The sequence below is a fragment of the Thamnophis sirtalis genome, unplaced genomic scaffold (assembly GCF_051295495.1).
Source record: "Thamnophis sirtalis isolate CommonGarterSnake01/CBP01778 unplaced genomic scaffold, rThaSir2_p1.2 scaffold_2, whole genome shotgun sequence".
Classification (NCBI taxonomy): domain Eukaryota; kingdom Metazoa; phylum Chordata; class Lepidosauria; order Squamata; family Natricidae; genus Thamnophis; species Thamnophis sirtalis.
The window spans coordinates 17,169,887-17,313,385 of NW_028261382.1; the positions used below are offsets into that span (position 1 = coordinate 17,169,887).

The 143,499-nt window shown below is 43.0% G+C and overlaps 5 protein-coding genes across 5 annotated transcripts; 2 read left to right on the forward strand and 3 right to left on the reverse strand.

The window, feature by feature from the left end:
• Positions 1-3,069: 3,069 nt before the first annotated feature.
• KBTBD13 (kelch repeat and BTB domain containing 13) lies at positions 3,070-4,890 on the reverse strand. Its single transcript, XM_014057133.2, has one exon. It carries the CDS (start codon positions 4,763-4,765, stop codon positions 3,404-3,406), a length of 1,362 nt encoding a protein of 453 aa, XP_013912608.2. The 5' UTR covers positions 4,766-4,890; the 3' UTR covers positions 3,070-3,403.
• A 7,811-nt stretch (positions 4,891-12,701) lies between these two features.
• RASL12 (RAS like family 12) lies at positions 12,702-40,484 on the forward strand. The gene is made up of 6 exons (XM_087703641.1): positions 12,702-12,843; positions 20,393-20,519; positions 21,763-21,819; positions 27,623-27,696; positions 31,617-31,807; positions 38,928-40,484. Exons 2-6 carry the CDS (start codon positions 20,402-20,404, stop codon positions 39,289-39,291), a joined length of 804 nt encoding a protein of 267 aa, XP_087559767.1. The 5' UTR covers positions 12,702-12,843; positions 20,393-20,401; the 3' UTR covers positions 39,292-40,484.
• Positions 40,485-45,220: 4,736 nt separating this feature from the next.
• On the reverse strand, positions 45,221-64,919 carry SLC51B (SLC51 subunit beta). The gene is made up of 5 exons (XM_014057123.2): positions 64,733-64,919; positions 60,500-60,598; positions 53,361-53,501; positions 50,038-50,128; positions 45,221-45,875 (listed from the first exon to the last, which is right to left on the reverse strand). The coding sequence occupies exons 2-5, from the start codon at positions 60,537-60,539 to the stop codon at positions 45,656-45,658; spliced, it is 492 nt and encodes a 163-aa protein (XP_013912598.1). The 5' UTR covers positions 60,540-60,598; positions 64,733-64,919; the 3' UTR covers positions 45,221-45,655.
• A 6,192-nt stretch (positions 64,920-71,111) lies between these two features.
• Positions 71,112-83,012, forward strand: MTFMT (mitochondrial methionyl-tRNA formyltransferase). The gene is made up of 9 exons (XM_014057122.2): positions 71,112-71,288; positions 74,385-74,597; positions 75,732-75,854; positions 76,440-76,542; positions 77,292-77,367; positions 77,969-78,060; positions 80,611-80,692; positions 81,599-81,681; positions 82,454-83,012. The coding sequence occupies exons 1-9, from the start codon at positions 71,116-71,118 to the stop codon at positions 82,667-82,669; spliced, it is 1,161 nt and encodes a 386-aa protein (XP_013912597.2). The 5' UTR covers positions 71,112-71,115; the 3' UTR covers positions 82,670-83,012.
• Positions 83,013-85,886: 2,874 nt separating this feature from the next.
• On the reverse strand, positions 85,887-106,281 carry CILP (cartilage intermediate layer protein). Its single transcript, XM_087707598.1, has 8 exons — positions 106,206-106,281; positions 101,607-101,690; positions 99,811-100,080; positions 96,489-96,674; positions 95,439-95,753; positions 93,859-93,967; positions 90,798-90,955; positions 85,887-88,399 (listed from the first exon to the last, which is right to left on the reverse strand). The coding sequence occupies exons 1-8, from the start codon at positions 106,279-106,281 to the stop codon at positions 86,088-86,090; spliced, it is 3,510 nt and encodes a 1,169-aa protein (XP_087563724.1). The 3' UTR covers positions 85,887-86,087.
• Between the last annotated feature and the right edge of the window lie 37,218 nt (positions 106,282-143,499).

The following is a 143,499-nucleotide window of genomic DNA, read 5'->3' on the forward strand; positions in this document are numbered from 1 at the left end:
GAGGAACATGAGCCAGTCCTGGAGTCTGGGGAAGGCTCGGACGAGGGCTCTGCGTCAGAGGCAGAGAGGGGTCAATGGCCATTTGGGAGTTATGTGCTGCCTCCGGAGCCTCCAGATTCGGACATCAGCGAGACAGAGGAATAGGGGAGCCTGTTTCCAGTGTGCGCATGCGTAGAGCTACCAGAAGGCAAGAACAGTTAAGACAAAAGGGATGATTTGGGAGTAAGGCTTAGAGATGATTGGCCCCTCCCATAAAACATAAAGGAGAAGCAAAGGCATGTAAGCCTTTGCAGGAAGCAACTTTGTTCGTTCTGGTCAGTTTCAACTCTGAAACTTGGTTTTGACTCTGTGCTCAGTTTCGCTTTGCAAAGCTAATTGGCAATTAGGTCTTTGGCAGCATTTCAAGGGAGATAAAGGTGGGTGCTTATCAGCCTTATCCCGAAAGACTGTGGCAGACCTCTGTCAGACTCTTTACAAACTATTTGTGACTCATTAAGGGGTGTGAATGAACATAATTCACAGCCATTGAAATAAAAAGAGGGGTTTTGGGGACTAAGCGTGTGATTTTTACTGTCTCAGGAAGCCTAGGTTGGAACATACTCCATTGTTCTCACTGCCAAGAAACTTTCTCCTTACTTCTAGGCTGGACCTCTCTTTAGCAAGTTTCCACCCATAACTTCTTGTCCTGCCTTCTGGTGTTTTGGAGAATAAGTCCATCCTCTCTTCTTGGCGACAGCTGCTCAAGTACTGGAAGGCAGCTATCGTGTCTCCCCTAATCCTTCTCTTTGATATGCTAGACACCCATTTCTATTGCAAAGTCTGGCTTAAAGGATCCCCATGGAAGCATTTCGTCCCATGATTTAGATCCCTCTTATCTCCAATTAACCTACGATTCCAGTTTTGCCTTTGCATTAGAAGCTGATTAGAATTAAGAGCTGCGTTCTTTTAAACAAGGCCATCTGGATTGAACAAAACCGTTTAGTGCAAAAAAATAAACCCTGTTAAAAAAAATTCATCTCCAAATTGGCTCAATCCGCCCTTATTTTGAAGCCATTAGTCCTCTACCAAGGGTCTATTTATAGCCTGTCTCAGCTTTAATTGCTGAGAATATAAATTCTATAAACACATACACAGAACTTGTTTATATCACCACAGGAAACAGAGGTTGCTAGCCGAAGGAACAAACTTGGCAAGGGATCCTCAGTACCATGGAAGGGCAAGTGTTTTCCACTGAAGCCATGAGGCTTAAATACTTCGCATTGAACTGAAGTCCAACTCTGCATTCAAATGGAATAAAACCAGCTTAGCTTTCCTTAAAAGTTTAGCCGGTTTCTTCCTGGTACACTTAATTTTTTTTCTAACAAAAAAATTAAACCTTTTGCATTTCCTGTGCTCCGGTTGAAATGCCTGAGCTCTAACAGCAGGATATGTTAATATTGGTGCGATTCAGTGGGGAGAACCTGGGGCAGCTAATCCATCTCGCTTCTCAGCAGATGCTGAAGGTCACAGGTTCAATCCCACAGGTAGTCGGGAAAGTTTTCTGCCCGGGACTGAAAAAAGCAACTGTTTCCTCTACTGAGACAGATAGATATGTGGGAGAGGTAGGTTTCTCTCCGGTTCAGGTGAACTGGGGGTGGCGGCTGTGGGAGGCTCTGCCTACCCACCCCGATATAATGCGCAAGCACTGTGCATGCGCAGAAGGAGGTGCACATGTGCAGATGTGCATGCACTCACATTTGCGAACCAGTAGGGAAGATAAGCGAATCCCACCGCTGATTTGTGGTCCGCAGAAAGCACTTTCTCCCCTACTTAAGGACTGTCATCCAGAGGTGAGCTGCTACCGGTTCAGATCGGTTCGGGCAAACCAGTAGTTCCGAACAATGGTTGGGCCTGCCCACCTGCCCTGGTTGTTACAGTATGTGACACCCACCTCTGCTGTCATCCTTCCATTTGGAGAACAAGAAGCTCTCTTACTCTGTCCAGGAGGAAAGGGCTCTTCTCTGTAAAACCTATTTAGCAAGGTGGAGGCCTCACTCTCAGTGTCCTTCAGGGGTAGAACGTATTTTGGGCAGGCAAAAGTCTCAGGACCAGCCCCCTAGCATTATTGGCAGCATCTGGAACGGTTCCTTCTTGAAGCCCCAGAAACATTCAGGGAGAGGGAATTGCACCATGAGGCATTTTCCATGCAACATCTCCACTGGGTTTTACACTACGTGTTAAATGCAGACCAGTAGTTATCCATTCAGAGCGTTCTCCATACCCTACCGTACTGTAGCAATGAACCTGGCTATTGCCTTAAGCCAGTGATGGCGTACCTTTTTGGCACCGACTGCCGAAAAGGGAGCACGTGCATGTGGTACTGAATGCTGAAAAGGGAGTACTTCACGCCCGTGTGTCTGGGCCGCGACCAGGAAGAGGAGCTGCCCAGGGGGGCATGTGTGCGCCAGCCAGCAAGTCTTCCAGTTACTGCTGCGCATGCGCATGTGCCGATCAGTTGGCCAGCATGCATGCTCACACCAGAAAACGGAAGACCAGCTCTTCTGTTTCTGGCACTGTCAGACACACAAAGGCCAGCTGATCATTGCATGTGCATGCGTGCCAAAAACCCAGAAGAGGAATGGGAAACACTGCACATGCCAGGCAACATGCCCACTTTGGGCACGCATGCAATAGGTTCTCCATCTTGGCCTTAAGCCCCCCCCCCCAAAAAATGCTTACAATTCAGATAGGAGAGACAATCAGGCCAGGAAAAAGCAACTGCACCTCCACACATATTAAATGGTTAATTTTAGCTTCATTTTTTAGGATTTAGGATTTAGAGAGAGAAACCAGCCTATTTGTTTAATTTCTGATTCATTATGCATATCTAGAAAATGGATGAATTTAACAAGCAACTTAAATGTGTTGCCTGAACTCAGCCAGTGTTAGCATCTTCTGTTTATCAAGTGATGGGACTAAACAAACCTGGCTAAAATTTCAGGAGACATTATCCCAAACGTATTAGATCCCCTCCCTCCCTCCCTCCCTCCCCCCCTCTCTTCATATTTCTCCTCTGAGCATCCCTGGACTTCTGATGGATTATTGGCCTTTTCTGCTTATAGGCCAATGCTATCGACTACCTCTATCGAGGCCTGGCCTATCAGAACAATCTTGTTGCCACAAATGGGTAGATGCAATGTTCCTTGCTCACCATTCATAAAGCCTCAAAGCCATCTACAGTACCAAGAAGATAAGACTGTGGTTCATGCAATGGTTGGAGGTCTTGAGACTTTCTTCACTTTGAACGAACCATCATGATCTTATAACGCTGAGATCACAGGAAGTCTGGAAAAGCGGACTCTGCAGGAAAGCTCAGATGTGAGGTCAGATGGCCACCACCCAATAATCCACAGAGTTGCCACATTTACGTTGCGATACTGTGGTCTGTTCTCGGAAACCTGAGAAGAAAGGTTTGCAGAGATCCGCTTCTTGGGAAGCCAGCTTTCTCCTTTTTGAACTTCCACGTGCTGTCCTCTACGGTGTACAGTAAGGTCAACATCTTGTTAACCGTATAAATCGTGTCCCCCTTGACGACGGCGGTGAAGAGTGCTCCTTTGCTGTTCATGTACTGGCCAGGTAAAGAGGTCCATTGCATCGTGGTGAGATTGAAGCGGTCTATCATACATCTCAGGAAGTCGTCAAAAGGTCCGTTGCGCATGATGTAGAGATTGTCCCTGTGAGACACCATACAGTGGCCGTAACTCTGGGGCCGAGTCAGGGTTGAGATGGGAAGCCATTCATCCTTCTGGGGCAGGTACTCGTAGATGATTGTGGTGTCGAGAGGCTTCCACAAACAAACAAAAATCCGTCCCATGGCTTGGGCGCAGGGTACAGCCGCAGCTGGCTGAGGCAAATCCGACAGGAAGTCCCACTTGTTGGTGGACAGGTTGAATTTTTCTACTGATTTCAGCGGGATCTTCTCAAACTCACCACCAATAGCGTAAAGAGTATCTTCCAGCGCTGTCAAGGTGATATCATACCGGAGTTGCTGAGGGCTAGAAAATTCACTCCAGACGTTGGTTACTGGATCATAGCAAAAGCTTTGGTCCACAATCTGCTTATTGTACCCGTAGACCCCTCCCACAATGTAAATTTTGTTATCCAGGGTCGTCATGCCAGCTAGAAAAGTACTGGCGGTGAGTGGCAAGTAAGAAAGGGTCCTCCAGGTGTTAGTTTCCTCATCCAGGTAGCAAACGGAGCGCGAGACATCCTCCAGGAACTCAAAGGTGGGGGTGTGAGCTCCCACAGCCACAAAGCGACTCGGGAGAAGAGACTCGACATAATCCAAAAGATCTGGAGAAAGGCAGTCCAGATATTCCTCCAGATTGGAATAACTGTCTCTGATGTAGAGGGCAGCACTGCGGAAAAGATCCAGAAGGCCAAACATCGCCGCAGCTTGGAACAGGATGATGCAGTTATCAGAATTGATGGATGCAATCAGGTACTTGGCCAGGGCCGTCGCCTGCAAGAAGGAGGCGCATTCCACCGCCTTGAGGTTTTCCTCACAGCTCAGCAGAGGATGCTCCCCTTCCAGGACTTTTAACAGGACGCAAAATCCAGCGGCACTCAGATTCCTGATCTGGATCTCCTTTTGAGTGCTCTCCTTCATGCCGGACTGGAAGAGAGCACGGAAATATTCGCTGTGTTCCACCAGAAGGGCCTTCTCCACCGAGAAAAAGGTGTCTTCCACCTGGATCCGGACGCGATCCACCAGCTGTGACTGCATGGCCCCGTCTTCTCTGACAGGATCGCTTTCTCCCTAGTCCATCCGCAAGCGTGTTGCCAGGGACAAAGCAGCGGTCCCTGTCAACTTCCAACCTCCTGTGTTGAATCGAAGAGCTAAGGTATGCTTGCCCGCTCTATATATAAATGCTTCCCTTCTAAAGATAACTGGTCTCCATGTGACCAGAGGAGCCAGCAACATGAGCAGGATCACATCCTTCCAATGCAATTTGCAAGCTGATAGCAGTCGCATTTCTTCGGTTCCTTGCAAAGGAGAGCAGCTAAAACAAAAACGAAACAATACCCTCTTTGGATCACGCAGATCTTCAGAGGTCACCTTTCAACACAAGGTGATTGCAGCACTGAGCGCAATGGCTCTCGTTGCCTCTAGAATTGGGGGGGGGGGGGTGCCCCGTTTTTTTCTGGGTTACAAGGGCCCTTGTCTTGTGGATAGAAGGCCAGAGGTCACAGTCTGAAAATGCAGGCAGTGGGGGACAGGATAACTCCTACATTTGATTTCAGTTGGTTTATGACCTAGCTAAGGTTAAACCTAAATTTCTTTTCATACCCAGCCACCTATTTAATTATCTCCCCTTTTTCCGATCAATAATTGCAAATTTGATACAGCTTTTGAAGATCAGTGGTGCTGCCTTGAGGGGAAGGAATTTCAGAATAGGATAGGATAAATAGAATACATAGAATAGAATAAAATAAATAGAATAGAGTAGAATAGAGTAGAATAGAGTAGAATAGAATAGAATAGAATAGAATAGAATAGAATAGAATAGAATAGAATAGAATAGAATAGAATAGAATAGAATAGAATAGAATAGAATTCTTTATTGGCCAAGAGTGATTGGACACACACAAAAATTGTTTTTGGTACATATGCTCTCAGTATACATAAATTAAAAAAATACATTTGTCACGAATCATAAGATACAACAATGATAGTCATAGGGTACAAATAAGCCATCAAATCATGCTAGGAAACAATCAATATAAATCGTAAGGATACAAGCAATGAAATTACAGTCATACAGTCATAAGTGGGAGAAGATGGGTGATAGGAACAATGAGAAGATTAATGTAATAGTAATGCAGACTTAATAAATAGTTTGACAGTGGTGAGGGAATTTTTTGTTTAGCAGAGTGATGGTGTTTGTGAAAAAACTGTCCCTGTGTCTAGTTTTCTTGGTGTGCAATGCTCTATAGCCTCGTTTTGAGGGTAGGAGTTGAAACAATTTATGTCCAGGATGTGAGGGGTCTGTAGATATTTTCCCAGCCCTCTTTTTGACTCCTGCAGCATACCGGTCCTCAATGGAAGGCAGGTTGGCAGTAATTGTTTTTTCTGCAGTTCTAATTGTCCTCTGGAGTCTGTGTCTGTCTTGTTGGGTTGCAGAACCACATGACATGAGACCTTCTCTTGTAGGCTTTTGCCGTTGGAGTGGGGGGCTTCAAGAATTGTATAGAGCAGTGTTTCCCAGCTTGGCAACTAAGACCGATGGACTTCAACTCCCAGAATTCCCCAGTCAGCCATTAAGAGGAGTCGAAGTCCATCCATCTTAAAGTTGCCACAGTAGAGAAACAGAGGAATTTAGGATTACATCAAGGGCTAAGTGAATCTGGCTTCCTGCCGATAACGGAAAATTCAGGAGCACCAAAATTCAGGAGATTGCAATCAGTCGCATGGAGGCTTATTCTCCAGAACTGATTTTTTTTAAAATAGTTATTTTAGCAGTTGAGCAAAACCAGGGTAGGGCTGGAAAAAAAAGTCAAGACAACAGCCACAATAGTTCAGTCAAAGCTCTTTTTTTTATGTATTTCATACACAACTTGGTTGCACCATCCTGGCCCATCCTGACCTTTCTCCCCAATATCCTGTAGAGGCCCCTGAGGAAGACCAGGGAATGTCTTTGTCTTCTACAGGGTCAGGAGGAAGAGCTGCTACCAAGGCAGAGGCCAGATAAACAATGCTGGAGTGAAGCCTGGGCCAAGAAAATAATATACATTTGAGAAAACTCATCTCGGGCACTTCACAGTCCACACAGTGATAAAGGGAGGGAGGAGGAAGCACACTCAGACTCGCAAGGTTCTGTTGTTGTGTTGAGGATGAGATCCATTCAGTCGTGTCCAACTCTTGGCAATTGTCTCTCCACATCTTCCAATCTTGCACTACCTCTCAGGGGTGGGCTCAGAGGTGGGTTCCTACCAGTCCGCACCTATTCAGTAGAACCGGTTCGTCAAATCTACTGAACCAGTTAGAAGAGGTTCCACCAGTGGACCCGGAAAGCAGGCCACACCTACAGAAGAGGTTCCAAAATTTTTTGAAACCCACCACTGGGTGGGCTTCAAAAATCGCAACAACAGGTTCACTGCCCCGTTGCTGTGTGGGTGTGGCCATGGTGGGTGTGTCCTAGTTGGCCTCCTGCACCAAGGTGGAGGGGGGGCATTTTTCACCCTTCACAGACTCCAGAGCAGTGTTTCTCATCCTTGGCAACTTGAAGATGTCCGGACTTCAACTTCCAGAATTCCCCAGCCAGCATTCGGACATCTTCAAGTTGCCAAGGTTGAGAAACACTGCTCCAGAGGCTTTCCTTGAGACTCCAGGAGGGCGAAAACTGCTTCCCCCTGACCAGAAACAGACCGTTTCCGGACTACCGGAACCTTTGATAGGTCCATTTTCCCCTTCCCCTCCCTGAGCCTCCGTGCGGGCTCTCCAGTTACCTGGCATGATGAATGGACCACATGGAGACTCCTGGCAGGGGCCGGCTGGGGTGAGGTGGGCATGGCCCATATTCTGCCCTTTTGATATTTTCTAAAATATTGCATTTTTCTAGGAGAGGGGTGGGTGCTAACTTCCTACAGCACCAAGAAAACACCTAAAGGCCAGGGCTGACCTAGGTGAAGCAGCTGTCTCTCAGCTTCTTCCGCAATCCATTTCTCGAGTGAAGAAACTTGGCTTAAGGGAGAAAGAAAATCAAGGAAACAGAACTTGCAAACTTCTTGCCCATTCGCTCTCTCCAGATTATGCCGAGGGTGCAAATGAACCAACTGTGCTCTGTTCACACACAAACACACACACACACACCATTGTCCCTCCCCCCCCCCCCCCCCGTCTTTCTCCAAACTCTCATTGCATGGAAAAGATAAGGTGTTCCTGCTTCATCTCTTTCATACGAGGAAGTTTTATGGGTGCAACCTGATCACAGACTCATGTCAATCTCCCCCCTGAGGTTTGGCCTCCTGTTTAGAAGGATGGACGTTTGCCAGTTTACAAAAAATAAAGGGCAGCGCAGTTGAAGGCCTGTAATTGTCTCTCGTCTCATTTCCCATTTGGATCAGCTTCTGCGCAACTTGTTTACTCTAAAACCCATCGAATTTCCTTGCTCCTTTACTTGCTCCTTTATTACAGGAGTATGTGTGTGTGTGTGTGTGTGTTTGCATAAGTGTATTTGTGCACACAGTAGGTAATATGCATAGATCCCTAGTCAGATTATCCGAAGAAGCCACTACCCAGGTCAAAAGCTGTCCCTTTAAAAAGGCAAGTGAATAATGCTCGGGATACGGCTGAACACATGAAGTTGGGTCTTCATCCCTCTCTCATCCTCCCTCCCTCCTCCTCCTTCCCTCCCTTTCTTCCAGCCTCCCTCCCTCTCTCCTTTCTTTCTCCCTCTCTCTTCTTCCTCCCACCCTCCTCCTCGGTCCCTCTAACTTCCTCCCTCCCTCCCTCCCACCGTCCCTCCTTTCTTTCTCCCTCTTTCATCTCCCTCCCTCCTCCTCCTCCCTCTCTCTTCCTCCCTCCCTCCTCCTCCTCTCTCCCTTTCTTCCTCTTTCTTCCTCCCTCCCTCCTCCCTCCCTTCCTGCCTCCCTCCCTCCTTTCTCCCTCTCTCTCCCTCCTCTCTCCCTCTCTTCCTTCCCGCCTCCCTCCCTCCTTTCTTTCTCCCTCTCTCTTCTTCCCTCCTTTCTTTCTCCCTCTCTCTTCCTCCCTCCTTTTTTTCCCCCTCTCTCTCCCTCCCTCCCTCCACTTTTTAACTTTTCAAAAATGTCTATCCCACAAATTTGGCTGCAGTGTTTCTTTTTTTGGCTCCTGTGCCTCTTGGAACGACCATGAGCGGAATTTTTGAGGGCCCTTTCATCTGTAGATGTGTATTGTGTGGGGGGAGCACAACCCAGAATCCAGTATTATTATGCACAGAAAAAACTTGCTGCCAACCTGACTTGAACTTCTAATGTTTCACGTCTGCGTGCAGAAAGCTGCCAGGCTGAAAAGCAATGCAAGAATCTTCAACGTATTTTTTTTTTATTTAGGAGAAAGTTTGGAGTTTCACACGTACAACCCTTACCTGCCACATTTCTCCTCTCCCTGCCCATCGTGAATACAGCAAATGCCATTAGAGAACCAGCGTCATTAATGGAAAAACACGCCATAAATCCTGCCGTAATAAATGGCAATTACAGTTAGTAAACTTACTCAAAGTCTGGTCATAAGTCTACTCTCCATAGCCTGGGAATTGTGGCAGTTAACACATCTCGAAAGTCTTAGGAATCAGGGTTTTAATCATTCCCAACAGAAAGACTCCTCTAGTTGATCAACAGGACTGCCTGTCATTTTTAAACAGGCCAAGGGCAGAAGGGGAAAAAAATAGACAAGTTGGTCTGAAGCACACGGGATTAGATTCACCTTTGAACATCTGCACTTCCTCTGGAAAAGCTCCGTGTCTGTGCCATGGGTTCCACCGAGGGATCATCGCAAAGGATCCTACAACCTGGCTGGGTTCATACAAACAGCCAAGCAAAGAGCAAGCAAATGGCATGGTGGATGTCTCTTGGGTCCTTCTTTTTCCCCCAAGAGGCAACTGGACGTTCTTTGGTTTTCCCCTTGAAGACATTTCTCTCTTCATCCAAGGAGCTTCTTCAGTTCTGACTGAACTGAAGTCAGAACTGAAGAAGCTTCTTGGTTGAGAAGTGAAACCTCTTCAAGCAAAAAAAAACCAAAACACCTAGCAAAGTCCAGTGGCCTCTTGAAAAAAGCACCCCTGGATCAACCATGACCTGAATGACTGAGAATCAGTGGATGGTTTCATGCAATTTCTGAGCAATCATGTCATTTGCTAGGGTGTGGATTAACAGGTTAATTAATCCACTATAGGGGTTTCGCCACTGTTATGTAAGCTCCCTGTTGGGAGAGCGAGTGCGTTCAGCGAAGCGTTGTGAGAGTTGTATTGGAGAACACACAAACCAGCATACAGAGACACTGCAGTTTAAATAGGTGTTTACTTTCGTGGAAATAGAGTATCAGAGTCCATCAAACAGTCCAAGTCATACATGGATAAGACAGTCACTCATCAATGTCTTTCAGTTATGGGATAATCCAAATAACATAGTCCATAATTATACAATCAGTTCAGTAGTCAAAATTTGCTAGCAGTTGCAAAACTTACAATAGCTCATGGCACTTTCTAACAGCCAGCTTCCAAAACACTCAGATCAGATCAGCCCAGCATCTAACAAACAGAGCTAACAGTCATTCTGGCTCCCTCTGGCAACCAATCACAATTATAGTATGATATAAATAAACAGGTACAGCATTGCTATATGATTTATATATTGCCAACCCAACCGTTAGATTATATTCCTAACAGCCACCGTGATTTATGTTTCAGTGTCTAAGGCAGTGATGGCAAACCTTTTAGACACCGAGCGCACAAACCCCACATGCGCGCCCAAACCAAAAGGTGTGCGTGAGAACGTGTACATGTGAACATGCATGTGCAGACATGTGTAAACATGTGCATGCGCCGAGATGCATGAACATGTGCATGCGCTGACAGAGACCCAAAGGTCAGTTGGTTGGCAAAAGACGAGGCATCCCAACACCAACAGTGGGGCAAGAGGTCAGATCTTCTTTCGTGAGCTTCTGTTTCATCGTTTGCAGGGAAATAGAAGCTCATAAAAGAAACGCCACAGAGATATGGCCTTGGGTGACGGCGCATGTGCTGCCAGAGAGGGCTCTGTGTGCCATTTCTGGCATGCACACCATGGCTTTGCCATCAGGGGTCCTAAAGTGAATCCAGTCCATTATGGTTCATTCAATACAATGCAATTAAACAAACATCAGCTTGATGAGATGATGGTCAAATGTTTTGGACAAGACCTTCCATTGGTGCAGCACTGAGGTCATTTGAAGTCCTTTAGGGGAATTTCTTAGACACCACATTTTTTTCCTTTGATTGTCAAGGTTTGGAGGGGTTCTGTGTTATATGCAAGACTTCAGTAAAGTTAGGATGTAAAGTGAGAATTGGGCATTAAGTGTGAAACCTACTGGGTCAGGCTGGACAGCCTCTCGGGGCCCCTTCTGTATTAAAAGGCCACATAGGCAGAGTTGCAGCTTGCAAAAGAACAGGAAGCGAGTGCCTAACGGCAGAGTTCAATAGTTCTCAAAAGACCAGGGTCAGCTAAAGGTCCCTTAGAGACACGTACTCTGTACCTATGACCCAAGACAATAGAAGAAGTGACTCTACCTACTTATAAGGCTCTTTCCTCAAGGTAACCAATAAGAAGTGAAGTTAAGCATTTCCGTGTACGTTGCTCTTAGAAAGATATATAAGAAACTGTCTTTTCTATAGGTTTTTGTCCAGATGTTAGGAATTGTTATCTCTGTCTGGACCTTTTGGCCAAAATAAAGCTTATCTTGATCTCGCAATCCCATCTCTTGATTTTCTGCAGCATCGGGACCCTGCATCCATCCCTGGTGTCACAAATCAAAGATCCAGGCTGGGGTGGATGGTGAAACTAGAGAGGTGCCAAGTTCGGGGTCAGTCCAGGTCACTAGCGATTGTCTGAAGATGCCAAATATGGTGCCAGCGGTGCAACTTAAAAGAGATGTTTCTGCCTATATTTATCCCAAGAGCAGGATTATGCTGTCTTTGCCCAACATCTCTTTCCCGGAGAGAAACCCATATCTCTTGCCCATGGTGGGCCAGTTTTTAAACTGGTGGCTTTTAGATCCCCAGCTAAAGGAGACCCAGGACAGATTTGCAACTCATTTTTTCCCCCACTCGAAGAGTGAAATGTGTCATCTATGCTCATCTTTCCACCCCAACGCCATTTCTTCCTGTTCCCCAGACTCCAGGGAACAGACAGACGATCTTGCGGGAAGTTGGACCTTGCCTGATCACTTGCAGAAGTGATTTTGAAATTGCAGAACGGATCTAAAATAAGGCTTGGGATTCCTCACCAAAGTTCTGGCTCTTCGATTCTCAAAAACGGTGGATCTCTAGCCGCTGTCGAGGTGCACCGGGGGGCTAGAGAGCACTACGCTTTCTTTGTCCATGACTTCTCCAAAGCACCTGAGGCTAAGAGAAGGAACAATGGGTGGAAACTAAGGAAGGAGAGAAGCAACATAGAACTAAGTGAGAACCATGAACCAATGGAAAAACTTCCCTCCAGAAGTTGTGACTTCTCCCAACACCGGACATTTGTAAGAAGAGTTTGGACAGCCATTTGTCTGAAGTGGTGTAGGGTTTCCTGCCTAGGCAAGGGGTTGGACTAGAAGACCTCCAAGGTCCCTTCCAACTCTGTTATTCTATTCTATTCTGAAGCAGCAAAATTGTGTATTTCCTTTTTCTGCTTTCTCCCCCCCCCCCCAAATCTCCGGGCATCTTTGACGTTCCCCTCACCCTCTCCAGCAAGGAAAGGCCTTTGCTTCTGCCCTGCCCTCTTCTTGATGGGAAAACGTGTCCATCCCAGGCCAAAAACACGGCAGTCGCTTTCCTTACAAGGAATTTGGCTGGAGCTCAGCTGGCAGACACTGCCAGGGAAGGGACTTCTCCCTTTCTCAGCCTCATTCATTCAAGCCCGATCCAGGCGACCAGCAGCTGTCCAGAGTGAGCGTTGCCTCTTGGTTGTCAGCCGCAGAGACCTGGCTTCAGGCTTGCTTCTTCCCCTCAAGCCGGTCCCCAGAGTTTTAGAGGGAGCTTTTCTGCCAGCTGGACACAGATTTAGCCTGGAGGGATGGATGTCTAACCTGGGCTGAATTTCTCCAGCGTTCTTCGATGGGGCTCCTGTTGTAACCTGAAGGTGAGTGGGTTTGTGACAGCTAAGGAGGCTCAGGAGGAAATATTTCCCTTTTGAAGGCAGCAATAGGCATGTCTCCTCTGACTTTGAAATGTGGAAAGCCAACCCTGGTTGCTTGGGAGTTCCTTCTGACTCGTTCTGCTCACTGGAGCCATCATGGGCATCAGCTCCAACTTCGTAGCTGTGCACCATCCCAACCAAAGGAACCAAAAATGGTGGTGGTGGGGGGATTCTTTTTGGCTGTGTCTTGAGCGATACCCCCCTCCTCCCCCAGGGTTAACTAAGCATTAATATTGCATCCTAGGTTTTCCACAGCACATTCAGCTACAAACTAACAATAAACTGGATTCTTCTAATATACAAGGATTCTTCTAATATACAAGGCTAAAAATATAGTCTAGCTGAGAGGTCAGCCCAGAAAATATAGGGGCATATCCTAGTAATCTTTACAGGCTGGGTTTTTGCCCAACAGGCTTGCCCTTGTTTACATTGGCTCAATAAATCCTATTTTCCAGATGTGCATGACATCCCTAAACCATCAACAGACTAAGTTTGCATAAGATGCCAGCCTCAATGAGAATGGCTAGTTTGTGGTTCAACATGTTGTGAGAATTCAGCCAATCTTTATTTGATGGGAGGGAATAAGACTCTGCTTTTGACCCAAGAAGCAAAGAAAAATATGTTATAATAAGGTAAAGGTTCCACTCGCACATAAGTGCTAGTTGTTCCCGACTCTAGGGGGTGATGAAGAGCCAGCGCTGTCTGAAGATATCTCTGTGGTCATGTGGCCAGCATGACTCAACGCCAAAGGCGCACGGAATGCTGTTCTCTTCCCACCAAAGGTGGTTCTTATTTTTCTACTTGCATTTTTCCGTGCTTTCGAACTGCTAGGTTGGCAGAAGCTGGGACAAGTAATGGGAGCTCACTCCGTTACGCAGCGCTAGGAATTTGAACCACCAAATTGCCGACCTTTCTGATCGACAAGCTCAGCTTCTTAGCCACTGAGCCACCTTGCCCATGTTTACATTGGCTCAATAAATCCTATTTTACGGAAGTGCATGACATCCCTAAACTATCAACAGATTAAATTTGCACAAGATGCCAGCCTCAATGAGAATGGCTAGTTTGTGGTTCAACGTGTTGCAGGAATTCAGCCAATCTTTATTTGATGGGAAGGAATAAGACTCTACTTTGGACCCAAGAAGCAAAGAAAAATATGTTATAATATTGAGATATATTAGGGACACTGGCCTTTTGTTTTTTCTGGCCTCTGTGTTATCTCCATTTAATTTCAATGTAGAGGTCTGTGGGAAATCCATGCTGGATTCATACGTTATTCTAAAGTCCTTATCTGACTTTGTGTACTGTGCAAACTCAGCTGTGATGGTTTGTAAATTTGGGTGAGCCTGACCAATTTTTAAAAAGAGGAAAGGAGCCCATGCCCATGTCCTGAGACTTGCCGAAGATCCATTTTCAGTGTTTGAGAAGTTCACATGGATCAGTTTAATCAAGACAAGAAACAATTCTAGGAATGTTAATCCCAGAGTCACTCTGGATTTCGTCCATCTTCTCTTCATTGGGCCACTGACTGCAGCAGACCCAAAATAGACATCCAACTACATGTTCCTTTTCTGCTTATTTTGATCTAAAAAGAAGCTTTGTTTCAAGTTTTTTTCTGATTGGGAGAATCTGCTCCTAATCTACCTTTGACTTTCTGGGTGTGCTTCTGGCAGGTCTTAAATGAGAGAATGAGACAGAGGTGGTTTAGTGGGAAAGATGCTTGACTGGGAGTGGGGAGACACAGATGCTAGTCCCTTCTCAATCATGAGTTGACTTTGGGCCAGTCAATCCCAAAGCCTATGCAGTCCATTGGAGAAGGTGCTGGTCGAGGAGCAGGGAGATTCAGGTTCTAGATGCTCTTCACCCACAGAAGCTCCTTGGGGGTGATGAAACCAGGTCTTCTTCTAGCTCAACTTCCTTTTAACTCAGTTGACTTGGATGGATGTTGTTTGTGGAAAACATGCTCTTTTGTGCTTAGGTCAAAGTACTAAATAATAATACGAAGCTATGAACTGGATAAATATTTTGTGGCTGTGTTTGCAAAGATCCCCTTAAATTTTGGCTTCCCCAACTACAGTCAAATTAACCCAACTGATAAGGATAACACAACTCACCAAACTATCAGCCTACTCAGATCTGCCTTATACAAGAAGCCCAAGGTGTCCAACCTTGCCAACTTTAAAATTTGTGGACTTCAAGTCCCAGAGGTTGAAGTCTACAGGTCTTAAAAGCTGCCAAGGTTGGACATCCATGCCCTAAGCCATTGTCACCCGTCAAGATTTTAGACTAGTATGCTGTACAAACTAACCTTTGTTTAACTCTGCAGGACTTTTACCTTTGATCTTCAGTAGCACATTACTTGAGTTACACAAAGCCCAGCTGTCTCTTGCTACTTGGTGGGACCTTCCCCCTCTTCTCTTCTCTGCTGGCCTATCTTGCTTACAGTTCAAAAGCCCTTCTGACTTTTATCCTGTGAACAAAATTGTGTTTATCCCAACTCAGGGCTCTCTGAATCAAAAGCAGATGTGCTAAAAGCAGGAAAGATGCACATCAATAGCTCAGCTCCAAACAGAGCCAGACCTGCATTAACAAACCCTGGAATGTAAATTTGACCCCAGAGCTCAGCAAGGCATAAAGCTCTATTTTGTTTTGTTTTTATTTTAAATATGCCTACACTGTCTTTAAAAGAAGCAGCTCACCCCTTATCCTAGTTGTTTACAGCAATAGCATTCCATACAATCAAACCATAAAATTAGAAAACAGCAAACAAGGTTACAGGTTACAAATCCTAGGGATTAAAACAAGAAGCCTCAATGTTCTAAAATAATAAAAAAATGATGGCTGTTGAATTCCAACGAGAGATGATGAAGCAAACCATGTATCTGGGCATGTGTAGAGTTCTGATCACCTTCTACCTGGTGAAAAAGCTCTGATTCACAAGAATGACGGATTCATTCTGTTCTCTTCTGCCCAGAGGCACTCCATCTTTGTCAACCAGCTGGATTTGATTGGGAAAAGCACCATTTGGCAGTTTGGCGGTTCGAAACCCTAGTGTCGCGTAACAGAGTGAGCTCCCATTACTTGTCCCAGTTTCTGCCAACCGAGCAGTTCGAAAGCAAGTAAAAATGCAAGTAGAAAAATAGGAACCACTTTTGATGGGAAGGTAACAGTGTTCTGTGCGCCTTTGGCATCGAGTTATGCCGGCCACATGATCAGGAAGACGTCTTCGGACAGCGCTGGCTCTTTGGCTTTGAAATGGAGATGAGCACCAGCCCTAGATTCGGGAATGGGTAGCACATATGTGCAAGGGGAACCTTTGCCTTTACCTAGACCAATTAATCAATGGAACAGCTTGTCTTCAGAAGTTGTGAGTTCTCATCTCTGCAAATTTTCAAGAAGAGACTGGGCACCCATTTGTACAGTATGGAATAGCGTCTTCTGCTAGAACTGGAGGTTGGACTAGAAGACCTGCAACATCTCTTCCAACAGTGGTGGGTTCCTACCGGTTCGCACCGGTTCAGCTGAACCATTAGTGGTGTGGTGGCCTGGGTCGCTGTTGGTTCTGTGAGGTCCGCCACACCCCCGAGCCGGTTTCCTGGTCACTGTGGCCATCTTGTTTTTCAGTTCTGCACATGTGCAGGAACAATTTCTATTGAACTGTGCATGGGCGTGTGGCACGCATCCAGCGCTCATGCGTGTGCCAAGTGCATGCACAAGTGAACCAGGAGTAGCACCATCTGGAACCCAGCTCTGCTTTCCAACCCTTCCAACCCTCTATATTGTATGTTCCTCCTTTGGGGCAAGGTGAACCACCTCAAGTTACTTTTTTCCAGAAATAGAAAAAAAAGATATGTAAAAGACATTTTTACATACAGCTTTTTATAAGGTATGTAAAAGATATTTCCACAAGATATGTAAAAAAAAAAAGACAACAATTGTGATGGTTTGATTGAACTTCTACGATGGACATAAAGTTCAATCATACCTTCCTAGCCACCAATCTGAAGGTTTATTTGTACCATTTTTTTTTACAGACACTTCTATTTTCACCTTCCCAAGATGGTGAGACAACAACAGGATTAACAGAGTTGGAAGGGACCTTGGAGGTCTTCTAATCCAACCTACCATTCAAGCAGGAGATGTTATACCATTCTGGACAAATGGCTGCCTAATCTCTTCTTTTTCAGTGCTGTTGTAACATTGAGTGGTCATTAAAAAATGATTTTAATCAAGAGTAGTACTTCCATCAGAAGTACCCCATCATCACTGATGTTTCAACAGATTTTGCTTGGCCTACCAGCAATGGGAGAAGACTCTTACTTCTTGGAAGACTAGAATACTACCAAATCATCATTTCCCAACCACAATATTTATTTACTGAAAGGGCAGAAGACTAACTCCTCAGGAATTGGGTGGGGGGCATTATTGAAAAAAACTTACTTGTTGCTCTTTGAGTCCAAGAGTTTTGGTCGCCACAATGTAAAAAAGACATTGAGACTCTAGGAAGAGTGCAGAGAAGAGCAACAAAGATGATTAGGGAACTGGAGGCTAAAACATGTGAAGAACGATTGCAGGAATTGGGTATGTCTACTTTTGATGAAAAGAAGGACTAGGGGAGACATGATAGCAGTGCTCCCATATCTCAGGGGCTGCCACAAAGAAGAGGGAGTCAAGCTATTATCCAAAGCACTTGAAAGCAGGACAAGAAGCAATGGGTGGGAACTAATCAAGAAGAGAAGCAACTTAGAACTAAGGAGAAATTTCCTGACAGTGAGAACAATTAATCAGTGGAACAAGTGGCCTCCAGAAGTTGTGAATGTTCCAACACCGGAAGTTTTTAAGAAGAGATTGGATAACCATTTGTCTGAAGTAGTATAGGGTTTTCTGCCTAAGCAGGGGGTTGGACTAGAAGACCTTCAAGGTCCCTTCCAACTCCATTATTCTAATTCTAAGATATCTCTCCTTCTCGGTTTCCATGCAGAGAGCTGTGTCTTCAGCTTCGAGGGGGCAAAGTGAAAGTAGCTTGAGAGAGGCAGTGTTTCCAAAGCCAGATAACTGCTTCCTTTTGACTGAGCTGGCAGCTTGCCCCGTGTCATCCTGTCATTTCCAGAGTTTGGCTTACTATATTGGGTGGTCTATAAACCAAGATTTATGACTCAGTGCAACTACTTTATTTAAGGCACAATTAGAGGAATTTTCTTCAGTGTTGTGTGAATACCTTTGTTCTAGGCTGCATTAACAGAAGGATAGAATCAAGATCACGTGAAAGGATAATATCACTTTATAAGGCCTTGGTAAGCCACACTTGGGATTCTGCATCCAGTTTTGGTTGCCACAATTTTAAAAAAATGTGGAGACTCTAGAAAGAGTGCAGAGAAGAGCAACAAAGATGATTAGGGGACTGGAGGCTAAAACATATAAAGAACAGATTGGATATGTCTATTTTAACGAAAAGAAGGACTATGATAGCAGTCTCCAATATCTAAGAGGCTGCCACAAAGAAGAGAGAGTCAAGCTATTCTCCAAAGCACCTGAAAGCAAGACATAGCATAATATTGTGGGATGTTATGAGAAATATATTGGGTGCTTTAGAAGGTATCATGTCATCGGGGTAACACAATAGCACTGTTCCCATATTTGAGGGGCTGCCAGAAAAAAGAGGAAGTCAACCTATCCTCCAAAGCACCAGAAGGCAAGGCAAGAAACAACGGATGGAAACTTAACAAGGAGAGATCCAACCTAGAACTAAGGAGAAATTTTCTGACAGGGATAACAATTAACCAGTGGAACAGCTTGCCTCCGGAAGTTGTGAATGCTCCAACACTGGAAGTTTTTAAGAAGAGATTAGGCAACCATTTGCCTGAAATGGTAAAAGGTTTCCTACTTGAGCAGAGGGTTGGACTAGAAGTCCTCCAAGGTCCCTTCCTATTCTGCTATTCCATTCTATTCTTATTTATGTTGCTAAGTCTTTTTATTGCTGCATTTAAGCTTTTTTTTTAAAAAAAACAACCTATAATTTTGTCTTAGAGTCATTGGTTATCTTCAGAAATTCTGACTCGTTCCTCGCTAGGGAGGGGAAAATTCTAACCCAAATTTCTGTGACGTTAATTAACACTAAATTCCATCAATTATTTACTTAGTGGCTGAATTCCTGCATCATATTAAGCCAATTCTGTTCAACTCTTAAAAGATTTTTTAAATAAGTGAATCCAGGAAGAAGCCCAGATTACTCACCAGGTCTGTCTGGGGCAGTGCCACTCCGTCCAAAACCAGACCCGGAAGAATTTTTGCCAAAATCAGAAACCTAAATTAGAGAGAAATGACAATGTACCGTTTTAATCTGTGCACTGGAACTGACAACAAAAGAAAAAAAATATCAGAAAAACGAAGTTGGAAGGGGCCTTGGAGGTCTTCTAGTCCAACCCTATGTAAAGCTGGAGGCCCTGTACCAAGTCTAATCTCTTCTTGAAAGCCTCCAGTGATGGGGCACCCACAACTTTTGAAGACAAGTCTTTCCACTGATGAATTATTCTCACTGTCAAGAAATTCCTCGTTAGTTCCAGATTGCTTCTCTCCTTGATTAGTTTCCGCCCATGGTTTCTTGTCTTACCTTCTGGTGCTTTGGAGAATAGGTTGACCCATCTTCTCTATGACAGCCTCAGATAGTGGAAGACTGCTATCATGACATCCCTAGTCCTTCTCTTCGTTAAACTAGACTTGCTGAGTTCCTGCAACTATATATTTTATCCTCCAGTCCCTAATCAGTTTTGTTGTCCTTCTCTGCACTCTTTCTAGAGTCTCAACCACATTTGTATCATGGTGACCAAACCTGAACACAATACTCCTAGACTGGTCTTACTAAAGCAATTTAAAGTGGTACTATTGTACCCTATGACTATCATTAAGTGTTGTACCTTATGATTTGTGACAAATGTATCTTTTCTTTTATGTACACTGAGAGCATATGCACCAAAGACAAATTCCTTGTGTGTCCAATCACACTTGGCCAATAAAGAATTCTATTCTATTCTGTTTCATTCTATTCTATTATTCTATTCTATTGTTCTATTCTATTATTCTATTCTATTATTCTATTCTATTTTATTCTTCTATTCTATTCTGTTTTGTTCTGTTCTGTTCTCTTCTATTCTCTTCTGTTTCATTCTATTCTATTCTGTTCTATTATTCTATTCTGTTCTGTTCTATTCTATTATTCTATTGTATTCTGTTCTATTCTATTATTCTATTCTGTTCTATTCTGTTCTATTATTCTGTTCTATTCTCTTTTGTTTCATTCTATTCTCTGTTCTATTCTATTATTCTATTGTGTTCTGTTCTATTCTGTTTTATTCTATTATATTCTATTCTGTTCTCTTCTATTATTCTGTTCTGTTCTATATTCTATTCTATTCTATTCTATTCTAACACTTCACATGAACTTGTTACTATTCCCTTCAATGCAGAATTATTCATTGTTAGGTTTTATTCGCAGAGTTGAAAAATGTCTTCCATGTTTGGCAAACCTCGAGCTGTCCCCTGGGCGAACGAACGCCACCTCCCAAACCTTCTGCAGGAGTGCAATGTGGCCATCCTGGGCTGTCAAGGAGCTGGGAAATCAGGTTAGGAGAACAGTCTGTTCCTTCTGGGGCAGCATCTCAGTCCTCCTCACATGCTGTTCTGAAGATGGTTCTTTGTAGCTTTGACTATCCTTATGCACTATGTTGCACTTTGGACATACGGAAGGAAAGGAAATGCAACACATCTGAGAAAAGGAGCCGAGGTGGCGCAGTGGTTAAATGCAGCACTGCAGGCTACTTCAGCTGACTGCAGTTCTGCAGTTCAGGTGTTCAAATCTCTCCAGCTCAAGGTTGACTCAGCCTTCCATCCTTCCGAGGTGGGTAAAATGAGGACCCGGATTGTTGGGGGCAAAATGCTGACTCTGTAAACCACTTGGAGAGGGCTGAAAGCCCTATGAAGTGGTATATAAGTCTAACTGCTATTGCTATTGCTAAAACCAGATTGAGGAGACCTGGGTGAGTCCAGGAGAAGAGACTGCCTCATCATCTACTCTTAAGTAGACTTTGTATCTGCTTACCAATTATTTACTTAATCGTGGTTTGCTGAATTAATTTGATTGTCTGGGCTGATAAAACATACTGGTTAATGTGTCTTTGGAGACTCTCAGCCATCCAGGTCATAGTTGTCTGTAAGGTGCTTTTTCCAAAAGGCAACAGGAAGAGGAGGGCAGGAGGAGTGGCAGGAGGAGGAAGGGGGAGGAGGAAGAGAAGAGGAGGAGGAGGAGGAGGAGAAGGAGGAGAAGAAGGAGAAGGAGGAGAAGGAGAAGGAGAAGAAGGAGGAGGAGGAGAAGGAGAAGGAGGAGAAGGAGAAGGAGAAGGAGAAGGAGAAGGAGAAGGAGAAGGAGAAGGAGATAGTTTCACTTCTCATCCAAGAAGCTTCATCAATTGTGATGGTTGGCGGGGATGGAAGGATAGTTACTCTTTTTCTTCTTCCTCAAGGAAAAACAGCTCAGTTGCTTTTTGAAAAAGCACCTTTGACATTCTGGTTAAGAATCAACATCCTGAATTAAACCCAGAAGGAAACTGGCAACCAGTACAGCTTGCAGAGCAGAGTTTAACGTCTGCAGTTCTAGGAAATAGAGAATGACAGCATTGGAAGGGACCTAAATTGGAGATCTTCTAATCCAATCCCATGATCATAACTGCCCACACAGTCCCCTTTTGGCCCCCCACCCCCTAAAGCTTCTGGATATTCTTCAGGGGCTTTTTCAGGAAAGAATCTCAAATTAGTTGAAGGAGAAACAGATTTTGGGCAGAAGAAGTAACCCTCTCTCTTTTCTTGCAGCGCTAACGGTGAAGTTTCTTACCAAGAGGTTTATAAGCGAATACGACCCCAATCTGGGTAAGTCTGAATGTGTCTCCTTCATGCTTCCATGTTGTCCTTTTTGCAATCTAAACTCGGTCAGGATTCCCAGCTTTGGATCAGCTTAGCTTGTGATCCCAGATCAAGTCCACCAGCACCCACCACCTGTTGGGAAACCCACTTTACAATCCAGGTTTAATCCAGATAGCACACACTTGAAAGGTTTGTGGATTCCCCATGAACAGAAACTGGAAGTTGGGATACCAAAGAGAGATTTTCAGGTCGATTATCAGTCGGCTAGGACAATCCTGCTTTAGGTTGCAACAAATGGCTCAGATCCAGAGAGGCTACCAGCAACCACCACCCAACCCAGCAAGTAGAAAAATGGATCCCCTTTTTGGGGTCCCTGGAAAATGTCAGCCCCCTTCAGGAGTTTTCTGTTTTTTCTGAACATGCTGCAGGGTATTTTAAGTTCTTCCAAGTTCTGCTTGCAAATATGCTTCATGGCTGTTTCAAAATAAGCTGCCAAATTTAGAGCACATACCAAGGAAAATAGAGATGGAAAACAATGATTGCTTAGGAGGGCAAGGAGAGGCTTCTGGACTTAAAAAAAAAAAAACTTCCAGAAAGTTAACGAGCTGTGAGACAGATCTCTTGTCAACTTACAAATCCCCCTTGAAATGGCAAGGAGCCAAGACAAAAATGACCTTAAAAGATTTCTTGGCTGTCCTTCTCCGCAGCCTATATTTGGATTTCCTGGATTTCTCAATCAGAATAGAGCTGGAAGGGACCATGGAGGACTTCTAGTCCAACCCCCTGCTAAAGCAGAGGACCCTGTATCATTTTGGATGATGGCTGCCAGTCTCTTCTTAAAAACCTCCAGTGATGGAACACCCACAACTTCTGGAAGTTGATATCAATCAATCAGAATGGAGCTGGAAGGGACCTTGGAGGTCTTCTAGTCCAGCCCCCTGCTCAAGCAGGAGACTCAATACCATTTCAGATAGGTGGCTGTCTAGTCCAGTGTTTCCCAACCTTGGCAACTTGAAGATGTCCGGACTTCAACTCCCAGAATTCCCCAGCCAGGGAAAGGTTGGGAAACACTGGTCTAGTCTCTTCTTAAAAGCCTCCAGTGATTGATTCACCCACAACCTCTGGAGGCAACCCTGCTCCATTGATTAAAAGCATACTTGTGTGAATTTAACCACAGAATAGCAGAGCTGGAAGCAACCTCGGAGGCTTCTAATCCCTGCTCAAGCAGGAGGCCCTATAACATTTTGGACAATGACTGTCTAGTGTCTTCTTTAAAAACTCCAGCGATGGAGCATCTACAACTTCTGGAACTTGATATCAATCAATCAGAATGGAGCTGGAAGGGACCTTGGAGGTCTTCTAGTCCAACCCCCCCTGCTCAAGCAAGAGACCCTATACCATTTTACACAGGTGACTGTCCAGTCTCTTCTTAAAAACCTCCAGTGATGAAATAGCTACAACTTCGGAAGGCAACATCTGTTCCCCTCGTTCATTGTCCTCACTGTTAGGAAGTTTCTCCTTACTTCCAGGTTGCTTCTCTTCCTCATTAGTTTCCATCCATTGTTTCTTGTCTTGCCTTCTGGTGCTTTGGAAAATAAATTGACCCCCCTCCTCTCTTTTTTGGGTTCCACCACAAATCTGCGAAGCCCTTATCCGTGGAGACATAAGCGCGAAATTCGCGCCGTTCGAAGCACTAAGGAAAAATGCGACCCTACCACGATGACATAATCACGGAGGGCAAATCCGCGCATTCCCAAGCACTCAGTACCCTAAACCTAACCCTAAACCTAACCCTGAACCTAACCCTAAACCTAACCCTAAACCTAACGCTAAACCTAACCCTAAACCTAACCCTAAACCTAACCCTAAACCTAACCCTAAACCTAACCCTAAACCTAACCCTAAACCTAACCCTAAACCTAACCCTAAACCTAACCCTAAACCTAACCCTAAACCTAACCCTAAACCTAACCCTAAACCTAACCCTAACCCTAAACCTAACCCTAAACCTAACCCTAAACCTAACCCTAAACCTAACCCTAAACCTAACCCTAAACCTAACCCTAAACCTAACCCTAAACCTAACCCTAAACCTAACCCTAAACCTAACCCTAAACCTAACCCTAAAACAAACCCTAAAACAAACCCTAAAACAAACCCCTAAACCTAATCCTAACTCTTACCTTAATTGAAATCGGCTTTCTGCCGTGGCGCTGTTTTAAAGCGCCCTTCTGTTGCCGCGCTGTTGTCGCGGCGGTGATTATGCGCGGTGATGACGTCGCGGCTTTAGCGACGCGCTTATGGCTCCGTGGACAAGGGCTTCGCGGTTTTGTCGTGCCACGCTTTTTTGTGGCAGCCCCTCAAATACTGGTATACTACTATCATGACACCTCCAGTCTTTTGTCCAGACTAGCCAAACTCAAACCCTGCAACCATTCTTTGTATGTTTTAGTCTCCAGGCCGTAGTTGCTCTTCTCTCCACATTTTCCAAAGTCTCAACATCTTTTTTGTAATGTGGTGATCAAAGCTGGACGCAATCTTCCAGCTGTGGTCTTACTAAGGGTTTTTAATGGATGGAAAACCAGAGTATTCCAGTGGTGGCATTTTTATTCTCTGCTTAAACCAGCCCTTGGAACCACAATGCTGTGCCTGGAATTCTAAAACTCTGGAAAAAAATGCCTGCATTAGGTTATACTTCCATGTGTTTTATCACTTCCATCTCTCTCTGCTAAACATTCTGAAACTGAAGGCTTAATTTAAAGGAGACACTAAGGGTGAGATGCCCGAGTTTGCTTTTTGGAGGAAGGCTGGGTGTGAACTCAGCCTAAGTGTTGTTTTAAAATCCAGTCCTGCTTAATGGGATCTCAGATTTATGGTCAAATTTTATTGGAACGTTGTGAAATAAGCTGAGTCGCTCGGAAAGTCGTGTTTAGGTTTAAGAAAAGAAATTAGTAGCTGAGTTCATACATCTTGCACTAAGTTATCGTATGATTTCTTCGCTCTGATTTCAGCACATTGGACAAACTGAATCAATGGGGGTTTATGCAGTTATTATTTTTGGTTTTCTGTAGGTTATACGTTTAGCCCCTGGCCTCTCAAAAGAGGCTTTAAAAGACCCTGAAATCTTGAGAACCTCCTGCTATTAGTGCCAACAACACTGAGTCAGATGGCCTGATATTCAGATGGACCATTTTCTCGGTCCCCAAAGAGATTCTAGAACAGTGTTTCTCAACCTTGACAACTTTAAGTCCTGTGGACCTCAACTCCCAGAATCCCCCAGCCAGCATAGCTGGCTGGGGAATTCTGGGAGTTGAAGTTTGATTTGATTTGATTTGATTATATTTATATGTCGCCCTTTCCCCCCGAAGGGGACTCAGGGCGGCTCACAATTCAAATCAGGGAAGGGGGTACAGACAGAAAATAAAAAGACAAAACGTAACAATACATAATTTAAAAACACACAACAGTCATACCATTCGAGACGGGGGCAACAGCTCTTTAGCCCCAGGCCTGTCGGAACAGCCAGGTTTTAAGGGCTGTGCGGAAGGCCTGGAGGGTGGTGAGGGTTCGAATCTCCACGGGGAGTTCGTTCCAGAGGGTCGGAGTAGCCACAGAGAAGGCTCTCCTCCGGGTAGTCGCCAGTCGGCACTGGCCGGCGGATGGAATTCGGAGGAGGCCTAGTCTGTAGGATCTAGCAATAGCAATAGCAATAGCAGTAGACTTATATACCGCTTCATAGGCCTTTCAGGCCTCTCTAAGCGGTTTACAGAGAGTCAGCATATTGCCCCCAACAATCTGGGTCCTCATTTTACCCACCTCGGAAGGATGGAAGGCTGAGTCAACCCTGAGCCGGTGAGATTTGAACCGCTGACCTGCTGATCTAGCAGTAGCCTGCAGTGCTGCTTTTAACCACTGCGCCACCTTGGCTCTTGTCAATCTAGTGGAGGTGATTGGCAGCAGGCGGTCTCTCAAGCTCAAGTTCACAGGACTTAAAGTTGTGAAGGTTGAGAAACACTGTTCTAGAACAATACCAACCATCATCCCACCCTGTGGTCTTTCCATCCCCAGACAAACCACAATTTGAAATCCGGGAGGGCTCTGCCAGTGAGTTAGACTTATGTCTTGATCTATGGCATCTATTTCCGTTTGTTTTCTGTTTATCGGTGCATCCACGGAGAGCTATTGAGCAAGGAGTCAGACCGAAGCTAGGAACTTCATCAATCAGCGACAGAAAAGCTGGCGTATAATTGTATTGGGAATTCTTGGCAGGTAGCTGTGTTGAGTCATATCCAGAAGTTTGAAAAACGACAGAGGAGGCTTTCAGGGAAGGCACAGAAGAATAAATTCTGGATCCTTTTTTTTTTTTCCTTGCAAGGACGTTTTTCATCCATTTTGCATACTGAGATTTCTTTTCAAAAGCTGTGGCTTTCATTGAAAAGGCTCTAGTGATCCAAATAATTACTGCATACAAAATAAAGTAGGCAGGCAATATCTAAGCAGGCGGTATTCACTGAGAAGTAGCCATCTAATTCCTCCCCCCCCCCTTGAACAATCAGAGCAAAAGTGACCGGATGACGGACAAGCATGTGACAGTCAGTTTAGCATTGCCTTTTTATTATTTTAATGTTTAAAAATAGGTTGCAGGATTATGTCTGTTGCTGTCTGCCTTTTTTGCGCAGACATGAGCCGAGAAAAATTTCCAAGGAATTTGCTTGGGTAGTTGGAGAGATATCTCGACGGCTTCTTCAGAATTGTTGAATCTGTATGAATTTTGTTCATTTCAGTCCAGTGCCAATCTAGCAGAGTGGAGCGGTGGCCTAGAGGTGGAGCTCTTGCCTTACAAACAGGAGAGCCTGGCACAATGAGAATACATCTGCTAAACAAAGCTCTGCATTGGGAACAGGAAGGGCATCCGGCCATTCAAACACTCTCCTAGCTCTATTCAGTTGCCCAGACTCCACCCTGCAAAGGATAAGGGGTCGTTAAAAGAAGATAATGATTGTGTACATAATATTATGTATATATGTACTGTATATATGTGTATATGTGTCTGTGTGTATATATATGTGTGTGTGTGTGTGTGTGTATGTGTATATTTGTATTTGTATTTGTATTCTTTATATTCTTTATATTTATATTCTTTATATTTATATTATTTATATTTATATTATTTATATTTATATTTATATTTATATTTATATTTATATTTATATTTATATTTATATTTATATTTATATTTATATTTATATTTATATTTATATTTATATTTATATTTATATTTATATTTATATTTATATTTATATTTATATTTATATTTATATTTATATTTATATTTATATTTATATTTATATTTATATTTATATTTATATTATTTATATTTATATTATTTATATTTATATTATTTATATTTATATTTATATTATTTATGGAGTGGTGTGATGGCCTAGAGGTGGCGTTCTTGCCTCGCAATCAGGAGGCTGTGAGTTCGATCCTAGGTAGGGGCAGATATTTCTCTCTCTGGGCACACTGAGAACATATCTGCTGAACAAAATTCTACCTTGGTGACAGGAAAGGCATCTGGCCATTCAAACGATCTGCTAGCTCCATTCAGTTGCCCAGACTCTGGCCCGCAAGGGGTTATGGGGTCGTTACATGATGATGATGAGTCCAGTGGCAATCTCAATGCTCTACATGAGGAAGATGAGACACAATCAGCACCTCCTCTAAAGGTCCCAGCTTAATTTAGGGGTACACAAATACTGGCTTCTCCCAAAATGATCTACCAATGTTCAAAACCTTTGCTTTGCAGAAGACACTTACGCTTCAGAAGAGATCATAGACCAACAGCCCATCTTGCTCAAAGTGATGGATACAGCCGATCAGGTATGTCAATGAACGCTCAACCATCCAGGCCCAAAGCATCTTTTAAAGGGTTAAGAGCATGGTAAGCAAACCAACATTTGTTAATCGGAGATGTTTCATTACTCATCCAAGTAACTTCATCATTCAAGCATTTTTTTTTTTTTAAGTTACTTGAATGAGTAACGAAACATCTCAGATTCACAAACTTTGGTACTCCTTGTCATGATTTTAACTTTTTAAGAAGCTGATCAGACAATAGCAGTAGAACAAAATACTGTTGAACAACTTGCAATGAAATCTCGGTGTTTCCAAATACTGTCTTACCAGAGATGGAAGGAGTAGGTAACATTTATCAGCTATAAATGAGAAGAAACTCATCATCAAGAGCCCCTCCTATCAGTAGGGCATAGTTTCTAGGCAAATCCAATCAATTCTTCTGGTGTTTCATTTTGGTTAGATCCTTACTGCTTTGGGAAAATAAAATTTAAGAGCAAGAGCACTTATATACCCCTTCACAATGCTTTACAGCCCTCTCTAAGCAGTTTACAGAGTCAGCCTATTGGCCCCAACAATCTGGGTCCTCATTTTACCCACCTCAGGAGGATGGAAGGCTGAGTCAACCTTGAGCTGGTCAGGATCAAACTGCTGGCAGTTGGCAGAGTTAGCCTGCAATACTGCATTCTAACCACTGTGCCACTACAGTCCATCTTTTCTTCCTTCCTTCCTTCCTTCCTTCCTTCCTTCCTTCCTTCCTCCCTCCCTCCCTCCCTCCCTCCCTCCCTCTCTTCCTTCCTTCCTTCCTTCCCTCCCTCCCTCCCTCTTTCTCCCTTCTTTAACACTTAGCAATAGCACTTAGACATATACCACTTCATAGTGCTTTTGCAGCCCCCTCTAAGCGGTTTAAAGAGTCAGCCTCTTGCCCCCAACAATTTGGGTCCTCATTTTATCCACCTCGGAAGGATGGATGGTTGAGTAAACCTTCAGCTGGTCAGGATCAAACCCCTGGCAGTTGGCAGAGTTAGCTTTAAATACTGCCTTCTAACCACTGGGAAGGAGGTAAGGAAGGAAAGAAGGAGAAGAGAGGGAAAGAAGGAAAGAAGGGAGGGAGGGAGGAAGGAGGGAGGAAGGGGAGGGGAGGGTACGGGAGTGAGTGAGGGAGGAAGATAGCAATAGCAGACTTATATACCGATTCACAGTGCTTTACAGCCTTCTCTAAGTGGTTTACAGAGTCAGCTTCTTGCCCCCAACAATCTGGGTCCTCATTTTACCCACCTCGGAGGGATGGAAGGCTGAGTCAACTTTGAGCCTGGTGAGATTTGAATTGCTAAATTGCAGGCAGCCAGCAGTCAGCAGAAGTAACCTGCAGTACTGCACTCTAACCACTGCACCACCTCGGCTCTTAAGGTGGTCTTGTTCATCTCATTTAAGGTGGTCTTGTTCACCCTCTTGTCTCCAGCGATTTTGGTCTACAGTCCCACCCACTTTAGTGATTTTATGCACATTTGGAAGACACCAGATTGAGACTCATTAAAATTAACCAGGAAGCTCATGAGTAATAAGTCTACATCATCAAAATAAAAGATGATTTACAGTCCCCGTCCCCCCACGTCATAGAGGTCTTGCTGAAATACAAACACTTCAAACAAACATGAAGTCCCAGGTGTCGGAATATATTGGATCGATATTACAGGGACGACTTACAACAGTTCACTTTAGTGACCATTCGAAGTGACAACAGCACTGAAAATATGTGACTTATGGTGACTTTTCACAGTTAGGACCATTGAAGCATCCCCATGGTCACATGGCTTATATTCGGATGCTTGGCAACGGACCCAAGTTTACGACGGTTGCCATGTCCCAGGGTCAAGTGATCCCCTTTGCCAAGTCAAGGGGGAAGCCAGTAACAACCATGTTACTAATTGAACAACTGCAGGGATTCCCTTAACAAATGTGGCAGGAAAAGTCGTAAAAGGGGCCAAAATGAATTACAATCTCATTCAGTTGTGGTCATAGATTGAGACCTACCTACAATGCCTTTTTCCTTCGTGTGGCCTGCACTTCTCCCAAAATTTGAATTTGGAGTCATCATAAAAGTCAGCAGGAATAGCCTGGCTCATACATGTGCTAAGCCATGGGTGATGGCCTAAACCACAATGGCTGAGCTCATGCCACAGGCTAAGCCAAAATCAGTTAAACCCTTTGCAACTTAGCAGCACAATATGGGAACTGTTCAGTGGTGGGTTGGTAACCGTTTTGCTACCGGTTCGCTCGTGTACGCACCCACGCTCGCATGCGCAATGCTTCTGCCCATGCGCAGAAGTGTCCAGGCGGATGGGCAGAGCCTCCCTCTGCCACAACTACCAGTTCAGCCAAACCAGCAGCAATCCACCTCTGGAACTGTTCCCCTTGAGTTTCTTGGTTATGAGCAACTTTAGATCCTCGAAATTTCATGGAGCACAACACTTATTTATTTATTTAGCATCCGGCAGCACAAAACTTACAAGTAGTTGTGATTCAGTGATCTGTATCTACCTCACCTTCTTTGCAAATTGCCTGAGAGTTTTGCAAACTTGATGTATATAAGGTCAAATATATGCAGTTTTGTAGAAAGGGGCCAGGATCCATGAGGTTTTGTCCCAAAGGCACCAAGTGCCAAAAGTTGCAAATAGTGATGGGATCCAAAAGTCCATCTCTGAATGGTGTCTTCTTTCTCATGTGACTTTGGCAATGCAAGGAACAAGACTTAATTGTCTTATTTTTATATTATTTGTTTTTTCCCCCCATCTCTCCAGATCAGCTTACCTAAAATAAGCCCTGCATTCTTCTTTGGAGTTTGTTAGTTTCATGTTTCTTCTGCTATGTTCTAGAATATTTCTCAGGATAGTTTTAAAAGGACAGAGTGAAATCAACGGAATAATGTTTCGTTTGAAATTGAAAAGAAAGCTTCTTTCAATGAAAATTAAAGCAGGATTGCAGCTTAAAAGGTTAAAAGCCAGAGAGAAGACATGAGATTCTCCCCTCTTATTAGAAGATCAAAATGCACTGATTTGAGATAAGTTGGAAAGTTATGTGTGACCTGAGGCAACCGTCTTCTCTCCTTTCATCAAAACTCACAATGGCTTCTTAATGTAGTTCCAAGGGCAGCGTCCAACTGCTTTGGATCCAAAGGGGCTTTGGAACAAAAGATGCCTGGAGATAGGGCCTTCTTCAGCCTTGCTACATTTCTCCCCCTGGTTTCATTTTACCTTCATTCCTGCCAAGATGGATATGTTTGTTTGCTGCCTAGATGATGTTGTGTCCCGCCAGCGGAACTGGCAGCAGATTCAGACAGTGAGGAGGTTGGGGAGGAACATGGGCCAGTCCTGGAGTCTGGGGAAGGCTTTGATGAGGGCTCTGTGTCGGAGGCAGAGAGGGGGCCAGGGCCATCTGACAGTTATTAGCTGCCTTCAGAGTTAGGCATCAGTGAGGCAGACCAACAGCTGGAGCCTGTTCCCAGTGTGCGCATGTGCAGAGTTGCCAGGCGAAGGGAACAGCTAAAGAACAGGGGTCGACTTGGGAGTAAGGCCACAGGTGGACAATGAATGGCCCCTCCCAGAGGAAACAAAAGAGGAGCGAAAGGAGAGTGGAGTTTGCAGGAGACAATTAGTTTGCTTCATTGGTTTGTGACTCCCCGAGATTCCTTGCCACGTTTTGCAGATATCGGCCTGGCAGCTCTCCAAGCCAGATAAGGTCTGTGACTATAAATCCTCTCTTGAAAGATTTTGCCAGATGTGAATGAGCAGAATTCACAGTCAATTAATAAAAGGAGTTTTTGTCGGGACAAGGAGTTTACTTAAGGCTCTTGGGAAGCCTCGGTCAGAACAGATGAATGTGTAGTTTGCTGTTGGATGAGAGAGATGTTGGGCCTTCTAACCAATTCCCACATGCTTCTCTGTCAGGACATACCAGTGGGCTGTGAGAGGTATCTGAACTGGGCCAATGCCTTTCTAGTAGTCTACAGCATTGACAACCGGAAGAGCTTTGAAGGATGTCAGCGGTACCTGGATCTCATTGCTCTCCACTTGAAGAACACGTTCCATGAATCTCCAGTTCTCCTGATAGGGAACAAGCTGGATATGGAACAGTACAGGTAAGAAGGTTAAGAGCTCGGCCCAAGGAGGGGATGAATGGATTCCTATCATTGGGGAAAGGGAGCATCCTGTAGGAGAAGAGAAGGCAGAACTGCGGAGGGATGGAGTTAAGCATCTCATCAGCTTTGAATCATTACATTGCCACAAACAGTCCAATTCCAATCCCTCTTGAATTCCTTTGACCCTTAATCTGGTGGCAATTTAGTACTGAACTTGAGTTCATTAGATCAACGTTAGGTGCAAATGATCCAGACCATATTGTGCTTGTTAGTTGCAAAGTGGTGTCCAACCCATCGCGACCCCATGGACAACATTCTTCTAGGCCTTCCTGTCCTCTACCATCCTCTGGAGTCCATTTAAGCTCACACCGACTGCTTCAGTGACTCCATCCAGACACTTCATTCTCTGTCGTCCCTTCTTCTTTGGCTCTCAATCGTTCCCAGCATTAGGCTCTTCTCCAGGGAGTCCTTCCTTCCTAATGAGAAGGAAGGACTCGAGATCATATATTAAGTTGCAATTCAGGAATTTAATCGCTCAAGCCTGAATACAAGAATCTAGCCAACTAAAGTCCGTATTAAATTGGCACCCGATAATGGTCAACAGAATTCAAGAGGAGTTGGAATTAAACCATTTATGGGAATGTAACAACTCTAAGCCTATAACATGCTTAACCCCACCTCCCCAACTCTGTCTGCCCTTTTCCTACACATCCCTTACCTTCCTAGCTTTGTCTGACCACCCAGAAGCATCACTTTATCGCTGGTCACCCTTTCCTGTCTCTAAGTTTCTTCTCAGCACAAGAATCCAGGTTGACATGCATTGCTGGATTCTAAAACTATTTCCCAAATGGGTATGGGGGGTTGTGTCAGAGAGGGATAGAAGACAGATTTCAAGGGGAGAGGAGGAGGAGGAGTAAACAAACAAGGGAGAAAAGGAAGTAAAGTCATCCGCTCCAGTTTTGAGTTCTCCTCCTGGATTGCTCGTCAACCTCTTGGTAAGAAACAATTTTGTTTTGGTCACTTCAATCCCTTTCTCAGCTCACATAGCATTGTTGACTGAGCAAGTAGATGTGATCAGAGGTGTATCCACAGGATCAATAAAGTCCATATTCTGGCTGCAACTAATCTATAAAAGCCCTGATGCTTTTTACATATGTTGTAAAATAATGTTGATGCTGTGGGCAGTTGCAGGCTGCCATTTTAACCTTGATCGCGTACCTTACACAGTAAAACCTGGTTGGGGTCCTGTATTGTACTGAGCTACAAAACCAAATCAAAACAATACCAGTTGTATTCCTAAGTGTCAGAGCAATGTGACCTGCTCAAACTCGCTGTTGTGGCCTGGTGGTTGCCTGCCCCTCCAGCAGCCAAATCAGATGAGGAGGAGAGTGGAGGTCAGTATCAGTATCAAGGCAACCTGAGAGCTTTGAGGAGGGAGAGGGAATGGAGGTCTCAGAGAGAGAGACAGACAGATAGACAGATAGACAGAGAGAGACAGAGAGAGGCAGAGGCAGAGCCTGGGCTGGCCATTAGCCCTCAGACGGAGAGTCAACAGCCCCCAGGTCTGGAGGTGGCTGATGAGGAACAGCTTACTTCAGTGCCTGACACACTGATGTGCAGAAGGCAGAGGAGAGGAGAGTAATGGAAATCTATGGGCTGATCCTTGGGATGGAAGAGCCACCACTGCTAGCGAAGCCCCACCCTAGCTCTGGGGATAAAAGGCAGGGGGCAGAGATGAATAGATGTGGCAGACAACTATTCATCTCCTGGATGGATGGACTTGTTAGCCTACCGTGAGGGGGCTGCTGGCGCTCCTAATAAAGGAATAAATTGATTGAATTCAGAGGTTTTGTCATGTTTAGGTAGCTTCCATTGCCATTGATACACCCCTTCTCCTCTCTTGGAAGCTCTCCCACTCCTAATCTCTTAAGAATCATTTCTGCCGTGGCACGACAAAACCGCGGTCCGCTAAAGCGCGCCCGATTAAAGCGTGTCGCTGATGTCATCAGCAGCGCGACAACAACGACCACGGAGAAAAAAGGGCGCTTTAAAAAGCGCTTTTAAAGCAAGCCGATTCATGTAAAGGTAAGGGTTAGGTTTAGGGTTAGGGTTAGGTTTAGGGTTACGTTAAGCATTAGGGTTAGGGTTAGGTTAAGGGTTAGCGTTAGGTTTAGCGTTAGGTTAAGGGTTAGGTTAAGGGTTAGGGTTAGGGTTAGGGTTAGGGTTAGGTTTGGGGGGGTTAGGTTTAGGTTTACGTGTTAATTTTAGCTTTACCGCTCACAGCGTGCTTTTTTCGTCGCACTGTGATGACGTCAGGTATGCGGTTTCGTCGAGCGCGCTTTAGTCAACCGCGGTTTTGTGGTGGAACCATTTCTGCACCTAGGAACTGTCTTTGACCACAGATGTCCCCAATCTGGCTCCTTCCAGACTCTATGGGGGACTTCAATTCCCATAATTGTCAGCCAGCATGGGGGGGAAAAAGGGATAGAGAGGTGGCTGTAATAAATACAACAACTCTACTTCATTGGACTAAGTTATTTCTTGACACCGGACTATTACTTCAGTGTGTCAGATGAACTAAAAATAAATAAATAGGTAGAAATAGGGAATTCAAGCCAGGATCTTGCTACCCTTGTAAATCTAATCTCTTTTGGAATCTTCTGTGATGGTTCGTGCTTATAGCAGCTCTCTTTATTTTCGTATCCTGTTTCATTGCTTTAATCTTCTTACCGCTCGATTGGAACATAAGCCTCTCAAAGTCGTGCCGGATTGGAGTGTCCTCTAAACCCCAGTAACTACACACGCACAGGCTGCTATAGCAGTAGACTTATATACCGCTTCATAGGCCTTCCAGGCCTCTCTAAGCGGTTTACAGAGAGTCAGCATATTGCCCCCAACAATCTGGGTCCTCATTTTACCCACCTCGGAAGGATGGAAGGCTGAGTCAACCCTGAGCCGGTGAGATTTGAACCGCTGACCTGCTGATCTAGCAGTAGCCTGCAGTGCTGTATTTAGCCACTGCGCCACCTTGGCTCATGCTATAAGGCGATCCCGGTGTGCCTTGGGCTCACCAGACCCAAATTGGCTGACCAATGCATGGCTCAGAGCTGTAGAGCAGTGTTTTTCAACCTTGGCAACTTGAAGATGTCCGGACTTCAACTCCCAGAATTCCCCAGCCAGCGAATGCTGGCTGGGGAATTCTGGGAGTTGAAGTCCGGACATCTTCTAGTTGCCAAGGTTGAAAAACACTGCTGTAGAGGAATGTATTCCTTTAAAAGTCCTGTATTGGCTTGCTTGCTTGGGAAGAGCAAATGTCAGCAATAGCAAAGCCTGTAGAGATTCTCAGCCATCCAAGTCAAGGTTGCCCCAAAGTTGCTTTTACTGGACGCAACTGGATTTTCTTGGTTTTTTTTTTCTTTCGAAGACATTTCTCTCTCATCCAAGAAGCTTCTTCAGCTCTGCCTGGAGGGTGGGGAAATGGAAGGATTGATATTCCTTGCAGACAGCTGGTCATTTGCATCCTTTTAGAGAGTCCTTGAGGCCACTTGGAGGTTTATCTGTGTCCTCAGGGTCACCTGAGTGGTGCTCCTGGTTCCTGTAGTATGCAATTCTCCCCCCCCCCCCCGCATTCCTACTCCCACACCATTCCAAGGGTCTTCATCCCAAACTGTATAGCTAAAGGTCTGTAGAGATTCCCAGTCATTCAGGTCAGGGGGGTCCCAAAGGTGCTTTTTCAAGAGGCCACTGGACTTCCTTGGTTTTTTTCTTTCGAAGACGTTTCTCTTCTCATCCAAGAAGCTTCTTCAGCTCTGACTGGAGGGTGGGGAAATGGAAGGATTGATATTCCTTGCAGACAGCTGGTCCTTTGCATCCTTTTAGAGAGTCCTTGAGGCCACTTGGAGGTTTATCTGTGTCCTCAGGGTCACCTGAGTGGTGCTCCTGGTTCCTGTAGTATGCAATTCTCCCCCCCCCCCCGCATTCCTACTCCCACACCATTCCAAGGATCTTCATCCCAAACTGTATAGCTAAAGGTCTGTAGAGATTCCCAGTCATTCAGATCAGGGGAGTCCCAAAGGTGCTTTTTCAAGAGGCCACTGGACTTCCTTGTTTTTTTCTTTCGAAGACATTTCTCTTCTCATCCAAGAAGCTTCTTCAGCTCTGACAGGATAGTGGGGAAATGGAAGGATTGATATTCCTTGCAGACAGCTGGTCATTTGCATCCTTTTAGAGAGTCATTGAGGCCACTTGGGGTTTTTTCTTTCTTTCTTTGTTTGTTTGTTTATTATATTTATATGCTGCCCTTTTCCCCCGAAGGGGAGTCAGGGCGGCTCACAACTCAAATCAGGGAAGGGGGATACAGACAAAAAATTAAAAAAAACAAAACATAACAATGCATAATTTAAAACACACAACAGTCATACCATTCGAGACGGGGGCAACAGCTCTTTAGCCCCAGGCCTGTCAGAACAGCCAGGTTTTAAGGGCTTTGCGGAAGGCCTGGAGGGTGGTGAGGGTTCGAATCTCCACGGGGAGTTTGTTCCAGAGGGTCGGAGCAGCCACAGAGAAGGCTCTTCTCCGGGTAGTAGTCGGCACTGGCCGGTGGATGGAATTCGGAGGAGGCCTAATCTGTGGGATCTAATCGGTCTAGTGGAGGTAATTGGCAGCAGGCGGTCTCTCTTGTCCTGAGGGTCACCTGAGGGGTGCTCCTGGTTTCTGTAGTCTGCATTTTTCTCTCTGGAAATCCATTCCTCCTCCCACAACATTCGAAGAGTCTTCATCCCAAATTGTATAGCTAAAAGTCTGTAGAGATTCTCAGCCCTCCAGGTCATGGTTGTCCCAAAGGTGCTTTTTCCCCCCAGGAGGCAACTGCACTTTCTTGCTTTTTTCTTTTGAAGACATTTCGCTTCCCATTCAAGAAGCTTCTTTGGGAATATAAACCTCGCAAGGCAGTGGTGGGTTTCAAAAATTGTTTGAACCTACTCTGTGGGTGTGGCCTCCTTTGTGGGAGTGGCTTGCTGCCCATGTGACCGGATGGGAGTGGCTTGCCGCCCATGTGACCGGATATGAAGATGCTGACGACACTTGTCAGAACCACCTTAAATTACCTCACACACAGCACTGGCATCCATAAGAATATGATCTTTTTAAAAGCTGTTTTCACCCTCCAAAGGCTTCAGGAAAGCCTCCAGAGCCTGGGGAGGGTGAAAAACGGGCCCATGGGCCAACCAGAAGTTTCTTTCCAAATGGGCCGACCAGAAAAGCCTTTGGAGACTGGGGAGGGCAAAAAATGGGCCCAAAAAGCCAACCAGAATTTCGTTTCCGAACTTCCGCTTGGCCGTTGGCCTGATTTTTCCCTACCCAGGCTCCAAAGGCTTTCTTGAAGCCTGGAGAGGGCGAAAACAGCCTCCTCCGGCCCTCCGGAAGGCCGAAAAACAGCTGGCCGGCACACAGATGATGGCTTGCATGCCAGAAAATATGGCTCCGTGTGTCACCTGTGGCACAGGTGCCATAGGTTTGCCATCACGGGCTTAAACTATAACTTAATTTTCCAGTGTTTTGCATCTGAAAGAAAGAGTGACTTGTGGCCATTTTTCAATGGTGGTAAAAAAAGGCTGACGACTTCCAAGCAGTGGATGAGTGAGCTGGAAGGAACCTTGGAGGTCTTCTAGCCCAGCCCCCTGCTCAAGCAGAACCTATACCATTTCACATAAGTGACTGTCTAGACCAGTAATGGTTAACCCTGTTGGCACCGAGTGCTGAAACTGGAGCGTGTGCCAGAAGCCGGAAGAGAGCAGCTGGCCAATGCCCATGCGCGGGCTGGAAACCGGAAGGGCAGCTGGAAGTGGTGTGCATGCCCAGAGAGGCTTCTGCATGCCACCTCTGGCACGTGTGCCATAGGTTCCCCATCACAGATCTGGACTCTTCTTAAAAACATCCAGTGATGGAGTTCCCACAATGTCAGGAGGCAATGCCTCTCTTTATGGAGCACTCAACATCTGGCAACTAATGGACATGGGCCAGTTCTTGTGTTGTCTCTTTTCTTTTAAAATTTTCTTCTTCTTAACATACAGTACATATAATCCAAAGTATACCATTACATCTTAACAAACATTTTTTTCTTTAAATATTCAATATTATATCAGTTCCTCCTACCATCAAGCCACAACAACTATTGTTTGCTCTTCTGCTTTCCATACACCATATCACAGTCTATTTCATCTTCGACCTAGCTCCTCTCCTTCTCTCCTCCTCCCTAGCTCTTTTCTTCTCTCTGCCATCTCTCTCTTCTCTACTTTCCCTTGCTCTCTCCCTCTCCTGTCCCCTCTTTCCACTCCTTCCTTCTCTCCTACTCTTTTCCTCCCTTCTACTACTCTCTCTCCTCTCTCCCTCTTTCTCTCTCTTTTTCTCCCTTCCACTCTCTAATTTGCATGGTCAGCATCTGAGCAAGCTCCATTTAATATTGGTGGTATTCATAATTGTATTCCAGAAAAGATTTTTTATATTGCCAATTTTGCATACCTTCTCCTTTTAAAACTAAACCTATATATAAGTTTCATTTGTGAGCTGGATTCAGGTTTCCAGCTATGCTCATAATACTATTACATAGTTATACATCATTACACGCCCATATTTTTTAAGTGTCTTGTTATAATTGTAATTATATTGTCAGGTTTCTTAAAAATGCCCTAATGGATTCATGAGTATCGAGCCAAGTTTTGATACAAAACTAGACATTTATTAGGAGCACCATTAGGCAAGGCCTTTTCGCAGTCAGATCTGAGCTTCGTTTGAGTTGTAGCTGAACTTTAACCCTGTTCCTTCCCTCCCCTCAGCCTGTGTCATAAATCACATTTCCCAATGAGGTGCACCCCTCCCAAGCCTACTGCGGTAATCTGAGATCCGACTTTAGCCAAAAGTATGTGTGGAATGCGCTCTCCCCCCCTTCTCTCACTATGGCAACTTTAGGAATTGACATATATACTGTTAGGCATATTTCCACGTTCCTCCTCCATTTTCTTCCCCCTTAGTATCTTTTCCAATTCATACTTTTCTTATTTGTAACCCAATACAGTGTTGCCTCTTTTCATGTGGGATGTTCTCTCTTGGTTTCTTCTCCCAGACAGGTCACCAAAGCCGAAGGGATGTCTCTTGCCACCAAGTATGGATCCTCCTTCCATGAAGTCTCGGCGTGCCTGGATTTTGAGTCCGTGCAGCGCATTTTCCATGAGGCGGTACGGGAAGTGAGGCGAGAGACGGACAGACCCCTGGCAGTCCGGCCCCTGTTCATCATCGAGGAGAAGCCCTCGGCCCACCTGGTCCCAACTGCCACCATCGCCTCCACCTTCAACTCCCTCTCCACTGTCAACTACAAAGAGGTCCCTTCAGTTGCCCGGGCCAAGCTGGTCACGGTCAAATCCTCAAGAGCTCAAAGCAAGAGGAAGGCCCCAGCGTTGACGTTGCTGAAGGGCTTTAAGATATTCTAAGCAGGGATGCCGCAGGGTAGACTCCAAAAGTAGAACACAGCTGTTGGAGGGTTGGGTTGAATCCCCAAGCAAGGATTGAGTCATTTTGCATATCCGTCTCTTGGCCTTTCCTGCAGTCCAAGCGTCTAAGAATGCAAAGGAGCATTTTGGGGAAAGGCCATGAACTGACAGTGTGGACAAACTATGGATGAAGCCACCAGGTGGGGAAGGTGGTTCTAACCCTTTTTCTTGGTCATAAACACGTGGAGGACTCTACCATGGGCTGCTTGAGCAATCGATGGAGGAATCCCACGGAAAGAGTTTGCTCTTAGGACTGAATAGAGATTTGGGAAGCCAGAGAGGCTTCGACCAGCCAAAGAAATGACTCTACAAGGGGAAGACATATAGAACATAGACTAACAGAATTGGGAGGGTCCTAGTCCAACCCCCTGCTCAAGCAGGAGAACCTATACCATTCCAGACAAGTGGCTGTCCAGTCTCTTCTTCAAAGCCTCCAGTAATGGAGCACCTACAACTTCTGGAGGCAAGCCATTCCACTGGTTAATTGTTCTCACTGTCAGGAAATTTCTCCTTAGTTCTAGGTTTCTTCTCTCCTTGATTAGTTTCCATCCATTGCTTCTTGTCCTGCCTTGTTCTGGAATTCTGGACATTTGAAAATTTGGACATTCATACCCACCCCATGTTTTCCATGTCCCTAAGTGGTTAAGAAAAACCACACTCCACGTCACGATTTCACCAACATTCCTTTCTGAAGGCCTAAGTTCTCTTCCCTCAATAAGAGAAAGATGGTTGGAAAAACAAAAGCCACAGAACTGTTCAGCCGGTGGAAGAAATAATAACATGCGGCCCTTCTATTCCCCTCCTGTGTTTGGAGGAACAGTTTGTAAAAAATAAAACAAAGGCAGGACAGAGGCAGAAAAGCACAAAATGGACAAATGGACCCACAAGCCTAAGCAAAGCGCATTGATGTGCCAGGGAATATATGACTGTGAGAACCAATCATGGGTTTTATGATGATCCCTTTTGCACTGACAAAATGCAGATTGTACAAATACACAGCGCCCTCTAGCGTTGCTGGGCAGACAATGAAACGTGTTCAGTCCTTTGTCCTTCGTGCTAATTTCTCCTCATCAACTCAAATTAGATAATCAGATTAACAGAGTTGGAAGGGACCTTGTAGGCCATCCAGTCCAAACCCCACTCCCACAAGCAGGAGACTCTACACCATTTCTGACAAATGGCAATCTAATCTCTAATCACTGTGATGAAGCTCCCACAACTTCTGAAGGCAACTTCTGTTCCGTGGGTTGATTGTTCTCACTGTCAGAAAATGTCTCCTTATTTCTAGGTTGAATCACCCCTTGTTTGATTTCAATCCATTATTCCTTGTCTGGCTTTCGGGTGCTTTGGAAAATAGGTTGACTCCCCTCCTCTCTGTGGCAGCCCCTCAAATATTGGAAGACTGCTATCATGTCTCCCCTGGTCCTTCTCTTCACTAGACTAGCCAAGCCCAGTTCCTGCAACCGTTCTTCGCATGTTTTAGTCTCCAGTCCCTTAATCATCTTGGTTGCTCTTCTCTGCACTCTTTCTAGAATCTCCACATCTTTTTCATAGTGTACTGACCAAAACTGTATACAGTATTATAAGTGTGGTCTTACTAAGGCTTTATAGAGTGGTATCAGTACCTTCCTTGATTTTGATTGAATCCCTCTGTTAATGCAATTTAGGATTGCATGGGCTTTTTTGGCTGCCACCACACACTGCTGGCTCATATTTAGCTGGTTGTCCACTAAGACTCCAAGATCCCTTTCACAGTCCCTGCTGTTAAGCTGGTTTCACCCAGTCTATATAGTCCTAATCATTTGTCCTAATCAACACAAAAAACCTGACTGCATTGAATCACAGACCATGGCTAGGCATTGGGTTCACTAGTGTAGCACCCATAAGCACTAATTTGCTCAAATTCTGTCTTGGGCACAGCAGGCTCAGTTCAGAGGTGGGTTCCTACCAGTTCACACCTATTCGGTAGAACCGGTTTGTCAAATCTACCAAACCGGTTAGAAGAAGTTTCACCAGTGGACCCAGAAAGCAAGCCACATCTACAGAAGAGGTTCCAAATTTTTTTGAAACCCACCACTGGCAAGGATCTTGTAACTTGACAGCTTTAAGACTTGCATGCTTCAATGCCAGAGTTTCTGAATAGCTACTTGGACCCACCTAAGTACTAATTCATAATTTCATATCCGGTCACATGGGTGGCAAGCCACTCCCACAAAGGAGGCCACACCCACAGAGTAGGTTCCAACAATTTTTGAAACCCATCACTGGCTCAGTTCCTTCCTGCCAATCTAAAACATATCCTCCGAACCCCAAACCTGCCTACTGTACCCCAAGCCTCCTTACTTTTGGGGTAAATGTCAGCCAGGCCCCCTCCTAATTAAAAAAACCCAAGCTAAAATGTCTGCTCATGTCCCAATCCTATCAGGATCAGAAAGATAAAAGGATGCCATATTCATTGGAAAGAATGGCATTATGCCACCTTCAGATAGCAGATCTGGAGATCTTGAAAAAGCCTTTTTAATGCACTTTCGCTTGGACTAGTGGTAAAAAATATTCCTCTGGTTTCCTTGGAGGTTGCTGTGTTGCTCACATAACAGCTTGAGTGCTCCTTAGAGAAGAAGGGAGGGAAAACCCCTAAAACTTGTTTGTCTGATCTACTTCAGCCCTAAAATTAGGAGTAGTGGAATATCTATGGGGATTTTCAGTCATCTTCGGTCACGGTTGTCCCAAAGGTGCTTTCTTCAAGAGGCAACTGGACTTTCTGGTTTTTCCTTGAAGATGTTTCGCTTCTCAGCTTCTTCAGCTCTGGCTGGATGATGGAGAACGGAAGGATTTATACTCTTTGCAGACAGCTGGTCAAATCTCCAGGTGACCTTAATGACTTACTGAAACAATTTGAACGACCAGCTGTCTGCAAGGAGTATAAATCCTGCTATTCCCCACCATCTAATCAGAGCTGACAAAGCTTCTTGGATGAGAAGCGAAACGTCTTCAAGGAAAGAAGGTCCAGTTACCTCTTGAAAAAGCACCGCTGGGACTAAGGCTGCCTGGCTGATTAGATGACTCTCCGGATCGAAGACAGCCTAACTCACCGCCCCAAAGCCCACTTCTGATATGCCCGAGAAACAGACTCTTGTAATGGAAAAGCCTAGAATTATGTTTGACTTTATTCTTGGCGATCTGACTGCATAGTTCTCCAAGACCTTTCGCTTCTCATCCAAGAAGCTTCTTCAGAAAAAGTGCAGAGAAGAGCAACCAGGAGGATTAGGGTCTAGAGGCTAAAACATACGATGAACGCTTGCAGGAACTGGGCCAGTGGTGGGTTGCGGGCGGTATGCCCTGGTACGGGCATACTGGTGCCTGCTGGCAGCCGCAAGCACTATTCTGGTATGATGCTTTGGAGGCCGGCTTGCCAGCCCGCCCGTGTTGCTGAGCTGTGTTTTACCCAACCAGGCTGTTTGTGCATGTGCATGCAACCTATGGTGCCTGCGCGATGCTCCACCGAGCAGCCGGAGAGTCACGGGGTCGGGATGGGTATGCATCCGTGTGCAGCACCTAAGCACATGCCCGGCCTCGTCGCAGCATACCAGTTGCGATGAGACCCGGAAGCCACCACTGAGCTGGCCATGATTTTTCTAGTGAAGAGAAGAACCAGTGGAGACATGATAGCAGAAGAAGCTTCTCTGAAGAGCTGAAGAAGCTTCTTGGATGAGAAGCAAAACATCTTCAAAGAAAAACCAGGAAGCCCAGTTGCCTCTCAAAAAAGCACCTTTAGGAGTCAGGGAGATTACAATCAACCAATATAAATGCAGTCACGGGACAGATACAATCTCATGGAACATCCCTGTTTCTTTCCTTCCCTTTTGCTTTTGATGCATATGAAACAGCCTACAGCAGCCAGGATAATTGTTCCAAAAAGAATTCGGAGGGGTTGAACGTCGAGGCATCTGGAGAATATCTGGATTAGGCTGAAGTGCATCGCAGAAAAGACAAAGGAATCTCTCTGGTTTTCATCAGAAAGATTAGCATTGTATCACATAACGGTAGATCTAAAGATGTAGCCGCCTTTAAAAGCCTTTTAATGGACTTTGGCTTGGACGGATGGCAAAAAGGTTAACCTGGTTTCTTTGGAGGTCACAGGGGTGCTCGAATATCATCCAAAGCTCTCATCGTAGCCTAGCCTTCCCCCATCCCTTCTCCTTGTTTCAAATTTTGGAGGCTCCCACCTGTCTCAAATTATTACCTCCTAGAAGGCAGCTAATATTGGCACAATAGAACCACCAAGGGTGTCTGTTGAGGCCTGCGGAACTGGCAGTAGAGTCGGACAGTGAGGAGGTTGGGGAGGAGCATGGGCCAGTCCTGGAGGCTGGGAAGGCTCGGATGAGGGCTCTGTGTCGGAGGCAGAGAGGGGGCCAGAGCCATATGCCAGTTATCAGCTGCCTTCAGAGTCAGACATCAGTGAGGCAGAAGAACAGTGTGAACCTGTTCCCAGTGTGCACATGCGCAGAGCTGCCAGAAGGCAAGAATGATTAAGAAAAAAAGGGCAATTCGGGAGTAAGGCTTGAAGATGATTGGCCCCTCCCATAAGACATAAAAGGGATGTGAGCCAATTAGTTCATATAATCGGTTCAAGCTCTGAGAAGTTCTGTTTGATTCTGTGCTACGTTTGGCCTGGCAAAACTAATTGGCAATTCGGTCTCTGGCAGCGTTTCAAGGGAGATAAAGGTGGGCGCTTATCAACATTACCCTGAAAGACTGTGGCAACTCGAGCAGACATCTGTCGGACTCTTCACAGACTGTTTGTGAATCATTACAGGCAGGGGTGGGTCCTGGCTGCTGCTACTACTGGTTTGCTCAGGGACGTGCCGCATGCGCAGTACTAAAAAAATCCTTCTGCACATAGCCAAAAAGAAGATGGCGCTGCCTAAGGAGCCACTGAGAGAACTGGTTTGGGAGCATGACAGGCCTGAGTCACTGCGACCCAGGCTGCCAAGTTACTACCAGTTCGACTGAACCAGTCCGAACTGGTAGGAACTCACCTCTGATTACGGCCTGTGAATGACCATAATTCACAGCCGTCTAAATAAAAGAGGGTTTTGGGGACTAAGGTTATGGTTTATGCTTTCTCAGGGAGCCTAGGTGAGACCACCACCAAGGGCATCCACAGAAAAGGTCCAAATAGATCCAGATGATCAAATGATCAAATTCCACCCTCTTTTAACATGCGATCACAAATGATCAGTGAAAAATAAAAATCAGGAGACCTTAAACACCTTTCCAGATAATCTGACAGATTTTTTTTTTGGGTAGGTCGGTGCAACATAACAAAGCAACGACCTTCATATAATATCCACAATTGGTCCTTTTCCTGGGTTCACCCACAACTCAACTCATTGAGTCAGGTTGGCATCAGGGGGTCTCCTCATAGATGGTGAAGTCAAGATGGCAACCCCAACTGTGCCACTGAAGTTATGGCTGTTTTGAGGGGGCTGTCATAGGTTTGGGAACGCTCTGGTGACATTCTACACTAGGACACAAAACAGAACCAATCAAGGTTTTGTTTTGATCAAGTGGTATAGGGTTTCCTGCCTAGGCAGGGCTTATAAGACCGCCAAGGTCCCTTCCAGCCCTGTTATTCTATATTCTAAGGTTAACACTAACAGGAACCAACTGACCAGGCTTAGCATGTTGTGTGAAGGAAGCCACTAGGCCACTGGTGGGATTCAGCCAGTTCACACCTCTTCGGGAGAACCGGTTGTTAGCTTCCTAAGTAGTTTGGAGAACCGGTTGTTGGACAAAATCTCATTTTGTTTTTTTTCCCACTTTACAGGGCTAATCCTGTAAGGAAGGCAGGAAGGAAACATTCTGGTGTTATTTCTAGCCTCATCTTTATTGCTCTCCTTTCAGAATCTGCCTCTCCGGTTAACCCTTATTACATTGTAACAGCTAAGGACACCCATCGACATGAGTGATGTTGAGTTGGCCACACCCAATCACATGGCCACCGAGCCACGCCTACCCAGCTGGTCATTAGGGCAGAGAACCGGTTGTTAAATTATTTGAATCCCACCACTGCACTAGGCCAACTTAGTTCAACCTATTGTGTGAAGACAGCTGGTAGATGAATTGTTTGGTGGATTATTGATCTTCTGCAACTCAAAGCCAGTCAGTAGGGTTTTGCTTTTTGCTGGCTTTTTTATTCCACTTAATGAATTTGGCTTTGAGACCCGCGGTACAAAAAATGTCAATAGTCCAGAAATCCTCCCGGGTTTCAAAAAAGCCAAAATATGAATATTATTAGGTGCTATGCTTCTGCTTCGTTGGCATCAGCATAGAGGGGTGATGTTTTCCCATCCTTCCAGCGTACCATCACGTCTCCCAAGATTGGTGTTTTGGGAAGCAAATTGTCTTCAGCTCGATCCGGATTCTCTTTGTTTAGCAACACAAACGCCTGCTTCGCTTCTTCTTCATCCAGTGGGGTGTCTTCATAGCCTTCTTTGTGGGGGAAAAGGACCTTGTGGTTTCTGTGGAATGGAGAAAAAAACAATGTCTCCTCAACCATCCATTTCCGAGCATTCACCTCCAGAGATGATAGCAGGCAGTTAGGGGGAACCTAAGACTCGCTCAAAATAAGCATGCAAAGACATGAGCCCTGCTTTGGGAAAGTTTGGAAACGGAGATGGAATTAACTTGACTTAAATTAATTAATTTAAATTAGTTTAATTAATGCAAAGCTTCTTTTCTGGTAACATTGTACTGCAAACTAGAGCATACAAAACTTTTCCCAGACCAATTCTGGAATACAGCTCGTCTGCCTGGAATCCACACTGTATATTGGACATTAATACAATGGAGCAAGTCCAGAGGTCTTTCACAAGAAGAGTCCTCCATTCCTCTGCTCACAATAGAATCCCTTATGCCACTAGGCTTGAAATTTTGGGCTTGGACAACCTGGTATTGTGCCACCTTCGGTCTGACCTAAGCGTAGTACACAAAATTGCCTGTTACAATGTCCTACCTGTCAAAGACTACTTCAACTTTAGCCATAATAATACACAGGCAAACAATGGATACAAACTCAAGGTCAACCGCTCCAAACTTGATTGCAGAAAATACGACTTCAGCAACAGAGTAGTCAATGCCTGGAATGTTCTACCTGTCTCGGTTGTTACATCCTCAAAACCCCACAGCTTCAACCTTAAACTGCCTACCGTGGACCTCACCCCATTCCTAAGAGGTCCATCAAGGGGGCTTGCATAAGCGCACCAGCATGCCTAACGTCCCTGTCCTACTGTCCCCATTTATTCGTACCCATTTCCTGTGTTCATGTCCATGTTTATACTTAGACCTGTTATCTTGCACATGTTCAACAAACTAACTAATTAAATAAATAATAATTAACTAACTAACCAGGGCTCACCTAAGCCTAATCACACCACAAATATAATATTGGCTTGCTCTTTGTGTCTATGGTAAGGTGACCAGACATCCCGATTTTGGCGGGACAGTCACGATTTCTAACAATTTGTCCCGTGTCATTTATAAAAAGTCCCGATTTTCTGGCTTCATGTTGAAAGCCCAGTGGATTTGCTTAAGAAATCCTAACCGGGGCAAGACAAAAGACACCGTGTCTAATCCCTCTCTATGTCTCAGTACTTTCATTGAAGATATTAAAACATTAAAGCAAGAAAACGGACCCCCCCCGCACCCCTTTTACCTCATTTTATAAGAAAAGATGACCCAGTACCATAGAGCTGCAGGAAATACTAAGGCTAGAGTAGTAGCGATTGTTCCTTCCTGGATTTCCTGCAGGGGAGGGGCACGGAGGTTGGAGGTCGGCTCGTGTGGGAAAAAATGGTGGCTCCTGATTTTTCTTTGAAAAATATTTCCCTGGGACTATTTCACCATTTTACTTTGCTCAGTTCTTTGTATTAACATCTACATCATTCTGGATTGACTTGGAGTGCGTGCCTGCTGGTAAGTGAGCTGGTTTTTATTTTATTTTATTTTTTTAATGTATTTTAAAATAATATTTTATTTATTGTGCATAGGAGTTTTTAAAATAGTTTTATTCTGTGTGGATTCTTTTTTTAAATTGTCTTAGACTATTTAAAAAAAGATTCTATCCAAAATAAATTGAAGTGAAACCATTTTTAAAAATTCTAAAAATAGTTTTACTTCAATTTATTCTGTGTGGAATAGTTTGAAATGTTTTACTTCAATTTATTCTGTGTGGATTCTTTTTTAAAATTGTCTTAGACTATTTAAAAAAAGATTCTATCCAAAATAAATTGAAGTGAAACCATTTTTAAAAATTCTAAAAATAGTTTTACTTCAATTTATTCTGTGTGGAATAGTTTGAAATGTTTTACTTCAATTTATTCTGTGTGGATTCTTTTTTAAAATTGTCTTAGACTATTTAAAAAAAAGATTCTATCCAAAATACAAAATACCAGCTGCAGTTATTCACTTAAGAACTGTGGCAAGAAAGGTGGTATGGTGACCAAAGTTACAATGGCATTGAAAAAAGTGACTAATGACCATTTTTCACACTTAGTGACCATTTTCACACTTAGCGACCATTTTCACACTTAGCGACCGTTACAGCATCCTCATGGTCACGTGATCAAAATTTTGATGTTTGGCAACAGTTACAATTTATATTTGTAAATTGTAGTTATGTTGAAATAAAAAAAAATATTACAATACTATTTTTATGTTGTATGAAAATTTTTGTTGCTCCGTATAAAATTTTAATCAAGCCCCCCCCCCCTCCCCGGTCAAAGGTGTCCCTCTCTACCAATCTGAAAATCTGGTCACCTTAGTCTATGGAGATTCTCAGTCATCCAGGCCATGGTTGTCCCAAAAGTGCTTTTTCAAAAAGCAACTGGGCTTTGTTTAATTTTTTTCCCCCTTGAAGATGCTTCACTTCTCATCCAATAAGCTTCAGAGCTGAGGAAGCTTCTTGGATGAGAAGCGAAACATCTTCAAGGGAAAAGTACAAAAACAAAGTCCAGCTGCCTTTTGAAAAAGCATTTTTGGGGCTTGGCTCTTTGTATATGTGTGCCTTGGAGTTAGTTTTTCATTCCTGGGAACTAATCACTGCAAGATTTCAGAAGTGGCTTGCCATTGCTTCCTTTCTAGGGTTAAGAGAAAGTGACTGGCCCAAGATAGCTTTGTGTCCAAGGCAGGACTGGAACTCACAGTCTCCCAGTTTCTAGTCTAGTGGCTTAACCCTTACACTAAACCAGCTCAGAAGAAGTTGAACTTATATATATATCCCTTTATCTACCTACCTACCTGACTACTCTCTCCCTCTCCCTCCCTACCTACTGTATTTCTCTCTCTTTCTCTCCCTCTCTATCCCTCTATCTACCTACCTACTTTTTTAAAAAAATTGCATCTTCAAAACCTTGGTGCATCTTATACTCCGGTGCGTCTTATACTCTGAAAAATACAGTATGTATGTAGTTTGAAGAATAGGTCTACAGTGAAATCTCAAAAGTGTTTTTTTTTATCAAAAGGAAACTGGATTGTGTAGGAAGCCCATCCGGCCTCCCCCTCCCGAGAATGAAATATTTTGGGGAATATTAAAAGAGGCAGAATATTATATCTCCCTAAAGAACAAATCGGGGAAAAAATCTTAACAAAGGCAGAAAGCAACTCCAACAGCCTCCATCAGATGCCCAAAGTCTTTAGAGATGGATAATTTGTGCCCATTAAGAAAGATTGGGCCAGCCTATTCACAAATAAAACACCTTCAACTCCAGTTGATGGGATTAAGAAGGACAGGTTCTACTGCCAAGTTTTTCCTTGCACAGCACCTCATTTGGAAAATATTTCCATGGCAGCTTTCCAAGATAGATAAGGTCTGTAGTCATAAATACTCCTTTGAAAGACTTTTTGCCAGGCCTTTGCTGAATGTGAATGAGAGGAACTCACATTTGTTTAATAAAAGGGCTTTTGTCAGGACCAGGACTCTGCTTCGTGCTTTTTGGGGAAGCCTAGGTCAAAACAACTCCCCAAAATGTATAAAAGCCAACTATCCCAAGCCCATTTTGTCAGCTGCCCCAGAACTACATGCTGTTCTTGGTTCTTCTCATCGATAAACAGAGTCCTTCTTTCCAACCAGCCTCCATTTTATTTCCAGTGCCTTTCTCCTGGCTTGGAACCGGACTGGAGTTTTCTTCCAACTATTGTTTTCCCCTTGAGGAAGAGGTTCTAATCCTTCCATCACCCCCACCATCCTGCCAGAACCAATGAAGCTTCTTGGCTGAGAAGCAAAACGTCTTCCTCAAGGAGAAAAAAAAAGTCCAGATGTCTTTTGGAAAAAAAAACACCTTGGAGACAACCATGACCTGGATGATGATTGAAAATCTCCACAGACATCTGCAGTGAAAATAAGCACAGTTGGCCAGGTTAGTTACCTAACTTACCTAACTAAATTATGAAGAGAACTAGCAACTTTATTTGCACAATGTGCAAATTTTTGCTAAGTTTAACTGTGGTGGTTTTTGAGCCTCTGTTTTTCCACCATCCTAAAGGGTTTGATTAGGATGCAGTTTAATTCACTGGGCAAACTCAGAGTTGGACTCATCTGGCCACCACGGAGTCCTGTATTCAGAGGTACGCTGAATGCCAAGCCAAAGCCCAATATTATCACTCCAAAATATGACTTCTTCATACCTGTTGGCCCTAATATTTGCTCCCAGGAGCACAACACCAATGAGCAGAACGACAATGGAAAGGCCCAGGATAGAGTAATTCCATGCAGATGCTGAAAGAGAAAATGATAAGGAATTCATTTGGATGGGTTAATGTCCTAAGAAACTAAGGAGAAATTTCCTGACAGTTAGAACAATTAACCAGTGGAACAACTTGCCTCCAGAAGTTGTGAATGCTCCAACACTGGAAGTCTTTAAGAAGATGTTGGATAACCATTTGTCTGAAGGGGTGTAGGGTTTCCTGTCTAAGCAGGGGGATGGACTAGAAGACCTCCAAGGTCTCTTCCAATTTTGTTATTCTATTCTATTCTATTCTATTCCAGGTGCTCAGGGAGACTTATATAATCTTCTCATCTTCAGTTTTGTCTCACCTTTTTAGGGCATCTGTGGAAGGCAAGGAATGAGTCACAAAAGTCAAGATGGCAGCTGCAAGGACAACCTTCTGGGGTGAAGCTTCAGTTACACATCTGCAGCCACCATGTTGACTATTTGACTTGCTCCTTATAGAAGAAGACAGAGTTAAAGTCGGTAAAGGAATAACAGAATAATGTGGTTAGAAGGGGCCTTGAAGGTCTTCTAGTGCAACCCCTTGCCACACTCTACACCACTCCTGACAAATAGCTGTCTAATCACTTCTTAAATACCTCCAGGGATGGAGCACCCACAGCTTCTGGAGGCAAGCTCTGTTCAACTGTTTACATGTTCTTTATTCCCTGGTTAATTGTTAATTGTTAGCAGATAAGAGACACCCAATGACATTTCAGCCCTGCGAAAGGAGGGGGCGCATGAAGAAGATTCAAAAGAACACCACCCTGATTCCGCTTAATGTAAGAGGGGGCAGAGGGAAAACTCTACTAGACTTTCAAGGTTGTGTTATTATACTCTACAACTGCGGTGTCAAACTGGATTTCTTCAAGGGCCGGATCAGCACTGTAGTTCTCCATGGGCCAGCAGGTGGGGTAGTGCGGGCGAGATGGGACAGATGCCTCCAGCAGCACTCTGCCGGCCAAAAATAGGCCACGTAGAGGCCATGCGAGGCTTCCGCACAGCAAGTTTTCTGCCTCTCTGGCCTCCAGCAGCACTCTGCCAGCCAAAAGTGAGTCACGCAGGGGGCTTGCAGGACCTCCGCATCACCCGTTTTTAGCCGGCGGAGTGCTGCAAGAGTCCGTGGAGGTTGAAAACATCCCATGGGCCTTGAGTTTGGCACCCCTGCCCTACAACAATAGAATACAATTCTTCTGGTGTCTCTTACCTGACCTGTCCTGGTTGAAGGTATGGATTTCTCCTTGGTAGCAATAGCAATAGTACTTAGACTTATATACCGCTTTACAGTGCTTCACAGCCCTCTCTTTAATGGTTTACAGAGTCAGCCTCTTGCCCCCAACCATCTGGGTCCTCATTTGACCCACCTCAGAAGGACAGAAGGCTGAGTCAACCTTGAGCCTGGTGAGATTCGAACTGCCGAATTGCTGGCAGCCAGCAGTCAGTATAAGCAGCCTGCAGTACTGCATTCTAATCACTGCGCCATCATGCCTCATGGTACCAGGGAGAATCAAGGAACTATTCTGAGAAACCCACAGCACCAGCAGGGCAAGCTCTTCTATGCAAACTGAGAGCAAACCCCACACTAACCAGCACTGATGAGGTTACCTAGATTAGGGGTCCCCAACCCATGGTCTGTGGACTGGGCATGCCAGCAACTGGTCCGCGCAAACAAGCGAAGCCCATCCATGGGATGCAAAACCACACTCCCTGCAGTCCATGGGAAAACCTCTCTCCATGGAACCATTCCCTGATGCCCAAAAGGTTGGTGGCCATTGACCTACTAGATGGTGAATGAAAACTCTGCAAGAAAAGAACCATGCTCAGAGGGCACCAAGGGCTCCACATGTCAACCCTGAGCTACAGATATTCTTTTCTAGGAGAGTTCCTTCATTTTCATGCTATTGTACTCTGCTAGCAGATCTGGCAGCAGATTTGGACAGTGAAGAGGTTGGGAAGGAACACAAGCCAGTCCTGGAGTCTGGGAAAGGCTCTGAAGAGGGCTCTGTGTCAGAGGCAGAGAGGGGGCCACAGCTGTATGCCGGTGATCAGCTGCCTTCAGAGTCAGACATCAGTGAGGCAGAAGAACAGCTGGAGCCTGTTCCCAGTGTGCGCATGCGCAGAGTTGCCAGATGACGGGAACAGCTAAAGAACAGGGGTCTACTTGGGAGCAAGGCCACAGGTGGACGATGAATGGCCCCTCCCAGAGGAAATAAAAAAGGAGTAAAAGGGGAGAGGAGTTTCAGGAGACACAATTAATTCGCTTAATTGGCTTGTGATTCTCCAAGACTCCTTGCCAGATTTTGCAGATATTGGCCTATCAGCATTCTACACCAGAGAAGGTCTGTGACTGTAAATCCTCCCTTGAAAGACTTTGCTGGATGTGAATGAGCAGAATTCACAGTAAATTAATAAAAGAGGTTTTTGTTGGGACCAGGAGTTGGTTTCATGCTCTTTGGAAGCCTCGGTCAGAACAGATCTGCAGAGGGATGAGTAAGAGTGCAATCACTGCAGTAATTCTGTGGGAGATGACCAGGCTGAAACCTTAGAGGAGAGGTGAAACACGTCATAAGTCATGAGTCCCTACATGCCCCAGATATCTAAGTTCAGCCCACCTAGAATGCCTTTCTTATCTCCCATTCATTTCCCTTGAGTTGTCAGAATCTTGTAGAGAGCTTATGCATGCAATAAATCTTTATACTCCTCATCAGTGGGGCAGAAGAACAGCTGGAGCCTGTTCCCAGTGTGTGCATGTGTAGAGTTGCCAGGAGAAGGGAACAGCTAAGGAACAAGAAAGTAAAGCCACAAGTGGACAGTGAATGGCCCTTCCCATAGGGAATAAAGAGGAGCAAAAGGGGAGGGGAGTTTGCAGGAGACAATTAGTTCCATTCCTTAGGGTGAAGGTCTGTTCCTGACTTCTTGCCAAGTAATTGCTGCTACAGCGTGGCATTTGGAAGATATCAGCCTGGCAGCTCTCCAAGCCTGATAAAGGTCTGTAGTTGTGAAATCTCATGAAAGACTGTTTGCTGGAGAGGAATTGACTTTAATCTAAATAAAAGGGGTTTTATTGGGATGAGGAGTCGGCTTTGTGTTTTGGGGAAGCCTAGGTCAGAACACATGCCTTTTTAAAGACCAGTATCATGCTCCCCACAAGTCCCCTACTACTTCAGACCCAAAACCTGAACAAAGAGGACTCAGCCTAATCCAAACAAATTATGTGGTTAAAGCCTTGGAACCACTTACGATCTTCTCTTCGGAAAAGCCATAGCATCTCCTGCAGCATCTCTGGGGAGATGGTGTCTTCTGAAGGATTGTCAAGGTCTCCTGAGTCCTTCTGGGGCTGGGAGCTCATGATAGCCAGGACACCCTGGTCTGTATTCAATGCTAGGTTAGAAATCAGGAGACAGTGAGTATTTTCCCCCAGGTTTTTCATTTTTTAAAAATAAATCTATCAAATCAATGCATGACCAATGTGGCACCTGGGTGTCATACATTCTGATACAAATAAAACTAATAAGGTTAATCATAATTACGACATTCAATCAACTTATGTATGTATTATAGTAATACACATTTATGTTAGGTTGCAGTCTATCATTGTTCAGTTATTCCACGTTTTAGGTATTTTAGGTATTTATTGGGATTTATATGCCAAGTTTTCTCTTGTTATTACTTTCATTTTATTATATAAAAATGTATACACTAATATTTACCCTTCTCTTATTTCTGTCACTTATTCTAGCTTTTAATCACCCTTCATTAAAAGACTTTTTTCTTTCTTTGCTATCTAACTTTTAATCATGTCACCCAGCTTGAAAAAGAAAGAAAGAAAAGAGAAAGAAAAGGAAAAGCAATTCAAAACAACAACAAAAAAGAGAAATCATTCATTGTCTCTTGCCCGCTTCAGTGCTTCAATTGCTATGCTTTAAAAAAAGAGAGAGGGAAATGGAAAAGCAAATCAAAACAAAAAGAAAAAAGAAAATCATCTATCCATCGTCCCTTGCCCTCTTCAATATCTTAATTGCTATGCTTTTTTTTTTACTTGCCTCCCAAACTCCTCTCTTAAATCTTTATCTCTGTCAGTGTCTGCTTCTTGGATGTTCAATCTAGGTATTCCTCTTAGCTGTACCCTCTTCCACTACCTAATTTCTAAAATTTCTACCCAGGCCCCTGAGGAGACAGTGAGTATTGATGGTGCTACTATGAACACAGATAACATGCCAGCCTAGGCTAAAATGTGACAGGGTAGGACAGGGAACCCAACTGTTACCTTTGCAGATTGTCCCAAACAAGTTAATCTCTTTAAGACATCACAGGTTTTATTTAATTGAACATTGCCTGCTGTATCAACAATCAGACCTATCATCTTGTTGAAACTTGGCAGGCTAAAGAAAGAGCGATCTGCTTTTGAGCTCTGAATTATCGTCTTAATAAAACTCTCTCCTTCGATAAAGAGCCTCGTGAATCTATCTAGGATTTATGAGATTCTGAATTTTTAATAGCTCAGTGAAAATGGAGCAACCTTGGCAACAAAAGAGCTGGAGGCCCTTCCCGAAAAGCTCTAGCTGTGGGTGAAAGAAGAGAACAGCGGCTTCAGAGAAGTTCTAGAGCTCAAGAAGAGAAGGAATGTGCTTCCACACGATCTGAAGGCCTTGGGTGGTGGCTCAGATTGAGCCAAGGTGTTAGAAATCTCCCATTTCTATCATGCTGTTCTGTAGACCGCTGAATAGACAGGCTACTTTAATTAGAACTTAAGAAGCTTTGGGGCAGAGCCTGGGGGCAACAGGGAGGGAATAGAAAGGTAGGTGATCTAGAAGAAGGAGAGCAGAGCCTGGAGGAGGAGTCAAAAGAGGCATCAGCTTAGAGTTGCTGCATCGCCACAAATAGACTAAACCCAACCCCTCTTGAATTCTGTGGACCCTTATCTAATTCGTAGCTGGTGTTAACCATTAGTTGAGAATATTCCTGTGTATAGTCATAAGTAGCAGTAAATCAATTTATTTGGACCGCCACATGTGTGGATGTGATCTTTTGCACCTGATATTTGTATAGGAATATGGAGATAGCCTTGAAGAAGGTATGCAGCAGCTATTACCATCTCCTCCCTCCCACTCCCTCCCTCTCTCTTTCTCCCTCCCTCCTTCCCTCCCTCTCTCTCTCTCTTGGAGTCCTTGGTGTTCTCCATGCTTGCTTGCTGGTTTTCTTGTAGACATTTCATAACCCAAACTAGGTAACATCATCAGTGCTGTTGATGTTACCTAGTTTGAATAATGAAACATCTGCAAGAAAACAATCAAGCTCAGAGAGCACCAAGGACCCCTCATTTCAACCCTGAGTTACAAATATTCTCCTTTATTGGCTCTATCTATCTATCTATCTATCTATCTATCTATCTATCTATCTATCTATCTATCTATCTATCTATCTATCTTCTATCTATCTATCTTCTATCTATCTATCTTATATCTATCTATCTATCTATCTATCTATCTATCTATCTATCTATCTATCTATCATCTAACTACACAAACACACACACACACTGTATATATACATACAACCATTAGCTTGACCCAGGAAAGGAAGAGAAACTGAGAAAGAAACTCAAGAATCACCCCGCCTTTACTCTCCTTGGTATAAAAGGGAGGGAGACAGGAAACTCTATCAGTCTTTCAAGATTCTGCTAATACATCTGCAAGAATAAAATAGAGTTCCAGAAGCCCTTGCGGTGTCTGTTTCCTAGCCTGGTCTACCTCAAAGAGCCAACAGTGCTTTTAGTTTTTGCTTCTTTTTGTCCTTGTTTTTTTTAAAAAAATGGCATTAATGTTTAACGTACACTATTGCTTACGTGGCTTCCCTCCGCCCTTCTTTTGAAAAATTGCACCATGAATGTTTGGAAGGACCCCAAGGTTTGCAAAGGAAGGACTTTGGGACTGCAGGATGCCCTCCCTTGCCCTCTCCAGAACAAATTGCAGACAAATTGTGTTTGTCATCTATCTCTATTAATGTGTGATTATCACAGTGAGAGTTAATAACCACTGTTGTCTAAAACAAAGGTTTGCACCCTATGGTGGGATTCAGCCTGTTTGCACCTATTCAGGAGAACCAGTTGTTACCTTTCTGAACAGTTTGGAGAACCGATTGTTGGAAGAAATCTCATTTTGTTCCCCCCCCCCCAACTTTACAGGGCTAACCCTGTAAGGAAGGCAGGAAGGAAACATTCTGGTGTTTCTAGCCTAATATTGATTGCCCTGCTTATAGGAACGGCCTCTCCAGTTAACCCTTATTGCATTGTTACAGCTAAGGCCAAGCGCCCATCAACGTGAGTGATGTTGAGTTGCCCCCCCCAGTCACATGACCACTGAGCCACACCTACCCAGCTGGTCATTAGGGCAGAGAACCAGTTGTTAAATTATTTGAATTCCACCACTGTTTGCACCAATAGAACCCAACTGGCATTCGTAATGAAGGAGAAACAGTGCAATAATTTGCACATTTTCATCTTTTTTTCCTCCCAGAACACAAGCATGGATTCGGTAAAGGCTGTATGATTCTCTTAATTGTGGGTAGGGCGGGAATCCATTTGCTCTTGGAAGGTATTCCTATTTAATCATCAACCATGAAATGTGATGAATTCCAGACTAAATGATAAATCCATTTGTTAGAAGACGAGAGGGCAAGCTGACCTTCTCTTCAAGAAAAACGGAAAACATGAGTTTAAAAGAGAAAAGATGAAATAACTTGGCAGAGAAATATGCACTTAGTCTAATTGTAGTTAACATTAGAACAAACTTTGTCCCTGACTCTTTGACCACTGAGAGAATGACAAAAACAACAGAAATGTATTTTGGACTTCCGCCTTTCTATAACACATGCCACTCATTTCTTAAATTAATTAATTCCCTGAATTTGCAAATACAATAAATCATAAAGTTGGCTGGGTTGGTACAACAGAATGAAACCTCCAAAAGCTAAGCAAAATTTAAACTAACCAAGGTTAGTTGGCTGTCCTGTGAATCTTTCCCCAGTTAGGAGGAATGTGTCGTGTGAACAGTTTTAAAGCTGTTTTCTACAAATCAAGATTCGTGTTATGCTGCTAGAATACTTCTTTCGAAACCATACTTCGAAATGTTTTTTTTAATTTCTTTATTTATCAAATTTACAAACTGCTTCTCTCCCTCACAGCGGGATTCTCTGGTTGCATTAAAAACTGAAAATATGAACAACTTAAGATGACATTAATCAAGTTCCTAACAATTATCAGACTTGAAAAAAACAAAGCCCATTTCATATTCCAAACATTCTGAAATGGCCTTATTTACTGCACTATAATAAAACACTGAAGATATCTGGTACGTTATACAAATTTCTTCCCCTTCCTTATCTGAAGACCGTGGCACGACAAAACTGCGCTCGACTAAGCCGCGCCCGATTAAACCGCGTCGCTGACGTCATCAACAGGGCGACAAAAGCGAGCGCGGAGAAAGAAGGGCGCTTTAAATAGCGCTTTGAAAGCAAGCCGATTCAACTTAAGGTAAGGGTTAGGTTTAGGGTTAGCTTTAGGGTTAGGTTTAGGGTTAGGTTAAGGGTTAGGGTTAGGTTTAGGGTTAGGTTAAGGGTTAGGGTTAGGGTTAGGGTTAGGGTTAGGGTTAGGGTTAGGGTTAGGCTTAGGCTTAGGCTTAGGTTTAGGGTTAGGTTAAGGGTTAGGTTTAGGGTTAGGTTTAGGATTAGGTTTAGGGGGGTTAGGTTTAGGTTTAGGGGTTAATTTTAGGTTTAGCGTTTACAGCGTGCTTCTGTCTTCACGCTGTTGTCGCGCTGTGATGACGTCAGCTACGCGGTTTCGTCGAGCGCGGTTTTGTGGTGGAACCTCTGAAGACTATAATCTTCTGATAAGGATAGTCTATATCCTTATAGTCTATATGGTATGTCCAAAGAATACTTGTGAGTGCATTTCCTGAGTGAACTATATTTGTTTTTCTACCACTCAAATAGTTATATATTACATTAATTATTTGTTAATATAATTATCTTAGGTGTTATACAATTAATATAATTAATTTTGTTAATTATCTTGGGGGTCTTGTTCGACTTTGGTACCAAGTATTTCTCTTGCTGGAGATTGATGAAACTTGGCTAACTCTAATCAAACTAACTCTGTGATTATAGTCCTTCAGGAAGCACTGGGTGTGAAGTGCTGAGTTAGAGATACAGCAGGGTTGAAGAATTTTATGACATGGTGTATGAGTTGCATTCCCCATGGTTGGAGAACCTCGAGGTAATGAGATGTCGGATCTTGCCAACACCGAGCATTGGGCTGTAGGAGATGGAAGCCAACCATTTATGAAGAGTAAAGAATATCAGCTTCTGACACATTGACAGAATGGAAACTCTGTAGGAGCCACACACTGGGAATGGATGGATCAGAACCTTGATCAAGGTTAAAGTCTACATGCAGCTCTTCAGTCACTGATAATGCGTCTGTGATCTTGTTGTCGCCCGCCAGTGGCTAGCGGAGCTAGCAACAGATTCGGACAGTGAGGAGGTTGGGGAGAAACATGGACCAGTCCTGGAGTCTGGGGAAGGCTTTGATGATGGCTCTGTGTCAAAGGCAGAGAGGGGGCCACAGCTGTATGCCGGTGATCAGCTGCCTTCAGAGTCAGACATCAGTGAGGCAGAAGAACAGCTGGAGCCTGTTCCCAGTGTGCGCATGCGCAGAGTTGCCAGATGACAGGAACAGCTAAAGAACAGGAGTGACCTTGGGAGTAAGGCCACAGGTGGACGATGAATGGCCCCTCCCAGAGGAAATAAAAGAGGAGTAAAAGGGGAATGGAGTTTCAGGAGAAACAATTAATTCGCTTAATTGGCTTGTGATTCTCCAAGACTCCTTGCCAAGTTTTGCTGATATCGGCCTGGCAGCTCTCCAAGCCAGATAAGGTCTATGACTGTAAATCTTCCCTTTGAAGACTTTGCTGGATGTGAATGAGCAGAATTCACAGTACATTAATAAAAGGGGTTGGGACCAGGAGTTGCTTCATGCTCTTTGGAAGCCTCGGTCAGAACAGATCTGCAGAGGGATGAGTAAGAGTGCAATCACTGCAGTAATTATATGGGAGATGACCAGGCTGAAACCTTAGAGGAGAGGTCAAACATGTCATAAGTCATGAGTCCCTACACGCCCCAGATATCTAAGTTCAGCCCACTTAGAATGCCTTTTTTATCTCCCATTCATTTCCCTTGATCCGTGAGTTGGTCAGAATCTAGTAGAGAGCTTACGCATGCAATAAATCTTTATACTCCTGCCTGAATCTCTTTTATTTCCCAGCGCTTGACAATTTCCTTGTACAGGCTCAAAATGAAACATATCTACTTTGTACTTCAGTACAACTTGCCCAAGAGAACTCATCTCATCTTCATCACAATGCCTCAATGCACTTCTCTTTAGTTATTGGTAGGTTTATTGATTGACTGCATTTTTTTAACAATGTTCAATTGCTGAAGTTCCCTGGAAAGTATTTCAGCAAGGGAATATTTAGTGTTCCATACTTCTACTATGTAAAGAGTCATAGATGTGGCCTTGAAGCAAATATTCGGAAACCATTTGGTGAACAAAAAGGACAGAAGCATTGCTTAAGTCCTGGAAAAGGAGATAGTATTGAGAAAATACTTAGCTTGATTGTTTTCTTGCAGATGTTCCTTTACCTGACTAGCTAATATCATCAATGTTTGAAGAGAATGGGGTTGGTCTCTTTTTGTATGCAAGTGGGTTGCTCTGTCAGTATTGATTGTAGATAATCCCAACAACATTGACAGCAATCCACCAATAAGTAAACAGACAGCAAGCCTCACTCCCTTCTAGCACTGATGATGGTACCTAGTTGGGTAAGGAAACATCTGCAAGAAAACCACCAAGCTCAGAGAGCACCAAGGGCCCCTCAGTTCACCCCTGAGCTACAAATATAGCAAGAACAAGAGCACTTAGACTTATATACCACTTCACAGTGCTTTTATAGCCCTCTCTAAGTGGTTTACAGAGTCAGCATCTTGCCCTCAACAATCAAGGTCCTCATTTTACCCACCTTGGAAGGATGGAAGGCAGAGACAACCTTGAGCCAGTTCGGGATCGAACTGCTGGCAGTCAGCACAGTCAGCCTACAATACTGCATTCTAACCACTGTGCCACCACGGCTCCTATTCTCTTCTATTGAGAAGAGTCTTAGGTTGGTTCTTCCCCAGCTCCCCAAAGTGGAAATGGAGACGCAAAACTAGATTTGGAAGATACATGTCGGTAGCCTACATCAATGAAGAAATATCTTCCTGTGGGGTTGGTTTCCTGATCCGGTCTACTTCCTAGGGTTGATACTAGTACAAAACAGGGAACTTACCATACACCAGGAAGCATAAGGTTGTCCAAAATATCCCCATGATGGTTGGAATCACCCTTCAAGGGGAAACTCTTCTTTTAGAGGATCCTTCAGTGGAAGCTAGGAAAAGGGAAACCACAATATTTAATCCTGAGAGCAGTCTGCCTTACCATAGGTCAGTGGTTCTTGACTTAATTATTCCTTTTCCAGGTATCAAATAATGCCATTACCCCAACAAAAAGAGAAAAATTAAACACACACAGACAAATGCATACAGTTCTTACGCAAGCATCTCAGCAATGGTAATCCAAACTCAAAATAAGGAATTAAAATTGTTCTGTTGCCTCCAGGATATAACAGAGGTGGAAAGAAAGGAGGTGAAGGACGAGAAGGAGGGGGGGGAGGAGGAGGAGGAGGAGGAGGAGATGATGACGAAGAGGAAAAGGGAGAGGAGGAGGAGGGGGAGGATCCAACAGAGGCAGTAAATACAGATTCCTTTGTAAAAATTACAATTTTAATAGCATAATTTTATAGGTTTAAATCATATAAAATACACAATAAAATAAAACAGTATGAAAGAGACCCAGTGGCATTGCTCTGAGGAGTCAAACAGGTCAGCCTGAAGCAAATAACAAGCATTACACAATGTCATAAGCAATCCTCTTAATTGTTCTCTTAATTGGGGGATGGGGCTCCATTTGGTTTTGCAGTCCAATGCTGCATTCATTGCATTGTTGTTGTTGCTGCTACTGCTGCTGCTGTTGCGTTGAAAGCCTGCAGGCCTCCACGCCTGAGTCAAATTTAAACTTAGAGATAACTGTTGAAATAGGCTGCAATTAAAGCTACCTTTTATTTATTTTTCCTTTTGATTTACAGTGTTATAAATCGCGTTAGATTGTATTGATTCAATACAGTGATGTTTATACAATATGATTAGCGGTGATCCACATTCCGTTAGATGGCTTAAAGCATTGAAAATAGAGAAAGAAAGAAAAATATCAGTTATTAATTGTAATTTAGGATGTCCATATTGCAGGCATAAACAATGCAGCAATCTTTGAAGAGAGATTCGTGGCATGATCATCAAATAAAAAACATAGCTTTTCATTTTCTGGCAGATATCAACACTCCAGTTATTACATTTGATTGTTTCCCGATTGCTAATTTGTACCCTATGACTATCATTAAGTGTTGCACCTTATGATTCTTGATGAATGTATCTTGTCTTTTTTATGTACACTGAGAGCATCTGCACCAAAGACAAAATCCTTGTGTGTCCAATCACACTTGGCCAATTTTATTCTATTACAGAAAGGACAATGCCAGAATCCACCAGCAAAAGTTTCACCTAGGCTCAGAGAGTGGGACATCCACAAAAGTGTCAAAAATACATTAAAACAGTGGTGACAAAGCCCTGCCCCTTTTTACAATGCATGTCACATGTAAAAATTAGATGGGGTTTCAATTGTACAGCCAGAGCTTCCATCTTAACTTTGTCAACCTCACATGGATACTCATGGCTATGTAAATTCAACCCTGATTGTTAGTGGCTTATCATGGCATACGGGCAAATCCAATAAACAGTGGCCCACTTGACCTTTTCTTTGGGGTTCCAGCAGGTTCTGACAGGTTCTGGAGAACTGGTAGTGGAAATTTTGAATAGTTCAGAGAACCAGTAGCAGAAATTTTGAATAGTTCAGAGAACCGGTAGCAGAAATTTTGAATAGTCCAGAGAACTGGTAGCAGAAATTTTGAATAGTTTGGAGAACCGGTAGCAGAAATTTTGAATAGTTCGGAGTACCGGCAGCAGAAATTTTGAATAGTTTGGAGAACTGGTAGCAGGAATTTTGAGTAGTTCGGAGAACCGGTAGCAGAAATTTCAAATAGTCCAGAGAACCGGTAGCAGAAATTTTGAATAGTTCAGAGAACAGGTAGCAGAAATTTTGAGTAGTTCGGGGAACCGGCAAATGCCACCTCTGGCTGGCCACAGAGTGGGGTGGGAATAGAGATTTTGCAGTATCCTTCCCCTGCCACACCCACCAAGCCACACCACATCATGCCCAGCAAGCCATGCCCACAGAACCGGTAGTAAAAAATAGAACAGGTACTAAAAAAAATTGAATTTCACCACTGGGTTCCATGCACAGTATGAGAGCAGAATTGGGCAATCCCTGGCAGCTCAGCCCTTATTGGCTGGCAAATCTGTGCCCTCAGATTGACAGAGTTGGAAGGGACCTTGGAGATCTTTTAGTCCAACTAGCTGTTCAAGCAGGAGATCTTATATGTCATTTCAGACAAGTAGCTATCCAGTCTCTTCTTAAAAACCTCCAGTGATGGAGCACCCACAACTTCTGAAGGCAAGCTGTTCTGCTGGTTCAATGTTCTCACTGTTAAGAAATTTCCTCTTAGTTCTAGGTTGCTAGAGAGAGAGATAAAGTTTTAAAGTCTTGTAGAACTTTCACCCAGTTAATTAACTGCACTGGTCAGAGGGCACATTGAATTTAGTCCAAACCCAAACCAACTGCAGGATGGTTTAGCACAAGCAATGTGCCAACCATTTCTCTGTATTGTAAAGGAGAAGGAGAAGGGGAAAGAAGAAGGGGAAGGGAGTGGAGGAGGAGGAGGAGGAGGAGGAGGAGGAGGAGGAGGAGGAGGAGGAGGAGGAGGAGGAGGAGGAGGAGGAGGAGGAGGAGAAGAAATGTGAAGAAATGGGGTGGAGAAGGAGAGGGTTGAAGTTCTTTTTCTGGCAATTGCTTCAGGAACAATTCTTTCTGCAACTGGCTGATTCCCTCCTCACTGGTCTGAGTGAGAATTCAGCCTGGGATGGCTTCCAAGCATACTTCCCACCCCCCAATCTCAGTCTTTCTGTTTGGGCATGAAGCCAAAGTTCATGTCTGTCAGGGCCCTCTATAATCACTTTCTTTCTTGCTACATTCCTCTCCTTTACCTTCTTTACAACTCAAAGTTCAGATTGCATGATTAAAAGTTTGACCCTTGAACAAAAACCAGAACTGAAAGAGGTACTTGATGTTCTCTCTCTCTCTTTTTTGCATCTTTTCCTGTAAGTATAGCTCTAATTCATGCATTACTTCATTGCATTTTTATAGCACAGTCATCTGCAAGGATGATGTTCAGAATACTTTATTCCCTGAATACCAGCGCCACTGGTCTGCCTCTGTAGCCCTTAAGTTTCTATCTAATATAACACAATGCAGTCAGGTAAAGAGCTGAAAAGACAGTGTATGTTATGCTGTGGCAGTATACAATATAAATTCTCTTAATTTTGGTGGGGTTCCTTTCCCCACTAGCTGAGCATGTAAGGCAGACTACACATTTGGCTCACTTCTGATTCGGTATATTGCACCAACCTGAACACTCAAAAATCAAGCAAGGTTGGTTGTATGAATACATCCAAATGTTATTTGTCTTGATCTGCCCTGCCTCCCTACCTTTTCCTGAGGGGGAAACTTCCTTTCCATACAGTATCTGATCCTGCTCTGGGACTTCTTCCTGACAGAACTTAGGTGCTCCATGTTTTTCCTTCCTTAATGGACTTTTTGAATGGAGTGGAAACACCCACATACACCAGAAAAAGAAAGAAAGAAAGAAAGAAAGAAAGAGGGAGGGAGGGAGGGAGGGAAGGAAGAAGGAAGGGAGGAGGAGGAGGAGAGGAGGAGGAGGAGGAAGAGGAGGAAGAGGAGGAGGAGGAGGAAGAAGAAGAAGAAGAAGAAGAAGAAGAAGAAGAAGAAGAAGAAGAAGAAGAAGAAAGTGGGGAGGAAGAAGGGAAGGAAGGAAGGAAGCAGGAGATCAAATATTAAAAGTGGAAGGCAGGGATTTATACATTTTCCCCTTGGAAAATCAGAAGCTGGTGAACAGTGCTTCCCAAGGGCTTATTAGTATGCCTTGAACCTATTCCTTCTCTAAGGGGCATGTACTGAAGCACACCAATGCATGTGCAAGCAAAAAGACATGTATGCCCTCGGGATGAATCTGAATTGGAACGAGGACAGATTCCACCAAAGTGTCAGAGTCACAGACCCAAGTTAGAGGAGACGAAATCAAAAGTATTTCCAAGCATGAGTAGTGAACCCAAAAGCTCTTCTCAGCACTTTTCACACATCTGGCACCAAAGTTACGCTTCCCTCTCCCCCCCGCCCCCTCTTCTAAAATCCAGTCATTGTCCTCCTGGCCCCATAAATGTTCTTAGCTTCCTTTTGCTCTACTCGTCCAATCTTGAAGAACAAAAAAACTTACCAAAAGACACGTAGCTTGGCCCAGATAAACGGAAGGCAGCAAGACCTGATCCTTTGCCACATTCAGAACATCTGGCAAGTTGGGAGGACCATGGCATTCACCCCTTCAGGTGCCGTAACTAATAGGATGCAGTCGTTCGCTGCCTTCCCTTGCAGCTAAGAGAACTTGTAACCCAGGGAAAAGGCATTTTGAAAGTCTCCCCACCCGTCACACCCATGCAACTTTCTGCCAAAGGTGAGTGAACTTTTCCTCAATCAGAGCCTCTTGGCTGCTTGTCAACAGGAAGACTCGTGATTCTATCTTCTTGGTCCAGAAAATGCCACAGGCAGAAAAAGCCATTCCTCTTCTGAACGCTTTTCTTAAATTAACCTGAATGCCAATTATTGCCAAAGACATTTTTTCCCCCATGGTGACAAAATGAAAGGAGACGTAGTCTTCTCCCTGGGAGGCTTATTTCCTCTTCTCTTTTAAGATGCTCCAGGACAAAACGTTAGATTTTATTTGGCAAAAAATATCTCCATTTCTTTAGATGCAGGCTCTCTCTTTCTATCATCTTTCTAGCTCTACTTCTGATAACTCAGGGGGTAAAAACTCGATTTCATTGACGGCCGCATCAAGGTTGTGGTTGACCTTGGGGTCCTGGGGTGGGAATGGCCAGGGTGGGCGTGGCTAGCTCGACATCACTCATGTTTGGGGGGGGGTTGATTGGGTGGCCCGAGTGCTCTGCCAGCGAAAACATGCTTCCGAGCTTCGTTTTCGGCTATGACAGCCTCCTGCAATGCCTTCCCAGTGAAAATGGAGTTTGGAAGGGCTGCCCGCGGCCCTCACAAGGACCATTTTCACTGGCAGAGGCACTGCGGGCCCATCCTTCGCTGTTTCCATGATGGCCCCGGAGGCCAGATCTGGCCCCCAGGCCTTGAGTTTGCCACCCTTGTTTTATTTGTATCTGTTTATCCATCCACCCATCTATCAATCCAGTATTTTCCATAGGTGCATGGGTACGTTTGTGTGTCAAACTAATCTGTTTGATTAAAGTAGCCCTGCACCATTATGACACAATCCCTGTTGAAGTTCGAAGGAACAGATGAGACGTGAGGCGGCTGAGGTAAGCGAACAGCTATTTATTGTGTAAGAGCAACAGGCAACTATATACAGATCAGGGGTGGGTTTCTCGCCCCGCTCCAACCGGTTCGGTTGGAACGAGGCCGGCGGCGTCCTCGCGCACGCATGCGGCGTCCTCGCGCACGCATGCGGCGTCCTCGCGCACGCATGCGGCATCCTCGCGCACGCATGCGGCATCCTCGCGCACGCACGCGGTGCGTGCATGCGTACTAGCATCTGCACGATGCTCCAGCTGCTCCGGGAGGATCACGCAGGCGCTGTATGCGTTCTGCGCATGCGTGGAAGCGCAGAATTCGTAAAAACCGGGTAAGGAGCGGGCGCGGGTGTGCGGGCGCACGCGGGCGCGGGGGGGGGGCTTCGCCGTTCCCGGAAGTTACTTACTTCCGGGTTCGGCGACCAACCGGATCGCAGGGACCGGTGCGATCCGGTTGAAACCCACCCCTGATACAGATAGAATTTTAGCACCTCGCTCTGCTTGACAGCTATTTATACGGGAGCTGTCAAGCAGGGCGACCAATAGGAGTGCCTCTGCAGCCCGCGCTCAGCCAGCTGCCTCTTAGCCAATCAGGCGCGGCTAGGCTGTTGCCAGCTGTCAATGGTAAGTCGAGGACTTGTGGCTGGTCATAAGTCGAGGACTTTAAGAGCGGTCACAAGTCAAGGACTTAGCAATCCAGACTCCTTTTGTACATGTCACAGTCAGAGTGGGTTCCTACTGGTTCGGCCCGGTTCGGCCAAATAGGTAGTAACTCAGCCGGCCATGCACCCGAACTGGTTCTATCGGCGTCGCTGTAGACGCCGCCATCTTCTTTTTTGCTTCTCTGAATGTGCGTGTGACCCTGAAGCCCCCCCTCCCCTCCCGAAGTGCATCCCTGAGCAAACTAGCAGTAACAGAAGCCGGAAAACACCCCTGGTCAGTGTTCCAGCATCTCCAAAGAACAGAACCACTTCCATCATTTTATTTAAAGAGAAGTTGGCTTGGCAAAATAGGCAGGATAGAAATTTAATCAGGAATAAAATAAATAAGAAATAAAGCAACAATCATGCATCTATCTATGGCTGGTCTTCATTCCTTACCTAACCAAGATGATGCCAAAATCCTGAAGTGTGCATTGTGACATCACAGTGCAAGGTCCATTAGTTTGTATAGGTAGTCCTCGCCTTACAACAGTTCATTTAGTGACTGTTTGAAGTTACAACAGCACTGAAAAAAGTTACTTTTGATGTATTTCATAGTTATGACCGTTGTAGCATTCCCATGGACCCGTGATTTACATTCAGATATTTGGCAACTGACTCACATTTATGACAGTCGCAGTGTCCCGGGGGGGCGGTGTCACGTGATCTCTGTTGGTGACCTTCTGACAACAAAGTCAACGGGGGAGCCAGATCCACTTAACAACGGTATAACTAATTTAACTAATTTAACGACTGCAGTGATTCACCTAATAAATGTGGCAAGAAAAATTGTAAAATGGGGCAAAACTCACTTAACAACAAGAACACTGGGCTCAATTGTGGTCGTAAGTTGAGGACAACCTGTATTTGCTTCACAAGCACATAAGGGGTACTTTACATCATAATGAAAGGACCATATGTCATCTTTGTCAGTTCCCCAATGAAGTTTTCAGAGTGTGCCCCTCAATCCCATGCCAATCAATAGATCAAACAAAATGAATTTCAGCCTTCAAAAAACCTGCTGAATTAGCAGAAATGGCACCATTGCAGCTGCCATCTTAACTTTTTAGACATTGGTTGCGGGACTCTGAGCAAGGAGCATGGCCAATTTTATGCCAGTTTCAGGAATGGCGCAGAGAATCTCAGTTTACAATAATACAATAATAATACAATAATAATACAATAATACAATAATACAATAATAATATACAATAATACAATAATAATACAATAATACAATAATACAATAATACAATAATACAATAATACAATAATACAATACAATAATACAATAATACAATAATACAATAATACAATAATACAATAATACAATAATACAATAATACAATAATACAATAATACAATAATACAATAATACAATAATACAATAATACAATAATACAATAATACAATAATACAATAATACAATAATACAATAATACAATAATACAATAACACAATAACACAATAACACAATAGCAGAGTTGGAAGCGACCTTGGAGGTCTTCTAGTCCAACCCCCTGCCTAGGTAGGAAACCCTATACCATTTGAGACAAATGGCTATCCAGCATCTTCTTAAAGACTTTCAGTGTTGGGGCATTCACAACTTCTGGAGGCCAGTTGTTCCACTGATTAATTGTTCTGTCAGGAAATTTCTCCTCAGTTCTAAGTTGCTTCTCTCCTTGATTAGTTTCCACCCTTGCTTCTTGTCCTGCTTTCAGATGTTTTGGAGAATAGTTTGACTCCCTCTTCTTTGTGGCAACTCCTGAGATATTGGAACAATGCTATCATGTCACCCCTAGTCCTTCTTTTCATTAGACTAGCCATGCCCAGTTTCTGCATCCGTTCCTCATATGTTTTAGTCTCCAGCCCTCTAATCATCCTGGTTGCTCTTCTCTGCACTCTTTCTAGAGTCCCCACATCTTTTTTACATTGTGGCGACCAAAACTGAATGTAGTATTCCAAGTGTGGCCTTACCAGTTTAGTGGGGAAGATCTGAAGAGAAGCAGAATGGACTGAGAGTTGACCACAAGGCCTTCCTTAAAAAAAACTGAAAGCTGGGCATAAGAATTTCCCTGCTGTGCTTTTCATGACTTGATAGGATTAGGCCACTGTGCAAATAGCAATAGCAATAGCACTTATATATTGCTTCATAGTGTTTTACACCCCTCTCTAAAGCAATTTATAGAGTCAGCCGATTGCCCCCAACAATCTGGGTCCTCATTTTACTGACCTTGGAAGAATGAAAGGCTGAGTGAGCCTTCCAACCCTTTAAACAACCCTCAAAGATTATATTCTTTTGTTGAATGCCTGTCAGATCCCTAAAAGTGATACTGCCATTCAATTGGGAGGAGGGGAGCCTCTGAGTTAAATCATTAGCTACATCTGAAACAACTGAGTTTTACAACTTTACAACTGGTTCCCTGCCACCGGGAGACTGAAGGTCCCAACATCTCTGGAGGGATGTTTATGGTAGCCATGTGGGATATACAACTTTGATGTCTAACTAGAGATAGCCATGGGAACGTGTGTTTTATTGACTCCCAGGGCAGAAGAGTTAAGGAAGCATCTTCAAACTTGTGTATTGGTCAGAATCTGCATTCGGACAAAGGGGAGGGGTCATTGTCAGATTAATCCCATTTGCCTGGCCTAAAGGTTTTCAGATGCTGCTTTGCTTCTAATGGTTTCCATCCTGCTTGATTAAAGGTTCCTTTTGAAATAATCCGTTTCAAGAGTTTTTACTTTCTTAAGTTAGGAGAGGAGCCATAACAATGCATTTATTTCTGACTCAAACTGCCAATAGGGTAATCGTGACATCCACATAGATATACGTATATTCAACAGCACAGTTAGAGCCATAGTGGCGCTGTGGTTAGAGTGCAGTACTGCAGGCTGCTGACTGCTGATTGCCAGCAGTTTGTCAGTTCAAGTCCCACCGGGCTCAAGGTTGACTCAGCCTTCCATCCTTCCGAGGTCAGTAAAATAAGGACCTAAATAGTTGGGGGCAAGATGATGACTCTGTAAACAGTTTAGAGAGGGCTGTAAAAGCAATGTGATATATAAGTCTAAGCGCTTATTGCTATTTTCCCTGATGAGCTTCATTCTCCGTTCAGGTTACCGGCTTCAAGATTACAGGTGGAAGGTTATATGCATTTAGATCCCTTTCTCCTATTTTTCTCAGCTCAACAATCAGAGCCTGCTACAAATTCTGCCTTGCATTTCATTATCGCTTGAGTAAGCAGCAGGAATCTTGCCAAGAACATCTTTGGTGGTTTTATTTCTGTCCACTTTTGCCCTTGGTATGGCTCAGAAGAAAGCCTAATCTGCATTTAGTATATTTACTTTGGCTTATCAGTCCTTGAAACTGTTCTGTTTGCAGGGTCTTTAACCTAGGCTCTTGGTTACAGAGTAACCAGGCTTGTAATCATACATGCATCCTACACAGTAGCCTTTATGGCTCAACAGATATGTCTAGGATTGCCCTTCGGGTCAGGTCTTCTGACACTATCTTTTTTTTAAAAAAAAGAAATCTACATGAATTCATTTGTTCCTTTTATTAGTTTATAACCCAAGAGACATTGGCATTCTATAATGGAGATAAGCAACAGTTTTGAACTACAGTTGTAAAATGTACTCATAGGTTGCCAAGTAATTTAAAACAATTTCAAAATGCAGTAGAGGCTTTTTTTTAATGCTTAAGATTACATATAGTTCCCAAAGACCTGCAGTGTGATCATTTTGTTTTTAAAAATAATATTTTAAAAAAGCAGAGATAATAAAATCATAATGTGTGCAGTTATTACTCTGGTTCTCAATTCCTCATCTGCATGAAACTTAAAAACAGGTTTGAAACCAATCTACCATTTAAATGCCTTCACGTCTTCAAATAAAAACAAGAAAGTCCAGTTGCCTCTTGGAAAAAAAGCAACTTTGGAACAACTATGCCCTGGAGGACTGGGAATCTCCATATACATTCCTGCAGGTTATTAAGCTTTTAGGACAGCGTTTTATCACGCCTCCTCCCAGCAAGCATTGTATGCTCAGTTCTAAAATCTTCCTGCTGAACATCTGCCTGCAGTGCAATGCAGCAGTTGGACAGAAGCATTAACATTAACATGTTGCAAAGAGGCATTAACATTCCAGCTAGATTTCGACCATCCTGCTTTCTAAACAATGGCAGGTCTTCTGTCTGTAAGGCTAAACCAATTCCGTGTTAACTCTGGTTAGTTTATTCTTTGTGGCTCATTGTATTGATGGGGTGAACAATAGCAACTGGTGCATAATCTTTGTGCGAATCCAGAAAAGACCGGGGGGGGGGGGGGCCTTCAGTCGCTAGTTCAAGTTGAGTTGTCTGAACGTGGCTGCTTTGACGCGCAACCTTCCCTAGCAAAGGTGCCTAGAGGTCGCCATGGATACGGCGACTCCCTGGTTGCTATGGCTACGCGGCAAATCCCCGGGCTCGAGCAATCCCAGAAGCCCTCGCGGCGAGCTCGCTTGGGCTACGTTCAAGGAATGGTCGCTCAAGCGTCTTACGTCATCAGGACGCGACGTCCAGGGGGGCTGCGGAAGCGGGAGCCGGGGCGGCGATGAGCGCGTGGTTCCTGCGAGCCTGGCGGGGCGGGTGGGGCCGGGGCTGCGGGAGGGGCCACACGACCCCCGCGGGAGAGGCTCCGAGGCGCGAGAAGCCCCCCTGGCGAGTCCTCTTCTTTGGCACCGACCACTTCTCCGCAGAGATCCTCCGAGCGCTCCAAGCAGCCCGGTGGGTCTTTGGGCGGGGGGGCAGGGAATGGGAAGGGGGAGGGTCACTCCAAGCCCAGCGCCCCCCCCAACCTCAGCTGCTGTGAGATGTGTGGACTTCGACTCCCAGAATCCCCTAGTCAGTCATGGCTGCCTGGGGGGTTCTGGGAGTTGAAGTCCACACAATCCCAAAGGTGCTTTTCCAAAAGGCAACTGTACTTTCTTGGGTAGTTTTCTTGAAAACGTCCAAGAAGAATTGAAGAAGCTTCTTGGATGAGAAGCAAAATGCATGTATCTTGTCTTTTTATGTATACTAAGAGCATCTGCACCAAAGACAAATTCCGTGTGTGTCTAATCACACTTGGCCAATAAAGAATTCTATTCTGTTCTGTATTCTATTCTATTCTATATTCCATTCTATACTGTTTTCTATTCTATTCAATGTATTTTGTATTTATTTTAGTTTGTCAGACATGTAAAAGATTACAGATATAAGTGTAAACATAAATATGAACAGAGTAAATGGATGCAAATAAATGGAGATAATAGGTCAGGGATGGTAGGGATGGTAGGCACGCTGTGCGCTTATGCACACCCCCTTTACGGACCTCTTAGGAATGGGGTGAGGTCCATGGGAGACAGTTTGAGATTGAAGCGGTAGGGGTTTAAAGATGTAACAATGGAGTCAGGTAGAAGATTGCAGGTGTTGCTGAAGTCGTATTTTCTTCAGTTGAGTTTGGAGCGGTTTACCTTGAGTTTGTATCTATTGTTTCCCCATGTATTATTGCAGTTGAAGCTGAAGTAGTCATTGACAGGTAGGATGTTGTAGTGGATAATTTCGTGTACTGCGCTTAGGTCAGACCATAGGCGGTGTAGTTCTAGGTTCTCCAAGCCCAAAATTTCAAGCCTGGTGGCGTAGGGTATTCTATTGTGGGCAGAGGAGTGGAGTATTCTTCTCGTGAAATACCTCTGGACTCTCTCGATTGTATTAATTTATTTATTAATAATTGTATCAATGTCTTCAAAGAAAAACCAGAAAGTTTAGTTTTAGTTTATTGTCATTGCACTTCGTACAATAAAGTTAAATGCCATCTTCAGTGTACATTATAGCTATAAAAATCCAACACAAACACAGTTGCCTTTTGGAAAAAGCACCTTTGGGACATCCGTGACCTGGAGGACTGAGAATCTCCATAGACACAAAGAGCAAGCCAATATTATATTTGTTGTCTGCTTAGATTTAGATGAGCCCTAGTAATTTCCTTCTTGGTTTCCAGCCTCTGACAGTTGCTGAGGTTGGGAAACAGTACTGTAAGCAGTTGAGCATCAACACAATAAGAGTGCCATAACCCTGCTTCGCTTAGTAAAACAAAATCCTCCTCCCCTCCCCCATTTTATTCTTAAACCAGTTTATAAATGGAGAGCAAATGAGATGAATCAATGAGAAGATACAGGGATTGGGTGCCAAATCTACAACCCTAATCCTAACCCCCTGACCAACCTTGGCTGGTTCTTATCAGCCCAGCAGGCTTGAACTTGGCTGCAATAGGAGATGGAAGAACATCAGCAAATGGACGACTTTAAGCTAGGTTGGGAAGAAAACAATAGCAAATCGCTTACAGCTTTTTGCTACTGTTGGTTTTGTGGTAAGCTTGACCCAAAGGAGATACTAACTTTGGGGGTTCCAGGTGACTTACACCTGGACTCTCTTAACTTTTGACAGGGCTCACACCTATGGATAAACCACATTATTGGTTGGATTTTTGAGTTGGTGTTTCTTCCAATTAGGCAAATAAGCCTTATAAACTCTAGTGCTTTCCTGAGTGAATCCACCCATCCAGTTGCGATTTTATTATGATACTAGTTAAGCACACAACTTAGAGATGATTGCATAAGACAAGCTTTGCCTGGCTGTATTTGAATCAAAGGAGGGAACTCTAGATGCTGACTTAGACCTGACACAGTTGCTTATCCATTAATCAATTGGCTAATTTAATTAGCATGGGCAAGAGGTTTCCTTTTCTCCAGCAGCCTTGACTCCCTTCAGTTGAAGATGTTTGATCCAGAACTTAAAACCTTCACAGTCATAATGCATACTGAAAATATGAGCTGAAAACCCTCCTATACCTGAAGAGCAAAAGCAATATGTCAGTGGCAGAATTATAAGCCACCAATAAGGCCATAGGAGAGCACAGACAGAAATAGAACTGAAATTCAGTGTGGGGAACACTTGCTTTGACTACAGAAACTCCATTAAACCCTGGGTATAGGTAACGTCAGGTTTCCTACATTTCAAAGTGAATTCATAAAGATTCTTAAAATAAGCACTTTATTGTGATAAAATGCAGCTTCCCATCTTTCTTTGGCCACCCAATTAAAATAGTAGATTTAACTCTTTTTAAAGAATCCCCATGTGTTGCAACAGCTGTGAAGGTGGTCAAACATATTAAGTATCTGGGGGTGCAGATAACACAATCTGGTCTCTCCACACATCATCCTTAGTGAAGCATGCAAACCAGCGTCTGTGTTTCCTGCATCAGAAGAGGAGAGCACATCTTTCTCCTCCTGTCCTGACCCACTTTTTACAGAGGCACGACTGAGAGCGTTTTAACAAACTGCATCCCTGTTTGGTTTGGTGTTAGCAACACCTCAGATAGAAAGTCCATACAGAGAGTGGTGAGGATAGCAGAGAAGATTTTAGGAAGCTCGTTTCCTGTTATTCAGGAGGCTGCTTATAAGTGCCATGTGCTTAGAGCTCGAAGCATTGTTAGAGACCCCACACACCCAATTTACGGTCTGTTTCTGTTGCTCCCTTCTGGCAGGAGGTTTCAAAGTATTTCTAGCAGAACTAGCAGATTCTGTTGGAGCTTTGTTCCCTATGCCATCTGTTAATACACTTGCAAGATTCATTTTTCTCACCATGTATAACGTATACATTCGAACTAGACTGTGATGTTTCTCTGTGTCATTTATGTCTCTGTGTGTGGGTATATGTATAATGGTTATCTTTTGAGAGCTGAATGCAGTGAACTTTCATTTTATTGTATGCTGATTAATGTGCATTTAAAGTGACAATAAAGTTTTATTCTATTCTATTTTGATCCTTTGCCAAGGGCAGAACGCCAAGGCCAGACCAGCTTGTGGACCAGCTGGAGGTGGTGACTCTGCCCCCCAATCACTCAAAGGTACTCCCTGTGAAGAAGTATGCAGAGCAGTTTCAGCTCCCCATCCACATCTGGCCTGATGTAGGGGAGTGTGAGAATTTTGACGTTGGCGTGGTGGCATCGTTTGGACGTCTGCTTAGTGAGGACCTCATCCGAAAGTTCCCCTAGTAAGAATTCTACACACAAAAACACATTTTCTTGACTTATAATTGTTTGGGAGCAACAGCCTCCAAATTCTGGTTGAGGAATAACACTTATCTTTTGCATGCAGTTCATAAAAAATAAAGTAGACATTGCAACATTCTAGTGTAATGTTATATGCCATTGCAGTCAGACAGATTTCAGAACAAGACTTCGTCATCTTCTTGTACCATATCCATCATCGGATGTTGGTGATCCTAATTTTATCAACAGCTGCACGAGAAAGTGCTGCTGAGTTTTATCCAAATCAGTCCCTTAGATTTTGAAGCCATGATGTTCTGCCTGGACCTCGTTGGCCTTCAATCTTTCCTTGGGGGATTAAGTGAAGAATGCCATATTTTTCCAGGTGCCTCATCACACATCCAAAATATTTTAACTGTAGTTTTTTTATGGTTTTGATTATTTCCCTTGGCTTTCCCAGGTGGCTTATCACCTCTTCCTTTCTAATTTTGTCAACCCAGCTTAATGTAACAGCCATCTGTAAATCCACATTTCAAATGCTTCTAGTCTCTTTAAGTGACTTTATGTCCAGAGAGCAACTCTCCACTCTGTAGAGCAGGATAGAAAACATGGACAATCTGACAAGCCTGATTTTCAGTCTTAGGCTTATGTCGTAACTGCAAAAGACCCTTTTCATTTTGAAGAATGCTGTTCGAGCTTTCTCTATCCTTGTTTTTACTTCAAGATTTAACAAGATTTAAAAATGATAAAAATGAGGTAATCTATCGATTACAGCAAGATACCCAAAGCAGTGTGGGCTGTGAATTTCAGGAGTTATAATCCAAAAACCTGCCTGGCTGGATTTTGGAGAAAGAATTGCATTTTAGATTTTCTTGCTTTGTAAAATCATATATTGTTATAGATTTTTTCCTTTTTGTGTTTTAGTTATACTGGATGCTGAAATATCAGTAAAAATTACTCCTCACTTCTACATTGCATTATATGTTATGCTTGTTACATTGCTGCATTTTAACTTGATTGTTTTATCCTAAAAACATCTGGGAGTCATTTTGAAGTCTAATGAACTCCCAAAATATAATAAATTAAAATGTTGCCGGATTGTTGTCATCCTGTTCTAATTTCCCAATATTTTGACCCAGTGGCATGCTGAATGTCCACCCCAGCTATCTTCCACGGTGGCGTGGCCCTGCACCAATCATCCACACCGTGCTCCATGGAGATACAGTAACTGGGGTCACAATTATGCAGATCAGGCCTAAGAGGTATGTTGGCTGTTTGATTCAGCATCCAGTCTGCAAAGACCAGGCTGTGAGAATTGCCAGTATTAAGCAAGAATTTGTAAGAAACTATAAGAATTATTAATTATGTAATAATAATTAAAATATAATTATGTGGGTGCTCCATCACTGGAGGTTTTTAAGAAGAGACTGGACAGTCACTTGTCTGAGATGGTTATCCTGCTTGAGCAGGGGGCTGGACTAGAAGACCTCCAAGGTCCCTTCCAACTCTACTTTATTCTAACATGTTCTAAGCAGTGGAACAGCTTTCACTTCTGAAATTGTGTGCGCAGCATTAGTGGAGGTTTTCAAGAAATGATGGGACAACCTTTTGCCCAAAATGGTTTGAAGATTTCCGCACAAAACATGAGGTTGGACGAGAAGACCTCCAAGGTCCCCTCAAATCCTTTGAGTCTAAGATTCAAAGTCCATTACTAAAAGCATTTTTAAAACCATTGTATCAATACAACAGTCATGTTCTCTGTCCAGCCTCTCCACTACCTCTTACTAGGTTTTTAGATCCCATATAGAATCTGATAAAATGCTTCATGTAATATGTTCTTTTCCCAGGTTTGATGTGGGCCCAATTATTAAACAAGAAGAATTTGCCGTTCCACCCCGTTGCTCAGCAAAAAAACTGGAGCCCCTGTTATCCAAAGAAGGCGCAAACATGGTAAATGAACGCCCTTGTTTAATGACATTTTTCTCCAGTGAAAACAATTACAGGAGATACAGATAAATGCCAAAAGTGTTTTCTCTGAGCACCTGTTCTGAGCCCATGGTGATTTCAAAGAGTTATAATAACATCGGAATATCTCTCTGAGAACTTAAGTAGACCGCATAGATTAGTGTTTTTCAAACATGGCAACTTTAGAGTGTATGAACTTCAACTCCTGGAATTCCCTAGCCAGTCTTGCAGAAGTGGGATTCACTTATATTCCCTACCGGTTCGCAAATGTGAGTGTGTGCGTTCACCTCGCTTGCGCGCACCATGCCTGCACATGCGCATTGCCTTCTGCGCATGCGCAGTGCTTGGGGCAAGTGGGCAGAGCCTCCTGCAGCTGCCACTACCAGTTCGCCTGAACTGAAGAGAAGCCGCTGCAGTCTTCGCATAAACCAGGGTTGTCAAATTCAAGGCTTGTGGGCCGCATCCAGCCTGCGATGTGGTTGTTTCCGGCCCGCAGGGCCATCCTGGAAAATATAAGGGTGCAAAAGTCCACAAATTCCATTTCCAGTAGAGGGTTTGAACCTCATAGAATAAGATCTGGCTACCACAGAACTCCTAGAATGAAATCTGGCTCGGATAAGTCCTAGAAAGGATGGAACTGGTCACTTCCTGTCTCTTAGCAATCAGGGTTTATGAAAAGGAGAATCTGTTCCTCATTTCAACTTACACACAGTCTGGATTTTTTTTCCCCGCAGCTGATTGCTGTTTTGCAAAACTTACCAGAAAGTTTAAGCAAGAAGAAAGAACAACCCAAAGAAGGAGTAACACATGGTATTTATCACCAATTTCATTTGTAATGTAGATATATCTGTTTCCCTGAAAATAAGACCACCCTGGATAATAATCCCAATCAGGCTTTTGAGTGCATGTGCTAAAATAAGCCCTCCCCCCAAAAATAAGACCCAAAAATATTGCAACACAGCAGCAGCCATGAGGTGATCACACTCGCTGCTTCCTGCACCCCAAAAATAATAAGACCTCCCCGAAAATAAGGCCAAGCGCTTATTTCGATGGTCAAAAGAAAATAAGACCGTGTCTTATTTTCAAGGAAAAATGGTAGCTGCAATATAAGCCTTTGCTAAGAAGATGATTGTAACATGTTTTCTCTTATTCTCCCTGCTTCCTTCCTGCCTTTTAAACTCAAATACTTTGTAATGAATTTGAATGCTTGGCAACCAAGGTTTAATTTTTGAGTGTGTCAGGGAAGCCCAATGTCTCTTAATTTAAAGAGGGAAGAAGAGGGATCACCCATTACTTTATCAACCGAAAAGAATAGCTTCTAAACAATACCAGGACATTGGAAAATAGCCTTTCAATTGTTTAAAGACGCAGGATGAAAACGTGGTCGATTTTCTTTTCTTTTCCTCTAAAGCTCCTAAAGTCACGGTTGCAATGAGCTGTGTTCAGTGGGAAAAACAAACTGCTGAGCAGATACTAAGGATACATCGTGCCTTAGGAGCCATGGTAAGGTCAGCCTCTCAGGTCACTTATCAATCATACGTTTAAATTCAGAAGCAGCTTTTTACAAAAATAATCTTGATTTTCAGCCCTTGGATGAAACTGGGTTGCTGGTGGGAACTACAATATATCACAGAAGTGAGTACACCCCCTCACATTTTGTGAAAATTTACCCTGTTTCCCCGAAAATAAGATGTATTAAGAAGCCCAATCTGGCTTTTGAGCGCATGCGCTAAAATAAGCCCTCCCCAAAAATAAGACCTCCCCAACCAATAATGTTGGAGACATGGGAAAGAATCTGGGTAAGAAATGTGAAATTTACACAAGCTCAAAATCTGAGAGAAAATTTTTACAAGATGTTCTATAGATGGCATTTAGATCCTAAAAAGTTGGCTTCTATGTATCCGAATGTACAGCCTAAATGTTGGAGGTGTGGTTCTCTCGATGCTACATATTATCATATATGGTGGACCTGCCAAAAGGTTAAGGCATTCTGGATAAAAATATGGTGGGTTATGCAAAATATCTTTAAAAGAAGGATAAAGTTTACTCCTCAGATATTTTTACTAGGTATATGTACTGACTTTACAGTGGTAGAGACTAACTTGATTCTGCACCTAATAACGGCAGCAAGACTGTTGGTGGCGCAATACTGGAAGAAGGAAGAATCCAAGAATGGACATTGAAAGTCACAAACTTAGCCGAGATGGCTAAAATATCGGCATATCTTAAAGATCACTCAAATGAGAGATATAAACGAGATTGGAAAAAATGGATTGATTATATACAAAATAAATACGGGACCAAGAAATTCCAGTTAGCCTATGCTTAAGATCAGAAATGATTTAAATTGTTTAAAGTTAGTTCAGCAAGAAGAAGCTAAGGTCAATGTAGAATGTCATTGATTTCTTTATTTCTTTTTTCTCAATAGATTTTAGACTGTGTTAGTTAAAAATCCATACCGTGTACGGGTTCTGGGAAGTCAGGGGGGGAAGGAGGAGTGGGGTTGGGGGGGTGGAGGGAGGGAGGGGCATACAAAAAAATTGTACTTCAATGTTTTAATGATTGACGAATGATGAAATATTTGTGTTTTTTAAAAGAAATAAAACCTTTGGAACCTAAGAAGCTACCAACCCTAGAAAAAAGAAAAAAAAACAAGCCCTCCCCAAAAATATTGCAACACAGCAGCAGCCATGAGGTGACCACGCTCGTTGCCTCCTGCACCTCAAAAATAATAAGACCGCCCCGAAAATAAGGCCAAGCGCTTATTTGGGGGGTCAGAAGAAAATAAGACCCTGTCTTATTTTCGGGAAAACACAGATAAGTATATCTTTTCATGTGACAACACTGAAGAAATGACACTTGGCTACAATGTAAAGTAGGGAGTATACAGCTTGTATAACAGTGTAAATGTGCTGTCCCCTCAAAATAGCGCAACATACAGCCATTAATGCCTTAACTGCTGGCAAAAAAAAGTGTCATTTCTTCAGTGTTGTCACATGAAAAGATATACTTAAATATTTACAAAATGTGAGGGGGGGGTACTCAACTTCTGTGATATGCTGTATATTCTGGAATTACAGTGTAATTTCTTTTTAAAATAGGGAAATATTGCAGGATATTTTTGTTTGATGTGATGGATTTTTTAATGGATAAAATGGAGCATGTATAAAAATATGCCGTACAAATGAGTAAGAAGAGCTTGAGTTCCTCTTACTGAACTCTGAGTCCCCTCTCGGAATTTAACTTGGCAAAGACAAAAATGCAAATTCTTTTGGTTCTACTATGGTTCCTTTCTGATTAAAATACAGTACCTAGTACACAGGTGTCAAACTTGCCGTGTCACATTGCCATTGCATGATGTTTCACGACGTTTTTCCCATTTGCTGGTTGTGGCTTGGGGTGGATGAGTGCATGACCCATCCAAACTTGGATGCCAGTTTGACACCCCTGAGCTAGTAAATTAGGTAAAGGTAAAGGTTCCCCTCGCACATGTGTGCTAGTCGTTCCCGAGTCTAGGGGGTGGTGCTCATCTCCGTTTCAAAGCCGAAGAGCCAGCGCTGTCTAAAGACGCCTCCGTGGTCATGTGGCTGGCATGACTCAACGCCAAAGGCGCATGGAATGTTGTTACCTTCCCACCAAAGGTGGTTCCTATTTTTCTACTTGCATTTTTGAACTTCTAGGTTGGCAGAAGCTGGGAGAAGTCACAGGAGCTCACTCAGTTATGCAACGCTAGGGATTCAAACCGCTGAACTGCTGACCTTTCTGATGGACAAGCTCAGTGTCTTAGCCACTGAGCCGCTGCGTCTCTTAAGCTAGTAGATCAGCTAACTACTTAAACCAAATTCATTTCAGTATGAAAAATGTTCACATTCATCTTTCCTTGGGATTAGGAGGAAAAACTGGCCTGTTTTTTCTAACAGACCCTGAAAGTAATCATGTTACATTTGACATAAGAGGGGATTAGGTTCTATTTGAAGTGAACAAGAATAATTTAACCGAAATGTATGTGATCTTCTGCAACTATTTAACTTACACAGTGCTGTATATTTTTAGATGCCTCTAAAGACGCTGTGGATGGGTTCCAGTGTAAAACTATTGGACTTTGAAGAAGAGGAAATGCTACCAGATTTCACTGGTACTTATAAGAAACCTTTAGCACTCTGATCGAGAACATCGTAATACTGGCAGTGTCTAAATAACAACAGACGGTCGGTGAAACAAAACTGAACACCTTCTGACTTCCCGTTTTGCAAATCCTTCTTCTTTCCTTGTTGGAATCAAACTGCCTGAGTGCATTCTTCTTTCTAAGAACATTAAATACCTTGTCTTTAACCTATAAATCTTAGAATGATCTGTAGAAAAATGTGGCATGAAAAGAATGACACTCTGTTTGGTGCCTACAAGGAGAAGAGAGGAATATTCTCTTTTGGTTGCCCTCTGTGACAATGTATAGGACATTAGCAATAGCAATTGCAAGAATAGAATGGCATGGCATGGCATGGAATGGAATGGAATGGAACGGCACGGCATGGCACCAAACGTCATGGAACAGAATAGAATAGAATACAACAGAATATGGAATGTAGAGTGGAGTGGAGTAGAATAGAATAGAATAGAGAATAGAACAGAATGCAGAACAGAATGGAAACGAGAATAGAATACGAATAGCAATAGCAATAGCACTTAGACTTATATCCCACTTCACAGTGCTTCACAGACCTCTCTAAGTGGTTTACTATGTCAGCCTCTTGCCCCCCAACAATCTGGGTCCTCATTTTACCAACTTGAGAAGGATGGAAGGCTGAGTCAACCTTGAGCCGTCCAGAATCGAACTCCTGGAGTGAGCAGTGAGCCTGCAATACTGCATTCTAACCACTGCGCCACCGCAGCTCTTTGTGAATATATTCAGTTCTTTGTAGTATTTAAACAAATCAGCCTTCCCCTATAAGAGTTAACCAAAGTATGATTTTAATAACACTTTGGAACTTGGATTTTACTGTTGAAGAGGCAAGAATGACCTAACTGTTTATATGTTCTATAGATAAGGGTGTAGCTGAAAAAGAGGCAACTCCAGGGTTGGTGTTGTACCACAAGCAATTAAAGATCCTGCTGATCCGTTGCAAGGTAGGTGTGTGTGTGTGTGTGCATGTGATATTCTTACTCCTTTTTAAAGGAGGTTGGGCTCCCAAAATGCGTCCTGTTTCCGTTTCATCTGAGAGATGAAGAAAGAGAATGGCAGTCAAATGCAACGTTTCTAGCATTTCTTGGGTTACACTGTCCCTCCTCACTACTGTTCATATTAAAATCTTATCAACCAAGTCCCTGAGTCTTCTCTAAAGAGAGCCCATAGGTTTTCTAAGTTGCCCTTTACAAATCAAAATGTACGTCTGTTTGTTTTTTAAAATGCATCTAATAATGCCAGGATGCTGGATTCAAGATTAGGTTCCACCTAAGCTTAGTGGCTAAGAAATTGAGCTTGTTGATCAGAAGGTTGGCAGTTCGGCCGGTTTGAATCCCTAGCGCCACGTAGCAGAGTGAGTTCCCGTGACTTGTCCCAGCTTCTGCCACCCTAGCAGTTCGAAAGCATGTAAAATTGCAAGTAGAAAAATAGGGGCCACCTTTGGTGGGACGGTAACAGCGTTCCGTGCGCCTTCAGAGTTTAGTCATACCGGCCACATGACCATGGAGACGTCTTCGGACAGTGCTGGCTCTTCGGCTTTGAAACGGAGATGAGCACCGCCCCCTAGAACGACTAGCACATATGTGCGAGGGGAACCTTTACCTTTATCTTTAAGCTTCTTGCAATGGAATTACTCCTGATGAGTTTGTAGATTTTGCTCAGCTTTTGTGTGTGTGTCTCTGTGTGTGTATTCTCTCCCCTCTTTTCCCTTTCTAGGAAGGTTGGGTTGGAGTCAAAACTATTATACATAAAAAGAAATTGACGGCAACCGACTTCTACAACGGCTACCTACATTCATTGTCACAGAACAATTCTCAAACGGCTCTCAGGAACTGCCGGTTTCAAACACTCAAGCTGACCACCGTGAAAAAGAAGCCGAAAAATTCACCGACTGTGCAGAATAATTGTGATACAATTTCCAGTAATGCGTGAAAGTACTAACTCTGCATGAAGAGCTAAATTGGAAGCATCTCAGCTTGTCCCAGAATTGATCGATGGAAAACAGTGATGGGAGAAAATAAACAATCATAAAGACAGTGCTGTGCAGCTGATATTGTGGCGTGGATAACACAAAGGACTAGTAACCTGGACAGTGTGTTTATTCTGCCTATTTAAAGCTTCAAAAACACTCTCAGCCTTGCAAGTCTCATTTTTCAGGAGCCGTACTTTCCGCTTCTGGATCCATATTTTTCCAACTTAAAAAATACAGTTGAGCAGGATTAACTAAGTTAAGGACACACATGTTGTATTATTGAACAATAAATGATTTTATACATCTTTGCGTAGGTATGTCGCACAAATCGTTACAACGACTGATATTTTAGAATGCTGACTTGTGTAATAGAGTTGGTTCCACATACAAATCCGTCCCTAAGGTCCTTCAGAATCCAGAATCATCAAATTGAGAATCCAAGAATTCCCGATAAGTAAACTTTATTGTAGAATAGCTAAGAAGAATTGTAGCCAGTGAGGATACACAAGTGTAAATAGACACAGCTGTACACAAAAGTGTTATTCAGCCCTCACCAACATCTCCTTTTATAACTTTTTCCTGCCCTGTCTAATGGACTGCCCTTAGAATAACAGACTTGGAAGGGGCCTTGAAGGTCTTCTAGTCCAACCCCCTGCTCAGGCATGAAACCCTACACCACTTCAGACAAATGGTTATCCAACATCTTAAAAACATCCAGTGTTGGAGCATCCACAACTTCTGAAGGCCAGTTGTTCCACTGATTAATTGTTCGTTCAGGAAATTTCTCCTTAGTTCTAAGCCACTTCTCTCCATGATTAGTTTCCACCCATTGCTTCTTATCCTGCCCTCAGGTGCTTTGGAGACTAGCTTGACTCCCTCTTCTTTGTGGCAGCCCCTGAGATATTAGAACACTGCTATCATGTCTCCCTTAGTCCTTCTTTCCATCAAACTAGACATACCCAATTCCAGCAACCAATCTTTATATGCTTAATCCTCTAGTCCCCTAATCCTCTTTGTTGCTCTTCTCTGCTCTCTTTCTAGAGTCTCCACATCTTTTCTACATTGTGGTGACCAAAACTGGATGCAGGATTCCAAGTGTGGCCTTACCAAGGCATTATAAAGTGGTATTAACCCTTCATGTGATCTTCATTTCTCTATTTATGCCCATCCCTCTATTTATGCAGCCTAGACCTGTGTTGGTTTTTTTGGCAGCTGCTGCACACTGCTGGCTCCTATTTAAATGGTTGTCCACTAGGACTCCAAGATGCCTCTCACCGTTACTACTGTTGAGCAAGGTACCACATATATTGTACATGTGCATTTGGTTTTTCTTGCCTAAATGTAGAACCTTACTTTTATCCTTCTCATCTGTTCCACTACCTTGTCTTATTGGTATCATTGCCATGATTATTATTTCTTGGCTTTGCCTGTACCCTGAGACCTTCTGCACACAAAGGTTACCATCTCCCCCAAATAAAAATTTAGCGTAACAAATATTTATCCAGCAAGCAGTTTGCATATATTCCTTTATTTTACGTGTTCTCTCTCCCATCTTTTCTGCTAACTTCGTATATAACATTGAATCATTTACAGAAATGCAGGGCCATAATTATATAAATAGATTATTAATGCTTTAGCCTTTTAATTTTTTTTGGAATAGGCCAGCAACATTTTTAAAGATAATATTCTAAAACTGATGTTGGTTCAGAACAGCAAATTTTAACTCTGAAGGCATTTACCGGTGGCCTGGGCTGGGGACCCCTCTCTATTGGCAGATAGCCTGGTGAAAGCACTTGCAAAACATTTTTTAAAAATAAGAGAGATGGAAATTTATTGTCTTTAATTTTATTGCCGAATCCAAGAATTTCTTTCAGGAAGTAAATCATGAATGCTGCTGTCATGCAACTTGTTAAGCCAAAGCCAAAGAAATAGCATTGTGATTTAACATACTATGCAAACTCAGCCAATGGCGGTTTATTCAATATAAACCATGTTTAGCATACTGTTGATGAGAATCCAACCCTAGAGATGCTATGGTTCCCCAGTAATCTTGGCTTTTAATACCCCAAAAGCAAATGACTCCATTCAATTTTATATTGATATCATTAGCTACCTGCTGCATATTTTTTTAAGACCACAGTATAATTTAAGTGCCTCCAATCTGGTAATCCTCGGCCTATGACCATTGTTAAGTGAGATACACCTGATATTACAACTGTTTTTGCCATGGTGGTTCAGTTAGTCACTGGAGTTCTTTGATGAATCCTGAGCAGTAACTTAATTCAGTTTCCGCCTTGGATTTTGCTTGCTGGAAGCCAGCTGGCCGTGAGGTGGGGGGGGGTCGCAAATGGTGATCACGTGATTTCCCCCAGATGCTACTACCATTGTAAATACATACCGGTTGCCAAGTGCCCAAATTTTTCTCGCACAACTGTGGGGATGCTGCTACAGTCATAAATGCAAGGACTTTTTGTCCCTGCCATTGTAACTTTTAATGGCCTCTAACAAATGGGTTGCAAGTTGAGAGCTACCTGTATCTTTCTGGCATGAGGGACCAACTTCCATGCTACTTGGGAATTAATATGATGGAAGTGAACACACCTGGATGGAACCAGATGGGAAAACCTATCTGGTCTATTATTGGCTCTTTGGGGATGCTCCTTGCATTTCTCTGAGGACCTCCGAAGGCCAATGAAGGACATGTAAAGCATCACATAAGCAGCACCTTCCCATTCCTCTCGATATTGGCAAGGATTATCTAGTTTCTTTCTCCTTTTGCTTGCTTGTCTTTTTACTGTATTTTCTTCGGATGTATTTCTTATTGCATGTGTAAAATATTTGAATAAAAACTCAAAGTACCGTATTTTTCAGACTATAAGACGCACTGGTGTATAAGATGCACCAAGATTTCAAAGAGGTAAGTAAGAAAAAAAAGTTTTTGTCCTCCCTGGCCCCCAGGAGCACTCTGCAGGCTTCAATAGGGCTGGGGGAAGGCAAAAACAGGCTGTTTTTTCACCAAAACGGGGGCATTTTCCCCTTCCCCCAGCCCTGCTGAAGACTGCAGAGTGCTTCTGGGGGTTTGGGGAAGGCAAAAATGCCCCCGTTTTTGCGAAAACAGCCATTTCTTGGCCATTATTTTTTTTTAATAAGGGATCCGAGGGTGGGGCTTCTGGAGGCCAAAAATGGCTTTGTTCGATGTATAAGACGCACCAACATTTCCACGCTCTTTTAGGGTGGAAAAAGGCACGTCTTATACTCTGAAAAATATGGAATTGGCAAGGATGTGTGGTATGATGTGGGGTCAACTCTAGTTCATGAATTAATAGTGGGGCTGGGATTCTCACAGAGCTGCCCATTGAGGAGCATGGGTACCAAAGTTTATTGGACTTTTTGAGGGACTCTAACAACAGGACTTTCACTTCGTCTTCTTACGCCAGTTCTCTCTCTAGAAGGGCTGTCTGGAAACCTGGCTACGTTCCTTAGGGACTGGAACACATTTTCTCGTGTGTCTCTTTCGTGACAATTGAACGTTAGCGCTATGCCCACGTCGCTCTTCATAATTCTAGAAGAGCTGTCAGAAGTCCCATCAAAACATCGACCCAGAGCTATTTCTTTGGCTGTCCGAGGATCTTGATCGGTCACGGTATAGATCCCATAATTGTGACCAAGCGGATCGAGAGGAGCCAACATCGTATATTCGCTGGAGTCATTGTTCACGGGCACGGGGAGGTGGTTTACCAGATATTCGTGCAACATGTTGTTCACGCTCTGCCTATAACAACTGCCCTGGGGGATAATCTTTACCAGCGTCCGGTCAATACGTTCTTGGTCGTACAACATGCCGCTGCACTTGAACTCTAGACATGCTGTTGAAAAGTTGCGATGGCCCATAGCACGGATGCTTCTCACGTCTCTGATGCCGTACAACTGGCCGACAGTCCGTGGATGGGTGCCCCCTGTGTTGCGAGATCTCACAATCAATTCAAGGGGGCTGTTGATCCTCACTTTAATATAACATGCCCTGAATTCCATCGGTTTGGGCCACCAAGCCAAGTAGTCTTCCGTCCAGTTCATAGGGTCATCCTCATTAAAAGGAATGGTGTTGTAGTCATATTGGTCTCCTTCTACTCTGTAAAACCTGAAGTGAGCGGCGGAGGGGAGAGCCACTTCACACTCGTGCAGCTTTTCATAAGGGTATATGGGACCATTGCTCTCTTCGGCGATGTTGGGCGTAGGCTTGGCCACGTTGATCCTGAAGGCCGTTTTCTTCATGTTGGGATCCAGATGATCGGTTCTCCTGTACTTGAGCTTGCTGAGGTATGGTTGTGGCACTCCCACAGTGAAAGGGTTAAGTTGGGGGGAGGAAGCAACTGCTTCAAGTTCTTCTCCTCCAAGACTAGCCATGATGTAGGCACTGTAGGCATCTGGGTTTTGGTCATCACAGAAAGCTGGGACACAAATGCCACTAGAGCCGGTGACAGCACTGTCAAAGCGCCCCCAAGCTCTAGGGTTGGTAGAATATCCTGGGGTTGGTTCTAAGTTGATAACGGAAACAACCACACCTGCAACCTGTTCACTGCGCAGGAATCTCTCTCTTTGGTAAGCCCGGACCTTGATGTAGCACCGTCTGTTTTCGGGGACGTCCAAGTTGAACAGCCTCCTTTCTCGTATCTCCATGTTGCCCACCAGAAATGTCCTCTCCTCTCGCTTTCCACGCCTGCTGTGGTCCAGTTCAAAATCCCCTTCTTCCTCCCATAAACCGGTTTGTGGATTCAGAGACCAAAGCTTCATCCCTTGCAGGTGTTCCGTCATTTTGATCTGAGCAGAGTCCAGACGGACCTTCACTTGGCCCGCGTTGAGAGATTCTGTAGCCGTTTCGTCTGTGAAATCCATAGAAAACATGCCGTACGTCCTCAGAGGAAGCATGTCCCCTTCGGCATCTACAAAATTCAAGTCAGACTGTGCCGTGGCTGCACCGGAGACGTTTCTGGGGTCCAGGAAAGTCACGCTGGCTTTCACTTTCCCTGCGTAGAGTTCTCCGTTCAGCCGGTAAAATGTATTGGGAGGGATTTCAACTTCGGCGATTGGATCTTCTCCTTCCATTTCTCCCAAGGGAATCATGTTAGTCTCCGTGGATTCTAGTGTGATCGGTGGCTTTTTCCTTAACATCCTGACCTCATGGAACACCGCTACACCATTTCTGTTGAACGGCAACACTTTGGTGGTGTTTACAAACTTCTGCAGGCGGTCCACAAAGGTGAGAACCAGCCTCTCGGTGTCTGGGGGCACTTGCACAGAAAAGGTGCCCTTGTAGCCAGTCATGCTGATCCTGTTGTTCCCCATATAGATATGACCAAACCTCATGGGCTCTCCCGTATCAGACGCCACAGCTCGTCCTCGCACGGTGACTTTGACCTCGGTGCACTTCTGGCAGCCACACTCCACCGAGACTTTGATGGGAAGCGTGTAGCCGGCACATGTTATATCCCGTGTTTGCATCTTGGAGACCCCACAGCAGTAAGTTATGGTGTCCTTGCACCAGAAACCTTCACGTAATGTTCCGGAGCATGTGGTAGCCGAACATCTACCAACGTCATAGTAGAAAGAATTGGTCGAGTTCTGAAAGCAATCGTGGGGCAGTCGGATGAGATAACTCTCTGGCCTGGACTCACAGGGTGTTCGGTTCTTTCCTGTTAAAATCAATTCCATAGGTTACTTATCAAGTTGTGGCCATCAATGGTAAGAGTTGTCTTCAACCAGGGATGGGATACCTTTTTGATTGGTGGTAGGTCATTTTTTACAAAGATCATAATATGGAGCAAGGGGGAACCTGCAAATGGGCAACTTCATACATTGAGGGGACACCAGGACTTGTTCTAGATAAGAGAAAGGGGCATTTGGGTTTTTCTAGAGGTTTTTCCCTCTCCCCCAGATAGAGAAACTTGTCCTTTTGGATTTTTCTAGACTTTTTTCCTAGATATTGGGGGGGGGGGGTGTCTTGGATTTTTCTAGAATTTTTTACATAGGGGGAGGGAGCATCTTGGATTTTTCTTGACTCCACCCCCCCACCCCCCACCTCCGATAGAGAAAAGAGGATCTTGTATTTTTCTAGAATTTTTTCCCCAGATAGAAAAAAAAAATGGCATCTTGGATTTTTCTAGAATTTTTTCCTAAATAGAGAAAATGCCATTTTGGCTTTTTCTAGAGGTTTTTCTCTCTCCCCCAGATAGAAAAAAATGGCATCTTGGATTTTTCTAGATAGAGAAAAGGGCATCTTAGATTTTTACCCCATTTTAAAAAATGCTAAACCCAGGTGGAAGGGTGGGAGAGTGACAGTTTCTTTATAATCCTGCCTCAAAAGAGCAAAATCCTTTTGTTGTCCACCCTGATTTAACTTGGTTTAAATTACAAGAAAAAGTCCTCACAAAAGTAGAAATTTCAGGTGGTTCTCGAGTTATGACCACAACTGAGCCCAAAATTGCTGCTGCTAAGCGAGACAGTTGTTAAAGTGAATTTTGCCTGGTTTTACGACCTTTCTTGCCACCGTTATTAAGTGAATCACTGCAGTTGTTAGTGATACAGTTGTTAAGTGAATCCGACTTTGCTTGTCAGAAGGTCGCAAAAGGTGAACACAGGACCCTAGGACACTGCAACCGTCATAAATATGAGTCAGTTGCTAAGGGTCTGGATTTTGATCCAATGACCATGGGGTTGCTTCAAAAGTGTCATAAGTGTGGAAAACGGTCATAAAATGTTCTCTAAAGGAAAAGTTGTAACTTGAGGACTACCTCTGTGCGTTTTGTATGTTATGCACTTCACCTCATGTTATGTTCATACTATATCTTAGCAAGAACTTTATCCCTAAGGGATTCTAATCTTGTCGTAGGCATGGTTTCTCTTGTGTGTCTCTCTTTCAAAGTCTAGAGAGTTGGAAGCAGAGGTGGGTTCCTACCAGTTCGCACCTATTCGGTAGAACCGGTTCGTCAAATCTACCGAACCGGTTAGAAGAGGTTCCACCAGTGGACCCGGAAAGCAGGCCACACCTACAGAAGAGGTTCCAAATGTTTTTGAAACCCCCCACTGGTCCTTGGATATGATTATTCTACACTATCAGGCTCATATTTATAAAACTCAGTGCCTCTGTGAAAGGTAAGGATGACTACTGCGTTTGTGGTGCAATCAGAACATTGCGTGTGTTGAAGTTGTTTTAACACAAACCAAAGATGCCTTTTAAAAAACAAGTTCACATCCTATTCTTATGCATGCCAGTGCTGTGTGTGAGGTAATTTAAGGTGGTTCTGACAAGTGTCGTCGGCATCTTCATATCCGGTCACATGGGCGGCAAGCCACACCCACAAAGGAGGCCACACCCACAGAGTAGGTTCAAACAATTTTTGAAACCCACCACTGGTTGGAAGGGACCTTGGAGGTCTTCTAGTCCAACCCCCTGCTCAGGCAGGAACTCCTATACCATTTCAGATGTCAATCATTTCAGTCCTCCAGGCATGGTTGTCCCAAAGATGCTTTTTCAAGAGGCAAGCGGATTTTCTGGTTTTTCTTTGAAGGTCGTTTTTTTTCTTTCTCGCTCAAGGAGCTTCTTCAGCTCTAACTTCCATTCCCCACCATCCAGCCAGAGCTGAACAAACTTCTTGGATGAGAAGCGAAATGTCTTCAAAGAAAAATCAGAAAGTCCCGTTGCCTCTTGAAAAAGCACCTTTGGGACATACCATTTCAGACAAGTGGCTCTCCAATCTCTTCTTAAAGTCTTGTAGTTTTGAAGCACCCACAACCTCTGGAGGCAAGTCATTCCATTGATTAATGGTTCTCACTGTTAGGAAATTTCTCCTTAATTCTAGGTTGCTTCTCTCCTTGCTTAATTTCCATCTGTTGTTTCTTTTCTTGTCTTCTGGTGATTTGGAAAATAGCTTGACACCCCCCCCCCTCTTCTTTATGGCAACCATAATAATAATAATACCTACCACTACCACCACCTATCCCAGATCTGAGTATTTTACGCATCCCGGGGCCAAGTCTGGCCCTTTGGCTCTCCCTGTTCAGCCTACTCAGATCTCCCTGAAAACAACTCACCTATGAGAGAAAGGGTTGCGCTTTGAGACTTGACCGAACCTGCTTCATTGCTGGTCTTGCAAAAATATCGTCCGGCTTGGTTCATCTTCAAATTCTTCAAAATCAAGTTGCTCTTATATTTATAGAGGGCAGGGTCCAGCAGAGTATCGTTGTGGAACCTATAAGAAAGATCAGAACTGCAACTCAGAAGCAAAGCTATCATGTGTCTAAGGGGTCTACAGCAGGGGTTTCTCAGATTCCTCCCCCCTCCCATTATTCTGAACTTGGAAGAAATGGCTGCAAAAAAAGAGAGCACACAATAGATACAAACTCAAGGGAAAGCGCTCCAAACTTGATTGCAGAAAATACAAGTTCAGCAACAGAATGGTCAATACCTGGAATGCTCTACCTGACTCTGTTGTTATCTTCAAATCCCCATAACTTTAACCTAAGACTGTCTACTGTTGACCTCACCCCATTCCTAAGAGGTCCGTAAGGGGGCGTGCATAAGTGCACCAGCATGCCTACCGTCCCTGTCCTACTATCCCCACTTATTCGTATCCATTTCCTATATTCATAATCATGTTTATACTTATATCTAATATAAGAAAGAGAGAGGGGGGGGGAGGTTGAGCTCCAAAGTTAAATTAAGCTAGTTTTTCCCAACCTGGTCAACTTTATAGGGCTGGGCCTAACTGCAGCTGCTCAAGAAGTCATGGTGGAGGATTGGGGATGTCTCCATCCCCTGCTTTCTACAACAATGCATTGCACAATATTTGTACATACACATTTCTTTCAGATTTTGCCATCTAATGAGGTTATCCGAGAAGGACTTCCACAAAGAAGATGGGGTCAACCAGTGATGTGCAGTCAGGGGAGGCAGGGCCTCACCACTGTCATCATGAAAAGAAAAAAAATTAAAAAGAAAAAGGCTGAGGTAGTTGCTGCCAGAGTCACTGTGGATGACTCTGCTTAGTGCTTAACTGTTTAAAAAAGCCTCTAAAAAAGTGCCCTCTACAGGAGGAGGCGGGAGAACCACCTCCTGGAAATGCCTCATTTAGTCTGACTATGATTACTCGAGCAGAGTTAAGCAAGGGTTAAAAGCCGAAAAATTCCTTATGTAGATGAGGCACGTGTTTCTCTCACCTCCTCCTGTAGAGGACTTTTTTTAGAGGCTTTTTTAAACAGTTAAGCAGAGTCATCCATTGGGGACTCTGGCAGCAGCTAGCCTAGCCTGACCTCAGCAGCTCTTGCCTTTTTCCTTTTACATTTTTACATTTTCATCATGGCAGACAAGAGCAGAGTTGAAATCCTCTGTGAAACAGCTGAAAAAGGTATGTGGGTCGGAGGAATGGGGAGGAATTCAAAATTAATGTAATTTCTAAGTAATTGTATTATTGTAAGTAATTTCTCTCTCTGTGTGTGTGTGTGTGTGTGTGTGTGTGTGTGTGTGTGTGTGTGTTTTACCCGCCTCTGGCACTTTATTTTTATGTCGGACATAACAGCAAGCTTTTGGACATAGTGGCAGGGCTTTTGGACATAGCGGGACGCCTCTATGTTGGACATAGCGGGAGGGCTTTTGGACGCCCCGGCGCTAGAGGCAAATGCCGCCCTGCCACTATGTCCGACATAGAGGCATCCCGCCGCTCTGGCGGACATAGCACCGGGGCATCCGAAAGCCCTGTCGCTGTGTCTGACATAGAGGTGTTCCATCTCTATGGCGGACACAGCGCCGGGGCTGCCGCTGTGTCCGACATAGGGCGGCTTTTGCCCACTTGCCTCACCAGCCATAAACCTTACCGCACGTCACTGGAATCAACTTTATTTTTCCAAGGCAAAAGAAGAAATATTGGATGGAAGCTAATCAGGGAGAGAAGCAATCTGGAACTAAGGAGAAATTTCCTGACAGTGAGAACGATGCATGAATGGAATGGATTGCCTTTAGAAGTTGTGGATGCTCCATTGCTGGAGGGTTTTAACAAAAACTGGACATTCATTTGTCTGAAATGATATAGGGTCTCCTGCTTGAGCAGGGGGTTGGGCTAGAAGACCTCCAAGGTCTCTTCCAACTAAAGGAAGAGGAGAAGGGGAAGGAAGTCCAGTTGTGATTTAAGGCATTCCATGAAACATTAAAATGCCCATCTGAAAACTAGTCTAGACTTGAAATATAACGCAGGTGCATTTCCTGCTGCCCTCTGGGTTTCAGATCCCAGCATTTCCCTTGCCAGCCCATGAGAATGCTGGGAATGTATCCAGGTTGATGTTCCTCACATGAAGATGCTGCTAGCTTTGCACCATTTGGAACTATAGGTACTCCTCAATTTACAACTGTTCATTTAGCAACCATTCCAAGTTACAAGAGCACTGAAAAAACAGTGACCTACAATCAGTCCTTGCACTTAAGCATCCCTGTGGTCACATGATCGATTTGCCACCTTCTCCATTGTCTTCTGACAAGCAAAGTCAATGGGGGAAGCCAGATTCACTTAATGACCTTGGATTATTATTATTATTATTTATTTTAAACCTACTGTGATTTGTTTAATGGCCCGGCAAATAAAAGAAGGTTGCAAAATCAAGCATGTCTCACTGAACCAACTTGCTTAGCAATGGAAATTTATGGTCCCAATTTGCTTGTAAATCAAGGATTATCTTTAATTTTGGTAGTAATCAGCCTAGATTTTTGTCCTGTAACCCCATTTTAGGGATGCGGAGGCTCAGTGGCTGAGACGCTGAGCTTATCGATCAGAAAGGTCAGCAGTTCAGTGGTTCGAATCCCTAGCGCTGCGTAATGGAGTGAGCTCCCATTACTTGTCCCAGCTTCTGCCAACCTAGCAGTTTGAAAGCATGTAAAAATGCAAGTAGAAAAATAGGGACCACCTTTGGTGGGAAGGTAACAGTGTTCTGTGCGTCTTTGGCATTGAGTCATACCAGCCACATGACCACGGAGTCGTCTTCGGACAGCACTGGCTCTTTGGCTTTGAAACAGAGTTGAGCACCGTCCCCTAGAGTCAGAAATGACTAGCATATATGTGCGAGAGGAACCTTCATCTTTATCTTTAACCTTATTTTAGTGACTTACCACCAATATCTGCCAGGTAGTGGATTTCCAGTGGCATGACAACAGAACGACACACTCTGACCCTCTCTTCTGGCTTTGTTTCCTGGATGCATGGTCATGTATGGTTTTTCTGAAAGAGAAAAATAATTTGAATCTTTCCTCAACAATTGGGACGGCCAGTTTGGCTTCCATCTGGAAGAGTCTGGAAGATGGGCGTATGCTAACCTCAACCCCCTACAGAAACATGGACGTCAGTGCCTAGAATTCCCGCCCCTCACACTGACGGTGGGATCATCTCTGTCTCTCTCTCTGTCTGTGTCTCTCTCTCTTTCCCTCCCTCCCCCTCTCTCTGTCTCTGTCTCTCTCTCTCTCTGTGTCTCTCTTTCTCCCTCCCTCCCCCCTCTCCCTCGCTCCCTCTCTGTTTCTCTCTCTGTCTATGTCTCTCTCTCTTTCCCTCCCTTCCCCCTCTCTCTGTCTCTCTCTCTCTGTCTCTCTCTGTCTCCCTCCATCCTCCCTCTCTCTCCCTCCCTCCCTCTCTGTCTCTCTATCTCTGTGTGTGTCTCTCTCTCCCTCACTCCCCGCTTCTCTCCCTCCCTCACTCCCTTTCTCTCTGTCTCTCTCTCTCTCTCTGTGTCTCTCTCTGTCTCTCTCTCCCCATCTCTCTTGGTCTCCCTTTCTCTCTCTGTCTCTGTCTCTCTCTCTCTCTCTCTCTCTCTCCCTCCCTCCCCCTCTCTCTGTCTCTCTCTCTCTGTCTCTTTCTCTGTCTCTCTCTGTCTCTCTCCCTCCCTCTCTCTCTCTGTCTCTCTGTCTCTCTCTCTGTCTCTTTCTGTCTCTCTGTCTCTCTCTATCTGTCATCAAAATAGCTGTGTGTGTGTGTTTTTGTGTGTGTTTGTGTGTGTGTGTGTGTGTTCCAGCATAACTCTGGAACACCTTGACCAATTTCAGCCAAACTTGGTACACAGATGACGTCCTCTCTGGAAATTAATACTGGGGGGGGGGGGTAAGACACCCCTTAAATCCCTTGGGGGCGGGGGGATTTGGCAGGTGTTCTGTTAAGATACAGCTTGTTGTGCCTTCAAATGGTTTCTACAGAACTGCCGTAAAATGGATTTTATTGTATAGCACAGTGGAGTTGCCATGGTAATGACTTCACAGTACTCCACAAGGGGGCTCCCTCTGGTAAGGGGGAAAATCCAACATTTGAGATTACTTTTGGTCTGGACATTTCCTCCCTATAAATAAATACTCAGACAATGCTGGGTTATCAGCTAGTTGTCAATAAATTTCCCCTTGGTTCTAGGTTGATCTCTTTAATGATCTTCCACCCATTACTTATTGTCCTGTCCTCTTATGGTTTGGAAAATAAAACAAATAAAACCTTCTATACCCGTCAAGTACTGGAAAACTGCTATCATAACATCCTTAGGCCTTTTGTTTTACATAATCAGGGCGCATAAGCACACACTGTGAAAGCAATTCTGACTGCATATGTTTCATAGAAGCTGTGGCTGTGCATGATGGTTATCACAGTGCAATCCTAGGGAACTGCAGGACTCATGAAGTCTATTCTGCCACTGAATGGGGGCCCAACGTTTCCTTACCGGCTCTTTTCAAGTAGATACGAACAGCCGAGTAATTTTCAGCACTCTCTGACAAAGTGATCACAGCCGTCACGTACTTGGACTTTTTAATTTGCAGGGTGGTTTTCCCATCAGGGCACAGGCCAGGAACCTCAAAGGCCCCATTGTGGTCTGACTCTGTTAAGAACTTGGATGGCTTCGCTTGCAGGTAGAGGCGGGCTCCAGCTGCCGGGGCGCCATCTTGAAGGGCAACTGTGCCAGAGAGTACATGTCCTTGGCAGAAACATGCGCTGCATTCGGCATTCACCCAACCCCTGGAGCACGTCAGGTTACAGGCTAAAATGGGTAAGGAAAGCATGAGTTACTCCAGAGGATTATTGTTGTTGTTGTTGTTGTTGTTGTTGTTGTTATTTGGTTAATCTTTAGTGAGATTCACAGCCTTTGGGGCTGGTTGGTTATCATCATCATTGTTGTTGTTATTGTTATTGTTGCTGTTGTTGTTGTTGTTATTTGACTGTGAATTCTGCTCATTCACCTCCAGCAAAGTCTTTCAAAGGAGGATTTACAGTCACAGACTTTATCTGGCTTGCAGAGCTGACAGGCCGATATATGCAAAATTTGGCAAGGAGTCTCGGACAGTCACAAACCAATTAAGCAAACTAATTGTCTCCTGCAAACTCCACTCCCCCTTCGCTCCTCTTTTATTTCCTTTGAGAGGGGCCATTCATCATCCACCTGTGGCCTTACTCCCAAGTCTACCCCTGTTCTTTAGCTGTCCCCTTCGTCTGGCAACTTTGTGCATGCTCACACTGGGAACAGGCTCCAGCTGTTCTTCTGCTTCACTGATGTCAGACCGGAGGTAGCAAATAACTACCAGATGGCCTTGGTCCCTCTCTGCCTTCAACACAGAGCCCTCATCAGAGCCTTCCCCAGATTCCAGGACTGGCTCATGGTCCTCCCCAACATCCTCAGTGTCCTAATTTGCAGCCAGCTCTGCTGGCCACTGACGGGCCACAACACATACATATTGCTAAACTTAAGTTTCACAGTTATCATGTTCTTAGAAAATACCTTTGCAAGGGGGTCCCAGACAAGCCCTCACTTCCTCACTTATATCCTTACAGCGCGGATCCATGAAAGTATCTGCAAGGCATATCCTTCTCCGAGTCTGCACACCAGCTCGGTCACATTTTCCTGAACAGGAACTCCATGTTGACCACGATGACCAAACGGATTTGGAATTGCCAGCCAAAGACCCTGGGAAGGAGACACAGCCAGCAGCCCTCTTAGGAGGTTGAGCAAGATGAGTCCGGGAAGACTTGAAAAGAAAGGCCTAGAACTGCATGACCTCTTCTCCTTCACTGCTTCACCATCATGACAGCGAAGTGTATGATGAAGAACTGATTCACTCCAGTCAAGATTCCAAAATTGTTTGTCCCAAGTAGCTGCAATCTATCATGGGAACTCCTTCAATGGGACATTTTATTGGTTTTGTCTATGTACCCTTTGCATGTATAATAGAACAGAACAGAATAGAATAGAATATTAGAATGAATAGAATAGAAAGAGTAGAGTAAATAGAGTAGCATGGAATAGAATAGAATATAACAGAATAGAATAGAAGAGAATAGAATAGAATAGAATAGAATAGAAAGAGTAGGAGGAGGAGCTGACATCATGACGACATGACATGCGATCTTGGAAGGGATGCATGGAAGTTTTTGTAACCAATTGACACTTTCTACAATTTGTAATGGAAGATGGTTTTGTGTGTGTGTGTTTTTTGGGGGTGTTTTGTTTGTTTGTGTTTATTCAAAAATAAAAAAATCTTTATATAAAAAAAGGAATAGAAAGAATAGAATAGAATAGAATAGGAATAGAAAGAGCAGAGCAGAGTAGAGTAGAGCAGAGAAGAGAACAGAAAAGGAGAGGAGAAGAGAAGAGACAAGTTGGAAGGGACCTTGGAGGTCTTCCAGTCCAGGAGTTCCCAACATTTCGAACCTCAGGGACCACTAAATTCATAATTTTAAATCCCGCGGACCACTAATATGATTTTTTTAAAAAGATAAATAGCATTTAGTGCAATATTAAAAATGCAAATAATTTTTCTGTGGACCACCATAATTTATCACGAACTACCAGTGTCCACCGACCTCCAGTTGGTGACCACTGTTCTACTCCAACCCCCTACTCAGGCAGGAAGCCCTATACCATTTCAGCCAAGTGGCTATCCAATCTCTTCTTAAAAGCCTCCAGCAATGGAGCAAACCTTTCCACCGATCAATTGTTCTCACTGTTGGGAAATTTATCCTTAGTTCTAGGTTGCTTCTCTCCTTGGTTAGTTTCCATCCATTGCTTCTTGTCCTGCGCTCAGGTGCATTGATGAGGAACCCAGCACTCTAAGATGTGGGGAGAGGGCATTTGATTTAATTTAATTTATTCAATTTGGCACTGCCCAGCTCCCGCAGAGTGTGCCATTGAAGCCCCGCCCCTTTTTAATCATGCAGCTTAATTTTTTTGACTTCTTTGGAGATGCCTTGATCTCTTCAACTTTTTAAAGCCAAACTGATTAGGAATTTTTGTTTGGGGGGGGCTTGTAATGGGTTGTCCGCATTTAATTCTCCAGAGTTTTGATAGCCTCTGCTTGTGATCAAGACTGACAAGCGAGATCAGCTTGACACATCAAGTTCTGCACTTCAATCCCAGAGGTGAAATTTCTCTCCGTGTAGGTTTAGGTTTATTTTTATTCGATTTATATGCCGCCCTTCTCCCAAGGACTCAGGGCGGTGTACAACATTAAAAGAAACATATAATACAAAAGTTAAAAAGAAATTAAATAGGATATCTCAAACCCAATTAAAATTGACAATGACATTTTTTTTTAAAAAAAGAATTAAAATTAAAATTAACAGTAATCAATAATTTGATTTGTTTTGTTCAGGCCAGGCTGGCTTGCTGGAAAAGCCAACTTTTTAGGGCGCGTCGGAGGGACCAGAGGTCGGGGATTATACGAAGCTCCGGAGGCAGCTCATTCCAGAGGGAAGGCGCTCCCACAGAGAAGGCTCTTCCCCTGGGGGTCACTAGCCGACACTGTCTGGCCAATGGCACCCTGAGGAGGCCAACTCTGTGGGATCGCACTGGACGATGGGAGGCTACTGGTGGCAGTAGGTGGTCTCACAGGTACCCTGGGCCTACTCTAGTTGCCATGCTAGTTTTTCGGGCAAAGTCAGAACGTGGGCTAGCTGTGGTACAGGTTTATATGCTGCATGAATGCAGTCAAATACTAGCATCTGAAGGCCAGGCAAGGAATAACGGATGGAAACAAGAGAGATTCAACCTGGAAATGAGGAGGAATTTTTTGACAGTGAGATCAATCAACCCATGGAACAGAAGTTGCCTTCAGAAGTTGTGGGAGCTTCATTCCTAGAAGCTTTTAAGAAGAGACTGGACTGCCATCTCTTAGAAATGGGTCTCCTGCTTGGGTGGAAGGTTGGACTAGATGACCTACAAAGTCCCTTCCAACTCTATTAATCTGTTAATCTTCCAATAGAAGAGACTATCTATTGCTCAAGGCTAAGACATGGAGCCCTTGGTGCTGTCTGAGCTGAGTTGTTAGCTTCCAGATGTTTCATGATCCAACTAGGTAATATCATCTGTACCCCATCAATGCATCTTCAGGGTATTGATGATATAACCTAATGGAGCAATAAAATGTTTGCAGGCCACCAATCAAGCCAATGTTTCATTACCCAACTAGCTAACATCATCAGTGCTGGAAGGCGAACCCCCCACTCCCTTCTAGCACTGATGATGTTACCTAGTTGGGTAATGCAATGTCTGCAAGGAAACAACCAAGCTGAGTCCCGAGGCCTCCTCTAGCATCTTCCTTCCCAAATTATCCTCCCATAAGATCCCTTGCATCTAAATCCATCAGGGCCGTTCTTCTTACAGGTAGTCCTCGACTTACAGCAGTCCTTTTAGTGACCATTCACTAAATTCAACGGCACTGTAAAAAAAGTGGTGTAGGATCGTTTTTCACAGTCACAACCTTTGAAGCCTCCCCTTGATCATGTCATCAAAATTCAGAATGCTTGGCAACCGGTTCATACTTATGACCATTGCTGTTTCCCAGGGTCATGGGATCCCCTTTTGCCACCTTCTGACCAGCAAAGTTAATGGGGAAGCCCGATTTACTTTACAACCATGTTACTGACTTAACAACTGCAGTGATTCTCTTAACGATGGCAAGAAAGGTCATAAAGTGGGGCAAAACTCACTCAGCCGATGTCCCTCTCAATCGGCAACGGAAATGTTGGGCTCAAATTGTGTCATAAGCCAAGGACTCCCTGTACTTGCACGCACCCCCTCCTGAAAAATTAAGCATCCCTCTTACCCGAAGGACAGAGAAAACGGACTGAATAATTGAAGCAGGTTTGCCCCGGGGGCTGCTCCTTATTCAGGCACCAGAAGCCCTTGTGGACACTGGAGTGGACCACCTGGCCCGAACTGGTGGCAGGGACCCAATCGGTAGTCCGGGCTTCGATCTGGATGGGATTTGGACACACCCTGTTCCGGTAATAGAAGCGAATGGCATCTAAGCGCTCGTAATCCCCGTTCCCTCCGGGATGATCAATGTTGAACCAGCTGGTCCACGATTCTTGGTCTGAAGGAGAAAGAGAGAAGGAAGGAGTGCAGATTGTACGGCTACAGAAAGGGAAATTGTCATCCTTGCCATTGTAGGAGGTGGTGGGATTCAAAAAATTTTACTACCGGTTCTGTGGGTGTGGCTTGGTGGGCATGGCAGGAGAAAGATACTGCAAAATCTCCATTCCCTCCCCACTCCAGGGGAAGAATACTGCAAAATCCCCATTCCCTCCCCACTCCAGGGGAAGGATACTGCAAAATCCCCATTCCCTCCCCACTCCAGGGGAAGGATACTGCAAAATCCCCATTCCCTCCCCACTCCAGGGGAAGGATGCTGCAAAATCCCCATTCCCTCCCCACTCCAGGGGAAGGATACTGCAAAATCTCCATTCCCTCCCCACTCCAGGGGAAGGATACTGCAAAATCCCCATTCCCTCCCCACTCCAGGGGAAGGATACTGCAAAATCTCCATTCCCTCCCCACTCCAGGGGAAGGATACTGCAAAATCTCCATTCCCTCCCCACTCCAGGGGAAGGATACTGCAAAATCTCCATTCCCTCCCCACTCCAGGGGAAGGATACTGCAAAATCTCCATTCCCTCCCCACTCCAGGGGAAGGATACTGCAAAATCTCCATTCCCTCCCCACTCCAGGGGAAGGATACTGCAAAATCTCCATTCCCTCCCCACTCCAGGGGAAGGATACTGCAAAATCTCCATTCCCTTCCTATTCCAGGGGAAGGATACTGCAAAATCTCCATTTCCTCTCCACTCCAGGGGAAGGGAATAAGAAATGATACTAAACTATACTTTGGTTTGCACAAATACCATCCCAAGAAAACATAAATTGAGATTTGAAAGAGACACCTATGACAACAGAAAAAGAAAGGGAGAGAGGAGGAGAGGAAGAGGAGGGAAGGAAGGAAGATGTAAGGAGAGATGGGTGAAGGTAGAGAAAGAGAAGGAGAGCGGGTAGGAAGGGGAAGAGTAGGAGTAGGGGAGAGGTAAGGGAAGAAGGAAAGGGAAGGAGAGGAGGAAGGGAGAAAAGAAAGGGAAAATATGGTGGTGTTAAAACAGATGGATGGGATAATAAATAAAGCAACCCAAACTCTATATTATAACTTTTAAATGGAATAATAAATGTATAAGAACGACAAATGTAAAGAAGAAGACCTATATGAATGTATACCTATAATTGTATGTAGGAGAATAAAAAATAAAAAACTTTTTTTTAAAAAAAACTGAGATTCCCCTTTGGGATTTACGATGACAGGAAATGCCTGATTTATAAACTGGAGAAGGATGTTGGCAATCACAATAGACTTGACTTTAGCTTTTTAGCAATCTGCTTCTTCGGGTGTTAGCCAGAATGAATTAGGATTTAGCAAGGATTAATCTGTTTTCCATTATCCAAGGGCACAGAGAGAGACCGACAGGATCTTTCATAAATTAAGCCATTTTAATTTGTTGTTTAAAACATAATAACAAGCATATGGCATCTTAATGCTTTCTTAAAATAGAACTGCAGGGATTGGAAAATTACTTACTGTCTGAATTGTGTTTGGTCAAAAGGCTGTAGGGTTTTTGTCCATTGGCGATCCAGCTCACTGATTGTTTTAAAATCCGTTCACCTTAGGGAGGGAAAAACAGAAACAAAAATGCTGTAAAATGAAAAAAAAAAAAAAAAGAATAGGCTGTTTTTAAAATTTGGTTTTCCAACAAAATTCTGGGGCCAAGAAATTAATGTGAGCCCAACATGTAGGCTGAATGAGATATGTCACTTGCTGTCCATTTTGGCACACTGAATATTGTTTAATCAGTGTTGTTGTTTTTAGAGTTGTTTCAAATTTGATTTTATTTTGGTTTTCTGTGTTATTTTTGGTGGTTTTGTTTTTTTTTGGCCGACTCAGTATATTCTGAATTGTGAAAATGAGATGGTGGGATATAAATTGCTTAAATAAACAAACTAGCCTCAAACACTGGAACTTTTGAAAAAGAGATTGGATAACCGTTCATCTGAAGTGGTGTAGAACCCTAAGCAGAGGGTTGGACTAGAAGACCTCTAAGGTCCCTTTCTAACTCTCTTATTTTATTCTCGTTAACAAAAATACATCAGATCCATTGCAGTTGTTCATCAAAACAGTCAGAAATGGCGCTTGTACCAGAGTACCGCCGAAATACTAAATAAGGTTTTTAAACAAGAGATGAACAGTAAACAATATGGATTTAGAAAACAGAATTATTCAAGCAAGGGATTTCTAGATTTTTAGGGACACTGAAAGGAAGAAGAGAATGTGGGTAAATTGTTAAGATTGGGTCAGTCTTGGATTTGATAGTGTCTTGAAGTTCATTGTCTGAAAAGTGGTATAGATAGTCCTCGATTTACGACCACAATTGACCGTAAAATTACTCTTGCTAAGCGAGACAGTTGTTAAGTCAGTTTCCCCCTTTTTACCACCTTTCTTGCCACAGTTGTTAAGTGAATCCGTGCAGTCGATAAGTTAGTAACCCGGTTGTTAAGCGAATCCAGCTTCCCCTTTGACTTTGCTTGTCAGAAGGTCGCAAAAGTGGATCGTGTGACACTGCAACAGTCATAAGTATGAACTAGTGGCCAAGCATCTGAAACTTGATCCCATGATCACGAAATTTGAACATGCATGATTCTCTAATTTTTTTTTCTCTTCCTTCAAATTAAAAAAAAATCAGTTTGGTGCTGAAACTTCCTTTGCATGTAACCCTTGACTGAGTTCGCTTAGCGACCATCTGAAATGACAGTAATACTGAGAAAATTGACTTAGGACTGCTCCTCGCACTTATGACCATCACAGCCTTCTCGCGGTCACGTGATCAAAATTGAGGCTTTAAAAAAGGCATTTTATGAAGCCAGAGTGCCCTCTACGATAGTGACCAAAAGCTTTACGGTCTAGTCTGTTTATCTCATTTTCTCCAAATAGATAGGAGGGTTTTGCTCCAATAGCTCAGACAGGAGTTAGATTTTTGGATAGTAGGGAAGCCCTCGGCAGGAACAGATCCAGTTGCAAATCCTACAGCTATAAAGTGTACAAAACACTTGGATTAATCTTTACAGAAAAATGTCGTGCATCTGGCGTCTAAGACTTGTTTAACCCAGTCACAAAGAAGTAAACCCAGGAGTGAGACGCAGCCGGTTCTGTGAGGTTCAGGCGAACTGGTGATTTCAGTGAGCATTTGGCCCCGCCCACCTGCCCTTGCACTTTCCTGGCCCATATTTCCCTGTTTTTAGCTCAGCTGATTCACACGGCACAGCAGATGGCCGCATAGCAGCTGTTTTACTCACAGGCGCTGACACAGAAGTTCAGTTTTGAAGCTTTAGAAAGTCGTTTTTTGAATGCTGCGTGCATGTGCGAAGCGCAAGCGTGCGCGCAAAGGACGCACTCACCGAGCCAGTTGTTAAACCGGTTGCATCCCCCCCCCCGTGAGTAAACCCCCACGGGTCAGTTTCAAGCTCTCTTTTCCTAAACCCAGGTATCAGCCAGTAATTATAATAATGATGTATTTATGACTAGTAATTACTTAAAATAATAATCAACCAAACCTAGTCAGAGCGGAAAGGCAAGCCGTTAGATACAGGCCGTGAGAGTACAGCTATGATGGCCATATTTTCTTTGGAAAAAAACAAACAAAGGATTTGGAGAGAAAAAAAGGGAGCAAATTTGAAACAGGTTCATAAGACTAAACAAAAAATGTTTATGTTTATAACTTTGCTTTAGAAAGGGAAATCCGGGAGCAAAACCTGAAAACATTTTACAAAACTGTATTCTAATAAAGACCTCTAAAATCAAACAGCAGATATACATTTTCTTTTAAAAGACGATTCAGTTTCCCTATTTTTCATATAAACATTGAAGACCGTGCATTAAATTGTACTTTTTGTATGGTAAAATTTCAATGACCAAAATAAAAGACAGAAGTCCTTCTAACTAAAGAGACATAGATTATATTCAAACAACATGCTTAACTAAATTAATAAAAATGTGGCGTGAACTCCAAATATTAAACTTGGTTAGCTTTCCTTATGGGCGGTCTTAATAACATAAAAATGAAAATATGGGAAAATATGCTTCCAGATGATTTAGATTAAAGAACTCATTGAAAGACTGGGGTAATTTTATACTAATACAATATTAATAATTTACAGATTTTTTCCCCATTTCCTTTCTTTTTTGGGGCTTTATTTATTCATTTTATTCATTGTACCATAATCTATACTCAAATATATAGAAACACATTAGCTTCTCTTTTGGTGACTTAATATGATTGTGTTTCTTGCTTATCTGTGGATTGTTGTGAATCAGAAAATAAATGAAATGTACTGTTTGGGGTGGGGGGAGTTATATTCTCAATGTTACCAAACCATAAAAAAATCAGTGCAATAACCACTCAGGAAGTTAATCTGAGAAATCATACATTGGATTTGCAGTGATGGGATTTAGCCATCGGTTGTTAACTTTCTGAGCAGTTTGGTGAACTAGTTGTTTGAAGAAATCATTAGGGCAGAGAACCGGTTGTTAAATTTTTTGAACTCCACCACTGCTTTGCACATAACCCTAGAGAGGCTCAGCATGGTTGCGTTGAGCATATTGTAGGAAATCAATTGTTCTCTTGGCATATTTGTGCTTCAGTTTGAGTTGAAATGGAATTCTTCCCCTTTAAACAAGGCTCAGATAACAAAATAACAGAGTTGGAAGGAACCTTGGAGGTCTTCTAGTCCAACCCCCCACTCAGGCAAGAAACCCTATACCATTTCACTCTAATGGTCATCCTACCTCTTCTTCAAAACCCATGTTGGAGCACCCACAACTTCTTGAGGCAAGCTGTTCCACTGTTTAATTGATCTAGCTATCTGGAAATGTCTTCTTAGCTCAAGGGTCGACAACTTTAAACACTCAAAGAGCCACAAAGGTCCTAACCAGATTCAATTCTGGAGCCAAGAGGAGGTTTGGTTCCCCCATCATAGTCTCCTCCTAGTGCAGCGTCCTTTTTCCTCTACCTGTCCTAACTGAAAGCCCTATCCATTGTGGAACCGACCAGCGACAGGAGCCGCAGCAGAGGGATGAAAGAGCCACATGCGGCTCCAGAGCCACGGGTTGCTGACCCCTGAATCAGCTCTAGGTTGGTTGGCTCTGTGACACAAGTTGGAGTGTGTAGCAACCCAGCCATTTTGAACATCTGAGAAAGGTCAGCCACACTCACCAGAAATACAGGCAACTGCAAGAAGAAGGAAGGAAGGCAGAAGATGTCTCTGTAATTCAATCATTCTTTAACTCCAGAAGAGGATTCTCAGATGCTAATTTCCAAGCAGGTCAAAAATGCATTTGGATCATCACGCACTCTGGTTTTAAAGTCTCGTTGGGCTTCCAAATGGAAGAACAACCTGGGAAGAAGAAAACAAGCACATTGACTTCAATATGGACTCAGTCTGGACGGATTTTGTCCCCACCTTCCTCTGACCACTATCTTGGGAGCAGGCAAATAGAACGATGTTATTGTGACCAGAGAAATGTCTCCCTGGGCATCTCAGTTGAAGAAGATGGTACCAACTCCAACGTTAGAAAATTAGTTGCCCAACCCCGTTCTAACTTATGGGAACAAAGGGGAATGTTTTCCCCATATCCTCTTGACATTAACTGCTTATATTTTTTTATTTACATCACACACACACACGTATCAATGCATGAACAGTGTGGCACCTGGGTGTCATACATTCTAATACAAATAAAACTAGTAGAATTAATCATAGTTACTACATTCAACCAACTTATATATTTCTAATAATAATACACATTTATATTGTTATAGTCTTGTCATTATTTAATTATTCCATGTTTTCTCTTGTTATTGCTTTAATTTTATTGTGTAAAAGGGTATACACTAATATTCCCCTTTTCTCTTATTTCTATCTCTTATTCTAACTTTTAATCATGTCACCCTTTTATTAAAAGACGTTTTTGTTCTATCCTACCTAACTTCTAATCATGTCACCTACCTAAAAAAGAAAAGAAAGCGAGAGAAAAAGAAAAGCAAATTAGAACAAAAAGAGAAATCATCTATCCATCGTCTCTTGCCCACTTCAGTACTTTAGTTGCTATGCTTTTTTTTTTACTTGCCTCTCTTATTCCTCTTTGGATCTTTATCTTTATCTGCATCTACTTCTTGGCTATTCGGTCTAAGTATTTCTCCCATCTCTACCCACTTCCACTACCTAATTGACATTAACTGCTTAACGATAACAACAGAGAAGCTTGCAAAAGACATATAGTCCTTGGTCCTGGGACAGCACTACAAGCCCAATAATTGTTCTCCATGAGCTCTGGTCTCCTATCACACAATAAAAGGGCAACACAGGAAAATGTAAATTATTTCCTTGCTATTTATATAGTTACTTCTTAGTTTAAATACACCCCAGGTTCATTCCATGAAGACTAAATTGGAAGATGAACGGTTGAGGGAGCTATCTAGCCTATCAAAGAGAAGGATTGGGGACCTCCAAGGTTAGAAGACCCCCGAGGTTTCCTCCAGACCTATGATTCCATGTTCTATGTAACTTTATCTGTATACCTCAGCTCCCAGTCCTGAATCTTTTCTGTAGATTGTCCTTTCCTGAAATCTTATTAGGAGGTCCCTTGGGTGAAGGATGAAACACCTCCAGAACCAAAATGATGAACTAGCAGGACTGTTTCGTAATTTGACCTGTTAAGATGGACCTTACTTTGAGGCATAACTAAGAAAAATATAGCTTACCCTTGCCCCCAACCCATATTGTTCACAACCAGATAGGTATCTAAGTCCAAAATTTGCATTATGATCCAAATACTGGAGTCCCACTCCATTCTCGCTCAAGTTCTCAAGATCCAGATCTATCACCAAATATTGTACTGTAATTTTCATTTAATTTTGGAAATAAATATCTACTCCTTACTTCGTTTTTTAGAAATAAATTGTCCTTGAGTGAAGAACCATTACTAAGCATTATAAAAGGAAGAGAGTTGCAGCTGGAAGAACTACAATGGCCTCTCAAATGCACTGGCAATATTAGATTTCACGTCGCATTGCCTGCAATGCTTCACATTATAGCCCTGAGGACTAGAAACAAAACTTTACAAAACTAATGGTGTAATCTCTAGGATGCTATCTTCTATCCCCAGTGTCATATTGCAAAAGATGATATGTAGCTTTGAGGAACAGGATTCCCTTGGTTACTGAATTGGAGGGGAGGATTTGCAGTTAATCATAAATTAATCAAACAGGCATATTCTTACACTATGTTTAAATAACTACAAGCCCCCCCCCACACAATTTAAAATATACAATATCATTCCAAAGTCTTTTTCCGGCCAACATGTGTAGGCATGTTGCGTGAACAAATTCCTAAACTGGAATAAAACCAAGGCTTGTTCAGACCTGGATATTTCTGAAGGATGCATTGAAAACTGCAATTTTAAAAATCTTACAGGTAAATTTAAATAAGTTTGCAGGAGCATAAAAGTACTTGTAAAGAAATAGATATACGGACAAAATGTTAACTTGCCAGGGTGAGGACTTGACGATTTAAACACACACATTGACATATACACATAGAGACTACTTGCAGCTTCATAATTCAGGGAACCACATGTCAGGAGCATTTATGCAAAGGAGAGAATATGTATGTGGATTTTCCACCTGACTATATATTTTCATATTATGGGTCCAAAATCCAGACTGGAACATATCTAGAATTGTAGAATCAAGTCAAAAAGACACAGATGGATTTCAAAGTACCGAATTAAGCATATTGTTGAATTTCTCCTCAATGTACCATTTGCACCTCTTTGGTTGATCTTTATATTGTTTTTTGCACCTTAACAGTTTAACCCTCCTCAAAAATAAGGATCAGAAACTTGGGGACATTTATTCCTAGATATGTCTTTACAGAATTGTAGATTGATCCATTTCTTTCTCTATGATACGTACTGCAGAAGTGCAGAAAAAACAATTATTACCAACCTGCCTTCCATTGAGGATCTGTACACTGCATGAGTCAAAAAGAGGACCGTGAAAATATTTACAGACCCCTCACATCCTGGACATAAACAGTTTCAACTCCTACCCTCAAAACGACACTGTAGAGCACTGCACACCAAGACAACTAGACACAAGAACAGTTTTTTCCGCACGCCATCACTCTGCCAAACAAATAATTCTCTCCCCACTGTCAAACTATTCACTAAGGCTGCATTACTATTACTAACTACTATTAGTCTTCTCATCTTTCCTATCTCCCATCTCTTCCCACTTATGACTTCAGGACTGTAACTTTGTTGCTTGTATCCTTATGATTTATATTGATATTGATTGTTTCCTGATTGCTTATTTCTATCCTATGACTATCATTAAGTGTTGTACCTTTCCTAATAAATGTATCTTGTCTTTTATGTACACTGAGAGCATATGCACCAAAAACAAATTCCTTGTGTGTCCAATCACACTTGGACGATAAAGAATTCTATTCTATTTTATTCTTCTGTGAAAAATATACACTAAATTGTGCCTTAGTGGAAAGAATAGAATTAAGCTACTTTCAGGACAGAAACAATTCTTTCATCCTGGTTAGCAATCTCATATATTTCCCATTTAAGATATAGTTAAAAAAAAATTCAGCTGCTCCGAGATGCCTCCAAACTATCTTCCCATCTAAACTAATCCTGTAAATCCTGACCTTCTGCTCCAGGTGGATAAAGCATCATGAAATGTCCTATTTTGTTCTGTATTACATGTAGAAATACGTCCCCAAACACCTTTCTTAATAAACACTCAGTTAACAAAATAATGTTCTACTCTGCTTTTGTTTGCAGGATAAAAATAGTGTTACACTACACCATCATCTCTACCGAAATCAAGCCTTCACGGTTGCACATTGTGCTGTTTCTTTCAGTCGAAATCTAGGAATTCTAAGGACTAGAAAGTGTTTAAGCTTACCAGGTTTTTTTCCCCTGAAGTCCCGTTCAAGGCATCCGTTTTCAGCCTTTCCTAATGGTGGAGGGTCCCTTTTATAGCTCTGCGTGGAGTTGCAGGGGCTGGCACAGAGCCACACAGATGGAAAACCTGATCTGACCACGAAGAAACCAGAGCTTGTGTAAATGCCAGTAAGGGAGAGAATGTGGAATCAGGGGTTTCTTTGCACAATGAAAACAACTGCATCCGTTGGTTCCCACGCTGAGAAGCCCACCCTGAGGAAGAATGCCGCCCACCAAGTTGGAAAGATTGTAAAATAGTCATTGGACGTCAAGTTCTGGAAAAAAGAAAATAAAAACCTCCATGTCTGGAGGAATCGCTTGGAAGCAAGTGGTCTTCGGTGCTCTCTGAGCTTGGTTGTTTTCTTGCAAACATTATTCAAACTAGGTAACATCATCCATGCAAGTGACTAGCACTGATAATGTTACCTAGTTTGGGTGATAAAATGTCCACAAGAAAATCACGAAGCTCAGAGAGCATCAAGGATCCCACAGTCATCTCCTCCACCCACCTCCTCTCCACAAGCCCCACTTCCTTCTAACACTGATGATGTTCCCTAGTTGGGTCATGAAACATCCTGCAAGAAAACAACCAAGCTCAGAGAGCATCAAGGACCCCACAGTCATCTCCTCCTCCTCTCCACAAACCCCACTTCCTTCTAGCACTGATGATGTTCCCTAGTTGGGTCATGAAACGTCTGCAAGAAAACAACCAAGCTCAGAGAGCACCAAGGACCCCACAGTCATCTCCTCCTCCTCTCCACAAACCCCACTTCCTTCTAGCACTGATGATGTTCCCTAGTTGGGTCATGAAACGTCTGCAAGAAAACAACCAAGCTCAGAGAGCACCAAGGACCCCACAGTCATCTCCTCCTCCTCTCCACAAACCCCACTTCCTTCTAGCACTGATGATGTTCCCTAGTTGGGTCATGAAACGTCTGCAAGAAAACAACCAAGCTCAGAGAGCACCAAGGACCCCACAATCCTCATCCTCTCCACGAACCCTACTGCCTTCTAGCACTGATGATGTTTCCTAGTTTGGGTAATGACGTTGGGTAATGTCTACAAAAACATGACCAAGCTCAGAGAGCATCAAACCTGAGCTACAGTATTCTCTTTTATCCCATGGAAGTGTTCTTGGGGGCGGCATCATTTGCATAGCACACTTAACCAGGTTATATATATTTGTATAATCTGCTAAGCTTAGTTAATTTTCATGTAAGTCATATAAGTAGGAACTGGGTATGGCCAGTCTAGAGAAAATAAGGACTAGGGGGGAACTTGATAGCAATGTTCCAATATTTGAGAGGCTGCCACAAACAGGAGGGTTTCAAATTATTCTCCAAAACACCAGGAGGCAGGACAAGAAGTAATGGATGGAAACTCATCAAGGAGAGAACCGACCTTGAATTAAGGAGAAACTTCCTAACAGTGAGGATGATTCACCAGTGGAATGGCTTGCCTTCAGAAGTTACAGGTGCTTCATTTGTCGAGGTTTTTAAGAAAAGACTGAACAGCCACCTATCTGAATAAGATCTCCTGCTTGAGCAGGGGGTTGGACTAGAAGACCCCCAAGGGTCCCTTCCAGCTGTATTCTGATTGACAAATACTTGGCACCTTGACCTTCCTTTTAAATAATTTGTCATTCTATCAAGCAGAGGTGACCAAAGAGAATGGTCAAAAATAGTCAAGTTGTCTACAATGATTCAACTGCAATTCTCTCTCTCTTTCTCTCTCTCTCTCTCTCTCTCTCTCTCTCTCTCTCTCTCTCTCTCTCTCCCTCCCTCCCTCCCTCCCTCCGTGTGTGTGTGTGTGTGTGTGTGTGTGTGTGTGTGTGTGTATGTGTACTACATATGCAACACACATAAAAATCCCAGGCAGAGTTTCACTTGTACCATTACGGCTGTTGATCACATCCTGAAGACGCCTCAACAATGCAACAAAATTGGTTACACAAATACAACTAAGGGGCTTTCCGTTAATCAACTTGACCCCATCTATCCACTCTCATCCATTCTTTTCCCCAAAGGTGCGTTTTCAAAAAATAACTAGACTTTACTGGGTTTTCCCTGAAGACATTTCATTTCTCATTCAAGAAGCTGAAGAAGTCCAGTTCGCCTTTTGAAAAAGCATCTTTGGGACAACCATGACCTGGATAACTGAGAATCTGCATAGATAACTTTAATTTCTTTAACCTTGCTAAATCGGATTGTTTTTCCTAATTCATTATAGCATGGGAAATGACATTAACAGAAATATGCCAGAATTTAATTTAATTTAATTTAAGCTAAGGGGGCTGAAATCTATTCTATCTATCTATCTATCTATCTATCTATCTATCTATCTATCTATCTATCTATCTATCTATCTATCTATCTATCTATCTATCTATCATCTATCTATCTTTCCTTCCTTCCTTCCTATCTACATACCTACCTACCTACCTATCATCTATCTATCTATCATCTATCTATCTATCTATCTATCTATCTATCTATCTATCATCTATCTATCTTTCCTTCCTTCCTTCCTTCCTTCCTACCTATCATCTATCTATCTATCTATCTATCTATCTATCTTTCTATTTCCTTCCTTCCTTCCTACCTACCTACCTACCTATCATCTATCTATCTATCTATCATCTATCTATCTATCTATCTATCTATCATCTATCTATCCTTCCTTCCTTCCTATCTACATACCTACCTACCTACCTACCTATCATCTATCTATCTATCTATCTATCTATCTATCTATCTATCTATCTATCTATCTATCATCTATCTTTCCTTCCTTCCTTCCTTCCTATCTACATACCTACCTACCTACCTATCATCTATCTATCTATTATCTATCTATCTATCTATCTATCTATCTATCATTTATCTATCTTTCTTTCTTTCCTTCCTTCCTTCCTACCTATCATCTATCTATCTATCTATCTATCTATCTCTTTCCTTCCTTCCTTCCTTCCTTCCTTCCTACCTACCTATCATCTATCTATCTATCTATCTATCTATCTATCTATCTATCTATCTATCTATCTATCTATCTATCTATCTATGTATCTATCTATCTATCATCTATCTATCTTTCCTTCCTTCCTTCCTATCTACCTACCTACCTACCTACCTACCTACCTATCATCTATCTATCTATCTATCTATCTATCTATCTATCTATCTATCTATCTATCTATCTATCTATCATCTATCTATCTATCATCTATCTATCATCTATCTATCTATCATCTATCTATCTATCTTTCCTTCCTTCCTTCCTTCCTACCTATCATCTATCTATCTATCTATCTATCTATCTATCTATCTCTTTCCTTCCTTCCTTCCTTCCTTCCTTCCTTCCTTCCTTCCTTCCTACCTACCTACCTACCTACCTACCTATCATCTATCTATCTATCTATCTATCTATCTATCTATCTATCTATCTATCTATCTATCATCTATCTATCTATCTATCTATCTATCTATCTATCTATCTATCTATCTATCTATCTTTCCTTCCTTCCTACCTACCTACCTACCTACCTACCTACCTACCTACCTACCTACCTACCTACCTACCTACCTACCTATAAACTTAGATTTATATGGCTGCCCACTCACTCTCAGTGACTCTGGGTGGCTTACAAATACTTTAAGTACTGGGAAATAAGATAACATTTGGAAGTGGTTTGGACAGACAACTCCCTGATTCCCTGAGGTGTTAGAAGAGTGATGAAGTCTAGCACAGCCGGGCTATTAAGATCCTGTTATAAGAGCCAATCTCAGTGAAAATTATTTATCCTTTCGATAGAGTTGATTTCCTGGTCTGGTCTACTTGACGGGGCTGACTATCATCCCCTTGTACAACATTGTACAAAAGCTTGATTTTCAGCCTTTTAAAACTATTATTAAGATTGATTGATTGCTCCCTCTGACAGTCTCTGATATCCCTAAGAACTAGGACTGTACTTGAAGGCCTCTTATCTTCTTCCACTCTTTGTCAGTGTTCAGATTCCACAGCTGTAAAAAACATTGTGCTAACTTTTCCAATCTTTGCTTTTCACCGTGATGTCCTTCCTGATCTTGTCTAAATTTATGATGCCCGACCTCTGAAGGATGGAAGACCTGATTTCAGCCGCTTGGATAAAATCAGGTCTTTGTAGACCTGATTTTTTTTTAAAGCAAATTTAGCCAGTAGTCCCTCTCGGTAGTGTTTCAGCATGATTTTGGAGGCAAGAATATAATTTGGGAAACAAATCAAGTTCAGAGCTACTCCTGTTTTTTAAGCTTTCCAACTCGGCAACGAGATGAGCCAAGACAAAGAGAAAATTGTTTGCTAAGTTGACACAGACATATAATAGCCAGCCTCTAATTGCATATATTTGCACAGTAGAGGAACAAAAACAGATGAGATCATTGGATTTTACTGAAATAACAAAAAGAAAAAATGTTGGCTTCTTTGGCATTAAAAAGATATCCCTACGGCCCCCGAAAGGCAGACTGGCTCCTGTTCAGGGAAACAATTGTATCTTAAGCATCTGTTCTTATGTCCTAACTTCTCTAAGTGGTCGTAAAGGTGAAAAGCTGTGACATGATAGCAGTGTCCCAACATTTGAGGGGCTGCCACAAAGAAGGGGGAGTCAACCTATTCTCCAAAGCACCTGAAGGCAGGACAAGAAGCAATGGATGGAAACTAATCAAGGAGAGAAGCAACTTAGGACTAAGGAGAAGTTTCCTGACAGAACAATTAATCAGTAGAACAACTTACCTTCCGAAGTTATGAATGCTCCAACACTGGAACTTTTAAAGAAGAAACAGGACAGTCACTTGTCTGAAATGGTATACGGTTTTCTGCTTGAGGAGGGGGTTGAACTAGAAGACCTCCAAGCTCACTTCCAGTTCTGTTATTCTATTCTATTCTATTCTATTCTATTCTATTCTATTCTATTCTCTTCCTTATTCTATTCTATTTTTTTCTATTCTATTCCTTATTCTATTTTCTTTTCTTCTATTCTATTCCTTATTCTATTCTATTTTCTTTCTATATTCTATTCTATTCAATTCTATTCCTTATTCTATTCTATCTTCTTTCTATTCTATTCTATTCCTTATTCTATTTTCTTTGTATTCAATTCTATTCCTTATTCTATTCTATTTTATTTCTATATTCTATTCAATTCTATTCCTTATTCTATTCTATTTTCATTCTATTCTATTCCTTATTCTATTCTATTCTATTTTCATTCTATTCTATTCTATTCTAATCCTTATTCTATTCTATTTTATTTCTATATTCTATTCTATTATTCTATTCTATTCTCTCTATCTTTTAGACTTTCTGGTCAATCGTGTCTCTTCAAACATTGTTTTGCGGTGATGATGAGTCTCTATTTGCTGGTGGTTATCATAGGGACTAACATCCTGCACTCCAGAAATTGTGAGTGTTTCATCACTGTAGGTCAGGGATGTCAAACTAAAGACCTGCGGGTGCTTAGGTCTGGCCTGGGAACAGCAAAGGACCGGCCCGCAGTGCCTCTGCCAGCAAAAACAGAGTTCTGGAGGGTCGCATGCAACCCTCCCAAACTCTGTTTTTGGCTGCTATGGCCTCCCGCAATCCTCTGCCAGTGAAAACACAGCTTAGGAGGGCCACGTGCAGCCCTCCTGGGCTCTATTTTCACTGGCAAATCGCTCGGGCCACCAGAGGCACCTCCAATACAAGGGATGTGGAGCTGGCCATGCCCACCCTGGCCACGTCCACCACAGACCCCCGAAGTCAAACACAACCCTGATGTGGCCCTCAATGAAATCGACACCCCTACTGTAGGTGTCTTCTTCCCTGACACTGCCCCGATTCGGGTTGGCGCTAGGGCTCAGGACCCTGGACAGCACCCCGAAGGTCGGAGTACCTGGTGAAGTATTTTAATAGAGATTCGGGTTAATGTCAGGGTTCCAAATAGCATCCAAAAGTAAAACAGAATCCAAGGCAAAAGTATTGCTCAAAATTCCAATTTATGAAGACAGCCATGTTGGCACATCTGGGAAAACCCAAATCTGAAAGCTTCCCGGTTTTCCCCATCCACTTGAAAGTCCAAGATCTTACCCCCACACCCACAAGTCCATCACATGGTCCAATTTTCCACTGCCATGCTAGCAGTTCCACTCATCCAGTTCCGGTCAAGTGCCAAGGTGCAAAGACAAAGGATGACCTTGGCTTTCTAGGAAGAATTTTGTTGTGACTGCATATCATCTAACTCCTTACAATCCTGCCTCCCATTTTCCCACAATAGAAAATGCATAGTAGAATAATAGAAAGTATGGCAGGCCAAAGATCCAAAAGAAAAGACGGTTGCAGGCCTGACAGTAGGTTTTTAACAAGAGATTGGACAGCCATTTGTCCAGAATCATAGAGGGTCTCCTGCTTGATGAGAGGGTTGAAGATCTCCAAGGTCCATTCCAACTCTGTGATTCTGTTATTTCTCAGGCATTTTCAGACACTATCCAGCTTCACGGTCTTCTCTACTCAGGCTTTTTTATTCGTTGCATATGACCTGAAGAGAGAAAGTCCATGTGGGTAGCTTTGAATAGGAGCATAACCTGGGAGAAACTAACAAGATATTTTAATCAGAGAATCCATGAACCTCATGGCCAAAATATGTAGTCTGCTCACCCTTGGAAAGGTCTAGATCAGAGGTGGTATTCAGCAGATTCTGACCAGTTCTGGAGAACCGGTAGCAGAAAGTTTGAGTAGTTCAGAGAACCGGTAAATACCACCTCTGGCTGGCCCCATCCCCATCTATTCTCTGCCTCCCGAGTCCCAACTGATTGGGAGGGAATGGGGATTTTGCAGTATCCTTCCCCTGCCACACCCACCAAGCCATGGCCATAGAACTGGTAGAATTTTTTTTGAATCACACCACTGGTCTAGACCAGGTGTGTTCAGCCTGCAGCCCACCAACCACATACGATATCTGGACCGCTAATAATGCAGTATGGAGTTTGGGGAAGAGTGCAGAGCACTTTCCTTTTTTAAAGAAATAAAATATTTTTTATTGTTTTATATCATACATTTCCTTTCTCTGTTGAGCAGTGTGTTCTCTAGGTGTCCAAGTTGTTATAGATTTTCACCGGTGTAGGTATGCTGGCCTTGTTGTATTCAACTCTTTTCCCGTGTAAGATTGAGATTGTCTTGGGAACGTTTCGGCGAGGTCTCACTTGCCATCCTCAAGCTGGTGTTTTTGGCTTAAAGCGTGGCTGGAGCTGCCGTCTTTCTATAAATCTTGGTCTGTGTGTTTGTGGAGTGCTGGCTTTGTTTCAGTAAGTGGATTGATTGGCTGTGTGGCTGTATCATGATTGGTAGATTGGTGCTGATTGGTGCTGGCTGTGTGTCCATTGTTGTTTTGTGTTGTAACGGCCTGAGTGGTGGGTGGGGATCGTTTGTTGACTAGGGCTGGTTTCCAGATGTCTGGTAGGCGGGAGGCATCATCATGCTTATTCATGTTGTGTGGGTGTTTCTCTATTTCGATAGCTTCCATAATTATTCTCTTGAAGTGTTCAGTTTTGGAGATTAATTTGGTTCCTTCAAAATCAATTTCATGTCCTGTAGCTTTAAGGTGCACCTTAAACAAATATGCAATAACATCAATCATATTATAACATATATTATTTTCCATTATAATATCGATTATATAACCGTCAACAAAAAATTACTCATCTGTTTTTCTTTCTCATGTAAACCATATTTCACCTAATTCCACTCCTCTAACATTGATATCTGTCATTTAACCAATTGTAGAATATTTCCCATGTTATGAAATAATCCGAATCTTCTTTTCCTTTGATTCTTAGGGTTAACCTACCCATCTCTGCACATCCCAGAATTTTTTTGATTATAATATCACCTGCAGGGGTTTCTGGGTTTTTTCCAGCATTGGTGCAGAGCACTTTCCTTGATTGACCATGTGCAATATCCATCTTCTATCTTCTATATCCATGGTGGCTAACCCATGGCAGTCGTGCCAGAAGTGCCAGGCAGAGCCCTCTCTGTGGGCACAGGTATCATCGCCAGCTGCTCTTCTGATTTAAAAAACAGGCCATTTTGTGGCAGAAGACATGAGATTGTTTTGCTACTGGAAAGATACAGATTGATAGATGAAAGGGTATAATCTAAAACTAGTTAAACTTAGTGAAATTTAGTGACGATAGATATAGATAAATAAATAATTGATAAGGATAATAATGTATACATGTGTATTGCTATGATAAGTAATAATTGGATATGAATATTGAATGGTACCTATGAAAGGAAGATTAAAAATTTTGTTTGTTATATATAAAGGTTAATAAAAAAGAAGTAAGTTAAATTTAGTTAAGTTTAGTTTATTGGGGGGGGGGAAATGTTATGATAAAGGAGACAGTCAAATAAAGGAAGGATAATGATAACAACGTGTATATATATGCAAGGGTACAACATAAGGAAAGTAGATGTAAATTATAAACAGTGATATGGAAAAGAGGATAAGAAATTTTTGTTACTAAATATTATGGATGTTTAACAGAATAGATTCAGTGTTATTGGAGGATTTTAGAAATAGCAAATGAAATGCCAGTATGTGGCTATGTTTTAAATCTTGGTATATTTTATGATGAAGGACATTTAAACAATTATATTCAAATTAAAATGGAGGTATGATAAGGGTAATATGAATAAATATATCTGATTTAAAATACTTGAGTTAATATGAATTATGCTTGATGACTGTGGAAGAGATGCAGGAAAGTCTTTTTGTAACCAACTGATACACTTTCTACAGTATGTAAAGAAGGAGGATTCTTTGTGTTGTGTCTGTTTTGAAAATGAAAAAAATCATATTAAAAAAAAACAGGCCATTTTGGGCTCATTTTTGGGCCTGAAAATGCCCCCCCCCAAGCCTGAAAATGACCTGAAAAACACCCAAAAAACTGACATGCGCATACCGGCCAACTGGTCTTCGGGTTTCCAGTGCTCCAGTGCGCGCACTGGAGTATGCCCTGGTATGGCTGCGAGTATGGCCTGGTACGGCCTGGTACGGCCGTACCAGTAGTGGCTGTGAGCAGCTGAGAGCGTACCGGTATGGTGTCTTGTTTGGCCCACCCACCCGCCCACGCTCCATAGGCTGTTTTTAAGCCAAAAGGCATACTGCGCCTATGCCCACAGTGTGTGGTGCCTGTGCACAGCCCAACAAGCAGCTGGGTATCGCAGGGGTGGTGGATTGTGCATGCGTGTGCAGCGCACGTCAGGCGGGTGCATGGACAGACCGCGACCAACGAACCAGTAGCAACAGTAAGAGCAATCCACCACTGGCGCACATGCTGACACATGGAGGCGTGTTCCGGTTTAGGCTCTTGGTGCCCCAAAGTTTTGCCATCACTGCTCTATATCACATCCAGCTCCTTCTTCTTCTCTTCAGAAAAACCCATTATCCAAATGGACAGGTTCTTCACGCTATTGGAGCACCTATAGCTCAGGCCAGCGAGAAGGCGCCATCCCAACCAAGAGTGAGTCACTTCTTCCCTGCTTTACATAAGAGAACATTTGATTCGGGTTGGACGGTGCAGACCCATGACCTGTGATGCCTGCATGCATGACATCATCAGGTTTCTGTAATAATCTTTCCCCTCCCTGTGCTGAACGATGTTGGTAGTCTGCGGTTCCTTCCTAAATAGAGCAGAGCAACTTTAATTCAATTTCGTTTCGGAAGAAATGTTCTTCTCTCTGGCCAAGAACCCATCTGGCACATTTCTTCTGGTGGGGAATGGTTTACGTTCACTTTACAAAAGGGTGGATGGAACCTACGTATCATTTCCTGTAGAACGATCTCCAAGAAGCAGAAGGGAACTGTTCTTCCTTCCTTCACAGTTAACTAAGCTTCAGCGGAGCCTTCCAGACCTAGGAGTCCTCCAAAGGCATTGGACCATAACTCCCATCAGCTGGAACCTCCACTGTTAAGAGAAGAACAGAATAATAGAGTTGGAAGGGACATTGGAGGTCTTCTAGTCCAACCCCCTGCTCAAGCAGGAAACCCTATAACATTTCAATGGTTGTTGTATCTCTTCTTTAAAAAATCTCCAGTGATGGAGCACCCAAAACTTCCGAAGACAAGCTGTTCCCCTGATTAATTGTCTTCATTGTCTGGAATTTCCTCCTTGGTTCTAGGTTGCTCCTCTCCTTGATTAGCTTCCATCCATTACTTCTTATTGTGCCTTCGGGTGCCTTGGAGAAAAGGTTGTTCGGAATAATGAATAGTATAATCCCGCTTAGTTAGAAGATACCTTACCTACTCAGTATTTTAGAGATTCCTTTTGTAGAGTGTTCTTCTGATGCCTTTCAGATATCTAGACTACAAACCCTATTTTTGTGGGTCTTGTGATCTAGAGGAGAAACTGTTGCCATGCCCTAATATCCAGAATGAATGGAAATCCAATTTCTTCTGGTTCAACTTTTATGAATAAGGCAACCCCAAGAAGAAGTTACTCTATTCATTCAATTATAGTCAGGGATCCTAAGATCAGTGGTGGGATTCAGCCGGTTTGCACCTATTCGGGAGAACTGGTTGTTAATTTTCTAAGCAGTTCGGAGAACCAGTTGTTGGAAGAAATCTCCTTTTGTTTTTTTCCCACTTTACAGGGCTAATCCTGTAAGGAAGGCAGGAAGGAAACATTCTAGCCTAATCTTTATTGCCCTGCTTACAGAAACTGCCACTCCGGTTAATCCTTAGGGCAGAGAACTGGTTGTTAAATTGTTTGAATCCCACCACTGCCTAAGATTAACTGAGCATGGAATGTGGTTAGGTTAACTCCTCATTTATATTCCAGACAGCAAGCGATTTCTTCCAAGCCACACAATTGTGCAAAGCTCTAGTTTAAGATGTGATGTTTTATTGTTTTGTAACCATCTCCTTGGCAATGGGTTTCTTGCAGCAGCTTATTTTCTTCTTTTTATTTGTAATGCATCTAGTATATATGTATCCTAATGAAGGGGAATGAAGACTCAGTCACAAAGTCGTCAAGTTTACCATCAAATACCTTTTAATATTATTATTTTTTGCAACAGGTTTTACCAGCTCTGCAAACTTCCAATGAGATCATCCAACTTTCCCCACCAGGAAATTTTTCCATTTGCAAGACTCCGCTAATACTTAGTATGATACACTTTATTGATTAGTTACAGTAATTGACCATATCAAACATATGAAAGTAAGTCCTAAGTATATATAGATCTCAATTCATTCTGCGCGCTGCCTAACCAGGCTCCAATAATACCTGGTCCATAAAACAACTACCATAGTTTTGGGCTTATTGATGTTCAGATAATTGAGTGTGCAATCCCAAAGGTGTCTCAAAAGTGCTTTTTTGTTTCAAGAGGCAAGCGGGCTTTCTGGATTTGCTTTGAAAATGTTTTCGCTTCTCACTCAAGAAGCTTCTTCAGCTCTGATGCTTCTTGGATGAGAATGGATCAGAGCTGAAGAAGCTTCTTGGATGAGAAGTGAAACGCCTTCAAAGAAAAAGCCAGAAAGTCCAGTTGCCTCTTGAAAAAACACCTTTGGGACAACCATGACCTTGGATGACTGAGAATCCCCATAGGTAGTCCCGAAGGTGCTTTTCGAAAAGGCAGTGGGACTTCCTGGGTTTTTCACTTCTCTTCCAAGAAGCTTCTTCAATTGTAACTGACTCGGGGGGGGGGGGATGGAATGGAAGGATTTAAATCATAAATACTTCTCTTCCCCACCAGTTTGTTAGAACTTAAAGAAGCTTCTTGGATGAGAAGCAAAAATGTTTGTCAAAGAAAAAAAAACCAAGAAAGTCCAGTTTCCGATTGCAAAACCACCTTTGGGACAACCATGACCTAGATGATGGAGAATTTCCACGGACTTTAAGTGTGCAATATGTACTAAACCCAATCCTCTGGGCAATATATAAATCAATGAAGCTTTTGATGATTAACTGGCAGGTGCAATATTTGTTGAAAGAGGCTGAAAACAAAAGCCATATATCTTTTCTATTTCATGGAGTCATTTGCAGTTTTGGGAAGCTGTTCACCATCAGAAATGGAGAAACTAGCACGTGTCTGTGTAAACCTTGTTGATAAACTAATCCAATCTGAGCAACCGATCCAGATGGGATCCTATAAATTAATCTGTTGTTTTAAAAGGTATCAGTAACTTCAACTTCAGGTTAAGAAGATTGCTTATCAAGTTTTAATATCCCTGCAAGGTCTGGCACACAAATCGTGTGCAGAAGCTGCTTAAGGAAATGGGATCGTCTTTCAAGAAAACCTAGAAGCCCATTTTCTGCTCAAGATTTGCTCAAGCAATAATTTCTCCAGCCTCCAAAATCTGGTATGTCCTTTTTGGTCATTCCAGCTGCACTCAGCAACTCCAAGACTTTCCCCCCTGCCACTCCTGGTGCAAAAGTTCAGGAGAATCCAGATGGGATCATACTGATAGTAAGGCCAGAGATGTCTTGACAGTGTGTACAAAAGGATTCAGTTCCAAATGAGCAGCCTTCAACGGCAGCTTCGCAAACGTGAACTCTGATCTGTTAGCAACGACTCCCTGGTGGGTGTTGCACCTGCAGACAACTTTGGGGGTGGGCCAGCTGGGAGGAGGCGCAGTCTAGTAGTTGGGAGATTGGAATTTGGCAGGAGAAACTACAGTCCAGTGTTCTGCTCAGCTCTTGATCCCGATGCGGTGGCCTTGAATCAACTACCCCTCCTTAGCCGAAGCTCTGCAAGAAGAATACTGAGAGTAACCTAAATCAGGGGTGCCAAACTTGATTTCATTGAGGGCCACATCAGGGTTGTGTTTGACCTTGGGAGGCCATGCCCACCCCACCCGTGGCTGGGGTGGGCATGGCCAGCTTGACATCACTCATGTTGGGGGGTGCCTGTGGTGGCCTGAGCACTTTGCAGAGAAAACGGGCTCCCGAATCCGTTTTGGGCTGCAATAGCCTCCTGCAATCCTCTGCCAGTGAAAACGAAGCTCGGGAGGGTCGTGCGTGGCCTCCTGAGCTCCGTTTTCCATGGCAGAGGCACTGTGGGCCAGTTCTTTGCTGTTTTCAGGTCTATATAAGCACCCCGCAGGCCGGATACAGCCCCAGGGCCTTGAGTTTGACACCCTTGACCTAAATGAAGATGGACCATACACATTCTCTTAAGGTTTTTTTGGAAGAAGCATTGGTTGGTCAGTGAACTAAGTGGACAGAGAAGTATCCAGAGGTGTAGTCAAAAGAGGGGACTCTAAATTGAAGGTAATCTTTGCCTCAACGTCCAAGAACTCTAGTTATTGGGTAGTTAGTTTTTAATTAAAAGTTCATAAACCGAAGGTTGTCACAGAGTATACTGAATTAGCTTTGTACATGCTAGATAGTGCAAGGATATTACATTGGATAATCTAGAACATAGAACACCGAATAATAGAATTGGAAGGGACCTTGGAGGTCATCAAGTCCAACTCCTATTCAAGCAGGAAACCGTTTCAGACAAATGGATGTCCAGTCTCTTCTTGAAAGCCTCCAGTGATGGGGCACCCACAACTTCTGAAGGGAAAACTGGTTGATTGTCGTCACCATTAGGAAATTTATCCTTAGTTCTAGACTGCTGCTCTCCTGGATTAGTTTCCATCCATTGGTTCTTTTCTTGCCTTTAGGTGTTTTGAAAAATATCCCCCCCCCCTCATTTTGTGGCAGCCTTTCAAATACTGGAACATTGCTATCATATCATATCATATCATATCACATCCTGCCCTTCTTTTCTCTAGACTAGACATACCCAATTCCTGCAACCATTCTTCATATGTTTTAGCCTCTGTTCCCCCAATCATCTTTGTTGCTCTTCTCTACACTCTTTCCAGACTTTCAACCCCTTTTTATACTGTGGTCACCAAAATTGGATGGAGTATACCAAGTGTGGCCATATTAAGACTTTATAAAGCAATACTAACACTTCACGTGAGTTTGATTCTGTCCCTCTATTAATGCAGCCTAGGATTTCATTGGCTTTTTTGGCTGCTGCCACACACAGTTGGCTCATGTTTAACTGATTGTCCACTTAGACTCCAAGATACTTTTCACAGTTACTGAGAGGGATCTAGGAAAGCTGTTTGATCTGCTCAACTGAAGAATGGTTCACTATGGGATAGAAATTGTAAACTAACAACGTCAACAGCACATAAGGAAAATCTATACAAAATGTTTTATAGGTGGCATTTACCACCAGCAAGGTTAGCAAAGATGTTTAAAAATTTATCAGCTAAAAGTTGGAAATGTAATCAGATACCAGGTCCATATTATTGTATGTGGTGGACATGCCCAAAGGCAAAAAAATAAAGAATTATTGAACTAAAATACATACTGTTAGAAAAAATGATAAAGCAACACACAGATTTGAAACTAGAAATATGTATTCTTGTTGGCTATATTACCAGAACAGTATGAATAAAGGGAATACATATTTAATTTTATATGTATTAACAGCAGCAGGAATTGTATTTGCACAACAATGGAAAAATGAAGAAATCCCTACAGAGGAAAGTTTTATAAAAAATATTAGAATGTGCTGAGATGGATAGATTAACACTTAAAAGAAAAGAAAAGGAAGTAACAAAATACTTTTCAAAATGGGACGTGTTATACCAATGGCTAACTAACAGAAACAGAGGTTAGAAACTAAAAAGAGTAAAAAGAAATAAAAATAATATGTATTGATAATTTTTCAAGATGGATAAACTAATTGTATTATTACTTTTGAGATTCATATCAATATGTTTATTATGATTATGATTATGACTATTGCTGTATCTCTACTTAAAACTATGCCCAGACAACATGCTGTTCAGATAGATATGGAACTTTTTATTTAAAAAATGTATCAATAAAACATATGTGTGAAGCATCCAAGAAAAGGGAAGAATGTTAACTATGTTGTGGAAGTTGCTATTTACAATAATTCCCTATTTTGTGGGGCGGTTGGGTGCTCTCTGAGCTTGGTTCTGTTCTTGCAGATGTTTCATCACCAAATTAGGTAATATCATCAGTAGCATTGATGGATAAGAACTCTTGTCTTGGGCAGGTGGTTGCAATAGAAGACCTCCAAGGTTCCTTCCAGCCCCATGAATCTATGATTATACAGAAAATATCCTGCCTCTGTAACAGACATCTGGGGGCAGAATTCACATTAAGGATTTTATAGAAGGTACAAAATTGGTTCTGAATTTATACCAGACATCATGCAAAAACACTAAAACATCCATTGGAAAATAGTGTTGATCTATTGCTTCCATCCAAGTTTAATGAATTTCAGGGACCTTGAATGCCACACTATCTGTTGTGCTCATTAATTCAGCCTAGAACAGGGGTGTCAAACTTAAAGCCTGGGACCCAGATCCGGCCCGTGAGGTGTTTAAATCTGGCCTGCAGGGCCACCCTGGAAACAGCAAAGGACCAGCCCACGGTGCCTCTGCGAGCGAAAACAGGTTCCCGAGTTCCATTTTTGGCTGCGACGGCCTCCTGCAACCTTCTTCCAGCAAAAGAAAGGCCGCATGCTCGGGCCACAATAAGCAGTGGTGTGGTGCAAATAATTTAACAATTGGTTCTCTGCCCTAATGATTTCTTCCAACAACCAGTTCAGGGGTGGGTTGCTGCCGGCATTACTGCCAATTCAATGCACAAAAAACCCACCCTGCGTCCATGCCCATTTCAACTAAAACAGTCGGTGCATGTGCAAAACGTTAGAAAAGTGGGGGAAACGACATTTCTGCAGTGAAAAGTGTTCTGTGCATGAACAGAATGAAAAATCAAGATGGCGCCACCATAGGAGAACCAGTTCAGGGTTGTGACAGGCCCGGGTCGCTGCCGGTTCCAGTGAAGCAGGCCGCCAAGTTACTACCAGTTTGGTCAAACTGGTCCAAACCAGAAGGAACCCACCTCTGAACCAGTTCACCAAACTGCTCAGAAAGTTAACAATGGGTTCTCCCAAAGTGGTGCCAACTGTCTGAATCCCACCACTGACCACAGGTGCCCCTGACACAAGTAATATTGAGCTGGTGATATCCACCCTGCCCTTCCGGTCCCCTCGGAGGTCAAACACATTCTTGATGTGGCCCTCAATGACATCAAGTTTGACACCCTTGGCCTAGAAAGTAGACGCCAGGAAAGGCCTTTCAGAAGGTGCTTTAGAAACAGACTTCTGGACGATTACAAAATCTTATTGGCCAGCGTTCGAGTGAAGCCATCTGGGCCGCTTGCAAAGAGACAGATGCTCCACCGTGTTCATTTTTGGCCTGCCCCAGCTACTCCCCCAACAATGATGTCATTTCAGCCTGTATTTTGCTCAGCTTTCCTATCTAGTCTCCACTGCAAGTGAAGATTTGACTGACGGAATGCAGGACAAAGAATCTACGGGGGCTAAGCTGATGATCAATGTGGAAACTCACATCTGCCAACTCTGTTTAGCGCAGCTGGGAAACACTTTTGGCAGATGCGAGTGGGGGTGGAAACTGGAACCTTGTGTTCCCTTTTGTACAAAGTGATTTCACCTTCTCTTGTGTTGCTAAGCTAACATCATGCCAGCCAAAGCAACTGTTGTGGTGGGAATAAACATGTTGAATATATACCCTTTTCTCTCCGGCGAGACACATGGATGGAATGTTTTTCATTCATTCTGACAAAAATCGGAAATAGTCAAGATGATTCAGCATGGTGTGTAATGCAACTTTTCTTAGATTGTGCCCTCCAGATGTTTTATGTTATAGTCCCAGTGGTAGGTTCCGGATCCCGTTGCAACTGGTAGGCTGCAACGGGGCCCGGCATCCACTACATGCACACATGCAGCACGTGCGCAGTGCACATATGTTTACTTACTGCCCGCAACACTCCAGCTGCTCGGCGGAGCATTGCACAGTCGCCGTATGCTCTGTGCACATAAAGCCCTGATCGGCTCAAATACAGGTAAGGAGGGCAGGAAGGCAGGTGGGCCCTCCGGAGCACCATACCGGAATGGTACCTGGTGCTCCCAGCAGGCACTAGCCCTGGTACGGCATACCGGTTGTATCCCACCACTGTATAGTCCCCATCATCCCCTGCCTGGGGAATCAGCCTCAAAAGCAATCGACTTACTACAGTTATTTTGGTGATCATTCAAAGTCACAATAGCACTGAAAAAAGCGACTTATTACCCTTTTTCACACACATGATCCCCAGGCTCAGGTGATCAGATCTCAGAACTCACCCATATTTATGATGGTTGCCATATACTGGGATCACTTGGTCACCTTTAGCGACCTTCTGACGAGGAAAAAGCAATGGGGAAGCCAGCTTCACTTAATAACCATGTTACTAACTTACTAATAACAGCAGTGATTCACTTAACGACACAGGAAAGGTCATAAAAAGGTCATAAAAACTTCACACCTATCTCAGAAATTTTGGGCTCAGTAGTGGTCATGTCAAACACTACCTGCATATGTTGTTTGCTGTGTGACATTAGGCACCATGTGCTTAACAGTAAGGTAAAGATAAAGGTTTCCCTCACAAATATGTGATAGTCGTTCCCGACTCTAGGGGGCGGTGCTCATCTCCGTTTCAAAGCCAAAGAGCCAGCGCTGTCCGAAGACGTCTCCAGGATCATGTGGCCGGCATGACTAAATGCTGAAGGCCCATAGAACACTATTACCTTCCCACCAAAGATGGTCCCCATTTTTCTACTTGCATTTTTTTACATGCTTTCGAACTGCTAAGTTGCCAGAAGCTGGGACAAGTAACGGGCCTTGACCAGACCCAAACATGAGCCTTCAGCATGTGCAGAAGATGGTGAGAACAAAACTCCTTCTTTGAGATATCTCCTCCAGCATGATCTCCCCCAAATATCAAAAATCCCCTCCCTCCCCATTACTATGGCAGTTGATAGCAAGCAAGCAATATAGAGGCTGACACCTAGAGGCCCAGAAGCAAACGGAAAGAGCTAGACTGGCCCGAGGAAACACCAGTTACAGGGCCATCAATGCTGGAACCAGAAAGCCTGAATACAGTGCTGTAGAGCGTTGGGCTGTAAGAATTGGAAGTGGGTCAGAAGAACTGGATCCACCGAGGGGTCTGAATTTTAGCCCCAAATTTGCCTGTCAAATTGGGAGTGGTCTTCCTTGCACCAAGGGACCTCTAGAAAACAAGTTCAAGTCTACCCCCTGTGTTTTGGAATGAAGATTTTGCGTTTGTGTTCGTAATGCCAACTTGAGTTCTGGACATATCACGGAATAGACAGACAGGTTGTGTAGGATACAGACAGATTCAAAAGCTACACAACTTTGGAGTTGAGGTTCCATTTGCTGTTGGAAGGGGATGATAGAGAAGACCACAACAGTTACAGCTATTGAATAAAAAATTGGCGTCAGGGAGGGCAGGAGTGAGACTGAATTACAGAATGGTGAAACCAACTTTTGATGAAAATGCCTGGAACTCTTACTGAAGACTGCAGAGACTTGGAAGCCTATGGACTTCAGATGGCCAGAAAAAGAAACAAAAGAAGAAGAAGGAATGGTTTATGATCTGGTCCCTCCTTTTCTCTTCTCCATGCTTTTCTTTGCCTTAGCAATTTTGTTACTTGCAGCAGCACTACATCAACCCAGTAGAGCTGTGGACAACAAAGTTTTTCAATGGTGGTAGAACTTTCATTTCCATGGTTGTGAAGGAGAAGGACAGTGTGTCCATAGCATTGGGGACTTCAATATTCAAAAATTGACTGTGATCTCCTGTTTTTTCCCTCTCCTCCTCCCCCTCCCCCTCCTTCCCCTCCTCCTCCTCCTCCTCCTCCTCCTCCTCCTCCTCCTCCTCCTCCTCCTCCTCCTCCTCCTCCATGGGAACACCAGAGACTCAGCTTGGAGAAAGGAGCTGAGAGGAGGGTCCACCTCAGACAGGATTCCATGAACATCTCAAGATGGTCAACTTAGCACTTCTGATTAGAAAGGTCAAAAACCCCAATGGCTTCATCCATAGAAAGGGGACACCAGTGAACTAAGCAAGATGAAGGAAGCCTGTCATTAAGTCAAGATAAACATGGAGTTTTCCCCACAGGGAATTTCTATAAACAAGTGGCAAAGATCTGGGTCATAATCATACTTTGATGATCTTTCTCAGAAGCATCTTCTCAAAAAAACAAAGCAAAGCAACTCCAAATATATCCCCTCCCTTCGAAATAGATATGTACGTGCAGATGTGTGCACTTAGCCCCAAATCTATTCCTTAAATTCCTGCTTTTAAAAATGAAATGGCCAAATACATGTTGAAAAGTGGCATCCCTGTGTTTAGCACTTTTTAAAAGAATTATGTGCCCCCGGCAACAATCCTGAACCATCATTTTTTATATTCCACTGCCAAGTCAGTTGTTTAGTGTTAATCTTTATCGGTGAAATAAGAAGGAAAGAATCAGGGTGAGTGTTTATCTTCGAAGTTTCTAGAGGGGTGTTTTTCTATGTTTGTCTACCTGTGTCCCTGAATGTGTCATACACTCTTCTTCTATTACATCTCACCTGTTAATTGTGGTTGCAGAAAAGGCATTACAGAGTTTTTTAAAGGTCCTCTTATTTTCACCCAGGGTGGTTGACTAAACGTGAATTCCAAATCTATCCAATAGGGAAGGGAAGCCAAGAATTCTATCTTGTTAGCTAATTAGAACAATTTTGACTCCTTAGCATTGATAGGTTCGTTAATTGTTACTTAATTAGAATAGAAATAGTTAGAATAATTACTATTTCACTCCTACATTTTCCTATAAGGATAAGATATTTTTGAACCAATAGTTTTCAAGTGATTACTTTCAAACTTAATTTCTTAATGGTTACTTAATTACAATACAATTAATTAGAATAGCAATAGCACTTAGACTTATATACTGCTTCACAGTTCTTTACAGCCCTCTCTAAGCGATTTAGAGTCAGCCTCTTGCCCCAAACAATCTGGGTCCTCATTTTACCCATCTTGGAAGGATGGAAGGCTGAGTCAACCTTGAGCCTGGTGAGATTTGAACTGCCAAATTGCAGGCAGGCAGGGGGCAGCAGAAGCAGCCTGCAGTACTGCACTCTAACCACTGCACCACTGAGGCTCATTAGAATGCTTGCTATTTCACTCAAAACTTCTGACATGCCTCTGTAATATTTTGGGGGCAACAGTTTTCAAGTCGGATACATTCAATCTTAATTTCTGACAGATTCCTTAATTGCTACTTAATTACAACACAATTCATTAGAATAGTTTCTATTTCGTTCAAAACTTCTGACATGTTCCCATAAGGGTAAAATATATATTTGGACCAATAGTTTTCAGATGGGATACTTTCACTCTGCTGATATGTTCTTTAATTGTTACTTAATTAGAATAGTTAGTCTTTTGCCTCTAAATTCGGATATTCTTCTGATTGTTACTGAATTAGAATGGCTACTATGTCACTCTTAAGTTTTGTCTTTTTCTTGTAAGCTGGAAATGTATTTGGGACCCATAGTTTTAGAAGGGGATATTTTTGCAGTGGAGTTGTGAGCATTAGATGAAATAATAAATCCAGATGTTTCTATTTTCTCTTCCCCTTGCCCAGGTTGAGAAGTACAAAATGCCAGTGGGAGGGTGAATTCTATTCTATAATACAAGACCTGAATGGAACAGTAATGCCACCAACTCAGCAGGCAGCCTTCTCAGCAGGGGGAGTGAGTGGAACAGTTCATCATGCCCACTGCAGAAGCAAGAAGGAACAAATCATTGGGCAAGAAAGTCCAATTGCGGTCTCAAAACTGACACCACTGGAAAAGATTTTCCAGCTCTCCTATGGATTGGCATGGTTTGTTTTCCAAAATGAAAGACTTGAGGATTATGTTAACCAGAAGATTTGCACCTAGAGTAGAACGGACTGGAGTAATACTGGTCTAATTCCCTATCTTATTTCCTAAGTAAAAGAACAGGAGTGGACATCCTGCTTTTATTACATTTATAATTAGCTCCAGGCTGTGAAAATACTTAATACTCCTCCTGTTTTTCCCACAACAACCCTGTGAGGTTGGATGGGCTGAGAAGGAGTGACTGGCCCCAAGCCGGCTCTCGTGCCTAAAATGGGACTAGAAATCCAGTCTGCTGGTTTCTAGGCCAACATCTGAAGCGTAGACCAGATTGGCTGTCTGCCATGTCAGTTGACTCTAACTGCACTGAGCAATGGGATTTAGAACTCGGATGAAGGCAGTTAGGGGAGGAGGCTTCCTATTGGTCTGCTTGAGTAGCTCCCAACAGTCAAGTTTCAGTTATTACTAAGGATTGTGGGAACTGAGCAGTTTGAATGTGGCCAAATTGTGGAGCAGGCATACATTACGTGTGGCTCTTCATCAGTTGCCCTGTTTATAATTTTGGGATTTCAGATCCTGCCTTTCAATATCCGGTATTCTGGATATTTGTTTCGTTGTTTTTTTTAAAATAGTTGTTAGTTGTTAGATAGGTATAGTATTTAATATAGTGTATATAGTATAGATAGAGGGAATTTAGGGATGACATGGCTACCTTTAACAAGACATCTACTTCCCCAAAGATAAATAATCCTGGTGGGATAACTTCTATTTTTGTTGTAAGGTATTAAATGCTGGTAGTTTTGGCTTGCAGCATGCTAGTCCTTGATATCTCTCCCTTCCTGATCCTTTAAAAAGGTCAGGTGAATCACTGAAATAGGGAGAGATCCAAAAGTGGTTTCTGCATTGCATGTTGGCTGCACCAGGGATAAAAAGCTACCTATATAGCTATCCCCGGGTTTCTGCAGATAAACATCTATCACTTGGTTACAAAGGGAACAGTGGAAAAGGAGATTATAGAAAAAGTGAAGAAGCAGAAACAGCAGGTGGAGGAGGAGGAGGAGGAGAAAGTGAAGGAGAAGAAGAGGTGGAGGAGGTGGAGGAGGAGATGAAGGAATAGGAGGAGGAGAAGAGGAGGAGGAGGAAGAGAAGGAGGAGGAGGAAGAAGAAGAAAAAGAGACAAAGAAGCAGGAGGAGGAGGAAGAAGCAGGAGGAGGAGATGAAGGAGAAGAAGTGGGAGGAGAAGAGGAGGAGGAAGAAGAAAAAAAGGAGAAGAAGAGGAGAAAGAAGAAGCAGGAGAAGGAAGAGGAGGAGAAGGAGGAGGAGTAGACAAAGGAGGAGGAGGAGAGGAGGAGGAGAAGGAAGAAGAGAAGAAGATGATGAAGGAGAAGAAGGAGGAGGAGGAAGAAGAAGAAGCAGGAGGAGGAGGAAGAGGAGGAGAAGAAGGAGAAGGAGAAGGAGAAGAAGCCCATTTGCCCAGTTTAGGATGTAAGGATTTTAGATCCTGCCTTTCCATATTAGAGTTGCAAAGAAAATTTGGGTTGTTGGTTTTTTTGAAATAGTTGTTAGTATAGATATAGTATATATTAGAGTATATAGTATAATATAGAGGGAATTTGGTGTTGGGTGGTGGTGGGGTTAGTATTATATATTAGGTATATTAGGTTATTAGATATTAGGAAGTTCATTTAAAGGGTTCTTATTTTTTAAGTACCAGAAAAGGAGTGGACATCCTGCCATTGTTACTGTTATACTTAGTTCTCTTAGGGAGAGATCCAAAAGTGATTTCTGCATTGCATGTTGGCTGCACCAGGAATAAAAAGCTACCTATATAGCTATCCCCGGGTTTCTGCAAATAAATATCTATCACTTGGTTACAAAGGGAACAGTGGAAAAGGAGATTATAGAAAGAGTGAAGAAGGAGGAGGAGGAGGAGGTGGTGGTGGTGGTGGTGGTGGTGGTGGTGGTGGTGGTGGTGGTGGTGGTGGTGGTGGTGGAGGAGGAGGAGGAGGAGGAGGAGGAGGAGGAGGAGGAGGAGGAGGAGAAGAAGAGGTGGTGGAGGAGGAGGGAGGAGGAAGAAAAAGAAGGTGGGAGTGAGGTTTGAGAGTTGGCTAACTATGGGTGAGCTCCCGTTACTTGCCTCAGCTCCTCTGCCCACCTAGCAGTTCAAAAGCAAATCTGAGTAGATGAATAAGTACCACCTTGGTGGGAAGGTAACAGCATTCCATGTGCCTTTGGTGTCTAGCCCTACTGGCCACATGACCACAGGTATTGTTTTCAGACAATGCTGCCTCTCTTGGCCACATGGGGGATGAGCATTGTCTCCAAACGTCAGCCCCGACTGGACGGAGTATCTCTTGTCCTGTACTTTATTATCATAAAGATGGAGAGCCCTGTCTGAAGGGGCAAAGGAATCGCCTGGAAACTCCAGGCAGCAGAATGCAAGTTTCTCACCATTCTTGTTCGTTTGTTTTTTTATTCCATTTATTGGAATGGCACTAATTTATTGGAATATGCCAATTATTTATTGGCACATCTGTGACTTTCTATCCTCTGCTGTTTCATGAGGGATGCCATCTCCTCTTGTCTTTCCACAGACTCCTGTTTACCTCACCGAGAAAGACTGGGAGCAGGAGGAGGAGACTCAATCCTGCTGCAGGTGAGAGGGTGCCCACAGAAGATCCCCTCCCCCAAATTCAAATGGGCCCCTAGCCTCAAAAGGTGGCCTCAATAGGGGTCTCCCTTTCCTTCGCCTTCCTTCTGACGTGCCATTCTAATGCGGAGCTTTGCTTTTTCTGTCCCCCACAGGGCAAAAAGCTGATGGGGAGAGTGCAAAATGCACTCAAGCACCTGGACAATCCAGAAGCCATGAGAGGAAAGGCAGCTGCTGGAAACCGAGAATTACCTCCTGGCTATAGGTGACCATATAGAGGATTGCTTAACTGACCCGGAAATATGTATAAGGTGATTCTGATTCTGATTCTGATTCTGATTCTGATTCTTCTTTTTCTTCTTCTTCTTCTTTTTCTTCTTCTTCTTCTTCTTCTTCTTCTTCTTCTTCTTCTTCTTCTTCTTCTTCTTCTTCTTCTTCTTCTTCTTCTTCCTCTTCCTCTTCCTCTTCTTCTTCCTTCTTCTTCTTCCTCTTCTTCTTCCTTCTTCTTCTTCCTCCTCCTCCTCCTCCTCCATTTCTTCTCTCTCTTTCTCTTCCTCTATCCCTTCCTCCATTCCTCTCTTTTCTTTTAGCCTGTTTCCTAAAAAGAGAACATTAAAATATTGCCTCATCTTCTTTCAGGAATCTATGGGCATTTGTGTCCAGGTTTAGCATTTTCAACGCCAGGACCTTAAAGGCCTTATACCAGATGGCCAGCCAAAAGCAAGCCTAAGAACAGCAAGTAAGAACAAAGGAGTGTATGTGTATGTTTGTGTTGTACAGTAGAATGCCGTAGAGTTTTAGGTGGGACTGTGCTCTTCCTTCCTTCCTTCCTTCCTTCCTTCCTTCCTTCCTTCCTTCCTTCCTTCCTTCCTTCCTTCCTTCCTTCCTTCCTTTTTGCTCCTGGCTCTGTCATGGCTGTCCTAAGAGCCAGATGTTGGGTTGTAGAAGAGAGGTTGAGAAATCCTATCTTTAGGACTGGTAGCCTTTCAACGCTCAGGGGACATTGAATCTTCTGGCACACTCCTTGGTGGGCCTGTAATTCTCTGTGAGCCTCCAGCTCCTTTTGCCGGACTTGGCCTTTTAGTAATCAGCTAGAGTAGAGCTGGAAGGGACCTTGGAGGTCTTCTAGCTTGGAGTTTTCTGATGATGCTGTCTTTCTGAACGCCCCTTTCCCGTAAATGCCCCCATGATCCATACAACACTGAATGCAATTACTGCAGACATCCAGATTACAGGTGAGGTGCTAAGCAGGCCATTCGGCTGGTCCGTGGGGCTTCTGCAGGAGTCAGAATGCAAAAGGCAGGGAATGGTGTTTGTCAGCCAGATCATGGAACAGAGATAGCAAGAAATCCTAGATCTGTAGGGTTGGTAGGGTCTAATAACAGACCCTTAAAAGCCTGACTTCCCTGCCCTCCTACATGCCAAATGCCCAGATGGGGTTATTTTGAGTCTCTTGAGTATTACGAATGGTTGAGGGAGGTAGGGACGCCTGGCCTATGAGTGAGAAGTAGGAGCTCCTTAAAGAGATCCAACCTAGAAATAAGGAGAGTTTCCTGACAGCAAAAGCAATTAGGCGGCCAAATAGCTTGCCAGCTGGGCTTGTGGGTGCTCAATCGGTAGAGGCTTTCAAAAATAGGCTGGACAACCCTTTGATTGGGATGGCATGAGGCTTCTGCCTTGAGCAGGGGGTTGGACTAGAAGACCTCCAAGGTCCCTTCCAACCCTATGATTCTCCTACAACCTCTCTTCCTACTGGAAAGAGTTGCTGTTCATTTTTTCTTAACAATCTTGCGTTCCTTCATCGCAGGCATCTCTGCCCCTTTTTGTAAGCATATGTTGTATCACGGCCCACAATACAAAGTCCGTAGGCTTGGGCTCTAGCTCTGCTCTTGTCCATCTTCTTTCCTTCCTCTAGTGTCCAGATACGGCTGAACTGGGCTGACGTTCCTGTTCTCTTCCATGCCTTTGGCACTAGAGGGAGTTAAGCACCCCAAGATCTAGATACGGTCATTTTCCTCTTCTGTTGAGTTGAATGTTTGGACTTCTTCTTTCCCCTCCAGGAACTGCCATGAAGGCAAAAGACGATGGTTAGTCGAATTCAGGCCCCAGAATAACCAAGATGATTATCAGAGGATGGCCGACTGAAGACCTCCCTTGATTATCATGGGCAAGGGCCATCTGGACATTACATAGCTTTAAAGTAGCGACTATACAGCTTGTATAACGGTATAAATGTGCTTTCCCCTCAAAATAATGCAATGCTGTTATACAAGCTTTATGCTCCCTTCTGTGGTGTACTGTAAATATGTTTATTTATAAATAGCTATTTAATATGTATTAAGTTTTTTCTATGGTTAAGCTCCTGTACATGAAAAGTTGAGTTTTTTTTTTTTAATGGAATTTCTGTCTTTTTTCTTTCTTTCAATAGTTGTCCCTGAGGTTATTGGACAGATGATCTCGTTTTGAATAGATTGAAGACTTTTATTACTTCAGCTTAAAAGCCTGATTCTAGTGTTGGAAGAAATGTCCTTCTGGGTTCAGTTCCAAGTGGGGAGAATGAAACTGGAGCCATGGTGGCTGTTTGGAAAGGTGGTTTTAATGGTTTAATATTGATCTTCGGGTTTTCTGAAGTTGGTAATTATTTTGGAAGCAAGGTGACAACTAGCCAACTCAACAAACACAACAAATGTGATCCACAAATGAGATGAGAGTTAAGTAGGAAGAATACAAATTACAAACACTTGTGGATGATTTGGTGTTTATTATGGAGGATCCAATAGAACAGGGCCGAAACTAGTCAGAACAATAGAGGAGTATGGAGAAGTAGCTGGTTTGAAGATTAATAAACACAAAACAAAAATCTTGGTGAAAAACAAAACAGAAAAGAGAGTCATTGGGGAAACTGGACATACAGGTGGTGAAAAAAGTGAAATATTTGGGTATCCAATTGACATCAAGGTGAAACCTTAAAGGGAGACAATTATTGTAAGATGGGAAAACAAATAAAAATAGACCTGGAAAGATGGAAAAACTTACAACTATCACTAATGGGAAGAATAGCTGTAATAAAGATGAACATATTGCCAAAACTGTTATACTTATTACAAACAATACCAATAAAAGTAGAGAAAAAATATTTGAAAGTATGAATAAAACTGTGGGCAAATATACAGTATATGGCAAGAGAAAAAAGCAAGAATTTATATAAAACATTGCAAGATGTAAGAATTAGAGGTGGGTTTGGACTACAAACTGGGAATTGTATTACCAAGCAGTGGTACTAACTTGCATGAAATAATGGATTTTATTGAGAAATACAAGACTATTAACATTAGAGGGACATGATTTGCAACTAGGTTGGCATGATTTTTGGGACACAGTAAAAATAAGGCACATGGCTATTTCCAAAGGCATTACATAAGGAATGGACTATTAACAATACGGGAAAGAGTTAAAGGGAAACATTACCTAGAAATATCAATGTGGCTTTCAGCATTGACACATCTAATAATATTCTTCCAAGCAAGAAATATATTATTAGATGCAAAGATATCTTAACACAAAGGGGGGAATTAAAACAAGAACAAGAACTAGAAGAACAAGGGATTGATATAGGTTAGTTTTCACAATTGCAAATACAATCAAGATATAAAAAAGATAAATGGAAGTATGGTTTTAACCTGGGAAGCTCAGAGTTCGATAAGATTCTTATGGGAACAGAAGAAAGAATAATTAAGAAACTATGTAGGTATTTATTAAGAATTAGACAAGAAGAAGAAGGAGAAGAAGGAGAAGGAGAAGGAGAAGGAGAAGGAGAAGAAGAAGAAGAAGAAGAAGAAGAAGAAGAAGAAGAAGAAGAAGAAGAAGAAGTAGTAGTAGTAGTAGTAGTAGTAGTAGTAGTAGTAGTAGTAGTAGTAGTAGTAGTTAAAGATACAGTGTTAGCTTGGGCCAAGAATTTTGGTTACACAATTGAGTTAGAATAGTAGCAACAATGATGGGAAAGGAATTATAAACTAACCATGTCAACATGGTTGAAGAAAACTTATAGAAAATGTTTTTAGATGGCACATGTCACCGGAAAAAGTAGCAGATGCTTAAAGATGTTTAAAGACAAGTCAGTGAAATGTTGCAAATGCCAACAAGCAACAAGTTCATATTATCATATGTGGTGGACATGTGCAGAAGCAAGGAAATACTGGACTAAAATAAGAACATGGCTAGAGAAAATGTTATAATGAAAAATAGAATTTAGAACAGAGACATTTTTATTGGTTATTCTCCCAGAGAAACACGAGAGAATGTTTATTTGATTATACATGTAACTACATCAGCGAGAATTGTATTTGTCCAAAATTGGAAATCAAATAACTTACCAACAGATGAAGAGACAATACAAAAAATATTAGGCAGTGTAGAGATGAACAGGTGACTTTGAAAATAAAGGATAAAGAGGAATCAGTGTACTTCAAGACATGGAGAAGATTTTATGACTGGCTGGAGAAAGGAATCTAGAAAAGAAAGTAAGGGAAAGATATAGAACCCAGACGATACATTATTAAATGGGAAATGGGAGGAAGAGGGGGAAAACACAAAAGAAAGTACTAAATATACAAGTATATATTCAAGAGTGAGATATAAAGGGGCAAAAAAACATAGGATAGATTAGCGAAGGGAAGAGAATAAGAAATGATGCGAAACTATATTTGGATTTGTGGAAATACCATCCCAAGAAAACATACATTGAGATTTGAAAGTGACACCTATAACAACAGAAGAAAGGGAGAGGACGAGAGGACGAGAGGAAGAAGAGGGAAGGAAGGAAGAGGGAAGGAAAGGAATGTCGAAGGGAGGGAAAGAGAAGGAGAGAGGGTAGGAAGGGAAGAGGAAGAATAGGAGTAGGAGAGAGGTAAGGGAAGAAGGAAGGGGAAGGAGAGGAGGAAGGAAGAAAGTAGAGAAGGGAGGGAGGGAGAAAAGAAAGGGAAATTAGGTGGTGTTAAAACAGGCAGATGGGATAGTAAATAAAGCAACCCAAACTGTATGTTATAATCTTTTAAATGGAATAAAAAAATGTATAAGAACGTCAAATGTAAAGAAGAATAACTATATGAATGTATACTTGTAATTGTATGAAAGAGAATAAAAAAAAATAAAAACTTTTCTAGATAGGATGAAATAATAAATCCAGAAAGTTTCTATGTTTTCTTCTTGCCCAGGTTAAGAACGGCAAATGTAAAGAAGAATAACTATATGAATGTATACTTGTAATTGTATGAAAGAGAATAAAAAAAAATAAAAACTTTTCTAGATAGGATGAAATAATAAATCCAGAAAGTTTCTATGTTTTCTTCTTGCCCAGGTTGAGAATTACAAAATGCTGGTGGTGGTGTGTGAATTCTGGGTGTGTGCCTAATTTGATGCATTTATGAAGGTTTATGGGAAGATTGAAGGAGAAGATTCTGGCTGTTGTTTGGTTCCTACCAGTCATCCAGCTACCATAACCCTACTTGATTCGCATCTCCCGCACCAACCAAGACCTGGGGTAGAAGAAATTTGCTGCATAAAGTCATGGACTTCAAGGGAAAACCAAAACCATGTGACAAAACACAATAATTAATATTAATTTATATTTGTGACAAAGGAATTTGCCACTGTTGAAGTGATTTCCGATGTAAATATGTAGTTTATAAAGTATGCATTAAATTGTTTCTATGGTTAAGCTCCTGTACTTTGGATTGTTGAATAAAACAATGGCATTGTTTATCAGACCTACCCATCTTCCGGGAAACACACAACCCAATTTTCTGCATAAATTGCTGGTCAAATTGGAGTGAGCTTCCTGACGATAATTGATTTATGATCTATGACCCATCGCTTGTTTTTTGTATGTAATATGAGCTTATGCACCGGAGATAAATTTCTTGTGTGTTCAATCACACTTGGCCAATAAAGTATTCTATTCTATAATAAAAAACCCGAATGGAACAGTAATGACACCAACTCAGCAGGCAGCCTCCTCAGCAGGGGGACTGACCTGAACAGCTCATCATACTCATTGCAGAAGCAGGAAGGAAGAAGTCATTGGGCAAGAAGGTGCAACTGCTGTCTCAAAACCAACATCACTGAAAAAGATGTTCCAGCTCTCCTATGGATTGGCATGATTTGTTTTCCGATAATCAGAGAAATCAGAGAAATAATTGAGGGGAATGAAAAATGAAAATTGGTTAAGAAACACCTCTCATTTTATTCAATTTTACTGTTTTCAAGAATTTGATTTATGCAATGCTTAAATGAAATGCCATTTTGATAGTGGCCAGATAATTTGCATTAAAATTCATTTCCTCTTGATGTCATTGATTGGGGGTTATAGGAGTTGGCGTCCAGGAGGACAGGAGTAAGACTGAATTACAGAATGGCAAAACCAACTTTTGACGAGAATGCTTGGAAGTCTTAGGGAAGACTGCAGAGTCTATGGACTTAAGATGGCCAGAATGCCAGAAAACAAAACAAAAGGAGAAGGGATGGTCTCATCCCTCCTTTTCTCTTCTCCAGGCTTTTCTTTGCCTTAGCAACTTTGGGACTTCCAGCAGCACTACGTCAACCAAGTAGAGCTGTGGACAAAGAGTTTTTCAATGGTGGCAGAACTTTCATTTCCATCGTTGTGAAGGAGAAGGACAGTCTGTCCGTAGCATTGGGGGACTTCAGTATTCAAAAAATGACTGTGGAGCTCCTGTTTCCCCCCCCCCTCCTCCTCGTGATCCATGGGAACACCAGGTATTCGGCTTAGAGGAAGGAGCTGAGAGGTGGGTCAACCTCAGACATGATTCCATGAACATCTCAAGATGATGATCAACTTAGCCCTTCTGATTACAAAGGTTTTTGTAGAACAAAAACACGATAGAACCACCTATAGACAACTTCTTATCTCAGAAAGAGGGGTGATGGAACTAAAATCTTTAGAGGTGATTACAAAGGTTCAAAATCCCAATGGCTTCATCCATTCAAAGGAGATTTTCATATAAGGGTAAATATTTTAGGGACCATTGTTTTTGATTTTGTAAAGATTTTTAATTTTATTTTAATACAAAGCATCCATGTTTTGTGCAATAACAGTTAAAGTTTAGAGCCATATTCATTATTTTATCTATTCTTAATACTAATACATAACATATCTAATACTATAACAATCCTCTTCTTGACTTATTTAACTTTATTAATACATTTTCTATATTTCACCCATCTACTTTTATTTCTAGTTTTCATATTTATTCTCTAACCATCGGTAAAATAGCTCCCATATAATATTCAGTTTGTTCCTTTTGTTTAATTGCAAGTGTTAACCTGTTCATTTCTGCACATTCTAATATTTTCCTAATGACATTCTCATCTGAAGGAATCTCTTCACTTTTCCAATTTTGTGCAAATACAATTCTAGCTGCAGTTACTACATGGATAATCAAATATACATTTTCTTTACTATAGGTTTCTGGTAAAATCCCCAACAAGAACATTTCAGGTTTCAAATCAATATGTTGTTGTATCATTTTCTCAAACCACGAACATATTTTGGTCCAATATTTTTGGGCTTCTATGCATGTCCACCAATATCATAGTACAATTGTTTTCAAGGGGTTGCTTTCAAGCTTTATTTCTGATAGTTTCCTTAATTGTTACTTAATTACAACACAATTCATTAGAATAGTTTCTATTTCATTCAAAACTTCTGACATGTTCCCATAAGGGTAAAATATATTTGGACCGATAATTTACAGGTGGAATACTTTCATTTTTCTGATACATTCTGTTAGGTTAGCTCCCCGTTGGGAGAGCAAGTACATTCAGAGAAGCGTTGTGAGAGTGTTGTTGGAGAACACACAAACCAGCATACAGAGACACTGCAGTTTAAGTAGGCTTTTACTTTCATGGAAATAGAGGTATCAGAGTCCATCAAACAGTCCAAGTCATACACAGATAAGACAGTCAGTCATCAATGTTTTTCAGTTAAGGGATACTCCAAATAACATAGTCCAGTATCATATAATCAGTTCAGTACTCAAAGTTTGCTAGCAGTTGCAAAACTTACAATAGCTCACAGCACTTTCTTACAGCCAGCTTCCAAAACTCAGATCAGCCCAGTATCTAACAATCATTCTGGCTCCCTCTTATGGCCAATTGAGGAAAACAGCAACCAATCACATTTTACAGTATGATTTAAAGAAACAGGTACAACATTGTTACATGATTTATATATTGCCAACCCAACTGTTAAATTATATTCCTAACACGTTCCTTAATTGTTACTTAATTAGAATAGTTCCTTTTTTGCCCCGAAATTCTCATGTTTCCAATTGCTACTGAATTAGAATGGCTACTGTGTCACTCCTAAGTTCTGCCTTGTTCCTGTAAGGTTGAAATGTATGTGGGCCCCAGGAGGAGGGGATATTTTTGCAATGGAATTGTGAGCATTAGATGAAATAATACATCCAGAATGTTTCTATGTTCTCTTGCCTGGTTTGAGAATTACAAAATGCTGGTGGAGGGGGGGGGGAATTCTGGGTGTGTGCCTAATTTGATGGATTTATGAAGGTTTATTGGAAGATTGAAGGAGAAGATTCTGGCTGTTGTTTGGTTTCTACCAGTCATCCAGCTACCATACTTTGTATTGTTGAATAAAACAATGGCATTGTTTATCAGGCCTACCCATCTTCTGGGAAACACACAGCCCAATTTTCTGCATAAATTGCTGGTCAAATTGGAGTGAGCTTCCTGACGATAATTGATTTATGATCTATGACCCATCACTTGTTTTTTGTATGTAATATGAGCTTATGCACGGGAGACAAATGCCTTGTGTGTTCAATCACACTTTGTCAATAAAGTATTTTATTCTATAATACAAGACCCAAATGGTACAGTAATGTCATCAACTCAGCAGGCAGCCTCCTCAGCAGGGGGACTGACCAGAACAGCTCAGCATGTCCACTGCAGAAGCAGGAAGGAAGAAGTCATTGGTGAGCAACTGCTGTCTCAAAACTGACACCAGTGGAAAAGATGTTCCAGGTCTCCTATGGATTGGCATGGTTTGTTTTCCCAAATGAAAGACTTGAGGATTATGTCAACCAGAAGATTAGCACGGACTGGAGTAGTAGTGGCCTAGTTCCCTATCTTATTTCTTAAGTACAAGAACAGGAATGGACATTCTGCTTTTATTACTTTTATAATTATCTCCAGGCAGTAAACATACTTAATACTCCTCCTGTTTTTCCCACAACAACCCTGTGGGATGAAAGCACTTAGGGTAGGGGGTTCCCTATTGGTCTGCTTGAGTAAACACGCCCCCCCCAAGCTGGGTATGAGTTATTACTAAGGAGCTTGGGAACTGAGCAGTTAGAATTTGGTCAAATTGTGCAACAGGCATACATTACGTGTGGCTCTTCATCAGTTGCCCTGTTTATAATTTTGGGATTTCAGATCCTGCCTTTCAATATCCACTATTCTGGATATTTGTTTCGTTGTTGTTTTTTAAAATAGTTGTTAGTTGTTAGATAGGTATAGTATTTAATATAGTGTATATAGTATAGATAGAGGGAATTTAGGATTGACCTTTAACAAGACATCTATTTCCCCAAAGATAAATAATCCTGTTTGCAATGGTAATTGCTGCATTCTGTCTTTATCTGGCGGCGTAAGGCTTTGTAAGCGTTTTTAAAAATTAGCTACATAGCCAGTTTTGGTTTCTTGCCAAAGAGATTTTTTTTTTAATTGAAGCTTTCTTATTGTTATGTGTAATTTGGTGGAGGGGGGTTGGCTTTCAGGGGAGTTATTAATGCTGCCTGACAAATGCAACTGTGGGGGTCCCTGGAGTGCCAAAAGGGGCTGGCCTAGCAAACTTTGATGAGGACTCTGGTCACAAATGAAGAGGCCTTAAGGCTTTCACTTTTCTTTCTGTTTGTTTGTTTAACCCTTTCCTCTAAAAGAGATTCTCCAACATTCTCCAGCCACCTCCCTCCTCCCAGGCTTAATAAGACCCAAATCATTGTTACTGTTGGCCTTTTGAGTTTTCCCAGGATGTTGTTTTTCTGCTCTTCAGGAACAGAAGAAGAAGGAAGAAACCTGGAGTGGAGATATTGAGATGCCTCCTGCCCCCCATAGCCCGCATGGGCAAAATCTCCAGGAGCCAAGATTCAAGGATACCACCAGCCAAATGGAAAGCATTTCAGCCATACGGGTGAGAGATTTATCCAGCCAGTCCCAGCTTGGGCATGTAGGAAAGACAGACTCTCGTCCCCATTTGCGGTCGAGTTGCATTTAGTAAAAGGTAATTTTCCCTTTCTTCTCCCACATCGAAGAAGATGAAGATGATGAGTTAGACCAGAAAACCTTCGCCTATTCTAAGGTCACCTCAATTGGGGTCTCCCTTTCCTCCGCCTTCCTTCTGATGTGCAACTAATGTGGAGCTTTGCTTTTTCTGTCCCCCACCATGCAAAGAGCTGATGGGGCCAGTGCAAGAAGCCCTGAAGGACTTGGACAACTCAGAAGCCATCATGGAGGAAGGCAAGCAGACTGAAACACAGAGATACCTCCTGGCTATAGGCGACCAAATAGGGGACTGCTTAAAAATCCACACTGATCTGGAAGTATGGAAAAGGTGATTTGCCTGCCCAGCTAACCTTCAATCTCTCTGTCAGTCTTGTCTCCCTCCTTTCCCTTTCTCTTCTATCTCCCCCATTTCTCTCTCCAACCTCTCTCTCTCTTCTTTCCCTTTTGCTTTTTCTGTCCCTCACAGTGCAAACAGTTGATGGCACCCTTAACAAGGCACTGAAGAAGCCAGGTAAGACAACAACCATAAAGAAAATCACTGAAGCACATGGATAAACCAGAAATGATGACTGAAGAAGACCAGTGGAGAGAAA

Bases quoted from the DNA above. Each gene is read 5' to 3' on its own strand.
- KBTBD13 (XM_014057133.2), bottom strand. From the start codon at position 4,765: ATGCAGTCACAGCTGGTGGATCGCGTCCGGATCCAGGTGGAAGACACC.
- RASL12 (XM_087703641.1), top strand. From the start codon at position 20,402: ATGTCTTCCATGTTTGGCAAACCTCGAGCTGTCCCCTGGGCGAACGAA. The intron at 27,697-31,616 runs GTATGTCAATGA...CTTCTCTGTCAG, and splicing joins TGATGGATACAGCCGATCAG to GACATACCAGTGGGCTGTGA. The intron at 31,808-38,927 runs GTAAGAAGGTTA...TTCTTCTCCCAG, and splicing joins CTGGATATGGAACAGTACAG to ACAGGTCACCAAAGCCGAAG.
- SLC51B (XM_014057123.2), bottom strand. From the start codon at position 60,539: ATGGGGATATTTTGGACAACCTTATGCTTCCTGGTGTATG. The intron at 53,502-60,499 runs GTAAGTTCCCTG...TTTCTAACCTAG, and splicing joins CTTATGCTTCCTGGTGTATG to CATTGAATACAGACCAGGGT. The intron at 45,876-50,037 runs GTATGAAGAAGT...TCCATTCCACAG, and splicing joins GCAAATATTAGGGCCAACAG to AAACCACAAGGTCCTTTTCC.
- MTFMT (XM_014057122.2), top strand. From the start codon at position 71,116: ATGAGCGCGTGGTTCCTGCGAGCCTGGCGGGGCGGGTGGGGCCGGGGC. The intron at 71,289-74,384 runs GTGGGTCTTTGG...TGCCAAGGGCAG, and splicing joins CGAGCGCTCCAAGCAGCCCG to AACGCCAAGGCCAGACCAGC. The intron at 78,061-80,610 runs GTAAGGTCAGCC...GTATATTTTTAG, and splicing joins ATCGTGCCTTAGGAGCCATG to ATGCCTCTAAAGACGCTGTG.
- CILP (XM_087707598.1), bottom strand. From the start codon at position 106,281: ATGGGAGAAATACTTAGACCGAATAGCCAAGAAGTAGATGCAGATAAA. The intron at 100,081-101,606 runs GTAAGTAATTTT...TTTCTCCTTCAG, and splicing joins GACCAAACACAATTCAGACA to ACCAAGAATCGTGGACCAGC. The intron at 96,675-99,810 runs GTAAGAGGGATG...TCTCCTTCCCAG, and splicing joins CCGTTTTCTCTGTCCTTCGG to GGTCTTTGGCTGGCAATTCC.